This window comes from Mytilus californianus, unplaced genomic scaffold (genome assembly GCF_021869535.1).
Source record: "Mytilus californianus isolate M0D057914Y unplaced genomic scaffold, xbMytCali1.0.p SCAF_1, whole genome shotgun sequence".
In the NCBI taxonomy this organism is placed as follows: Eukaryota; Metazoa; Mollusca; class Bivalvia; order Mytilida; family Mytilidae; genus Mytilus; species Mytilus californianus.
The window spans coordinates 134845575-134989753 of record NW_026262581.1 but is presented as its reverse complement, the minus strand read 5'-3'; the positions used below and the strand labels follow the sequence as shown (position 1 = coordinate 134989753).

General features: G+C 32.3%; 3 protein-coding genes and 1 long non-coding RNA gene across 5 annotated transcripts; 2 read left to right on the top strand and 2 right to left on the bottom strand.

Annotated features, from left to right (window-relative positions):
- Nucleotides 1-5988: 5988 nt before the first annotated feature.
- LOC127735584 (glycoprotein 3-alpha-L-fucosyltransferase A-like) lies at nucleotides 5989-9712 on the bottom strand. The gene is made up of 2 exons (XM_052245831.1): nucleotides 9518-9712; nucleotides 5989-6697 (listed from the first exon to the last, which is right to left on the bottom strand). Exons 1-2 carry the CDS (start codon nucleotides 9709-9711, stop codon nucleotides 6382-6384), a joined length of 510 nt encoding a protein of 169 aa, XP_052101791.1. The 5' UTR covers nucleotide 9712; the 3' UTR covers nucleotides 5989-6381.
- A 2452-nt stretch (nucleotides 9713-12164) lies between these two features.
- Nucleotides 12165-22545, bottom strand: LOC127735537 (F-box/LRR-repeat protein 12-like). Its single transcript, XM_052245754.1, has 3 exons — nucleotides 22369-22545; nucleotides 17921-18078; nucleotides 12165-15798 (listed from the first exon to the last, which is right to left on the bottom strand). The coding sequence occupies exons 1-3, from the start codon at nucleotides 22452-22454 to the stop codon at nucleotides 15101-15103; spliced, it is 942 nt and encodes a 313-aa protein (XP_052101714.1). The 5' UTR covers nucleotides 22455-22545; the 3' UTR covers nucleotides 12165-15100.
- A 12646-nt stretch (nucleotides 22546-35191) lies between these two features.
- Nucleotides 35192-98272, top strand: LOC127735483 (nucleolar protein 10-like). Its single transcript, XM_052245659.1, has 18 exons — nucleotides 35192-35334; nucleotides 39861-39906; nucleotides 40656-40754; nucleotides 46338-46453; nucleotides 47167-47303; nucleotides 50891-50956; nucleotides 51829-51889; nucleotides 59723-59808; nucleotides 60569-60647; nucleotides 61888-62037; nucleotides 64476-64595; nucleotides 66239-66317; nucleotides 67346-67572; nucleotides 70364-70450; nucleotides 76947-77117; nucleotides 79055-79254; nucleotides 79519-79618; nucleotides 98120-98272. Exons 1-18 carry the CDS (start codon nucleotides 35269-35271, stop codon nucleotides 98255-98257), a joined length of 2028 nt encoding a protein of 675 aa, XP_052101619.1. The 5' UTR covers nucleotides 35192-35268; the 3' UTR covers nucleotides 98258-98272.
- Nucleotides 82885-85061, top strand: LOC127735588 (uncharacterized). 2 transcript variants are annotated; one of them, XR_007998495.1, is made up of 2 exons: nucleotides 82885-82914; nucleotides 84596-85061. It is a non-coding gene; the product is annotated as an uncharacterized LOC127735588 (long non-coding RNA). The 2 variants fall into 2 exon arrangements; XR_007998484.1 differs by having other exon boundaries at nucleotides 84435-85061.
- Nucleotides 98273-144179: the final 45907 nt, after the last annotated feature.

Below are 144179 nucleotides of genomic sequence, written 5' to 3'. Positions count from 1 at the left end.
ACAGGAGGGGGTGGGGGTTACCCCCAGGGACTCCCCTATATTTCTTTTGATTTGTTTTATTGTCCCATACAAGAATATATATGGTTTCAAGGTGGGGATCTCGACCGTTTACAAGTTCTCAAACAGGAGGGGGTGGGGTGACACAGAGGGACTCCCGCTATATTTCATTTGATTTGTTTTATTATTCCATACATGAATATATATGGTTTAGGTGTGGGGATCTCGACTGTTTACAAGATAAAAGCCCATTCTCAAGTTGAAGTGTGGGGGGGGTGACCCCAGGGACTCAACCTTTATTTTATTTGATTTGTTTTATTGTCCTGTGATCATTACTGAAGACCGCGTGTGTCTATCACTTACTGTTCTCAAGTTAGTCATTTGAAATCCCTCCCTTCTGTAGGCCCCTCAAAATACCCATAAATAGATCCCAAGAAGAAAAATAATAAGAACTGAGCAAAAACAATAAGTCTCCAAACTTTGTTTGGGAGACTTAATAACAAATAGTGTATACTTATTTTGTTATAGTCCGATTTTGTAATAGGCCGAGTTTGTTATAGTCCGAGTCGAAATGAGATACCAGGTTACTTTCAATACACTCGGGCTTTTACGTTTTTAATAAACATTTGTAATAATCGTTGTAAAAATAGCGTCGAAAAATGTTCATTCATGAAATATTTTAAACACGGTATTTATTTTCTCTTCAACCGGAGGACGAGAGGAAACCCCTGAAACCGGGATTATTGTACTCCCGTCGGAAGGTACACATATAGACAATAATAGTGCATTGACTTGACATATCAACGATATAAGGATGAGGCTTAGAAACGGGGAAATGCGAGGCTCTGCCGAGCTTTTTCCCCCGTTTCGGGTCGAATCCTTATATCGTTGATATGTCAAGTCAATGCACTATTATTGTCTTTATACTGCAATCTAAAAAAAAACATTTTCAATTGTTGTTTAATGTGTTAATGTTATTATTTGATTTAAATATTGGGAAACTTCCCCCTTTTATAAAAACGCCTCATATCATGCAGGCGGGGAAATATACATAACAATGAAATGTACATTACCTGTTGAAACCCGCAGTCGATGGTGAACGAATTTGTTTGAGAATGAACTAAAATATCAACAATAAGCATAAAACATAATGATTTATAGTTTGCAAACCAAAAATATTAACAAGTGAAATATGTTTTTTTTTCGAAAAATTGCAAAAGAAATAAGTTTGAGTCGTTGTATACATTGGAAACAAGAACAGGTTGAATAGGTCGTATGAATAATTAATTATAATTTCGGCAATTTCTATTTAAATATTCATGAGGAAAAGTGATATCAGGTCAGTGACTGTATATGACATGGAAATATACGGTCAACGCATTTTGACTGCTCAAATAGAACGAGTGCAGTATAAATATGGATCTCACGCATGTCTGGGGAATACCGATAAAAGCATAACGTAGAAACTGCTGTCTCGTGTAGATGTGTATTGATTTTAATTTCCGCACAGCGCAGATCCGCGAAGTAGTGTTTGTGATAGCCATTTTCAAAATGAAGTTGAATTCATTTGAATTATCGATGAACATTCAGTACATTTTAATTCAAGCTGTAAGCTAATCAAAATAGAAGTAACTCAAAATTTCAAAAACATCTTCTTAGAATTAGTAATCAAACACTAGTACTACATTATCTAGGAGTAGAACACTTGCGATAAGTCTGTCCAACTTCCGGTTTGAGGCCGATGCCTTAGGAAAGTATATTGCTAAGCAAGCTATAGCAAACTTTCCAAAAACTGCATTTTACCCCTATGTTCTATTTTTAGCCATGGCGGCCATGTTATTTGACGAAACAGTAAATAAAAGACAAACTTTATTCTAGATACCCTAAGCATCATTCAGCTTAAGTTTGGTTGGAATTGGTTCAGTAGTTTCAGAGGAGAAGATGTTTGAAATAGTTTACACCAGACGGACGACGACGGACGCCAAGTGATGGCAAAAAGCTCACCGTTCCGTAATGTATAATACACCCTATGATTTTTTCCAACGTTACAACGACAAGACTGAATTCATAACCATTCTATTTTTATTGATAACTGTAGGGGCTGAATGCAGCCATTTCGCGTTTTCGTCTTTGAGATTTCATATGGCGACAATGCAAACAAAGCTAAAGGAAAACAAGATATAGCGAAACAGAAACATGTCGTGTTTCCTGCCTTTCTCCGACAGTTTATTGCGTTTGAACACCAAATACGTTGAACGTGTACTGGTTAGGGGAGGGTTTGAGGGCTTAAAAACATGTTTAAACCCTGCCATATTTTTATGTGCCTGTTCCAAGTAAGGGGCCTTTAATCAATTTGTCTGTTTGTCATATTTATTTCTCGTTTATTGTTTTAAGCATAGATCGTTGTATTTCTCTTCTGAATTGTTTTACATTTTGCAAAGCAAGGGACCTTTTATAGATTACTATAAGGTATGGGGTTTGCTCAGTGTTAAATGTCGTATGGTGACATATTACAGTTTACATACTCGTCTTTTAGTCACTGGTGGAAAGAGGGCAATCATGCAACGTCTCCATATGTTTACAAACCGCAAAAACGCAAATGTTCGCATCCAGCTATCAGATATAGGTAACGTTCATAATCCTGTAAGCTATAACACTCTATATAATGTTGTTTAATCAATAAATTCATACGGTAATATCATGTACTCTTTTAAAAAACAAATCTACGTCTGAAATATTCAACAGTAAATGTTTATAGATATAAGAAGATGTGGTATGAGTGCCAATGAGACATCTCTCCATCCAAGTTACAATTTGTAAAAGTAAACCATTATAGGTCAAAGTACGGCCTTCAAATAGGAAATCCAACAGTCTAATCTATAAAAAAAAAAAACGAGAAACGAGAAACACCTATGAACCACGTCAACAAACGACAACCACTGAACAACAGGTTCCTGACTTAGGACAGGTGCAAACAAATGCAGCGGGTTTAAACGTTTTAACAGGCGCCAACCTTCACCCTAACCTGAAACAATAGTGTAACATCACAACATGAAAAGACACACTATAAAATATCAATTGAAATGGATTAACTCAATCAAAAGACATATTAACAAAAACAAATAAACACACACTGAACGAATAAATTCGATCTATGACGCAATGTAAATACAAAATTAACTAGATATCATTGAGATGGGAGCCATCTCTGTGGGACCCGCTGTGAATAATGTGTGGTAAAAAATTTGTATCTTTATCATTGGACAAGGGGTTGTCAACTGAAACCGAAGTTTATGACCTCGACCTTTGACCTAGGAAGTTGTACATAAATTATGACACACCCTCTGGTGTTGGTTTATATACATGTCAAGTATAAACTTTGAAATCATAACGGTTCTCAAGATATAGAGCGGACACGATCTTTACCATAGGACATGGGGTTGTCAACTAAAACCAAAGTTTTTGACCTTGACCTTTGACCTAGGAAGTTGTTCATACATTATGACACACCCTCTGGTGTTGGTTAATATACATGTCAAGTATAAACTTTGAAATCACAACGGTTCTCTAGATATAGAGCGGACACAACTTGTTACGGACGGACGGACAGACTGATCACTATAGGGCGTCCGCCATTCGGCGGAGCCCTAATAAAAAAGGGGGGGGGGGGGTGAGATGTAAAACAATATCAGAAAGACAACTATAACTTTGGACAAAATGCCGTTAAATAAAATAACGTACACAGGTAAATAAAAATAGTTTTGTTGTAAGGAGTACATGGAGTACGGAAATATTTTTTACAAAATAAATAAATTTGTTGTTCATAGTACGAGAACAGAAGTGAAAATTTATCGTCATACTAAATGCTTATCAAAGGTGGTATATATTAAAAACAGTGAGACGAGATATAACACAAAATAAGTAAACATTAAATAACAAAAATGCATTACAAATTGTATCAACAGGTCAAATTAACACGAAAGTACGATTTGACAGTACTCGCAGTTACTGAAAGCTAGTTAAAAGCCAAACACAATTAATAATAAAAAAATCATGCATCAGAGTCTAAAATCAACTAAAACACATCCCAGGGATTTAGTGTTTTAACGTCATGGACAGTCAAAAAAGACATGACTTGTGCAATGCCAAAATAAAAATATCGACAGACAGTAGGATAGTTAGGATTTAACCTTTTAATAAATATGTATCATGTTATATATAGATAAAGTATTCTCTATATAGAAAAATTCGTAAGGGTTCAGCGGAACCCAGTGTATCGCCTACTTTTGCTGTTAATCGCAGGCTCAACAAAAATGAGGAAAAAAAAAAATAAAAATATTCCTCTCTATACTATCTTTTGATTGCAAGTAGCTTCTGTCCAAGTTTGGTAAAAATCCAGGATAATTTATGAATCTAATAAATGTTTTAAAAACTTAAACTGCAGACTGTATGTAATGTTGACTGGAAGAAAAACTAAGTCCATTTATAAGTAAAATACGGAAAAAATGGAACAAAATTTTATCAAAATTTCCTTCTAGATACTAGCTTTTGATCATAAACAAGCTTCTGTTCAAGTGTGGTACTAATCCAGGATAGTTTAAGAAAGTTGTTAAAATTTTAAAAACTTTAACCACAGAGTGAATGTAATGTTAACTGGCAGAAAAACTAAGTCCATTTATAAGTAAAATACGGAAAAAATAGATTTTTTTTTACAAAATTTACTTCTGGATACTATCTTATGGTCATAAACAAGCTTCTTTCCAAGTTTGGTAGAAATCCAGGATAGTTTAAGAAAGTTATTAAAATTTCAAAAACTTTAACCACAGAGTGAATATTTGTGGACGCCGACGACGACAACGACGACGACGCCGACGGAATGTAGGATCGCTATGTCTCGCTTTTTCGACAAAAGTCGAAGGCTCGACAAAAAGAACGTGGATGTGTATTTATACATCCCAATAAACCATTTGAAAAGAATACAAATTTAGTTGTTTTAAATTGTTGATGACAAAATCGATTTATGTGCCAATGTAAACAATATTCAAAGATCTAATTACAACATTGATAAGATAACCTTTATAATAAGTTTGTTTAAAGGTTCGATGAGTTTACACGGATTACAAAGTGATTTCCGCGCTTTTAGTACAATATTAGCGTAAAATTGTCTTGTTCATTATTTTATAAAGGTTGTATTGATCTTATTATGCACGAACTTACTTTCAACTGGACGTAAAGCAAACAAACAGGAAAATTCCGAAAGATAAAGTCCGAACTGTTATATGAACTCAATTATACCATTTTCATATTTTTTTATATATATATTTACATAGGAATCGATTATGTATGTTCAATCTTTCTGTACGTTGTACCTTTTTGTGCTTGTCTAAAATAGTGTCTTATATTGTACTATACTCTTTGTGAACCAATTTTGTGGAAAATAAACTTCACACTTGCAGTTTTAGGAAGAAGTTAACATGTAACTATAGATGATATACAGACAAGTCAAATCAAGAGATTAAGTTTGCTTAGCAAATTATTGTCTTATTGACTATTTCTAAATTTCATTTTTCAATGGAGCAATGGGGCACATGCTCAAAAACTACAACTTAATAAAAATAAGAAACTGTACAGTTTAGAGAAAAAAAATTTCGATTCTTTTTTATTCCAATTACAATTTTATGTCGATCAGATTAAGTGTCACTGTTCAAATAAGTTCATTTATTTGAAACTTTTGTAATAAATATACGATTTATTCATAGAAAACCAGTCCGAAGCAGAATTTGATAAATTCAAAACAAATTTGTCACTTGTTACATGGAATGTATGACGACTAGATAGAAATACATGTAGCTTATCCATTATAATACACAATATTTTCAGTATATTATCAATAATTAGAGTGCTTCTAATTCAGGCCCCTCCTCCCCCACCCCCGACACCTGTTTTTCCTTCAACAAAAAATGCATAAAGTGTTAATTTAGTACTGTTGATTTAGTATTCAATAAAAGAACAGAGTTCCAATGTCCCCCGCGTTGCACATATTTTATATTTCCAAGGGGCATAACTCTTTTAAAAAAAGTCGATCGTCCACCATTATACAACTTGTCTGAGATATTACTGATATTAACCTATAGTATAAGTTTTATAAAAATCTGACAATAATTGTACCTTTGAGAGCGCTAACGAGGCCATTTTCCATAGATTTAATATTTCCAAGGGCATAACTCTTTTAAAAAAAGTCGATCGGCCACCATTATAGAACTTGTCCGAGATAAAAAAAATCCACAAGCTAGATTTCCATATGATTTCTACTACATAAAAACCATAGAAGGATATCTCTAAGAATGAAAAAATAAAAAATCGTCAGTCGCATTCTTTAGATAACTAGTAGCCCCACTTCCTAGCTCCAATACACGATTTACTCCGCCATGTATCAATGTCTTTTTGTGTAACGGATGGCAAGGATTTTTCATGCAGCATGGAACAAAGTCTACACCAGGTCTTTGTATTGGTCATTTTACCATAACGTTTCCATCGGAAATACTGATTAAATAAATTGTCATCTTTGTCTATACGATGCAAATAATCTGCCAATTGTTTCGGTGAATCGAAATCCTCTACGTGAATATAGGATCCAGGGGGTGCGGCTGCTTTTATTTCAGCACGTGACACTCCAAGAACAATAGGTATAGCGTTGTTTCTGAAATAAAGATATGATAGTTCAGATATATTTTATTTGAAATTGGCTTATAGTTTGAAAAATGACACATATATCATATATATTGAAATCAGCACCATGCGTACAGAAAAGATATATCAATACAATGTTTACTTAAATGAGTTAGAATTATCAGGATCTATAACACCAAACGGTGGTTAACCTTGCGCACACGTGCTTAAATATATATTTAGTGCAATTTATTGGAGTGATACCTTAGCCAAAAATAGAAATTACCGTGTCTTTCACTTTCATTAAAATCTCAAAGGAATGCCTCATTGTAACACAATAACGTTTGAAGTCCGAGTTCAAACTTTTTATATATAAAAGTAAGAAATTGTAACTATTGCCTTTCTATACCTTTATAGATCTCATTCATAAAACAAAAAAGATGGACAATATAAAAATAAGGAGGTAATTATACCATATCTTCTTATTTCCATATGTGGTATGATTGCCAATTTAATAGACAATTTCCGTATAAAGCCCCCCCAACAAGACAAAATGTGAAACATTTCAAAAGAGAAACCTAAAAAAAACACGATTAATGACAAAACAATAAACGAAAAAACAAATACGAAAGACAGAAACCAACGACGACCACTAAATCAGTAACCAGTATAAATCCAACGATTTAATGTAAAGCCATCATAAGCAGTAGAAAATAGCACGACCTTGTGCAAAGCCAAAATATTAGTTCATGCTATCGACAGGATGTAGGACAATAAGTTTTCATTTTTGTAAGGTGAAAGCAGTACATATTTTAAGTCCAGTTCAGATGTTTTCCACTAGTGTACGAAAAAAGAATTAGTTTCATCATAAGGGTTTGATGTATCTTTACAATGCTTGACATAATCGAACATCATAAGTGGATTTGTTTATGTTAGATGTGTAAAGTACGGCTACCCACTGATAGTAATAGTAGTTATAATTAATAAAAGTAAAACAAATTAAAAATGAATGTGGATAGTGTCCACATGTGGACACAGATGATGCCCCCGCTTGCATATCATATAGTTATAAAGGGACATAACTGACGAACGGTAAAAGTGACGCTACCCAAATTTGAACTTGATATGAGTTTTGTGGTAATAAGCATTGTGTGTAAGTATCATAACATTTGGTTGAGGCTAACTTAAGTAGAGAACAGAAACTAAAAATTCAGCAATTTTTCTATTTGTAAACACGCATACTCTAGAACGGTTGTGTATAAGTTTTATAACATTTGGTTGAGACAAACTAAAGTTAGAGAACGGAAACGAAAAATTCAGCAATTTTTATGTTTATAAAGGGACATATAAACTCAAGAATAGTAAAAGTGTCGCCACCAAATTTCGTACTTAATCTGTATTATGTAGTAATAAGCATTGTGTATAAGTTTCATAACATTTGGTTGAGGCAAACTAAAGTTAGAAAACGGAAACAAAAAATGTGTACTTGATCTTAGTTTTGTGGTAATGAATATTGTGTATAGGTTTCATAATGTTTGGTTGGGGCAAACTTAAGTTACAGAATGGAAACTAAAAATTTTGCAATCTTTCGATTTATAAAGGGGCATAACTCAATAATGGTTAAAGTGACACTACCCAAATTCAACTTGATCTGTGTTTTATCAGTGGAAGTCAAAATTAAACATTGCATTGTATGAAGCATTGATTGTAGTTGATTCAACTATAATCATGGACAAAGGAAGATAACTCCAATTTTAAAAATTACTTGATATTTAGAAGAAATAAATTTTTTTGCAATTTTTCCATTTATAAAGGGGCATAACTCTAGAACGGTTAAAGTGACGCCACCAAAATTCAATCTTGATCTGTGTTTTGTGGTAATAAGCATTGTGTATAAGTTTCATAACATTTGGTTGAGGCAAACTCAAGTAAGAGAACAGAAACCAATTTTTGGACGTACGTTCGTACGTATGTACGTACAGACGGACAAGGGTAAAACTTAATGCCCCCACCGCTAAAAAAACCAACAACTCCAAAATGGGCGTGGCAGTGCATCTCTTAGGACACCATTACATTACAATGACTTTTATGTTTTGGGTTATATATACATTTTTCAAGAATGTATGTGTCCATGTAACCTGATACGGGACGGATGGACAAAAAGATGGAAAATTCAACATTTTAATGGCCCTTTTAATACCGTAAATGGGAAGGGACATACAGATATACTGTTCCCAGGACATACATATGATATTAGTGTCTATTATATATTTCTTTTATAATATGATTTCAGTTTTCAAAAACAGTAATGTAATGCAACTGAAAAAAAAACCAGCATTTAGTTGCCTGATACCCTTAAAACATGATACCGCGATGTTTGGTAGTAACCCGGCATACTTGTCACTGGCCATGTTGCTTGCTACCCCTGAATACTAGCTGTAAAGAAGTTACTGGCCAAGTTGCTTGCTACCCCTGAATACTAACTGTAAAGAAGTTACTGGCCAAGTTGCTTGCTACCCCTGAATACTAACTGTAAAGAAGTTACTGGCCAAGTTGCTTGCTACTCCTGAATACTAACTGTAAAGAAGTTACTGGCCAAGTTGCTTGCTACCCCTGAATACTAACTGTAAAGAAGTTACTGGCCAAGTTGCTTGCTACCCCTGAATACTAACTGTAAAGAAGTTACTGGCCAAGTTGCTTGCCACCCCTGAATACTAACTGTAGAGAAGGCAAATATGTTACAGCAGGGATTAAGATTGAGGGAGTTTTTCACTCCGTTGGCAGAATACGAAGTGAACAATACCATAACCATGTTTTGTGTACATTATTATATATTTGTACAGATACATACCGAAGTGCATTCTGTGAGAACTTTTCTGTGTAATATCCTAAACATTTTGAATTTTCAAAAGCAAGATAGAATTTGTAGTTTTGTTTAATCATTGCTAAGCACTTTTTTGAATCACTTTTTATGCAGGATTTAGTTCCACATGCTCCATAGATATCTATATTGATATATTTGGCTAATTGTCTAGCATACGTCATACGTCCACTTCTTACCAAGTTACAGTTTGAAACCATCCATGCTACTTTCTTGGTTTTACCTTTGGCTAAATTAATTTCAATTGTATCTTTGGTTAAGGGCTGTTTATAATATAGAAATTTGAAATAAGGTGTAGTTATGGTGGAATCTCTTCTGTATGTCATAGTCCAGTTAAAGTAATCCTTATAGCCTGAAGCAGAGTTCGTGTTATGTGGAGCTTCCAGAGAATACATTGCCCAGATCTGATCAAAAGACCTCCTTGGCCATGGTGGGTTTAATGGCAGCGTGAAAGGATTTAAAAATACCACAGCATCAGCATTTCTACCTTCAGCCTTTTTATATGTCACTAGGCAACGATTAACTGGACACTTCTCCTTTAAGAAGTATGACTGTCCTTCCTTCAAATACCATTGTCTTTCACTTCCATGAAAATAAATGTGTTTTATTGGTACATCTACCTTGTTGTCTAAAGCATACTGATATGACTTGGGCACATGATTTATCTGTAAATGTATTCTGTCATCAACTGGTTCAAACCTTTTTATTCTTTTCTGAGGTAGCAGATCAGTAACATTGTATGGCATGCCTGACTTGTCATAATTGTCACTTCCAGAATCATGCAGTATCAGGCCATCATGGCCGGCATATCTTTTATTCTCAGCTTTATTCCAAAGAATTTCTTTCTGGAATTTTATTCTCAGTGAATTTAATATCATAGATAATCCAACAGTTATCAAAATCACACTGAATACAAAAGTTACAACTCTTTGGAACCGTTTTGATTTTGTTAAGTTTGCCATTATTGAAATTAATTTCACACATTTTTCTGGTTGCATGTTGATCTTTTTACATATATTTCCAAAGATTTGTTTGAAATGGGAGTAATAAGAATATTATATAAGAATTATTTTTGAAGACATTTTTCTCTCCCTTCCTGGATATTTGTAATTAATGTACTTTATAATTACCCCTAGGGTATTGGAAACAAGTCATATAACTTGTCTTATTTGGTAACAAATTAACTTCCTAAGATAATTGACTTTAAAAGAAATTGGAGCAAATTTTCAACACTAAATCAAAACATAATCTATAACACATTTAAGAACTACATGAATTTAAAAAAAAAAACAACATATCTTTTATTTGTTTTTAAGTAGGACATATATGATCATATATATTAACCATATATTTGACATAATTTGGGATATATTATCCTTGTGCCCTCAATTTTCAGTGTAAGATCTACTATGTAATAATTTTTGTCATTAAACACTAACTTTAAACATAGTAACTCAAACCTCTACTAAATAATAATGTGTAACTTAGTGTTTGTGTGATAGCAATGCCCTAAGGCAAGAACCTCATCACTAGTTGTCTTTTGTTATTGTAACTTAAAAACCAAACAAACTATGTAACCAACCTTTTACACAAATGACATTGATACAAATTCAGAAATTATTGCAATGTTTTTATTTCATGCAAAAAGTGTGACAGGATTAGGTTTTCAATATAAATACAAACTTGCATTCATAATTTCAGAAATATAGATTCTACCACTGCAAGTGTGTTAAGATATTTCTCCCCTCGACAGTAAAATTTTAAAATTTAAAACGCAAGGCTTGCTGTGCTTTTTAAATATTTAAATTTAACTGTTAAGAGTGGAGAAAGATCGTAATACACAAGATATAGTGGTGGAATCTGTTTCTCTAATGATTTTTAGCCGATATCTAAACAAAGTTTATCCTTCCTCTTCAAAGATTTGCAGTAAGTTGTGTTCTTTATATGTGATGTCATCAGACATGGTCGTCTTTTTTCATGACGTCGCAATAGGAAATTCAGAAGAAATCAAGAAAATTTTACATCATAATTGAATTTCGACCAATCATTTGCTGAGAACAAAGTTTTCTCTAGAGACGAGAAATATTTTTCTCACACCAATCGAGAAATGTGAAAATAGCATGAAACTTAGAGAATTGATTTTCCTTCTAGACACCAAATTTTTGCAATCTTATTAATTAGAATAAATATACACAATTAATAATAGTCTGTTTTAGTGGATAACAAGATTGTATGAGTAAATATTGACTGCATTTCTATTATTACACAAGAAATAAATTAGTTGATATTGAATAAATATAACACAACACACAGTGTGTTTAGTATAATAGGTACATGTATTTTCATCACTAGTTTATTTGAAACAAAATTGTCTACAGCTCCTTTTCATAATTGTTTACTTTTCTGTACTGACCAAATAAAATTACAATGTATTCTTCAATACTCTATTATTGACATAATTTTGTAATTATTATTTCTTGCTCTGATTATATGTGTCATTATCCAGTATTCAGGGGCGGACCCAGCCATTTTCAAAAGGGGGGGTTCCAACCATATGTCCCCATTCAAATGCATTGATCGTCAAAAAAAAGGGGGTTCCAACCCCCGGAACACCCCCCCCCCCCCCCCCCCCGGGATCCACCACAGAGTATTGGTGCATGTTTTTTCATCGCTATTTTTTTTTTTGATCAGCCAAATTAATCAACAAATGATTTTAGGAGACAGATTTGTAAAATCAAATTTGCTTGTTTCTGAATCCTAAACATTTATTTCAATTGTATTATATCGTTATGTGATAATTTATCTGAATAAATATTGTTTAAACTAATGAGTGATTGTTTTTTCAAGGGGAAATTTAAAGTTCCCATTGCATGAATTCCACAGAGAACATTTTTATTTACTAGGACAGTGCATTTTCAAAAAGGAGTAGGGGCAATAAGGCCCTTATTTGGCCCAAATATTACTGCAAATTTAAAAGTTATCATACATATACTTTAATTTGTCATAACTAGACTAAGGTACCAGGTATTCAGAAAATAGAAACAAATTTCACGTTTAACGAGTTACCATAGCAACAAACCATGACGAAACTTGTATATTTTGTAAAACTTCTAAATTTTCCTTGTTTTTCATCAAATTTTAAGTATATTTTAGATTGGCAAAGTATGTGCACATACAAGAAACAAATTTATATTTGGTGAGATTATGTCAATAGTTATAATAAAGTTTCTCTTAAATTATTTTGTTGTTTCTTGGCTGCGCACGATGTTTCCACAATGGAAATAACAATGGAAAACTGCATAAACTCTGTATTTTTCATCATTTTCATGAAAACGGTACATATTTTGAAGTAATTGTGATGTCATCAGACAAAAAAATCTTATGTTTTTCATTTATATTTCCTGACTGTATGCATTTCCAAACAATATGTGCAAATTTGAAATAGTTGTCAAATATTTTATTTCTTGGGCCAAAACCGGGCCTTAATGCCCCTACTCCTTTATGTTAGAAAGTTTGATTGGCTTCACGATACTTTAATGTCATTTGTTTGATGTGGTGTTGTTATAACTCACATCTCTTTTATTATACCCCTGCTTTATAAAAGTGGGGGTATACTGTTTTACCTCTGTCTGTCCGTCCGTCCATCAGTCCATCAGTCCATCAGTACCATGAATATTTTTCGTCGCATTTTCTCAGGAACTACATTACAAGGATTTCTGAAATTTGGTTTCAGGGTTTATATGAGTCAGATTTACCGTGTGATGCGTTTTCAGATTCATCACTCAACAATTTCCTGTTTACCTTATACTTTTAGCGGGTGGGTGTATCATTAGTGAGCAGTAGCTCACAGATTCACTTGTTCAATTCATAAATAATTATTATTATCACATTGGTTGCAATGATCTACCATGATTTCCCAGTGAAATAAAAACCGATAATTTCACATGTGAAATAAACATGATAATTTCACTCCTCTGACATCATACAATAATATGTGTTGTCAAGACGTTGTCTATGACATTGCATCAAACCAAATTATGAATGCGTAGAAAAAGATATAGCTCCTTAAAGTTTCTTCTTTAATTCCATTAAAAAGCCCATTGTCAATGTAATAAAAAGAATAACTAATCAAAGAATTCAAAAATTGAAAAATATTCAACTCGTGACCGAACAACACTGATAATTAACTCATGCATTTTACAGATTGATGAATTAATGTGTTGTTTGGTCACTTGTTGAATATTTTTCTATATTTGAATTCTCCGATTACTTATTCTATAATTGACACACTTAGAAAATCAAGACCATGGAGTAAAATGGAGACATAATATATATAATTTGTTAAAAATACATTAAAATGCAAAATATATCATAAAAGATCACATGCCCATTTTGGTTAGATGAGCTAAAGATACAATAACATGATGTTGAAGACATGTTCTTCACAGAATCTGTTGTATTTGTGTTTTATCTTAATTTGATTAATATATGAACTTGCGTTTTAAAAAAATTACAAAGTAGTTCAACAAACAAATCTTTAACAACACATATACTGAACATACATAAAGCATTTATGTAGTAAACATTACAGCAAATGTAAATTATATAAAATATATTTTTTTTTTCAAAAACATAATTTCATTCTGCATAATCTCATCCCATCACAATTTGTGACAAATTACAACACATATAGTTTTATCAACAGTAAAGCTTGATGGATTACAAAAATATGTATACATTTATTTGGTGTAAGAAAGATGCATTGTGGGATAGCATCATTTATCAAGATATTGTGGTAAATATTTATAAAGCCATGATTTGCCAAAAATTAATTCAAAGTATGTTTTCTAACTATTTAACTATTTGGTAACTATTTACACCACTGGGTCGATGCCACTGCTGGTGGACGTTTCGTCCCCGAGGGTATCACCAGCCCAGTAGTCAGCCTTCGGTGTTGACATGAATATCAATTATATGGTAATTTTTATAAATTTACTGTTTGCAAAGGTATGAATTATTCGAAATACTAAGGATTTTCTTATCCCAGGCATAGATTACCTTAGCCGTATTTGGCACAATTCTTTTTTGAATTTTGGGTCCTCAATGCTTTTCAACTTTGTACTTGTTTTGGCTTTCTAACTATTTTGATCTGAGCGTCACTGATGAGTCTTATGTAGACGAAACGCGCGTCTGGCATATCAAATTATAAGCCTGGTACCTTCTAACATATTTTAAGAAATTTTGGGAGGCCTTTTTCATATCATTTCGTTATACAACAGTGCTGGCTAATTCCAGCTTAAAACAGCATAATCTAATAGAATTATATATATTCAGTGGAAACTATAAGTTGTTGTCAAATCATTGTTGATCAACTGAATATTTTAGAGTCAGAGATAATAATTAATAATGACTTTTCAGTCGTAGGTTAAATATATTTGGAAACAAATGAAAAGATTAATTGAATTGTTGCTTACTATAATGTTCAGTGGCAATAATTTCATTCATGTTGAGGACAATAAATAAAAAGATATCAGTGTCAAATAAAATAGACCCTTAAATGTTCTCTGGCTTGTTACGATCTAATGCTGTTATAATACAGCCATTATTTTCTAATATGGTCTCTACATTTGATGTGATATGGGGAATGTCACACACTAAAGTTTTCAATGATTTGAGAGACTTCAGACATTCCACACCAGAAGGCGTAAGTAAATCACATTTATTTATATTCAAATGCTTAAGATTGCGTAGTCCTGACACTATAGTAGAAATACCTGAATCTGTAACTTTACTATTTCTTATGTTCAGAGTTTCTAACTTTGTCAGATGACGTGATATATGATGTAAAATGAGATCTGTACAATTACAATGTGCTATTTCTAAGGTTTGTAAATTTGTCAGTTCTTTTGCAATCTTTTCTAAACCTTTCTCGTTAATTCTGTAACAAGCATTCAAATTAAGAGACTCTAATCCTGTAATTTTACAAACATCTTCTAAATCGTGATTATCTACCCTAGAGGTATGTTCTAGTATTAGACACTTGATATTTGGTATCATGGTATGGAGATGTTTAAACCATCTAGGTTTCCAGTAACACTGATTCAATTCTATAGAAGTCAGGCTTGGTGGAAGTTTCATCTCTAGGTTCTGTAGTTTACAGTTTTGTAAGGTAATGTGTCTGATGTTTGGACATCTCTCATTCAAGTCAACAAGCATGGCATCTGACACTGGATTTTTATCCTTAATTGGCACTACAATTGAAAAACAAAAATCAGTTTGGGTAAACAGACCATTCAGATAATTATAGATTAGTTCAAGATTTTTATAATATCCTCTTAGTTTCAACCTTTTAAAATGTTTACAGATTCAAACAAATTTCTAAATTAAATATCTTATGTGAGTTTCATACAAAGTCGGTAAATACCAGTGAAATCTCCTCTGAGTTGCAAAATGATCAGATATTCATAGACCTAAGCAATTTATTTTGCTGTAAGTGTCAGACTGATCTAACATTCATAGAACAGTTAATTCACCTTTTCAACTACCATACTGACATGACTGAGTATCCAGATGAGTTCTGCTCATCAATATTGTTAAAATATTATTTGGTTTTTCTTGAGATTAATACATGATAATATGATTGGTCCCAAGTTTTCAGACCAAGGGGACATTCAGAGAAGTTCATAAATACTCTTAAAATCTCTGTCTCAGAAGAGCAAGATATTTTACTTCAGAGAAGTTCATACATACTCTTAAAATCTCTCAGTTTCAGAATAGCAAGACATTTCACTTCAGAGAAGTTCATACATACTCTTCAAATCTCTCAGTCTCAGAATAGCAAGACATTTCACTTCAGAGAAGTTCATACGTACTCTTAAAATCTCTCAGTTTCAGAATAGCAAGACATTTCACTTCAGAGAAGTTCATACATACTCTTAAAATCTCTCAGTCTCAGAATAGCAAGACATTTCACTTCAGAGAAGTTCATACATACTCTAATAAATTGCTTCGCCTAGCGCAGCTGGATACGACCGCAGAGGTCCAACCCTGAACAGTTGGGGCAAAAATGGACACAATATTCGAGCTTGATACAGGTCTGAATTTGGATTGTAATTCAATATTTGACACATAATAGGTATCCGACACAGAATAACTGTAGTCAAAGAACTTAGAATTGGTTATATGATTTGAATTTATATTAAATTTTTTTGCTTTTGTGCAATACACTATGCTGTTGGGAATTGACCTTCCCCCCTTCCTTTAAAAAAAAAAAAAAAATTTGAAGGATTTTCTTTTTGATTTCTGAAATCTTGAGGAGAAAAAATTGTCCCCCCCCCCCCCCCCTTTTTAGAAAAAAAAATTCTTTCCCTCAGTCATGGTCATAATTTCAATTCAAATTTCCAATGGAGTTTGCAACCATAATAACCCATTTAAATACATCATAAAAGTCTTAAAATAGAAAATGACATACATAATCATAGCTAAAATTAATTTACCGTAATCAGCATTTTAAAAATTATTAAAATAGTGACTTCTAAAAATGAATTGACAGCTAATCACCTCAAGACAATACAAAAATTCTTTATACAGAATTTAAAAGCAGTGTAAGGGAGGTAATTGAAAGTTGTGATTGAATTACCTCCCTTACACTGTAATTTGTACTTAAGTAATTGTCCATTAACCAGGACACCCTTGTTTTTTCTCACTTTTTTGCCCCTAATTCCTAAACGGTTTGAGCCATAACCCCCCAAAGCCAATTCTAACCATCCCTTTGTGATATGGAAACTTGTGGTATAATTTCAGAGAGATCCATACACTGTTCCACAAGTTATTGTCATGAAACTAGAAAAATGCTTATTTGGCCCCTTTTTGGCCCCTAATTCCTAAACTGTTGAGACCATAACCCAAACTCAATCCCAACCTTCCTTTTGTGGTTATATACCTTATGTTTAAATTTCATAGATTTCTATTTACTAATACTAAAGTAATTGTCCGGAAACCAAATGTCTTTGGACGATGACAACGACAACGTGATACCAATATATCTCTCAGTCCCAGAAAAGCAAGACTTTTCACTTCAGAGAAGTTCATACATACTCTTAAAATCTCTCAGTTTCAGAATAGCAAGACATTTCACTTCAGAGAAGTTAATATATACTGTTCAATTTTACATAAAAGTTTAAGACTAATCAGACATTATCTAAGATAAAAAACATGTTCTTTTTCTATATCAGTCCTTGTATCGCATTGAGACTCCCATATCCGCCCAAGGCATAGGCCTAGGGCTCATATAGGTCAAGGGTCAATACCAAGGCCTATATGGAAAAGGCCTAATGATTTCATAACAAATATGTCATAAAGAATCATACATACTGTTAAAATCTCCTCTTAGTTTCAGACTAATCAGACATTCTGAGAAATGTGACCTGATAACCTTCCATGTTTTTTTCAAATCTAATCGGTAGGGTGTTAAATCTACATGTCTCCATAAAGTGTAATCTCTGGTAATTCTTCTCCATCTCCTACAGACTCTGTAAACATAATGTAGTATATATCAAAAAACAAATATATTTCCATACTAAGCTGACCTAAATTCTGTCTTTTTGGCTTATGAATAAACTGTTTTAATATCAATTATGTCAGTCAGAAAACAGATTAGCCTGTAGTTCAGTGGTTGTCGTTGGTTCATGTCTGTCATACTTGTTTTTCATTAACTGTTTTGTTATAAATTAGGCTGTTAGTTTTCTCAATTGAATTGTTTCATATCTTTTATGTCGGGGCCTTTTATAGCCGACTATATGGTATGGGTTTTTCTCATTGTTGAAGGCCGTACGGTTGCCTATTATTGCTTACATCCACTTTATTTGAACTTTGGTGGATAGTTGTCTCATTGGCAATCATACCTCATCTCCTTATTTTTATAGAGTTAAATTCATCTCCCTTAGTCATTCTGATTATTTTTACTTACATATTAGTCAGAGCACTGACATAGCCAAGTCAGAATCTTGGAAGACAAATTATGCATTTTTACAAAAAAAGTAACAAGGGGAGATTATTCAAACACTGTCTGAGAATATCAAATCTGAAAAATTTATATATACATGTACAAGTAAATATTTCTTATCATCTCTGCATGCAGTTCTAAATTTTCATCAAATTCATATTTTTTAGAAAGAAAGTAAAACTTGTTTTGATGCAAAACATATAAACATTTTTGTTAAATACATTTTAAGATCATAAATTGAAAAATTAAAAAGGTACAAATAATGCTATCAACATTTAAAATTTGAGTTTTATTTGGGGGTAAACCTATCCCACTGTAATTTTTGCAATATATGTAATAAAACAATAGCATACATTTCTGAATTTAAAGTATATAAATTTGAATAAATTTACATGTATTTTCAGGTCTATTAAGTGTAAGTTGTAACTCAACATAGGTAAGCAAATAGGTTATAAGTTTTATTTTAATTAGAATCTGCTAATATATAAAAGAAAATAGACAAAAAGGGGGAGAATATATCATGGGGTAAAAAAAAACCAAATAATTAAGCATACAGACAAGGACTGTATGGCCAATAGTTTAGTCACTGAAAGACAACAATAGTTCACAAAACACTACACAGAAAACTAATGTTTGAGCAAAAGGAAACCCAACCAAAAACTGAGGGTAGACACTGGAAGGGTCAACCGTTTCTTTTCTACTAGTATTACCTGTTTTGTTCCTTATGGCAAATTAAAAATTCAGTGACAAATTGTATTAAGTGATGTCATAATCAAGGAAAAGTGGATAGGATTGTGGCTATGACAAGTTCAAAATATCCTTGGTTAACTGTCAACCAAATCATGATGGCATCCATAAAACTTTCAAAGCTATGTGAGTATGACTTCAATTTAAACAGGAACCCTGGGTTTAATAGTCCCCTTGTAGGTAGTAAAATTGGAAAAACATGGCTGTGTTTTCACATCTAAATTTACTCTTAGTAGAAACAAACATGTGTAGTTAGGAATGTTTTAACTTAGTATCCACTAGATATATAAAAGTTACATGCATTTTTTTTTGGTTTCAGAAAGATAAATCTTTGGAATTTGAATTTTATTTTTTCATCTGACACCATGTTTGATCACTGCAGAAGATGGTAAAATATACACACACCTGAATCATATTTGATACTGTCCACTTACATCACCTATTATTGTGTAGATATCTATTGTCCTTGTCAATCAATACAATGCAATTCATGAATTGTTACTTGAAGGGGTATTTCAAAGATTTTACCTAATTGAGTTTAATTTTACATGGGTCCTCTAACATGTAGACAAGAATCAAGACTCTAAGGATTGTAAAAGTATGACGAAGCAAAAAAACATTAAATTACATTTGAAGGCCCCCTTAAAGGTTTTGCAGGACTATAAGAGCCATCTTGCACATAAAACCCCATGGGCATTTTGGAATGTTGGCAGGTATGCTCATATAATTTATTCAAGATATTCATAAATGATTTGCCCAGATATTTGTCAGATACTAGAGACCCAGTTAATGTCAATGACAAAGATCTACATTGTTTAATGTATGCTGATGATATTGTTTTATTATCTACATCAGCTGAAGGACTACGAGAAAAGCTGGGAATGCTTGATAAATTTTGCAAAGATTGGTGTCTCAATGTGAATACTAATAAGACAAAGGTGCTGATTTTCAACAAGGCAGGCAGACATGTAAAACAGATATTCACATTTCAGAATATAAATCTGGAATGTGTTTCAAAATACAAATACCTAGGTTTATATTTAAGCTCATCTGGTTCATTCAGTTATGCTCAAAATGAACTATACAAAAAATCCCTGAAAGCTCATTTCAAATTAAGGAAAGATCTTTTATCACTTAATCCTGATGTAAAAACAAGTATTCATGTTTTTGACCACACTGTAAAACCTATTTTATTATATGGTAGCGAAATATGGGGGATGTTTAATTCTCTTTCCTCTAAATGTAAGAAGGAAGATATATCTTTTGAAAAATTATATTCAGGTTTACCCTGTGAGAAACTTCATATAAAATTTTGTAAATTTATACTTGGGGTACACAAGAAAACAACAAATGCTGCAGTGTTATCTGAACTTGGAAGATTTCCAATATATTTTAATATTATAAAAGGAATGTTATTGTACTGGTATAGATTAGAGAATTTAGGTAATAATTTTCCTCTATTAAAAGAGGCATATACACAATCAAAGACACTACATCACATGAATATAACATCATGGTATGGTTCAATAAATGTTGTTTTTAAAATACTTGGTATTGACTATACAAATGCCATAAATGCTCCATTTTGTGAATCCTTATACAAATCTAAGAAATATATACAAACCAAGCTATCAATATTGTTTATTAGCTGTTGGAAAAAACAAATAGATAAATTTTCAGACAGTAAACTGAAAACCTACCTTTTATATAAAACAAATTTTGGTTTTGAAAAATATCTAACATTGATCAAGAATTTTGAACTTAGAAGAAATTTTACTAAATTACGTGTATCTTCTCATAGATTACAAATAGAATTAGGTAGATATCAGGGTATTCCCCGAATTAACAGAATATGTAATAAATGTTCTTCCAATACTGTCGAAGATGAGGCTCATTTTCTATTTGATTGTAACAAATTTGAGGATGATAGAAATTGTATGTTAGCTAGTATTGCACAATATAATTCTTATTTTAATCATATGAACAGTCAAAGCAAAATTATCTGGTTATTTAGTGTAGAAAATGTTGAGTTACTTAAAATAATATGTAATTTTATATACAAACATCTTCCTTAGTGAAGATTAGTTAAAGGAAATCTATGTGTGTATATACATTTGATTGGACATAGAAAATTATATTCATCTGAATATCACAAACATACTAGCCGATTAAAAAAAAAAATAATTGTTAAGATATATTATTTATTCAAATGTTCTCTTATATCCTTGAGGCATCGTCCCCTGGTATCAACTGCATTCAAGTTACCTATGATGCTTCCTTGTTTGCTTTTGATACAGGTAGGAAAGAGACATTTACACACATTTTACATGCCTATGGCCCATAAGGTATCGCCCCCTGGTGTCAGCTGCCTTTAGGAAACCATAATGCTTTCCTATTTGCTGCTGACACAGGATGAGTCATGGACATGTTTAATTTCTACTTTCTTTTTGGCTAATTATTATATATTTAATTGATCCAACTTTTTGTGTACTATACATATGTGGATATCTATTTTTCTTTTTTTTCTTTTTGGGCTGCTTGTTTGTTATCTATATCAACCACACTTGCAATAAAATGCATTAGTATAAAAAAAAAAAACATACTATAGATTCTTTATCTACGTATTCTTTAAGAACTTAAATAGTTCTCGTTTAACTTTTTTTTTTTTTTTTATCTCATTGTTTGTATTGTATTATGAAAAAATTATTGATGTTGTAATGTTTATGCCCTTTGGGGCCCATAATTGGAAAATAAAATATCTTATCTCTATAAGCTAACAAACTGCAGATAAACAGAACCTGTTGCAAACAGAAATTGAAAGTTCATAATGTATTAATGAGAAAATTAAATCATTTCTGTTGTAAGATTTAGCTCTCAGCCAACTCTCATTTTCAATTTTCTAGACTCAAGTCAATATTTGAAGCAGACTTAACTGTATCTCAATCTGTGGCTGCGACCAACATAGTCACTAAACTTTGAACCATTCAGTAACACTGGGTAAGAGGACACATTGTCATTTATATTTATAAGAACTCAAGGAAATATAAAAAAAATATAGCCATGTCATTACCTTCCAGCTATGCATAATTCTTTAACAGGCAAATAGTTCAAAACTTCTAATATGATGTTGTCAGGAAGTAAATCAAAATTAGCCATTTACGAATAAAAGTTTTCTTGCTTTTCACTAAAAATGAAAATTGTATTGAAACACTAATGTGACCACGATTTTTCTGCAGATGTTTCTAATATGTGTATAATGAACCCGTACCCGAACCATAGAAGTAAAGGCTGATTTACTTGTTTGATTGTTGGTTAATTTATGGCCAGTGGAAAATACTTCATGCATGTTCAGGACTTATTACAGTCATTTTATAACATTTCTGTAGACAATCATAGAAATATCTCAACTTTCGGATTGTTTGTTGATCGAAATTTTTATGCAGTCCATCCACCTTATCGCTATTTGTCCGCCATTACTGGACATCACAAAAGTTCCCGTAAAATTTTGACGTCATAATAGAAAATATCTGACGCCACAATGGAAAAGTGATTGTTGTATGACGTAAAAAGTTCAAGCGGGACAGATTCTCAGGTCAAGCGGGAATAGCGATAAGGTGTATACTATGGAACGCCACAGCTGTCGTATGTGGAACTCTGATATTACTTTATGTTGTTTTATTATTACTTGATGATATTTTGTCTTTACTTAATATGGTTTTGACATTACGTAAATTTGATGTTTTGATATAACTCAATATGGAATAGTCATTACTTAATGATATTTCGATATTACACGATATGGTTTCGTATTGACTTGATATAGTTTTGTCATTACTCAATATGGTTTTGTCATTACTCGATGTGGTTTCACCATTATTTAATGTGGTTGTGTCATTAGTCAATGTGGTTTTAACATTACTTGATGTGAATGTGACTTAACGTTATTTAGTTGTTTCATTACATGATGTGGTTTTGTTATTTTGTAATGATGATTTGCCTATTCTTTATATGGTTTTAACATTACGCAATGATGTTTCAAAATTTGACGATTTTACACTACATGATGTGTTTGTTTCATTATTTGATGTGGTCCTGTCATTCTTTGATGTGGTTATCCCATTACTTGATGAGGTAGAACCACGTGACCAATTCGGAAAAAATATGTTCTATTTTTAAACAGATTTCAATATATCGTTTATTTAATGTGCTTTAGATGGGTATCGCTATCCATTGAGTTAAAGTTCAAATTAAAGTTCGAGTGGTTGTTCAGAGTTATTTGGTATGAAAAAGGGGAACGGCAGACAACAATAAGAAAAAAAGCATTAAAAAGTTAACAGTATTTCGGACATAAATGGGATATCCCCAAACCACTTGGTCCTGTTGTTTTTATCCTAAGTTCTCAAACGGAAGCAGTATTTTTGTAATAAATTTGTAAAATATTCCACGGAACCATGTGTCTCGCCTGATATTGCTGCTGTAAGTGTAAAAGCGTCATGTTGATCGGCTGTACATTTATCTATACATTTATCGGTAAAAAAAAAATTAAAAAAAACAATGTTTTTCTGTAGATGCTTTTTCTTGAAATTGCGGAATAACTCCTATACAAGTTTTAAAACACTTCATTGAGGTTTACAAATTTATCATGTCAAAACAGTTTAATTCGGTTTTATTTAACTAAAACAAAACTGTATGGTTTTCAACAATGAGCAAAACCCATACCCTATAGTAAGCTATAAAAGGTCCCGAAATGAAAAATTTAAAAAACTAGAAACCTAACGATCTATAGATACATAGATACTTTATTCTCTAAAAACTAAATACAAGTTTACAGAGAAACATACAATATAAATACAGATACAATAGTCGAGGTAAACAAATACAGTATGATATTCTAAAAGTACAAAATTATGATGGCATACATGTTTAGTAACATGTATAATGAAAGGTTAAACTCAATAGAAATAAAAAAAATGGAGAAGGAGACGCCGACGCCACTATCGACGACGAAATATAGGTTTGTTGTGTATCACTGCCGCTACATTGATGTCGCAGGCTCGACACAAATCAAAAGACTTGAACTTTATTGTTAACAAATGAAACACTTCAAATCAACTCACACTAAAGTTACAGGGAAACGGGGGGGAGAAGGGGCTCGGACTAAGCGACAAAGCATCAATACTATAAAATAAGAATTCTCCGAATTTTTTTTTAGCGTAAATGATCATTTGAACTTATACGAATATCAATCTTTTATTTGTAATCAATTGAATTCCCTGATCTACCTCGCACTAATTGAAAAATAAACTTTTTGGAATATCTGTTTCACATGTGACGACGGAAATGTTCCAGTGGTCGTAACCATAATACCGTCATCTTTTCCTTGAATGTAAACTTCCAAATAAAACCAAATTACTGGGTTTGTACTTTCTCGAATAACACGACGGGTGCCTTTCTGGAGCATCCGAGATCACCCCGATGGATTTATATTACCCAGTCATACCGATCTATTGAATCAGCCAAATGAAACTGTTTTGTATGCCACCGCAACTGAAAGCTGGGGGGCATATTGTTTTACCCCTATCCGTCTGTCCGTCCCATTATGGGTTTAGTTATTCCGCATAACTCCTCCTACAGTTTGAATCCTAGGAAGTTTTCTCTTTACTGTCTGTTTGTACATATATTGAAGGTGTGCATGTGGTCAGGGTTTAATGTTTATTAATATTTGCTTTTTTGGGAGATAGTTGAACTTTGTAATTTTTTGGGAAATTTACTTGCATAAGAGCGTTTCCAGATAACTCCTCCTACAGTTTGAATGCTAGGAAGTTTTCACTCTGCTGGCTGTTTGTACATATATTGTAGGTGTGCATGTGGTCAGGGTTTTTATTTTTATTATCTTTTGCTCTTTTTGGGAGACAATTGAACTTGTTTTTGTCATTTTTGGGGTATAAGCGGTTAAATGAGTTGAGTGCGGGGGCATCACTTTGTCTAGTTTACATTTTTTCTCGTGTTGTGCTGTTACACAACTGTAACAGTCCGATGTAAGGTTAGGATTTAGAGCTCACATACATGTTAAACTCCGCCACGTGCACTTTCTTTATGTACCTGCCCCAAGTCAGGAGCATGAAGTTCAATTGTTGTCGTTGTATAAATGTGTGTCATTTTTTTGTTTGTACATTGTTTATTTATAAATGAGACCGTTTGTTTTTTCGTTTGAATTTTTTCACATGGTGCATGGTGGCCTTTTGTAACTGACTAAACGGTGTGTTGAAGGCTGTTCGGTTGCCTATATATGATTTCTTACATCCACTGCATTTAAACTCTGATGGATAGTTGTCTCATTGTCAATCACACCACATCTAGCTTTATTTCAACTTCTATGTTGCGTTTTGTATACTGAAACATTGTTTATCTTTTGTACGCATAACCCGGAGCCCTCTTTTCGGAAGCCTGAGCAAAAGCGCTTGTTCCGCGATAGAAAATTTAATTACGAACCCATATAAGATAGCTCGAATTTCAACTCATAATCTTTATTAATCTAAATGAGACTTAAATTCGAATCTTACTCTACCTCAAAAAGTGACTCAAATTTAATGTTGTAACTAGAACTCTACCATTAAATGTGACTCAAACTCGAAGTCCAACTCGAAACTCAATGCTAACTAAAACTTTAATTCTAATAATGACTTGAATTCGAAAGCGAAGACTAACTCAAAGTTTAACTCAAACAGTAACCCGAACTCAAATTCGATGGATGGCCACACTCATCCAAGGCACATACAACTGGTAATCTATCTAAAAATAGAACAGGTTTTTCCGAATTGGTCACGTGATTTTACCTCATCAAGTAATGGGATAATATAACCACATCAAAGAATGACAGGACCACATCAAATAATGAAACAAACACATCATGTAGTGTAAAATCGTCAAATTTTGAAACAGCATTACGAAATGTTAAAACCATATAAAGAATAGGCAAATCATCATTACAAAATAACAAAACCACATCATGTAATGAAACAACTACATAACGTTAAGTCACATTCACATCAAGTAATGTTAAAACCACATTGACTAATGACACAACCACATTAAATAATGGTGAAACCACATCGAGTAATGACAAAACCATATTGAGTAATGACAAAACTATATCAAGTCAATACGAAACCATATCGTGTAATATCGAAATATCATTAAGTAATGACTATTCCATATTAAGTTATATCAAAACATCATTACGTAATGTCAAAACCATATTAAGTAAAGACAAAATGTCATCAAGTAATAATAAAACAACATAAAGTAATATCAGAGTTCCACATAAGACAGCTGTGGCGTTCCATAGTATTCGCCTTATTCATACACAATTTCCTGTATAGATTATATAAAAAAATATTTTGGTGTGTCCCATGATTTTTAATATATCACTGAATCTATATGCCTCGCTGTACAGTAATATTGACCTCAAGAACCATGGGAAGGATGAACTGAAATGAATGTCGTACTACTACTAGTTGTTTATTTGACGTCCTGTTTACCTAATTTAATTCATCATGTTCATCAGAAAGTTCCTGTACCTATCAGTCATTGGACCAAAGAGCAGAAAACAGACCAAGGCCAATAATAGGTCTTCAACGCAGCGGGAAAATTCCGCACCGGGAGGCGGGCTCCAGTTGGCCCCTATACAATAATGTATACATTTTAGTCTCTGATGCATGATTTTTTATAATTAATTGTTTTTGGCTTTTAACTAGCTTTCAGTAACTGTGAGTACTCTCAAATCGCTGACTTTTGTGTTAATTTGACTTGTTGACACAATTTGTAATTCATTTATGTTATTCAATGTTTACTTATTTTGTGTTATATCTGGTCTTACTATTTTTAATATGTACCACCTTTAATAAGTATTAAGTATGACGAAAACAAATTTCACTTCTGTACTCGTACTATGAATAACAAATTTATTTTGTAAAATATGTTTCTGTACTAACAACAAAATTATTATATTTAAATTTACCTGTGTACGTTACTTTATTTAACGCCATTTTGTCCTAGGTTAAAGTTGTCTTTTTGACATTGAAACATTTTTTTTTATATTTTGTCATAGATCAAACTTATTCGTTCAGTGAGCCATTTCAATTGATATTTTATTGTGTGTATTTTTATGTTGTAATGTTATATCACTGTTTCAGGTTAGGGTTAAGGTTGACGCCTGTTAAAACATTTAAACCCGCTGCATTTTTATGCACCTGTCCTAAGTCAGGAACCTGTTGTCCAGTGGTTGACTTGTCGTTTGTTAGTGTGGTTCATAAGTGTTTCTCGTTTCTCATTTTTTATATAGATTAGACTGTTGGTTTTCCCGTTTGAATGGTTTTACACTAGTAAATTGGGGCCCTTTATAGCTTGCTGTTCTGTGTGAGCCAAGGCTCCGTGTTGAAGACCGTACTTTGACCTATAATGGTTTACTTTTATTAATTTTGACTTGGATGGAGAGTTTTCTCATTTGCACTCATACCACATCTTCTTATATCTATGTGGGGTATATTCTGGAGGAAGCTACGTTCACTAACCTGCACATATATCATTTGTTATTTAAAGTTATTTAATGATTGCATTTTTGAAGCATTTTAAGCGGAGTTTTTGTGACCAAGGTTTGTAAACATACGTGCCTTTATCATTCAGTAAGTACAGTTCGAGTTAAAATTCGAATTCTCTATTAATATTGATGACTTAACATGCATATAACGTGTATAATATATTTTTGTATACAAAGTGAGTACATAACTCAGAATATTTTTGATATCATATATTGGATTCTCTCAGCTTGTTCTTTATCGCTTAAAAACGCACAACGTCCTCAATCGACTGTACGGTGGTTAAGTATGTACGATAAGTTTGAATTTTTAAATTGTAAACTATCATCAATATTTAATTCATCAAATGAATATTGTCAGTTTTTGCATGTCCAATTATCACATAAAACCACAATGAAAATCCATCGCACATAAAAAAAATCCCCATCAGAAATGGTCTCACTTACTGTGATAATGCATCGCACCAAATGTCAAAATGAATCGCTTTCAATAACTTTATTCACGATTAAGTTGCTTTAATAAAATATTTTTGGACTTGAATCACATTATTGTACATTGTAAAGTCATATTCTAATGAAAATGTGTTAAAAAAATACATTCAAATTAATTATTTTGTATATTCAAAACGTAAACAAACACAGTTTTTCCCATTATCCTTTTTTCTACAATAGTAAAACTCGCCTATGACAGTGTAAATGAACTATCTTGATTCGCACTTTATATACACTGAATTCTATCAACACACTATGCGGCTGGTACTATATGCTCCATTATTTTGCAGCATTTATGCAGGTTAATTCTGTACAGCCATACCGCGATTTTATTTCATTAACTTTCACCTAAAATAACTTTTTTATCTGATGGGACATACAGTAAATCGCCTTTATCTGATGGGGCATACAGTAAACCGCCTTTATCTGATGGGACATACAGTAAACCGCCTTTATTTGATGGGACATACAGTAAACCGCCTTTATCTGATGGGACATACAGTAAATCGCCTTTATCTGATGGAACATACAGTAACTTCGCCTTTATCTGATGGGACATACAGTAAATCGCCTTTATCTGATGGGACATACAGTAAATCGCCTTATCAGAAATAGATCCACATAATCCAAACAGCTATGCCTTACATTTCTTGGTTGACTTCCGTGACATTTTGATCAGAATATAAGCATAAAAAATCCAGACTACTATCCGCAGCAGTTGTATTTCTATGCTTCTACTTTGTTTTGAACGCCTATGACATGCTGAAGTTTATGTCACTTGTGATGCTATATTTACAAACGAGACGATTTTAATTTTGAAATTATCAACTTCCCCCACCTTAGTAGCAATATACCAACTTCATCTGCATATGGGATATACATTTCCCAACTCATTCAGTATTCAAGAGCTTGCAGCTGCTACCCAGACTTTATAAAACGTCACCAGTGTCTGAGCACAAAGTTGATGAACCAGGGTTATTTCAACGAACGTCTCGTCCTTTTTCTAAAAAAGTCAGTCATCGGAAGATACCAAGACCTTGTTGATAAATATTCCGTATCAACTTCACAAATAATACATGATGGTCTTGAAGTATAGATTCTAGGTACTGACGTTGTTTATCGTCTTAATTACGTGTTATAATGTTCTGTTGAAGACCGTACTTTGACCTATAATGGTTTACTTTTATAAATATTGACTTGGATGGAGAGTTGTCTCATTGGCACTCATACAACATCTTCTTATATCTATTTTATTTGTCTTTGTAAATTATTAACCTTTACTGTTTAGTCCAATTTTGGGAATATCCTTTTGGCGTGGCTGTGGTCATTTTTTGTATTCTTGTCTTTCGTTTTTGCTTATGTGCTTTGTCTATATGACCTTTTGTTTTTCTTTGTTGACATATTTGTTTGTTTATATAGTGATTAAGATAATAACACAATTTAGACTGCTGTACTCCTATTTTTGACATTTTTACCTATAATGTCTGTTTGTTTTGTTCACACATTGTTGTCAATGTAATGGAGTTTTATGCGTCAAACAAGTGAGAGGTTTATCTAGCTTTAAAATCAGGTTTAATCCACCATTTTCTACACAAGGAAATGCCTGTACCAAGTCAGGAATATGACAGTTGTTTTCCATTAGTTTGGTGTGTTTGAACCAATTTTTCCGTTATTATCTTTTTTTCAATAGATAGACTCGTAAAGTATTGTATATTTTGAAATATCGCATGCTCATATTAATATTGTATTGTTATTTATTGTTATTCGGAGCGGACTTCATAAGTATGGTTTACTTGTGTCCAAATCCATTTTACTTTGAGTAAATAAAATATGTTTAAACTAAAAAATGTGTTTGAACTTTTGATTTTGCCATTTGATAAGGGACTTTCCGATTGGAATTTTCCTTGGAGTTCGGTATTTTTGTTATTTTACTTTTTGTTATTTTGGTCAAATTATTGATGCGATACAACCTTTTCATTTAGGTTTTTTTTTATTACCAAGGACGGACTCCAATAATTAATCAGTCGGAATTTTTTTGTGCGTCTGGGTGGAGTTTACAAAATAGAGAATCATGGCCAAAAAGATGATGAATATAGAGAAAATTGCGCTAAAAAATAAAGAATAGAGTTTTCGAATTTTCATTTAGTGCCTAAATTTTTTAGTAGTGCTTTGCACCAGAGACAGTGCTGAATCTATATAAAACTGAGGAGAAGTGGTATGATTGTCTATGAGACAACTATCCACAGAGTTAAAATGAAGTGGTAGTAAGCATTTATAGGCCAACAATGAGGAAACTCATATCGTATAGTCGGCTTTATAAGGCCTCGACTTGGAAAATGTGAAATAATACAATCTTAAGTATAAGAACTGGTGTGTCAGAAAGAGGAAAGGGATATTGGAAGATTAACAACTCTATTTTAAAAGAGGAAAAATACAAAGAGCTAATAAGTAATCTTATTCATAAATATACTAATGGAAATAATAATATGGATTGTCAATTATTGTGGGACGTTTTAAAAGTAGAAATAAGGGAGGTAAGCATAGCATATTGTAAAAATAAAGCAAAAGCAAACAGAGAACTAAGTCGGGAACTAGAAAAAAAACTGGAAGAGAGAAATAGGTTAAGAGATGCATTACCTCAAGAAGATGCATATTTAGATGAAGAAATAAAAGATTTAGAATTAAAAATAGGTAAGATATACGAACAGAAAGCTAGAGGTGCACAGGTTAGGTCAAGGGAGAAATGGGTTGAATATGGGGAAAAAAACAATGCATATTTTTTAGGTTTAGAAAAACAGAGACAGGTAAAAAAGTCGATAAATAAACTGAGTGACGAGAATGGAAATATAACAACAGATCAGGCCGATTTATTAACAAAAATATCAAGGTTTTAAACACTGGTAATGAAAAAGGAAGTTTATCGCACTCACAACGTACTAGTATTTTGACATTATTGTTTAAAAAGGGAGATCATTTATTGTTGGATAATTATAGGCCAATTTCTCTACTAAATGTAGATTTAAAACTATTGTCTTTTGTTCTAGCACAACGCTTAAAGAAGATACTACCAAAAATTATTAATGAAGATCAAACAGGGTATATTAAAAACAGATTTATTGGTTTTAATTTGAGACAAATTCAAGATATTATTGACTATGCGGACGCATATTCGATTGAAGGGGCAATAGTTTTTGTAGATTTTACTAAAGCTTTTGATTCCTTGGAATGGGATTTTATGTTAATCACTTTGAAACATTTTGGATTTAATGAATCATTTATAAACTGGGTAAAAACATTATATACTGGGTTACAAACTTGTGTTATTAATAATGGATGGATCTCAGAAATATTTCATAACTCAAGAGGAATAAGGCAGGGGTGTGTCCCTTATCAGCTCTTCTTTTCGTCTTATCCGTGGAGATCATGGCTTTAAGACTTCGAAAAAACAGAGATATCAAAGGGTTCGTAGTTAAACTAGATAATAAAAATCATAGCATTAAAATTTCTCAATTAGCTGATGATACGACTTTATTTCTCAGTAATAAGAAAGAAATCAAAGCTGCTATGAATGAAATAGAAATTTTTGGATCATTTTCTGGGTTAACTTTGAATAAAAATAAAACAGAGGGTATATGGATAGGAAAACTGAAAAATAGTAAAGATAAGGTAGCCGGGATTAATTGGACAAATAAACCAGTCAAAGCATTAGGAATATATTTTGGTCATAACAGAGAAGAATGTGAAAAATTAAACTGGGAGAATAAAATTGAGAAAATGGATAAATTATTTCATTTATGGGGAAAACGTAATTTAACTTTAATCGGGAAAATTCTTATTATAAAAACATTAGTTTTACCACTTTTTACATTTCTGGCAAATGCCTGTACAGTTCCAGACAAATTTAGAAAAGATGTAGAAAGTAAATGTTATAAATACATCTGGGATGGTAAACCAGATAAGGTTAAAAGAAATACCATGATAAAGTCATACGAAGAAGGGGGGTTACAAATGATCGACATACAAAGTTATTTTATGTCTCTGAAAGCATCTTGGGTAAGTAAACTCATTAGTAATGATATTTCAAACTGGAAGTTGATTCCATTAAAATATCTCAGTGTGGTGGGTATTAATTGGTTGATTTTTAAGATGAATTTTGAAAAGAAGAAAATTCTAGAATATATAAAACACATTCCTGAATTTTATAGAGAAGTATTTAAATGTTGGGTAATATCAGGTGGTGGACAGACAAAAAAACCTACCAACTTCACAGAAATAAGAAAACAGGTAATTTGGGGGAACAAACTGATTAATTTCGAAAATAAAACCATTATTTTTGAAAATTGGATTAAGAGTAACTTGATATTTGTCAATGATATTATAGATGACACTGATAATATATCTCAACATTTTATTCTGCAAAAATTAGAGAATAAGAATAATTGGATTGCAGAAATAAATATTTTAAAAAAAGCCATCCCAAAAGACTGGCTTCAGATGTTAAAGTCTGAAAATTCTATTAAAAGTATTGTAAATATTCCTAGACAGAAACTGATCTGGAAAGGAAATTACATTGAGGCTTCAAGCTTTTCAACAAATATATTATATAAGTCAATTTGTAAAGATAAAATTGAACCATCAATTGGTGTTAGCAAATGGATGCGTATTTTACAAATTAATGAGAACCTTAGTATTAACCAGCTATATGTTTTCATGTTTCATTATTTAGAAGAGAATAAGTTAAAAATATATAGATGGAAACTTTTACAATTCATATTACCAACAAAACACTTATTGTTTAAATGGAAACAGAAGAATGACGGTCTATGTAATGTATGTAACGAAGAAGAAGATTATAACCACTTTTTTATTTCTTGTCGATTTTTAGAAAAATTTTGGAAAAGTATTTATGAGTTAATGATAAAATCAAATTTAAATTTTAGAATATCGTTAAAGCAATTAGTCTTCGGATATAAAATTTTTGACAAAAATTATTTTGGTCTGAATTATTTCCTAACAATTTTAGGTTTTTCTATTTATAAACCATATTATGTATCTAATCAGAAATTGACAAATGTAAATGTTTATCAAATTTTTGTTCAAGAATACATTAAAAGATATAACGAAAACAGAACAATGAAATTTAATCCATTACTGAAGTCACTAAAAAGAAGTTTAGACGATTGAATAGAATAAAACATAATGCATTAAAATGTTGTAAAATTGTATTTCAAGAAATTTATACATATTATTATAATATATACATATATACCAGCAGCTGACTACTAACCTGGGTAATCAGTGGAATATAACAGGATACATCAAGAAAAGCTTGGTTTCTTGGTGTAACAATGTAACAAGCATATTTGGTGAATAAATATACAATGTCGTTAAAAAAATATGACAGAAATGAACCATGAGCAACGACAACAACTGTACTACGGGCTCTTAGCTTGGGACAGACACATAACAAAAATATGGCGGGATTAAACATGTTTGCAGGGGTGTAACAGCACAGTATCAGAACAAACTGTAAAAATCAGTTGCAATTGGCTTAACTCAAAAGATCTATACAATGCACAAAATTCACTACCATAAAAAATATTTAGACACAAAACACCAAAATAAGAGTATTCGCAGTTACTAAAAGCTAGTTCTAATCCATTACAACAAATATATAAATCATGCTCGCCCAAACTAAAGTAGCAAATCAGTACACATCCAATGGATTTAGTGTAAAGACGTCATAAACAGCATGAGAAACACGACCCTGTGCAATGCCAAATAAACAATATCGAAAGGATATAGGATCTTGAGTTGGTATAACTGTATATATAGCAATATATATTTAGTTATTTTAATTTTTCAAAAACAAATCCGTTAGTTTTCTCAATTGAATTGTTTCATATTTTTCATGTCGGCGCCTTTCATAGCCGACTACACGGTATGGGTTTTTCTCATTGTTGAAGGCCGTGTGGTTACTTATTATTGCTTATATCCACTTCATTTGAACTTTGGTGGATAGTTGTCTCATTTGCAATCATAACACATCTCCTTATTTTTATACCAACGTTAGTACCGATAAACACAATATTTAAAGATTTTGCTACTATGTTAAATTGATAACCTTTAAGAATATGCCCAAGTTTATTCAAAAGATCAATTGGTTTACATGGATCGTACTTAAATTTAGGGGTTTTATGAAAACATCATTGTAAAAATTAGGATGTGATATTCCGAGGAATTCTACAATTGCATCCGGCAAATTTTCTAACTAAATCTGTGTACCTATGGACGAATAGATATTTTCGAGGAGAAAATTGACATGTTTAATCACTTCATCACAGTTCCAATGAGTATATCTAGCATAGTTCCCTTTTATCGTTAGAGAAGAAGGCTTCATATGAGTTCAACGGCAGCGAATAAATCTACAACCCGATTTATCAAAGGACCATTTAACTGAATAAGATTCCTTCTGATTGATAAAATTGTTTGGTAGTGCAATGCAGTGTGCAGAGTGGAAAAATCTTAACGGTCAACCGAATTGAACGGACCATCAAAAGCACGTTATTTATCCAAAGTGCATTTTTGAATAATTTTTGCTGCTCAGAATATCCGCCATCAGTATGCTTTCTGTTTTCTATTTACTTTTGTAAAGTATATGTTATCTTCATATGGCAAAGAGCTCACAAGAGCATTATGTTTTATGTATTCGATTATATGTAACTGAATCAAAAGAAAACTTTCGTATTTATATTCACAATTTCCAAAGTTCGTATCCGGAATCAATGACTCATTGTAGTTAGAGCTTGAATAAGTTGTCTCCCTTTGAAAAAATGTAAACAACTGCACGTGTGATCTGATTTTTATTTTTACGCTATTAATATGCAAGTTTCTAATCCAAACAATGTGAAAATATACAATTTAAGTGCTGGAAAATCATTACCTCAGGTAAATGACTAGAAATATTTTATGGTTAATGAAAAAACTGAAAAAGTGACGAGGGAGTCACAAAGTGGAATATTTTTTTTTTTAATTCATGTCTATGACACTAAACGTTGCCTTTATATCTTGTTCAGTGGTGCTCTAAGAGTGTAGTCCTCAATGCTAAGGATGATCTTAAGGTGTCACCATTCATGCAAAAAGTGACCTGTTAGTAATAAATTACCTTGCCTCTTTTATCTATTATATAAATTCGATGCAGGAGGCGAGGTCAATACTGCCACGACGTTCATAGGATATATCGGCCATACCTTGAAAAGATGTATCAGCCATAGGACAACATCGTCCATACTTTGTGAAGACGCGTTGTCCATGTTTTCTTTTTGAGAAATAAATTTTATTTATAAAGTATTGTGATAGATACATGATATTTATATAATTAACAATTGTTTGAATAAGATGAGTTAATTAGGGACAACATCAAAAGTTCAATGTAGGATAAAAAACTTAATTCAAATAGTTTTTTCACTGACCCCCCCTCCTGAATTTAACTTTGGGAAAAATTGGTTGACCAATATGGATAAAAGTTTTTTATCCTACATTGATCTTTTGATGTCATCCCTTACAATAATCTTTTGTTTATTTGTACAAGTATAGTAATTATTTTTAACTGGTTGTTAATTGATTTCACAATAGACCAGTTTCACATAAGCGACTTATCAACGCTGATCTCGAAATCCTATGCGCGTTTTAGTTTAAATCCCGCAATAATTAACGATATCATACGTGACAGGGGGCTACATCAAATTGACTCTGATATTTAGCAACACGATAATAAATCAACTAATAATACACATCTCTCTCTCATTGTATGCTTGAGATTATTTAAGTTTAAGATATTAATAATCGTTTATTTGATTAACAAATTTAAAATAAAAAGATGTGGTATGATTGCAAACGAGACAACTATCCACCAGACCCAAAATGACAGATGAAAGCAACTATATATGACCATACAGCTCTCGACAATGAAAAAATCCATACCGAATAGTAAGCTCTAAAAGGTCCCGACACAAAACAATTCAAACCCGAAAATAAGTCATCTTGTTGCTAACAGTTGTGTTTTAATATTAGTAAAATGGTTTTTAAAAAAGTATTAATCTTGTAATTAGTTTTCTTTTGCCTACTGCGCTATGTACATTGCAGTATATCAGTTTGATTTTTCTTGAAAAGAGAAAAGTATTTGATAAAAAGAAAATACATTTAATTTCAGTTCTGTTCCAGTATCAATTCATAGTTTTTCTGAAATATTTTTTTGCATCTTCGGCCTGTGACATGCATGTAAAGGGGTTACGGCCTACATATAGGTTTAGTATCATAGACTCGAACTTTTAATTTTCTTTAAAAAAAACAGGTTACTATTATGGTGACTTTTACGTGAAATTTTATGGGTACAAGGACAAGTTACCGGCATTACTAAATAATCGAAATTTCCACTAATAGTAGTATAGAAGTGTAAACCAAAATTGATAGAATTTGTCCTTATATCCTTTGTCAAAGATGTAGTATATATTGTGATATGTTAAAAATATGAAAAACACAATGATAGGTCACCAAGTTTTGTTTTTAAGCTACAGGCTGTAAAAATATGAAACATTGTGTATGGACTATACAGAGAAAAATTTTAAGGTATCATAAGAATATTTGAAGTTAAAAATAAATGATAGAATATCAAAATAAAATGTGGGAAGATATAGCTCTTATAAAATGCTTTCAGAATACAGACAAAAAAAATTGACATGTAGTAGACAGGGCCTCGGCTCCGTGTTGAAGACCGTACTGTGACAGTGTGACCTATAATTGTTAACTTCTTATACATTGTGACTTGGATTGAGAGTTGTCTCATTGGCACTCATACCACATCCTCTTATTTGAATGTACATTTGTTTCAAATATTTCTGCATCAGTGATATTTTATACGGCCATGATAATGAAGAGAGATATAAAAGCAGTTTTAAAATACTATCAGAAATACAGGTTTATCTTTAATTTCAAACATCAGACTATAATACAATGCATTCAATACCATTTTAATTTCTAAGCTATGTTCATGATCGACTTCGTCTATGCAGAGGTTCAGTCGTCCCAGCAACCAGAGTAATTTTCTACATATTTTACTTTATCATTTTCATGCCATTAAAATTAATTGAATATCCTATATTTACCACGCTTTGCCATAAAAAAAAAGATCAAATTGCTGAATGCCCCCCCTCCTAAATTATTAAAATATTCCCAGTGGCATTAAGGTCCGTACTGGCCATGATAAATAAGTATAAATAAGTATAAATTAGGTACTAGGGTTTACATTTTAAATATCTGTATAAGGGGATGACCATTTGAATTTTAGGGGGGGGGGGGGGGGGTGTTTAGAAAATTATTATTCTAGTAGGAGTTAAAAATAAATAAGTATGACCAGGCAGGATGGAAAAGAATAATCTGCAGGATGCAGGAAATAATTGTGTACAAAAGTTGAATAAATCAATCAAATAGTCGCCCTTTATCAGTAACTGTATGAAGAAGAAGAAGAAGATGCTTTATTTCCATCAAATGGGCTCACAAGGAGCATAATATAATATCATTATAAGATTATTTTTACAAATATAATAAACAATACGGTATACATAGTTACAAACACAAATAAGAAACAACAGTTTTCACATATTCGTATATATATATAGGAGTATATATAAAACCTTCGTCTCAGGCACACCTCTAGAAAGTAACAAAAAAAAAAGAATTCTGTGAGTATATCTAGCTTAACTGCAGGAGGCACCAAGGGACGGTGCTATATGGCATGGTGGGTGCATATTAAAATGTGTATTGGGACATTAACATGATTAATGATATGGTAAGATATTGTAAGAAGTTGCACATAACTGGTATGTCATCCTCGTGCCTGGTGCAGAGGAGTCAGTACTATTTAAAGTGGCACAACTTATGTATGTATAGATAATGGTACGTTTTTATCAATTGTCACCTGGTGAGATTGTACAAGGTAAAACAAGGCCTGATTCCACATGGCTAAGGTGTTAATTGACTTCTTAATTTATGACCTAATACTATGTAGATGAAGTGAGCCCCGCTTATTTATCTAATTTATTCTTCCCGTTAAGTGAACGACCTCAACGTGAATTTGTGACAATTAAAGGTACAATTAAAGCCAGGCGGCATATCAGATCGTATATTACCGCAACCAACAACACAGCAGTATTCCGTTTTAAAATCTTTGAATGTGTCATTGTTGATAAAGTTGTCTCGTCAATATATTTTTTATATTTTGATTCAAATGATGCTCATGTTGCTTTGACATGTAATAAACGCAAACATTTAATCAGATGATTTTTTTCCAAGTCTGCATTGTCACTGCTTATCAACCGTTAGCCCCCAGTTGATGAACTCGCGGAAATTATCGCATGATTTCATAGTTTGACTAATTAGATTAGACATGCGCAGTTAAATGTGAAACTGGTGTATTATCCTCTATAATCTTTTTGAGTTCATTTAATCTCCCTTCATTGATCTTCAATATCTAATTTTGCTTAAAATTCATTTTTCATTATACATCTTAAAGTAAAATGAACAATACAAATACAGTACTGGTATATCAGTAATGTACCAGTATTGCTGTTTTTTAAAAAAAAAGTTACAATACTGGTACAAAATTTTTATACCAGTATTGTGGACAATACTGGTATACCAGTATTGCAATCACCAACTACAGGAGATCCGATACATGTAGATGGTTATTATAACTTGTAAACATGGTAAATGTATTATGTTGTAACTATTGTACATATTTGTCCCTGGAGTTTGGATGAATTCCCTAAATAATGTATAATATTGACTCATGGTTTAAGCTTCATGTGGACCCTATGGCTAGATAAAGTTCAAAACATTTTATGTTTTTAGGAAATTTTAACTTAACTGGATTTTGCAGTGCACTTTTTTTTCGTTCCCACAGAAGGTGCCAAAATAAACAAAGTTGGGAAAGAGGTTTGAGAACTTCCCTACAGGTAATAATTAAAGTGAACTGTTACTTGAAATGGACAATAGAAGGACAATAGATACCTGACAATAGTTGGTGATTGAAACTGTGTCACTGAGTGGACCATATCAAGTGAAACTCAACTGTTTTTTAATTTTATCATCTTCTGCAGGGACGAAAAAAAGTGCACTGCAAAATCCAGTTAAGTTTTAAATTTCCTAAAACATAAAATGTATTTGAATTTTATTTATCTGGGGCATGCTATGCATTAAAACTTTTCCAGATACACATGTTTGTCTGTACTCAGAGTACATTTTGAGGTGAAAATGCAGCCATTTTAGCCATAGGGTCCACATGAACCTTAAGATGAGAAATTTAGAATTATTATGTTGCAACAGATTTGTCAGAATGATTTATGTTAGGAAATGTCATTATGAAATTCTTGAAACATGTGTGTATAAATTAATGATAAATGAATTATTATTTTCAGTGGTTATCAGACAGAAGAAAAAGATCACTACAGAAGCAGGATGTTGGTATGGTTATTCTTTATATGTATTTCCTGTAATACTTTAAATTCTGACATTTGTTTGCCCCTGCCGTAGGCAAAGAGGGCATTAAGTGTTACCCTTGACCGTCCGTCCTTCCCCGCACTCTTATTTAAGTTTTCCTCATCTAGATTTTATAAAACTCATACGCAATGCTAAGAACCACATCAAGCAGACAGAGTTCAAATTTGGGCAGTAAGTCATTTACCGTTCTAGCGTTATGCTCCTTTTTAATTTGGAAACTTGCAAAGCTTGAGCAGGGGCATTCGTGTCGTCAGGCACATTCTTCTTTTATTTAGATGTTTATATTACATGCATTGTGAAAATTGTAACAGAAGCGGTTTAGCAAAAAAGAAACTTACATGCTGCATTTTGACAGCATTATTTGAATGCAGCATTTCCTGATATTGCAACGTATTTGGTTAATATCACATGGCAATGATAAATGCACATAAACATTTCTAAATTCATAATTGTTGATAACACAAATATTAAGTTGTGCTATTTGCTATTTATCTCATTTTATTATTTAATCACCTATTCTCCACACCATTGCTACAATTTTACTTTTACAAGTAATGCAAGTCTTGAGAGAATTTTTTCATTCATAGTGTAAAGATAGAATTTTTTAGGCAAATGTTAACTTTTTAAGACTTTATTTTAGAAGCTTGAACCACTTTTAAAAGTATTAATTAACAATGCACCAGTAATGATCAATAGAGTACACACTATTGTAGATCTTCAAAGACGAATTGAGTTGCTGCAGGATTTTGAAATGCCAACAGTTAGTCACTGTGTTAGAGTGACCAATGATGGACAGTATATATGTGCTGCAGGTAAATATCGTTGTAATTCTGTAATATGTGTTGTCCAGTTAGTAACACAGGTCTGACTTAGAAAATTATGTACCTGGTTTCTTTGTTGAGTTTTGTTAACTCCATTCAATTTACCAGCAGATTATTAAAAGTAGATATGATTTTTCTAGATGACCATCACTTCTGACTATGATATGGCTGCTGTAATTTAAGAAGATGGTTTATTTTCATGAGACTTTTATTGTCATTCTGCCAGAGTTTTTGTCACTGTCATTTATTTTCATGAGACTTTTGTGGTCATTCTGCCAGAGTTTTCGTCACTGTCATTTATTTTCATGAGACTTTTGTTGTCATTCTGCCAGAGTTTTCGTCACTGTCATTTATTTTCATGAGACTTTTGTTGTCATTCTGCCAGAGTTTTCGTCACTGTCATTTATTTTCATGAGACTTTTGTTGTCATTCTGCCAGAGTTTTCGTCACTGTCATTTATTTTTATGAGACTTTTGTTGTCATTCTGCCAGAGTTTTCGTCACTGTCATTTAATATTTTCATGAGACTTTTGTTGTCATTCTGCCAGAGTTTTCGTCACTGTCATTTATTTTCATGAGACTTTTGTTGACATTCTGCCAGAGTTTTCGCCACTGTCATTTGTTTTCATGTTAAGATAAACATTTGTAGTAATTAGAACTTTTGGTTGAAATGTTGTCACATTTGTTTATCAGTCATAGAATTTGTTCATCCCTCATCATAAACAGTATCATGTTTTTGCAATAGACTTCATCAGTGTTCGAGTGAATACTGTTGTTAATTTCTGTAGGCAATATCTTAGTAAATTAATAAAATACACTATTTATCACAAGCAAATATTTTTTGGATACTACCAAAACATCCATATTGACGTTACAAAATACACATGGAATATTGGATATGAGTTCACTTGTGTATATTTATACCATAGTGACATAAATATTACAATGCTTTTACTATAGATTGATCAAAACAACATTTCCAGTAGAAGTTATTGCTCTTTGTGTATCATCTATATTTTTTTAAATGTAAACTAAAACAGACCAGATTCTTGTGAGAGAAACTTCTTTTATGTCCAAGTTGCTATTGTGCTTGCAAGGTTAATTAAGAAGCATTAATTTCCCAGAAGTTATGATGAGTTTAGTACTATTGAGTTTGTACTTTTAGAAGTACTTGATTTCCAGTTTGACTGAGATTTCTGTTCCCATTACATAATATGTTTTATTATCATAAGTTTTCTTGTACTTTTATAGTTGTAATTAAATATTGATGACTTTTGATGCACTCATCTGTTAATTTGATATGAGCTTAAGGCTTTTTCTCATATTAAGAAATAATTCATGTGAAGACAATTTTTGAAATCAAATTAAGTGAACACTTTTCTTTCAGACAATGTATCTACTACTACATCTCAAAATGTAATTAATATTGATCTGGTCTCAAATTTAACTAACCTTAATTTGATTGATGTTAGGCTACTGTCTAATTTAAATATTGGTAAATACTAATAATTATCTCGAAAAGGAAGATTAAGGGCAGTATGTCAATGCCAAACAACTTTTCTGTCTTTAAACTCATTCCATTTTTTTTTTTTTTACATTTTTAAATTTTTTATAATGTTTCAGTTTGTCCAACACCTGGTTAATACAAATTAGATTAGCTTTAGTTGTTCTAAAATCTAGATGGGCCTCGGTGGCCAAGTGGTCTAAGTAGTTACTTCTGTAATCACTAGCCAGTCAACACTGAGGTTGTGAGTTCGAACCCCGCTTGTGCGGGTGCACTAGACTCCAATCTTAATTGACTAGGGTTGTCAATTTTCCTATCGAAGGTCGGTGGCACTCTGGCTTCCTCCACCAATAAAAACTGGCTGCCACGAAATAGCCCAAAAGCGGTGCTTAAAAGTGGTGTTAAAAACACAAAAATCAAAATCAAATCTAAAATCTAGTATGCATACTTTAGTGTGTACAAAATAAAATATTTTTTGTATTGTAGCATTAATAGAAAAACAAAGATTATGGGGTATCCACCCATCATGCCATGACACAAAATCAGTACATGCACAGCAACAAAACACACAAAAGCAAAGTTTTCAGTGCTGAATAATTCAGATCTTGTCTACAGCCTTATGGAAGTACACCACTAATTCATGGCCCCATTGCTTTCTATGTTAAATTCTCAATTTCAAAGAGGCACAGCTCTTTTACTTTAAGTTCAAATAAAGTGACAATCATTGCATGTCAAAGCAACACTTTATGGTGTCTTGTACTGAAAAAATCAACATACCTTTAATGACATATAAGAAAGAACTGGTTCCCAGAACTTCGGATGTACCAAAGCAGGTACTTCGGATCTGACAAACAGGCAAAATGTACCCTCTTTTTAAAATTTGGTGCAGTTTTTTTAATATTCAAAATTATAAGTCAAAAAGTGTTCTACAATGATCACCAGTCATTCAGCTTTCATTTGATAAAAAAATACCTAAATATTCTACATATTTTGAAAGTTACACTCGTGCTTAGGAACTTTTTTGTGTTAAATATGTACTACTTTCTGGTATGTGCTTTCTGGCCGGGCCAGAATTAGTGGTGTTACACCTATAACAGAACCAAACTTGCTATATTGACTTCAGCTTTACTTTATATCATTCTATGATCTATTTCAAGCAATAAAAAACATATAAAGCTTTAGTCCAAATACTATTTTACTAATTTTAAGCTCAAATTGGACTGGTAGTAACATATGGGTTATTCAGAGAAAACTGCATATGGATATTACCAATGGCCAATATACTTTTTTTATTCTCAATATCATTGTTCTATTTGTTAATTTCTATTAGGATAGCAATGTGCTTACCAATAGTCATATTTTTACCAGAGGTTGTTCATTTAATAAAAATATATTAGTCCAAACCTAAGACATCATTAAGAATAGTGTCCCCCCTTTTTTCTTCAAATTGGAAAAGGGACATTTTTGGTATAAACCATACTTCTGTGGTACAACATAGATTATTAAGAGCAATTTATATATCCCTCAGCTGGATAACTTGCTAAACTGGTTCAAAATTGCATGTACAGTGAGATTTTGGAATTCTTATATGAGTATATACCAATTGCCAAGAATGTAAAAGGCTACCATAAGAAAACCAATAAAACTTGAAAAATCATATGATTATTTGACCAAGAGCTACTTTTTTTACCATAAACAAGTCATGATATACATGTTTTATTGATTTCAATCCCAAATTATGCAAAAATAAGAACTTGGAGTCAAGTCATAACTGCATGCATGTTGTATGACCATAAAAGGCTAAAATATCTTATTATGTCAATTTAACAGCTGAAATTTCACTTTTATAGAATTGTTCATCCAAAAAAGATAATTAAACATGATAACTGACATCAAATGTGACTAATTTTCATTGGAATAGGTACAACTTCTAAAAATTAAATTTCTGATGATTCTCTGTAATAGGAAGTACACCACTAATTCATGGCCCCATTGCTTTCTATGTTAAATTCCTCAATTTCAAGGAGGCACAGCTCTTTTACTTTAAGTTCAAATAAAGTGACAATCATTGCATGTCAAAGCAACACTTTATGGTGTCTTGTACTGAAAAAAATCAACATATCTTTAATGGCATATAAGAAAGAACTGGTTCCCAGAACTTCGGATGTACCAAAGCAGGTACTTCGGATCTGACAAACAGGCAAAATGTACCCTCTTTTTAAAATTTGGTGCAGTTTTTTTAATATTCAAAATTATAAGTCAAAAAGTGTTCTACAATGATTACCAGTCATTCAGCTTTCATTTGATAAAAAAATACCTAAATATTCTACATATTTTGAAAGTTACACTCATGCGTAGGAACTATTTTGTGTTAACTATGTACTTTTTTCTGGTATGTGCTTTCTGGCTGGGCCCGAATTAGTGGTGTTACACCTTATGTTCTGTCTGTCTGTCTGTCTTATGTCCATTGCCCTTGATTTCAGTTCAATATTTTGATGACATCAATTTAAACTTTATTGTTTGTTTTACTCCATTTTCCTTTTAGTTATTATCGGTAATATGTGAACTATTTTTGTTCTATGCATGTTTTATCATTGTAAGGTGTATATGTCTGTCTGGGTTTGCATTGTTTTGACCTCCTTTCCATTGTTCATTGATCAATTTAGTTTTTGTGATTAGTATAAAAATAAGGAGATGTGGTATGAATGCCAATGAGTAAGACTATCCATCTGGAGACCAAAGGATGAGGCTGTAAACAAGTATAGGTCACTGTATAGTCTTCATCAATGAGCAAAATCCATTCCATATTGTAAGCTATACAATTTTCTTATTTACTTAGTGTAATAGGTTAACTATCTTTGTTGAATTTAGCAAATAATCAAATTTTGTCGATTTTGCAGGGTTCACCCTACCTTGACCTTTTCATGGTTCATTGTTCAAGTATTCATGTTTAGGCAAGTAAACCACATGTACTTGTTATAGGTTTAGTCCAGATTCATTACAGTCTGTGCATGTCCTCTATAGAGTTTACTTAACCTTAACCTAATTTTCAAGGTTCAATGATTCAAATAAAAGTTTATGCATTTAGTTCAATACGTTAGTTAGGGAAGTTATTGGAGAATAAGTTTAGGTAATATGGTTTATTCATTAGGTAAATTCAACTTTTAATTAGTTTTCAGTATTATTAAGTACTCTTAGATTGGTATATTGTGTGTTTCTAATCTTGTTGTTAGTTGTTTTTGTGTTAGGTAAGGATCTGATGTTTCAAGCCAATTGATTATAACAGTTTGCTCAAATGTTGCGCTGTTACACCTTGTCCTAGGTTAGGGGGGAGGCTGAGAGCTCACAAACATGTTGAACCCGCAACAAACTTTATGTGCCTGTTCAGCATATTAGTCAGTCTTTAACAGTTTTAAAGCACTATTGTGTCAAAACTTGATGTAAAATCTATTATACAATTGTTCTTGAAGTTCACGTCTACCAACAGCAAAATTTGAAAACACAAGTTCTGCCTTAAATGCTTAAAGGAAGTTTTATATACATGTAATTCTTTAAAATTAAATGTAAACTTTTAATTTGTCTCTCTTTAATTAAGAATTGAATGCTTCTAGATTTTTGTAAATCTATTAGGGTGTAAAAGCGTTGACCGAAGTACATTTTGTATTTCCATTCTAGAAATGTGCACACTGTCAACGCTTTTACAACCTATAAAATTACTAAAAGAAGCATTCAATACTTATAATTACATTTTTTTGCTAGGATCATGAAAATACGATTTCTATGAAGTTTTTCTTTTATTTACCTGTGCAATTTATTGTGGAAGCTAGTGTGATCATGAACATGATGAATGTTACATTTAGTTTTGAAATAAAGGTTAATTTCAGAATGACACGAGATTGCTGTTGGCCAATCGAAATAACGTATTATAATGAAACATACATGTAATGTAATTATTACCACATAAAAACTAGACCAAGATATAAGATTATGATGTTGCTGCATATCTTTATTGTTTCCCTTTGTTTGAACTTGCAATGCTAAACTAATTCTGTTTTTATCCTCTTTTTACAGGTACATATAAACCAAAAGTAAGATGTTACGATGTATCTCAGATGTCATTGAAGTTTGAGAGAGGTCTTGATTCAGATGTTGTTAAGTTTCAATTTCTATCAGATGATTACTCAAAGGTTTGTTTCTGTATTCATAATCTTTTACTTGAACTTTATTAGACATTTTATTTTGTTGTCTGCCAAAAAGCATTGTCCATGTCACACGTTGTTAATCCTCAACTCCTTAAAAATGGCTTGACAGAATTCAACCAAATTTGCACATATTTTTTTTCAGGATGTTCAGTTGTGCATTTGCTTACTTAATTTTGATATGACTGGTATTTTGGGTTTTTCATACCAAAGCATGGATTTCACTATTACTGAAATATGATATATATATTATATGAGATGGAAGACGACCTATTTTTTCCTTAGTAATTTTTGAAGGAAAGGGTGAATGCATTGTGGTCATGACTTTTGAATGATGGGCTTAATAAGTGAAAAAGGGAATTAAAAAATTTTAAAGGATGGGGCCTAAATTAATGCATGTAGGCACTACCGTACATAACTCCTCTGGGGGAAAACACTGGTCCACTCTCGCATTTTTTGTGACCTATAACTCAGATTATGTTTTAAGAAATGTTTTGATATTTGGTCTGGAACTAAAATGTTGAGTTTTATCTCGTGAGTTATTTTCAGATCCGCCAGGCAGTCACTTTACATTAGACAATACTCATAATAATTGTTAAAACTTTAAAATAAAGGTAAATTAAAGCAAACCAAAATTCAAACAAGGTTATAAATCAGGCTGTACATTTAAACTTGATATTATTTATATTGCTTTATTTCAGATTGTATTTTTACAAAATGACAGATACATAGAACTTCATTCTCAAAATGGCAGATATTATAGATTGAGGATACCCAAATATGGCAGAGATATGGCATATCACACTGCAAGCTGTGATCTCTATGTGGCTGGAGTTAGGTAAGTCTATACCCAAATATGGCAGAGATATGGCATATCACACTGCAAGCTGTGATCTCTATGTGGCTGGAGTTACATAAGTCTATACTGAAATATGGAAGACATATGTAATATAACACTGCAAGCTGTGATCTCTATGTTGCTGGAGTTAGGTAAGTCAATACCCAAATATGGCAGAGATATGGCATATCACTCTGCAAGCTGTGGTCTCTTTATGGCTGCAGTCAGGTAAGTCTATACCCAAAAACGACAAAGATATGGCATACCACTCTGCAAGCTGTGATCTCGATGTAGCACTTGAAAAAAATTCTTTTTAAACTGCTGGGGCAACTGAAATCAATATTTATTTTGACAATTTTGGAAAGCTTGTGTTAGGTTAGACAATGATAATACTGCATGTTATTCAACCACGCTGAAAATGAAGAAATTGTTTGACTTATATACAATATTTAGAAAAATTCAAGAATTATGTTCTACCATGAAATTGTATGAAAAATGGAGATGTCCTTAAAATTGCTTTCCAATTGTAACTTTTCATTTGTATATAGTAACATTCCAGCAGAGCTTGCATATGGAATATATATCTCCAAGTTGATATGATATTCCAGAGCTTGTGTTTCCTACCTGATCATGAATTCCTTGATAGAGGGTTGCTGCTTACAAGGTGGCTATTGGACCAAGTGTTTCTAGTGGTAAAGTTGAAGTCATCCTTTGTCAAGTTTTATGAACACCATCATGAGTTGGTTGACTACTTACTGAAATTTTTGTGTCACAGATGACCTGGGATATGTTCCTATTGTCATAGCCAATTTCCCTCCTTTTTTCCTTGATTGTGACACCAAATTTATTTTTTATGCCAGCGGTGTAGCGGAGGGGGCATTAAGTTTTACCCTTGTCCGTCTGTATGTACGTATGTCCCAAAATTGGTTTCCGTTCTCTAACTTGAGTTTGCCTCAACCGAATGTTATGAAACTTATACAACATGCTTATTACCACAAAACACAGATCAAGTTTGAATTTTGGTGGCGTCACTTTAACCGTTCTAGAGTTATGCCCCTTTATAAATGGAAAAATTGCAAAATGTTAAGTTTCTTCTAAATATCAAGTAATTTTTTTTTTAAATCGGAGTTGTCTGTCTTTGTCCATGATTATAGTTGAATCAACTACAATCAATGCTTTATACAATGCAATGTTTAATTTTGACTTCCACTGATAAAACACAGATCAAGTTGAATTTGGGTAGTGTCACTTTAACCATTATTGAGTTATGCCCCTTTATAAATCGCAAGATTGCAAAATTTTTAGTTTCCATTCTGTAACTTAAGTTTGCCCCAACCAAACATTATGAAATCTATATACAATATTCATTACCACAAAACTAAGTACAAATTTTTTGTTTCCGTTTTCTAACTTTAGTTTGCCTCAACCAAATGTTATGAAACTTATACACAATGCTTATTACTACATAATACAGATTAAGTACGAAATTTGGTGAGAACACTTTTACCATTCTTGAGTTATGTCCCTTTATAAACATAAAAATTGCTGAATTTTTCGTTTCCATTCTCTAACTTTAGTTTGTCTCAACCAAATGTTATAAAACTTATACACAACTGTTCTAGAGTTATGCGTGTTTACAAATAGAAAAATTGCTGAATTTTTAGTAAGTTTCTGTTCTCTACTTAAGTTAGCCTCAACCAAATGTTATGAGACTTACACACAATGCTTATTACCACAAAACTCAGATCAAGTTCAAATTTGGGTAGCATCACTTTTACCGTTCTTCAGTTATGTCCCTTTATAACTATATGCTATGCAAGCGGGGGCATCATCTGTGTCCACATGTGGACACTATCCACATTTTTTACCCTGAGCAACAAGACGGGTGCCACATGCGGAGCAGGATCTGCTTACCCTTCCAGAGCACCTGAGATCACCTTTGATTTGTTCAGGGGTGTGTGTTACTCCGTCTTAGGTTCTTATGTAATGTTTTGTAGACTGTTGTTTGTCTTTCATCCTTTTTTGTTTTTTTTCTCCATGACTTTGTCAGGACTCTGCTTCTCTCTTTGACATATGATTTTTTGTTTTTTTTCTCCATGACTTTGTCGGGACTCTGCTTCTCTCTTTGACATATGATTTTTTGTGTTATTTTCTCCATGACTTTGTCGGGACTCTGCTTCTCTCTTTGACATATGATTTTTTGTTTTTTTTTCTCCATGACTTTGTCGGGACTCTGCTTCTCTCTTTGACATATAATTTTTTGTTTTTTTTCTCCATGACTTTGTCGGGACTCTGCTTCTCTCTTTGACATATGATTTTTTGTTTTTTTTCTCCATGACTTTGTCGGGACTCTGCTTCTCTCTTTGACATATGATTTTTTGTGTTATTTTCTCCATGACTTTGTCGGGACTCTGCTTCTTTTTTTGACATATGATTTTTTGGTTTTTTTCTCCATGACTTTGTCGGGCTCTGCTTCTCTCTTTGACATATGATTTTTTGTTTTTTTTCTCCATGACTTTGTCGGGACTCTGCTTTTCTCTTTGACATATGATTTTTTGTTTTTTTTCTCCATGACTTTGTCAGGACTCTGCTTCTCTCTTTGACATATGATTTTTTGTTTTTTTTCTCCATGACTTTGTCAGGACTCTGCTTCTCTCTTTGACATATGTTTTTTGTATTTTTTCTCCATGACTTTGTTGGGACTCTGCTTCTCTCTTTGACATATGATTTTTTGTTTTTTTTCTCCATGACTTTGTCGGGACTCTGCTTCTCTCTTTGACATATGATTTTTTGTTTTTTTTTCTCCATGACTTTGTCAGGACTCTGCTTCTCTCTTTGACATATGTTTTTTGTTTTTTTTCTCCATGACTTTGTCGGGACTCTGCTTCTCTCTTTGACATATGATTTTTTGTTTTTTTTCTCCATGACTTTGTCGGGACTCTGCTTCTCTCTTTGACATATGATTTTTTGTTTTTTTTCTCCATGACTTTGTCGGGACTCTGCTTCTCTCTTTGACATATAATTTTTTGTTTTTTTTCTCCATGACTTTGTCAGGACTCTGCTTCTCTCTTTGACATATGATTTTTTGTTTTTTTTCTCTATGACTTTGTCGGGTTTCTGCTTCTCTCTTTGACATATGTTTTTTATTCTCCTTTTGATATCTTCAGCCTCTTTTTTAAAAGAAAACTTTGAGCAACTGTATTGCCTTTCAATGCATAATCCAAAAAACAAATGTAAAAAATCTGGCTTGATTTATGACAGCTGTTTCTGTGTCAACCACATTACTGTTTCTATTCTCATTTTTGGTTGAAGAATTAAATGCATCTTTTTCTTGTTGTATTTTTTTATTAAATGAAATATTTAATTAATACAATTCATATATTTTCACATTTTTTATTTTAATTTATATTGAGGTCAACTTAGACTATAAATGTCATTTTGTCCTTTAAAACTTTGCTAAATAAAAGGATTTCATACATGTATTAACTTGGTGAAATGTTGTCTTATAAAACTATTCTGTTCATAACCTACATATTTTGATATGTTGTTAACTTGACTGACTGAGATATTATCTAATTACATTTCAGTTCACAGATCTACAGATTGAATTTAGAACAAGGCAGATTTCTGAATCCTCTGTCAACTAATTCTAGGTAAGTTAATATAAAGTTTAATCAAGTCTATATAACATGGTTGGGATTACTCCTACATACTCCACGGAAATACTCATAATTATATATTAGAAATTTGCCTTATGACATGATGGACATGATTTCATGAAACAGATAATTAGACATGAAAATTGAAATTCTTTTCCCCATGAAAATGTATAGATTGCACCTAACATCCATCAAAAATGTACTGAGAATTACATAATCGTATGCCCATCAAAGATAATACATATTATGGTACATCTTTGTTCTTCTATCTATCTGTCAGTCCTACTATAGATATATATTTAATTACACAAGTATTGATTGACCAATTTACTTTTACATAACCAGTTTATTAAGAATGATTGTTTGAGGTAGTGTAATTGGGAAATTTCTCATTAGATAAAGAAATTTATTCAGATATAAATAGGTATTTGTTTCAAATGTTACATTACAATTGTTTTTCCAATTTTCTTCAAGTTAGTTTAATAGTAAACTCATTTTTGACAATGACTTACTGATACAAATTTATATTATAGCTGTTACTTGTTCCATTTATTGATTTGTTGTCGTTTTATATCATGAATATTTGTAAAGACCAAATTTAATTCCAAAACTTAAGTATATATTTTAGTTGCATGTACAAAAGCAAACAATAAAATCATGAAATTTAGTTTCATTATATTATCTTTTCTAATTGAATCCACAAAATAAAATAATTCAAAATTTATTGATAAGCTGTTATTCTTGACAACGATTGCCCATTCGTGTCAGACTTATAACTGTATTTTGTGTGCCTTTTTTTTTTTAGAATCGACTGTTACCCTTTAGTTAAGGCACATACATATTTACCGTTTTGCATATTATTTTAGTGAAGTGAACTGCTGTGAGTTAAATCCTGTGCATCATCTACTGGCCTGTGGAACAAACACGGTAAGTGTTACTTGGACCCTGTAAACTTTGTCCATTGATTTCTTTTTTAGAGTTATGCCCCTTTCAAGTTAAAATTATGGCCCTGTTCAGCACTGATCTTGTCATAGTAAATCCTACTACATGGCTTAGAGTATCATCTTCAATTGGAGCGTTGTTAGATCTTGATATGCAGATGTGCATGTTGGTAGGATATTACAGTCTACTTTTTCATGACACATATTGTTTTCAACAAATAAAAAATTTAAAAATAATCCATAGTTTGTGTTTCTAATAATAGACAATTACAACTGACCTTGAAATGTTGTTTGAGCAAATAACTTTGTGGAACGAAACCTATGTTAAAAACCCATTACAAAAAGTCTGTTTTCCTTTTTTCCTTAAGATTTTTCATCTCATAGATGAAATGGACCCTTCCAAACGTAAAAGACTTCCAGTAAAAAATTAAAGATATCCACAAACAATTTGGAATTTTCTTGTTTCATAGATATAGTTCATCCATTTGGATATAAAAAACGGGATTGCCTGACAAAGCATGAAACCGATATCCTTGTTTTTCTGGTGGACGAGTCTATCTTGTTTATGACATGGATGGTAAAGTGTTATTTTGTAGCAACGTGTTTGCAACTTTTATTTCAGATGTTTTCATGCTTGAAGATCATTATCAGCATGTTTACTGAAAGTTGATAAAAAGCAACATGCAGATATTTTTTCTCGTTCGTGATATGACCATAAATTTTTGCGGACATACCCCCCTTTTTTCAAAATTAAATGACGATGGCATACATTGTATGTTTTTAAACAGCTGAACAATAATGTTTGGATCTAATATTTAAGAAATGATGACCAAATAGCATACCAAAAATATTATATACATATTTATGTTTTGTAAGATTTTTTTTTTTTTTTTTCGACCGACGGACCCAACTTTTTCATTTAAAAAATTTGTAAACCAACAAATTAAAAAACCATGGCCTCCGATCCTGACATGCAAATATGCATGTATGTTAGATGTTCATGCATCTGAGACAATATTAATTAAAACACTTGAAAAAAGTCCAAAGGAGTAAGTTTGGTAAGGGCTATATTTGGCCCCTGATTGTAAGCCCATTGTATCAAGATAAAAAATGTTTCAAGTTGATGACAAGATGCATAATAAAGTCAAATAGAACTTTTTTTGTCAAGTTTTCCTTAAAAAGTGTAAACATTTTCAACCTAAATAAGGTAAAAAAAAGATTTTGATAAAATTTGACAAAATTGTCTGGATTTCAACCAAATTTAGGCCTGGGAAACATAGATTTTAGGGTTAGACAACCAATATTCAAGTCAAATATATAAAAAGGTATGTGAAAAGGTTTTTTTTGTTGAAGCATGCTCTCAATGTTTCCATTAAAAAAAAATAATAAATTGATGAATTTTCAAGGAATGTTCGTGGAAAATCAAAATTTTTGCTATTTGTGACGTCATGAAAAGAATGCTTATGCATAAATTTTCAAGAAAAATACATTTTCCTTTCTATTCTTTGATTTAACTATGATTTATTGTGGTATGGTCAATAAATCCTAATTTGAAATTTTAGCTAGGAATAGGGGCCATATTAGGGCCTTATTGAACATACTCCTTTTTATTAGCTCACCTGGCGTCGTCCTCGTCGTCGTCTTCGTTAGCTTTTTACAAAAATCTTCTCCTCTGAAACCACTGGGCCAAATTTAACCAAACTTGGCCACAATCATCATTAGGGTATCTAGTTTAAAAAATGTGTCCGATGACCCCGCCAACCAACCAAGATGGCCGCCATGGCTAAAAATAGAACATAGGGGTAAAATGTAGATTTTGGCTTATATCTCTGAAACCAAAGCATTTAGAGTAAATCTGACATAGGGTAAAACTGATAATCAGGTCAAGATCTATCTGCCCTGAAATTTTCAGACAAATCTGACAACCTGTTGTTGGGTTGCTGCCCCTGAATTGGTAATTTTAAGGAAATTTTGCAGTTTTTGGTTATTATCTTGAATATTATTATAGATAGAGATAAACTGTAAACAACAATAATGTTCAGCAAAGTAAGATCTACAAATAAGTTGTTATGACCAAAATTGTCAGTTGACCCCTTTAGGAGTTATTGCACTTAATAGTAAATTTTTAACAATTTTTTGTAAGTTTTTGTAATCTTTTACAAAAATCTTCTTCTCTGAAACTACTGAGACAAATTTAACCATACTTGGCCATAATCAATATTAGGGTATCTAGTTTAAAAAATTTGTCTGATGACCCCGCCTTCCAACCATCATGGACGACTTGGTTAAAAATAGAAGATAGGGGTAAAATGCAGTTTTTGGTTTATATCTCTGAAACTAAAGCATTTAGAGCAAATCTGACAGGTGGAAAAAATGTTCATCAGATTTAGATTTATCTGCCCTGAAATTTCCAGACGAATCCGACAAGCCGTTGTTGGGTTGCTGCCCCTGAGTTAGTAATTTTACAAAAATTTTGCAGTTTTTTGTTATTACCTTACATATCATTATAATATCTAATATCTAATACTATTAATTATGATTTTAATCTTATTTTACATGATTTCCAAAGCATCAGTAAATACAGGTGAGCGACACAGGCTCTTGAGAGCCTCTAGTTCTCAACTTCTTCCATTCCCTGTATTCAGTCACTTGTATAATTCAACTTTAATCCAAGATGGGGTTTGGGTAGTGGGGGTATTACTGTTAGTCCAGCTAAGTGAACAGTTCTAGTTAGTTATCAATTTCGATTGCAACTAATATCAAGTTCCAGAATAGGAAAAACTGTAAACTTTGTTAAAATACTCCACAGAAATATTCTAGTTCAATGTTTCCATAGTTTTACAATGTTGGCAAAGTGACAACATTTGCTCTGCAAACCACATTCGATGTGGTCAATGACAGTTCAGATACCTAAACAGAACTACTGTATATAGTCTTAAGTATTTAATAGGATATTTGTAAAGACAACATATTTTGTTTGTTTTCATGATTTATTTCTTGATTTTCAACAGTTATTTTTATTCTATTGAAAAGTATTCCAATTTCTTTTAAGTCTGATCAAATAAAGGCTTTGCTTATTTGTCTGTTCAAATTAAACTTGAAGCATTGACCCCTGGATGTTAACAAAAGGTTGGGGTTTCAGTGATCAATGAATATTGAATTTATGCATTGTTGTATTTTATTTCAATTTAATTAAAGAATTGACATGGTTTTTATACGACCGCAAAAAATTTTTTGTGGTCGTATATTGGTATGACGTTGGCGTCGTTGTCGTCGTCCGAAGACACATTGGTTTTCGCACTCTAACTTTAGTTTAAGTGAATGGATCTCTATGAAATTTTACCTCAAGGTTCAATACCACAAAAGGAAGGTTGGGATTGATTTTGAGGGTTATGATACCAACAGTTAAGGAATTAGGGGCCAAAAAGGGACCAAAAATAAGCATTTTTGTTACTTCCAGACATAACTTGTGTGTTAGTGTATGGATCTCTCTGACATTGTACCACAAGGTTCCATATCACAAAAGGAATACTGGGATTGATTTTGGGGGTAATTGCCTCAAAATTTTAGGAATTAGGGGCCAAAAAAGGGGCAAAAGACAAGCATTTTTCTTATTTCATGACAATAACTTGTGTGTAAGTGTATGGATCTTTCTGAAATTGTACTACATGGTTCCATATCACAAAGGGAAAGCTGGAATTGAGTTTGGGGGTTATTCCCAAAAACGTTTAGGAATAAGGGGCCAAAAGGGGGCCAAAAATAAGCATTTTTCTAGTTTCCAGACCATCACTTGTGTTCAAGTTTATGGATCTCTCTGAAATTGTACTGTAAGGTACTATACCACAAAGGGAAGGCTGGGATTGATTTTGGGGGTAATTCCCTCAAAATTTTAGGAATTAGGGACCATAAAGGGGCAAAAAAACAAGCATTTTTCTAGTTTCAGGACAATAACTTGTGTGTAAGTGTATGGATCTTTATGAAATTGTAAAACAAAGGGAAGTTTCACAAAGGGATAGCTGGGTTAGAGTTTTGGGGTAATTGCCCTAAACGTTTAGGAATTTTGGGCCAAAAAGGGGCAAAAAAACAAGCATTTTTCTAGTTTCCAGACAATAACTGGTGTTCAAGTGTAAGGATCTCTCTGAAATTGTACTGCAAGGCACCATACATTGTAACACAAAGGGAAGGCTGGGATTGAGTTTGGGGATGATGAATCATAAGGGGGTTCAAAAAATTTGAGGGGGGATTTTTTTTTCCTTTTTTTTCTTTAAAATTTTCCATTTTAAATTGGTTATTTCTGATTTATATATAAAAGCAAATAATAATGATATGTTTTGAATAGGTAAATTAAAAAATTTTTAAGTTCTTAGACCACATTCATTCTGTGTCAGAAACCTATGCTGTGTCAAATATTTACCGGTAATCACAATCCAAATTCAGTGCTGTATCAAGCTTGAATGTTGTGTCCATACTTGCCCCAACAGTTCAGGGTTCGACCTCTGCGGTTGTATCAAGCTGCGCCCAGCGGAGCATTTTATTTTAGTTCAGGATCAGTGTGAGTTATTGCCATCACTTGGCTTTGGTTCTCTGTCTTCCGTTGGTTGTTAACTTCAATAAAAAAATTTCCTCTGAAATCACTGGGCCAATTGGAACCAAACTAAGCAGCAATTATCTTTGTGGTATTTAGTTTAAAAAAAACTTATGTCTGATGATCCTGTCTGCCAACCAATATGGCCACGATCTACAAATAAGTCAACATTTGCTTAAATCCTCAGTCAATCCCTTATAGAAAATATTTTTTGCATTTTTTGGTGAAAAATATAGTAGATAGAAAGAAACTGTAAACCGCGAAAAGGAACAGCAAAGTAAGATCAACTGATAAGTGAAAATGACCAAATGAGTCCTTATAGGAATAGCTGCCCTTCAAAGATGATTGTTACCAATTATTTTACATTTCTGTTGAAACATTGTAGGTAGGGGGAAACTTTAAACAGCAAAACATGATAAGCATGATAAGATCTACAGATAAGTCAAAACTGCAGAAGCCTTCAGTTGACTCCTTGTAAGAGTAATTGCCCTTAAATGTTGATCTTTTATTAGTTTTAGTTTTTATACAATATGTCTTGAAAATATAGTTGATAGACTGAAAATTTGAAGAGCGAAATTTTTAAGCAACACAAAATCTACAAACAAGTCAAATGAATGAAGAGTTTATTGCCCCTAAATCACAATTGTAATCCATAGTTTTTTTCTTGTTTGCCTTTTTTTTTTGAAAACTATAATGGATTGAATAAATTCAGTCCAGCAGAAATAATGAGCAAGACAAAACAAGCTATTGGCCCACACAGGCCCACACAGATTACACTCAACATAAACAGTCTTGTTGCATTAAAACAAGCTATTGGCCCACACAGATTCCACTCAACATAAACAGTCTTGTTGCATTATAACAAGCTACCGACCGTGCAAGGGCTGTATAGCCAGTCAAGGTCGTTAAAAACTTCCATTTGATAACAAGCTATTGGCCCACACAGATTCCACTCAACATAAACAGTCTTGTTACATTATAACAAGCTATTGGCCCACACAGATTCCACTCAACATAAACAGTCTTGTTACATTATAACAAGCTATTGGCCCACACAGATTCCACTCAACATAAACAGTCTTGTTACATTATAACAAGCTATTGGCCCACACAGATTCCACTCAACATAAACAGTCTTGTTACATTATAACAAGCTATTGGCCCACACAGATTCCACTCAACATTAATAGTCTTGTTGCATTATAACAAGCTATTGGCCCACACAGGCCCACACAGATTCCACTCAACATAAACAGTCTTATTGCATTATATCAAATTTATGCAAACATGTCAGGTGAGCAATAAAGGCTCCTAGGAGCCTCTAGTTTAAATTGATAATATGACAGAAGGAAAACATAACCACTAATAATAAAAAAATTCTGTCTTACACTCGAAAAAATTGTTGAACTTGAACAAGAGAAAAAACTCAGTTATAGTAATGGAAATTCTATGGACAACAAAAAATAGTACCGAACTTAACATGACCTTTCACTTTGTTTGATTTTATGTTGGGTAAGCTGGAGTTGATATGTTTGATATGCTATTAAAGTTGACTTGCTACTATAGTTGACTTTTTATGTTAATACAATTCTAGTTATAAGTCTTTGATCAGCAATAAAAAGTAATTTTATAGCTAAGATCTATTACTTTTAATAAATATATAGACAGGGATTAACACTAATTTCCATTCTAACTTAAATTACTTTTTGAACTCACTCATTTGTAAATCGTACATATGTGTATTTTAACAGAATAAAGAGATTATAAGAGGAAATTAAATTCTGTAATTACTGGTTCTGTTTTGTGAAACAATTGATTCTGATTTTCTCATTATACTTAAGCTTCTATAATCTTGGTGAATAATTGTGATTTTCTGATTTTATTCCTTTATGGGGGTTTCCCTGTACTTTATTGAATTCCCAATCTAGTTCTTATTGTTTATATTAAATCAAATAATTAATGTTAAAGTGTAGAAACTTTAGGAAGCAATATAAATAGACAAATGGTTGAGTAAGGAATTGTTGAAGTAATATTTATCTTGATTGAAATTTAATGAAAGCTGGCTGTTGATTTCCAAGCATGTGTTAGTACAGTGTTCGGTAGACATATCAGTCTATTAGACAAGGCAGCTTTCTCATTTCCCATGATAATTACGTATAATTAATCTCTGTTGAACCAGACAATCTATGTATTGTTTTCCTGAAGTTTTCTATGAATGCTTTACAGTATTTAACAAGGTTCAGGTGAGACAATTTAGGTATGCTATGATATCAGAGGTCTCATACATGGAAATGATATAATAGTTATACCCTTGGGTAAAAACAATTGGTTTTTGTACATAATAAGTCCAGTTCTACTAGTTCAAATTTAATTCCTACAGAATTTGGCCTGAGATTAATAGGATAACCCTACTGGTCATAAGTTGTATGAAATAACTTACACTGAAGCTTGAAAATGGACAAATTATCTCATTTTAATTTTAGTATTAACATGCTATAAATTGAATGGAATTTCACTGTTAAAAGATTTTGGTCATGAAATTTTAATGTACAATAGTGATTTGGTTCAGTTATAAAAGGTAAAAAATTGATAAATTTGAAGCTGTCCTATTGAATTGAAGACTTCCTTATCATAAAATTGTCCATATTTTGAGTTAGATCTATTGGAGTTTCTATAATTTTGGTATAATTTGTCCCAAAAGTAGTACACTACACTGTAAAAATCGTATTGAGAAAATGCAAGAGAATTTTTTAATTTGCATTTATTGTTCTAAAGAAATGCCCTTAAAAATTACTTGTGTTCTCAAACATAAATGTTATTTGAGTAAAAGATACAGAACTTATTATTTCTATTGTAGGGACATGTTGAGTGTTATTATTTCTATCGTAGGGACATGTTGAGTGTTATTATTTCTATTGTAGGGACATGTTATTATTTCTATTGTAGGGACATGTTAAGTGTTATTATTTCTATTGTAGGGACATGTTAAGTGTTATTATTTCTATTGTAGGGACATGTTGAGTGTTATTATTTCTATTGTAGGGACATGTTGAGTGTTATTATTTCTATTGTAGGGACATGTTGAGTGTTATTATTTCTATTGTAAGGACATGTTGAGTGTTTTTATTTCTATTGTAGGGACATGTTGAGTGTTATTATTTCTATCGTAAGGACATGTTGAGTGTTATTATTTCTATCGTAGGGACATGTTGAGTGTTATTATTTCTATTGTAGGGACATGTTGAGTGTTTTGACCCCCGTGTTCGGAGTAGAGTTGGTATATTAGATACAGTACTCAACCAACATGTGGAAGACTTAGAGTAAGATCATTTGTACAAAACTTTATGTATCTTTATTTTGTTTTAAGTCTACTTTTTTAACTGCTGTCTCTGTGAAGCATTTTATCTTTCATTCTCACTGTAAGTTCTTTCTAAAGTTTTGCTTAAGTTTCAGGTTTAAGATAGTTTGATGTAAATATTATATCCAGTGCTGTCTCCGAAAAGTTAAAATATCACACTGCCTCAGAAAATAAAATATGCAACACTGCCTCAGAAAAATAGATTCTACCACTCAATCAAGTGTGATACAATATTTCTCTACTTGAGGCAGTTAAATTTTCAAATTGAAAATATGAGGCTGAGCATTTTTTAACCCAAACATTAGGTATTTTTAATTAACAATTTTTTTCATTAACTTCTATTTACCATCAAATCAACATGTTGTTACTGAAGAGTGAGCTGCCATGATGACTTTTAGACTCCATGAATGTTTGATTAATGAAAAAGAATCCAAAATTAAACAACCCTTACCTCAAAAACTGGATTTTAATGAGATATTATTTGAAGCATTTCAGTAACAGAATAACCTTCAGCTTGAGAGTTTTCATTCGTATGTTATCATGTCTTGCCATGACATTTCTGCCCCAAGATCATTCATGAAATAGTATCTGGTCTATTGAAGTGTAAACCAAAGGAAAAAATTCTAAAGGACCAATCCCATTCCAGTTCTTGTAGATAAGCAAATCATATAAGGATTATTTACATGTTATTCCTAAGCTTAAGATTACATATAATATTACAGTGTGTCAGTAGTGCCTACAGTAACAGCTTTGAAGTTCAGAGATGCTTTGACTATGGCTGTTGGTACCAGTACTGGACATGTAAGTACAGCTCTTAATATCAAAATTATAGTTGACCTAGATATTAATTATGCAATGAAAAACATACCTCCATGACTTACTTTTCAAGATTTTTCTGATGGATTTTGGCCAGTTTGAGGTAAAAACACAAATTTTCATATTTCAATACTTTACCGAAAAATTTAGCAAAACTCTTAAATAAATAGAGATAGTTAAACCCAGATTTTTGTAGAATCTTCCTTAGTTGATAGGCATTTCATGTAGTTACCAAGTAAAACAAGATAAAATTGTTGTGAAATTATGCAACTATCTATGACAGAAAGCTACAGACAGCTTTCTTGTTAATACTAAAGTTTTGAAGAAAAATAGAAAACATAATTTTTAAGTGCTTTAGATAGCATGTCTGTTTTTTTTTAACCAAAATGTCACCATGTATTTTTAATGCAACATCGTTGTGAAAGTATTCCTGTCGTATACCACAACTTTATACTAATATCTGACATCTATCAGATTTATTTTGGTGATAGAAAGTAATTGTATATCATATTCAATCTTTATATCCCACAGCAAATTTAAAGTGTTTCCATAAAAAGCATACTGTTTTCCTTTGAGATTACTTTCAAATTCACCCAGCTGGTTTGAGAAAGTCTGTGTGTTTCCTTGTAAATTTTGTTGCATATTTTGAGCAATGGCACTGATACAACCTGATAAACTTGGATGAGTTATTATCTGCCCCTGTTAATGTATTGTATGCTCTTTAGATAATTTTTAGATCACCTGGCCCAACAGTCCAAGGTTAGATTTTGTTTGTCCATCCTTTAATCCAAGAAATGATTCTGTCACACTTTTCTCTGGTACTTCTGGTATGACTACATATTTGGTATGTTGCTTGATAGGGATAAGTTGTAACCTGTAAATACTTTTTGATCTGTCAATATATTGAATGAACTCCAAATCCAAATACAAATTTTTGTAACATTTTTCCTAAGTACTAATGAACATATTGATTTAATATTTAGTCAGCATCTTGGCAATGATAAGTTGATATTTGTGACTACTCTTTTGGATATGTTAGACACCTACTTCCTGTTTTCCGATACTTTGAATTATGAGTGGGGCTTAGAACAACAATGTGTGTATTCTTGTTTCGGGTATTGTTATATGACTAAAGATCTGATAAGTAATACCGATGAAGGTAAAAGGTAAAGGTAAAAATGTACAAGAGGAGTAGAGGTTGTTTGTTATACTTTATATATTTCAGGTGTTATTATATGACTTGAGATCTGATAAGCCTGTCCTGATAAAGGATCATCAATATGAACTGCCAATCAAATCCATAGAATTCCATGATTCTCTTGACCTGGTTATGTCCATGGATTCAAAAATACTCAAACTTTGGAACAGAAATAATGTAAGTTGATGGGATAAGTATTTCCTCTAAGTAACTTTATTGTATAATATGAATACTTTAACAGGCAAACATGACAAATGTTTGTATTTAACTAAATTAATAATTGTCTCTCTATCCATTCTATTTATCACTATTTGAGGATAACTACATGCATAGTGTCTGCCTGAATTCAAGTATTTCTTATACACAGTTGTTTCCCCTGGTAAGATATAGTAAGATCAATGCTATAGCTTAAACAACTGTATTAAGATGGTGACTTGGCCTTATCTTCAGACTAATGTCATACTTCACACCATAGATTCATCCCATTTAAGGATGAGTCATAACCTTGACCAGAGGTTAAATTCTAAGATACTTTTTTATAGTGAAACTAATACAGTACACATAATGGCTAACAGATCTATTGAACCTTCTCCAATGAATCTATAGAATACTTCTCTATGTTTCCTCCTTTCTTCAAGGAAAGCATAAGCTTTCTGTTTATTGCTAGAATCATTCATCACATCAACATCTTCTAGTGAATACTTCTGTCATTATGATGGTCTATCATTGAAATGTGGCATTGGACAATCATGCTTGAATGGTCTTTTCGAATATGAACCCCTTGTTTGTCCACTTCCAATGAGTCTAGGTTTCTTGAATGCAGGTTTTATAGTCTCTACTTCTTCCTTGGATGGTTCATATTTTAAAAGATCTGATTCATCTGAACTGTCTTTTCTCCCTTTTTCAAATACTGTATCTTCTAATGTCAGTAGGCAAGCAAACACATCTTTAGCTTTGGTTTCAAATGAATTGGTTAATGATTTTGTTGTATATGGATCAAATTCCTTTTGTGAAATTGACACGCTGATTCCAAATGTCAAAACTGACTTTTTGGTTATCTGTTTTCCTTTGTTTTTGTTTGTTTGCTTTTTTCAATATCTCAAAGAAACAAAGAGAAGGGAGATAACTGAGACAAAAGCAGATATACAATCAAATGCTTGTTCAAATGGACAGTTTACATGTTCTAAACGTGCCAAAACAGAAAATACATTTGAAAATAAAAAAAAGACAAGCAAAGTTCTTCTGAAATTAAACAGTGATTAGAACTTGCTGAAAATGAAAAAGAAATAAAGGAGGAAGGTGATGAAGAACAAGAAAAAAATCCCTTAAAAACTGTTTTTAAATCTAGAAAATTTGGCCAACTTAATATATGGTCAAGAGAAAGAAATGATGATGATAATGACATTAAGAAGCAGTTATTATGATTAAAATTCATGTTTTTGTAGAAATACTGTTTTAAATTAGTACTTATAAAAAGCTACTGTGAGTAACAACTGTAGTAAACATGGATTCATTACTGAAAAAAAATCTATAGAATGAGACTTAAAGCAAGTAAAGCTTGTTTTTACCTGACATACTCATGAGGTAACTGTCTTTATCAAGTTCAGTATGTTCCAATCATTTTCATTTTCATTCGTTCAGTCATTCTTTTGATAGATTACTTTTAATCATATATAACTTAAAAAGACACAAAGTGGGCGATAAAAAAATTATAGGAAAGACAACACTATGGCTAAATAGAAAAAAATGTGAAAAAAATCCCCAAACCATGAACTATTATACAGAAACTGTAGGTAACATGCACTCCATCCAAAAACTAAAGGTAAACTAAATGTGATTTGACTGCTGCCTTCTGTACACTAATCAAGAGAGGGAAAAATACTTGTGCATTACAATTGCGCACACAAATCGTTATGTTTGCTCACAGCTTTTGATTACATAAGTTCGTTTTATTATGCACAAGCACCAAGTCCTGAAAATATATACAGATCATAGTAAAATTGTAAAACCATAGCAAATCCAAAGAGTAATAGTACCCATTATACCTGTAGGTACGTGCTGAATATTTGGAGCCAACTGTTTCAAGAGAATAAATTCATTCAAGTTCTCCCAGTCTAATCTGGTATTATTGGAATTGCTTCATCAGATTCTCAGTTTTTTCTTTCTCACTTCTGCTGATGTTTCAAGCCCTTTTAGTTTGATATATGTAGTGGTTTTGAAACTTAAAATAATGTCAAGAAAGGCAAAATACATTGATAATCACTTAATATATTATTTTTAGAAAAAATATGAAAAATATATGATTTTAAATTATGAAAATGTTCAAAATTAATAACTTTCGACATATTTATTTTAAATGATCTTTACATTTTCCTGTTTTACCTGTAAAATGAATGCGTGCAAATGTAATCAAAATCTGTACGCAAACATAAAAAGTATTAACCCCCAAAATTGTGCAAATGTAATGCGCCCAAAAATACTGTAATTAGTTATATATAGTGATGAGTCATTAACAAGAAAGGGAGTACATTATTATGGCTACAGAACGTAATCTACATCAGAAGCTTCCTTATAATATACATTTATTTGTAGTACTAACACATGTATTTTGACAGGGTAAGGCTTACACAGCTATTGAACCAGGTACAGATCTCAATGACTTATGTGTAGTTCCAGGCTCAGGACTTCTGTTCATGGCAACTGAGGCACCAAAAGTTTTAACTTATTATATACCTGTAAGTATCTTCTCAATGGGGGGTAGAGAGCTATATGAAGGGAGGGAGGGATAGAAATGGAATTTGATTTTAAGATTGAAAGTTGAAATAAAGTTGATATACAGGTTGTGTATTAACTCAATTCTTTTTTATACGCCCGTTTACGGGACGTATTAAGGTATACCATTGTCCGTCTGTCCGTCCGTCCGTCATCAACATGTCGAACATTAACTCAAATACGCTTTAACCAATTTGCATAAAACTTTGGTGAATTGTTTATATCTATTGACGTGAGCTCCCTTTCATTTTTTAATAAATTTTAGATTTTACGTTTCCGAGTTATGGGGTTTTATTCATCAAAAAAAGGGGGATTTTCCAGTTTTCGGACAATAACTCAAGAATGCTTTCACCAACTTGCAAGAAATTGTGGTGAATTGTTTATATCTATTGACATGAGCTCCCTTTTGATTTTTATATATTCTAGATTTTACGTTTCAGAGTTACAGGGTTTTATTCATAAAAAAGGGGGATTTTCCAGTTTTCAGACAAAAAATCAGAAATGCTTTCAGCAGTTCTTATGAAACTTTGGTGAATTGTTTATATCTATTGATGTAAGCTCCTTTTAGAATTTTATAACTGAGTTATGGGGTTTTCATTCATTAGAAAAGGGGGGATTTTCCAGTTTTCAGACAATAACTCAAAAATACTGTCAGCAATTCTCATGAAACTTTGGTGAATTGTTTATATCTATTGATGTAAGCTCCCTTTACATTTTCATAAATTTCTAATATGACATTGACAATTAATTGAACTTTAATTGTTTATAGTCTGACAACAGATTTACTAAGTATTGCGCAACAGCACAGTGTATTGCACAACAGCAAGAAATCTTTAATTGAATATAAATTCAATTCATATAACCAATTTCAAGTTCTTTGACTACATTTATTCAGAAACCTATAATATGTCAAATATTTGATACAGTCCAAATTCAGACCTGTATCAAGCTTGAATATTGTGTCCATTTTTGCCCCAACTGTTCAGGGTTGGACCTCTGCGGGCGTATCCAGCTGCGCTCAGCGAAGCAGTTTATTTCAAAATGTTTACTGTTAAAAAACTTTACTAAAAAAGGCTAATGCTCAGTAGTCTGGTCTCACCTACGTAAGACTCATCAGAAGCACTCAAATCAGTCTGGTCTCGCCTACATAAGACTCATCAGAAGCACTCAAATCAGTCTGGTCTCACCTACATAAGACTCATCAGAAGCAATCAAATCAGTCTGGTCTCACCTACATAAGACTCATCAGAAGCACTCAAATCAGTCTGGTCTCGCCTACATAAGACTCATCAGAAGCAATCAAATCAGTCTGGTCTCACCTGCATAAAACTCATCAGAAGCACTCAAATCAAAACAGTTCTAGAGCCAAATCAATAAAGTTAAGAGCCATAGTCTAAAAAGTCTGGTTAGGCAAATTATGACTGGGGTAGACCAACCCTAGTGTTTCATGATTATCTGGATAGACAAACTATGACTGGGGTAGACCAACCCTAGTGTTTCTGTAACTTTCATGATTTTAACGCTTCATAAACAATAAACTTGTCATAAACAGTAAATTTACTGAAAATGTCAGTATCAATAATATTTCATATATAACATTTTACAGTCAATAGGAACAGCTCCAAAATGGTGCTCATTTCTGGACAACCTGACAGAAGAATTAGAGGAGAGTTCAGAGACACAGGGTGAGTAATCTGTCAGATTTGATAGGATAAGAAGGAAGATTTAGTGTATTAACCTTCCTTGTCTATCAACAAGTGAGAAATATACCTATTGCTTTTGTCTTTTGTTGTATATTTATTTACAATTTAGGATTAGTACTGGTTCTTGCTTAAATGATTGAATTGTTTATACTCGTATCCCGATATTTTTCACTACCTAAATAATTAAAGTGCATTTGATTTCAGACACATTTTGACACATTTTTATACATTTTAGTGCAGGCTAAAAAAAATAAGCACTAGCAAAAAGGGAAATGGCTGTTGGAAATTGGTGTTGCATCCTTTTTTCCAGTTTGGAAATGCAACCAACAGAATTTTGCTTATAGAATTTAATAATTGTTCAAATGAAAATAATTTATTAAGGTTGTGAATGTTAACAAAGATTTGAGGATAATATGGTCAAAATGTTTGAAGTTATAGTTTGTAGAATAAATTCACTACCAATTGAAACAAAATCACTTCAAATGTCAACTATAATTTTTTTATTACTATTTTTATTTAAATATATATATTGTTTTTTCAGTGGTTCAGACTATTTTAGTCCTAGCTAAATTTGCTGTAACAGACAAGGTTGTCAATTTCTAAACAAGGATTGTATATAGTTTTTTATTTGAAGGAATTTTCAGCCTGTTTCATTACTGAGTCGACCAGAGTGTCGATGAAATCTTAATACATGTGAACTTATTACCTGCCAATGATAGTAGTGGGCATTATCTTTTCTGATCTGTTCGTTTGTTCTTGTTTCAGTTTAAAGTTTTTGGTTAAGGTATGTTACCATGAAATTGTGGTAACATAAGTTGTGGTCACATCAACTGGGAACTTAGTACACATATTCATTATGATGTGAACTATGTATATGCCAAAGTAGGCATTATTCAGATTATGTTCATTGAACACATAAATGCGATAGTTTGACGGGGACATGGGTACAAATATTCTAATTTAAAAAAAATAAAAAAATAAATGAATCTATACATTTATGAATGTTTCAGTGTATGATGATTATAAGTTCTTAACGAGGAGAGAGTTAGAAGACTTAGGGTTATCACATCTTATTGGGTCTAACTTACTGAGGGCCTATATGCATGGCTTCTTCATTGATATGAGATTGTACCATAAAGCCAAGTCCATAGCTGAACCATTTGCTTATGAAAAGTATAGAAAGAATAAAATACGAGAGAAGATTGAGGAAGAGAGAGAGAACAGAGTACGACTAAAGGTAGGTTTGATGTAAATGGTTTTATGTGATGTTAAAATGTTGTTACAATTTGTACACAATTCACTGTTTCAGAATCTAATGCATTCTGGGATATATTTATTTCAAACGCCATTCATCTTTTGTGGGAGTACTGGGTTTTTTTCTTCATGGCATATTCTGTTCCCAACTTTAATTATAAACATATGTCTGCTTTCTTAACCTTAATTCACATATTTTAAGTCATTATTTTTCCAAAGTTTTGTGAGTTAAATATTTAATGCAAAAATTCTTCACAATTTGATAATTGACAAAATTTTAATCCCTGTTGGAACTTGAGGAATTTATGTATAGTTACTAGGCCTCTTGTTTACAAGTGGTACTGAGTAAGATAAATTTAATTAAGATATCGAACAGTGAATATTGTGCAAGGCATATATTGCATATCAGTTATTGTTGGAAGGATCTGAGAATTTGATGTAGGAAATGTCATGTACAATCATTGGGAAAAAGAATAGGATTGTATTGAAATAGGAAAGTTGTATTTCTGTAGTAATGGCAAATGAAGAATGCTGACAATCTATTTTAAAATTAAATAAAGTTAATTAATGATTGTACATAAAAGAAAGCAGTCTTATACTTTGGCCTTGGTGTATAACAAGTAATATTGACACTTGCTTTCAAAATTAATTGATCAGTTTCCTAATATTTACTAAGACAAGAAATGAAACAGAATTTTGTCAATACCATGCTGATAAATTTAATTTAAATTGATTTGTGGTCACATGATGTGATATTCTGTTTTTTTCATGTACAGTTGATTAAACATGAAACGAACTATCTCCTGTTAATTTTGATTAACTGTCATCTTGGAATACATCTTAATGACCTTGCATCTTCAGACTTTAGCATAGCAATACATTTTTAATATTTTCAGAGTTTTATGTAAGACATTACTGAAAATTCAGAAATTATTGCGAGGTTTTTATTAATGTGAAAAATGCGACTGGGTGAGTATCGCAGTAATAAGAGCTCATTCTGATATCTGATACATATATCTGTATGCAGATTTTCTTGAAATCGCAATAATTAATCTGGCATTTTTGTCTATTCTTCAAAAATGGCAATAAGAAATGCACGCAATAATTTCTAAATTTACAGTACTATATATGAAGTGAATTTATGGTTGTACAGGGACCATTCTGTCTGTTTGTCCTTTTCCTTTTGTTTGTTTGTCCAAGCACACCTGTTATCCACTACTACTTCTAACTAGTGATTGGATTTTAAAGCAATTAAAAAAATGGCCATGAAGAATGGATTTTTTGAAAAATACTTCAAATTTCTCACAATATAGGGAAATGCATAAAATTATTTAAAAAATATAAATGAATAAGACAAGGTTTTACAAAGAATTATGTCATAATTACATCATAGTAATGCATATTTAAGGAAAATGATGAAACATGTCCAAGTATTTTATGCAGTTTTCAATTCATCATTTTCCATAATGGAAACATTGGTATTAGCAAAAAAGATGTTAAAATATTTTCTTATAACTATTTACTATCCACCAAATATAAATTGTAATTTTGATTTTGTTGAGCCCATACTTTTTCAATCAAAATATACTCAAAAGTTGTTAGAAAACAAATAATGTAAAGAAATTTTACAAATACTGCTTATTTTGTCATGGTTTTAATTGTTTTTATGATAAGTTATCAACTGTGAAATGTGATTTTATTTCTTGATAACCTATTATATGTCAATATGAAATTAAGTTTAAGGCTAATAATGTCCCCAGTTCAAATGAAATATAAAAAAGTAATAATGGTTATTTTGACAGAGATTATTTACAAACATAAACTTCATAAAAATAAGGTTTGTTATAAGTCAGATAAAATGCAGTAAAAAATTATGTCCAGATACAAAATAGGAATTCATAATCGTGGCATCAAATTTACAGAAAACTTCTTCAAACAATCAACAAACCTTTTGAACAATTTTGAAATTTAACTTGTGGCCACGTTCACTTTTTCCATGTATACAGATTTCTCATTTAGGCATATGGCAAGTAAATCTAGTACATTTTTGCCTTTATAAACCTTTTTGTTGCAGTGGTGCTCACAAATGGTTATAAACTGAACATTGGATTTATACCCATATCATGCAAATTACCCCAAAATATAATCCTGAATTCATATTGAATTATCTAAATAAATCTCAGTTCTATGGACCCAGATACCAAAAAATAAATGGTCAAATTAACCCCGATTTTAGACCTTTAAAACAAAATTAATGTATGCCACTGTAGATTGTAGACATGATCTACATAGAAAACAGGATGAATAATTTTTAACTTCCAAAATGATTGATTATTTAAACATTAATGTCTGAAAATGTTGTCTATGACCTTTAAAATACAATAAAATATTTCAAAGAAAAAGCAAACACAATAAAATATCTCAAAGAAACAAACATCAATTTGACTTATAAAATATGGAACAAGCTGCCTTCTGAGTAAACTATAACAGTATGAATTACGACATATTGATCATTTGAAGTGTATAGTGTATCTGATAGTTCCTTGTGAGAAACGACTCTTTTAACCTACAAATTATAGATGAATATTTCAGTAAACTAATATAAAGCCAATTGATCTTCAGTTGAGTTATTTCATGTTATTTCCATTCTCCTTAAATTGAAGAAATATTTTTCAATTAGACGAAGGATCAGATAGCTTGATATTAGCATGTTTTGTATGTATTATTTACAAATATCAACCATTATATCTTATACTCTTCCTATTGTATTACAGAAGTTACCTAAGGTTAATCCAGATTTTGCCAGAAAGTTAATGGAAGCTAAAGAAGAGGCCGCTGCTGGAAATAAAAAGAAAATGAAGGTTAATTTGATTATAGTTTTTACAATATTATTTTGATAGGCTAGATTAAGGCAACATTAAAGGGACATAATCTTATAAATGAACAAAATGTTTTAAGGATGTACTTAGGTGAGGTTTAGGAATTATTGTCAGATGTTCGGACTCCTTGGTTTTTATACGACCGCAAAAAAATTTTGAGGTCGTATATTGGTATGACGTTGGCATCGTCGTCGTCGTCTTCCGAAGACACATTGGTTTTCACACTCTAACTTTAGTTTAAGTGAATGGATCTCTATGAAATTTTACCATAAGGTTCAATACCACAAAAGGAAGGTTGGGATTGATTTTGGGGGTTATGGTACCAACAGTTAAGGGATTAGGGGCCAAAAAGGGGCCAAAAATAAGCATTTTTGTAACTTCCAGACATAACTTGTGTGTTACTGTATGGATCTCTCTGACATTGTACCACAAGATTCCATATCACAAAGGGAATGCTGGGATTGATTTTGGGGGTAATTGCCTCAAAATTTTAGGAATAAGGGGCCAAAAAAGGGGCAAAAAACAAGCATTTTTCTATTTTCATGATAATAACTTATGTGTAAGTGTATGGATCTTTCTGAAATTATTCTACAAGGTTCCATATCACAAAGGAAAAGCTTGAATTGAGTTTGGGGGTAATTGCCCAAAACGTTTAGGAATAAGGGGCCAAAAATAAGCATTTTTCTAGTTTCCAGACAATAACTTGTGTTCGAGTGTATGGATCTCTCTGAAATTGTACTGCAAGGTACCATACCAAAAAGGGAAGGCTGGAATTGATTTTGGGGGTAATTGCCTCAAAATTTTAGGAATTAGGGGCCAAAAAGGGGCAAAAAACAAGCATTTTTCTAGTTTCAGGACAATAACTTGTGTGTAAGTGTATGGATCTTTATGAAATTGTACTACAAGGTTCCATATCACAAAGGGAAAGCTGGGTTTGAGTTTGGGGTAATTGCCCTAAACGTTTAGGAATTTGGGGCCAAAAAGGGGCCAAAAAACAAGCATTTTTATAGTTTCCAGACAATAACTTGTGTTCAAGTGTATGGATCTCTCTGAAATTGTACTGCAAGGTACCATACCACAAAGGGAAGGCTGGGATTGAGTTTGGGGGTGATGAATCATAAGGGGTTAAAAAAATTGAGGGGGGGGGGATTTTTTTTCCCTTTTTTTCCTTTTTTTTTGTTTAAATTTTTCATTTTAAAATGGTTATTTCTGATTTATATATAAAAGAAAATAATAATGATATGGTTTGAATAGGTAAATTAAAAATTTTTAAGTTCTTAGACCACATTCATTCTGTGTCAGAAACCTATGCTGTGTCAAATATTTAATCACAATCCAAATTCAGTGCTGTATCAAGCTTGAATGTTGTGTCCATACTTGCCCCAACTGTTCAGGGTTCGACCTCTGTGGTTGTATCAAGCTGTGCCCAGCGGAGCATTTTATTTTTTCTACGATACAGGGTAAAATAATTTGCCCCATAACACCCATAATACTTTTCATATAACACTTCATTAGCTCATAAAAGGTCATTTACCAAAATTTAAGCAGGTTCTAGATTTCTTTTCTTTCGATTTGAGACCCAAATAAAACCAATGCAAACATAAGGTAAAAGTCTAAGTCAGCCTTTTCCCGCCATTTTTTAAAACTTAAATATCTCGAAAAGGAGCTCCATTACCTATCAATATTTTAAGCTTATTTTGTTCCATAACTAATGTTCTTCTGACTTATAGTATCAATTTTGAATTCTAGATTTTTTTAATTTCACTTAAGTACATCCTTAAGTATAGTATTTAACAGAATGTATTTAATGACACTGTGATTTTGACAATCAGTGAGGAAAAATCAAGTGAACTTTTTGTGAATCTGATTGACTATTAAACTTTGTAATAGACAAGATAGTTGATTTGATCACTGTTATGTAACACTGTACAGTCATCCCTTTAAGTAGGATTTTACTCCATAAATTCTGCTTAAAGTAGTAAGAAACTATAGAGGATTGCACATTATTGTGTAACAAATTATTGAAATCTGAGACGTCTTGTACATTGTACCAAAGTGAGGCTGGAATGACCACGCGGATGAAATTCCTTAAGAGGGGCACCAGGGGGAAAAAACAGCTATAAACTATAATTATATACATAATTGCCACAAATTTTAAGGTCAAACTGTCCTGATTTTTTACTTGGTTTCTACTTCCATATTTCACTTTTAGCAGATCCCAGTGGATTTACAAATTACATAAGTGAAGCTCAAGATATAGATTTGTCTTTTGTGCTTTTGTTCTTTTTCATTGGATTAAACGGAAGTTTTAAAATTAGGTTGACAACTTTGGTTAAATCCAAGGTAAATAACGTTTCTGGTATGGCCAATGAAAGCTGAAATGTGATTATCAGTCGTGGAAAAAGTTAAAACCTGACAGCTGAGGTTAATGCCTTTGGTAGACAATCTGTCATGTTATGATACTATTTATACATGGCTGCTCATTCAACTCCCTGGGTGAATAGACTAATGGCTGCAGGATGTTGACAGATATCAAGAAATTATTTGGTTATGAAACCCGAAATAAATCATAATGATTTGTAGGTAGTGAGTAAAGGGACATTTAATCCAGGTGGTTATATCACAACCGAGATCACGTTTATTAACATTTTAATACGTACTAGTTCCTTAGATCCAATGATGTTTTTATTTAATATCATAGTTGACTGTAAGCCATAGACTGTTTTTAATGGCAAAATCAGACAAATGCTCATAAAGCATTGTTATTTGTAAGCTAAAAATATATATACATTCTGAGCTATATTATTATTGAATTCATATTATTCCTGGGAAACTAATTTTTATTGATTTCATATGTAAAGGTTAAATTATTAACAAAATATAAATTTTCTGTAGGCTTGTATGCAAATTATTCTTCAACCATAAAATCAAATATCTGTTAATATAATTTGCCTCTTGCCACAAAAATCAGTACTTAAGAAAATAAAAGAATCCAAAGAATTTATTTACTAATAATATGTCATACTGGGCCTATTGTACAAGCATCACTATTTGTAAGCAAACAAATTTTGATTTACAATTGCTAATTTTGATAAGTTAATATAAAAATTCAAACATCTGCCTTACATTCAGTTGCTAATATTTCATATAAATATCTGTTACATGATGACCTTATCCAACTGGAAAAGTAGAGATAATGTCTTGAGTCAGTTGTTCAATATGGCTTTATAGGGATAATAACATTGATATTTATGTGACGGAGAAATCATATCACTTCCAGCGACTGTGTTACAAGGAAGTAGATAAAATTATTGAATAACTATCCTACAATGACAGAACTTATCAAGTTATGTTTACAATCATTTAAAAAAGACTTTCGACATTTGAATAACCTGCAAAAGAACTGTTGGTTAATAATAAGAGTTCATGTATATTTTGGTGGGATGAGGATGATTTTTTTTTGCTGGATATTTAATTTTGTGGAGTTGCCAAATTCTGCAGTCAAGCCTATGGACAATCTGTACTTATTTGACCATTAAATGCAAGGTAACCTATACCCACAAAATCCACAATAACTGGTGACCAAATTTGGTCTACAAAAAAGAATCATCAATGAAAATTTACATATTTTATTTGTATATGGTACAACATAAAGCTCACCATTCAATGTTAACTTGCACAAGGTAATAGTTTCATGTCATTTTGCTGTAAAGGTTACAGATATTCTAATTGAGGGAATACAATTCAGATGTCATTCTCATCCTATCCTAAAATTTGAAATTCATGACATTAAAACCTGTGTACAATGTGATTTTATAGAATAAAATGAAATTTTAATGACTTTTATTTCCTGAAGTTTTGAATAAATGGATGAGAATAATGTATTATTAACTCCTTCTATAAATGTTGTATTATCATTTTCTGTAAAAGACAATTTATTATTGAAAAAATAAAATGCCAAAAGATATATAATTTATTAGAGATCTATTCAAATGCCAATAAATATCTAGTTAGATAGAAGCTTTTAGTCATTTGATGCGATGAAGATCAAAACATGCAAATTGTGCAAATCTGATCCCTTATATTTACATTGAGATATTTAAGTGGTGATCTGTTGTATATATTGTCTGCATATATGATTATTGAATTGATTAAAGGTTACAGGAAGGAAAAAAAGAAAATATATTTTTTGGATCTATTTTCATTAAACTAACTTAATTTGTGATGTGGAGTTTATTAGCTCATGTCATATTAAAGACACAATACACCCACTAACAATAGGTTACATGCTTCATTACATTCCTTATACATTTATCTGTTTTTATCCTGCAATTGACCTTTCTACTATACTAATACAGGTGTACAGATAACAAGAAGCGATATACGTATACTAGACGTATATAGTCTCCTGGTATCCTGCTTCTGTTGCGAGCGAACGGTTATGTGAAATTACTGTTTACGTCACAGTTCAGTTTGGGGTCCTCATTGCGGTCCACGTTTAAGTCATGTCGATTTCTTTCAAAAACAAATTCAACGATTTGGATGGAAAAAAAATGTACAAAATTAATTGCAGGATAAAGACAATAACTGTTCAGTGTCTCTAAATATCAGCTGTATTTGTACTCGGATCTATACAGGATTAATAGCTCGATGAAGCTTGAATTACACCTGTTTCTTAGCCTTGTACAAATAATTAAATCTTACCCTTTAACATTTCAGATCTTCAACATGTTCAATTTCTTGTAAACTAATTCATGTGTTTTGGTAAAAGAGAATTCATTACAGAAAACAAATTCTTGCTTTCTCATTTGAACATTTATACGAAAGTATAAGTGCAAGAACTTTGATTGAATCTATTAACTGCCATAGTTTAATGTATTTTTCTCACAACTGAAATATTGAATTGCTTTGAAAGGCGGGTTAGTTAACTACATGTTATGCCTAAGTTGTATTCCACAACTGGATTATTTGTTTTGTAAGGTTTCCTAACATGGAACTGTTATAAGGTTTTTTTCAGTACAAAAAGATCATTTCAAAGTCCTATAAATTTTTGAATATAAAGTTTCTATTCCTGAAGACATTATTTTGTCAGATATCAATGAAACTTCTTTAAACTTGGTGTACTGTTAGAATAATTGTAAAACAATCAAGGTTTCCTTGTTTTCAAAACTTTTTTTTATTATCATCAACATTAACATAGGAGCATCTAGCTTTTTAAAGATGTATATTTAAATGATAAAATGTGATTCATTATTTCATTTTTGTGCAGAAGTTGCTAGTCCTTGATTTTTATACATCTTTATACCCCCTCTTAAAAGGTGGAGGTATACTGGTTTGCCTCTATCTGTTTACTGTAACATTTCACTCTACACCTATAAGTCATAACTTTGTGATATATGGCATCAAGATTCATCTAGTTATGCCATACAGTGTGAGTGTGTCTTTCTATGTTGTGATGTTACACTATTGTTTCAGAAAAAGGGTGAAGGTTTGGTACCATTAAAACGTTTAAACCCGCTGCATTTGTTTGCACCTGTCCTAAGTCAGGAATCTGATGTTCAGTAGTTGTCGTTTGTTGATGTGGTTCATAAGTGTTTCTCGTTTCTTGTTTTTTATATAGATTAGACCGTTGGTTTTCCCGTTTGAATGGTTTTACACTAGTAATTTTTTGGGGCCCTTATAGCTTACTGTTCGGTGTGAGCCAAGGCTCCGTGTTGAAGACCGTACTGTGACCTATAATGGTTTACTTTTATAAATTTTGACTTGGATGGAGAGTTGTCTCATTGGCACTCATACCACATCTTCTTATATCTATGAAACATTTGAAATCCTCAATGTTTTACTTTCTATTTACTGAAAACTTACATGTCAAACTATCATCACTTTTTTCTCTCAGCACTTACAAGTGATATCCTTATTTTTATATAGATCATTTACCATAAGGTGCTTCAATATCTTCATTGTTCTGCCTCTTGTTTGCCTAAACCATTGAGCAGAGTATATTGCTCATCGTACATCTTGTTGTTTATGAATTTTTAATTTAAATTGATTTTTTCTGACAAGGTTTGGATGTCAAACGTAACATATCACATGCTTACAATGAAATTGTCTCAAAAGCCAGAATATATAACCATATTCATATGAAAATGAAATTAACAGATTTTTGTAAAGGTTTCTTAGCTTTTAAATTTAAGCTACTAAATACAGTACCTTCTCCTTTCTCACAAGTGTAATTAACTTGACCTGCAACTTTTTTTTTCACTCTTAAAACAATTTTATTCAATCATTTTTATTTATTAATAGGTACATCAAATGTGGGTACATGAAACAATTTATTAGCCATGATAGATGCAAGGACTTCATTCTGTCAAAAAAAATCATCTTAATTATTCATTATTGAAGTTGGAGATGTGTCTGTGTTTCAAGAATTGAATGAGTGGCACGATATGACAATGTTTTATTGTTTTACTTTGTACAGAAAACTCCAGACATCATGGAAGATAGTCGTTTCTCTGCCATGTTTAAGGATACTGATTTCCATATAGACACTACAAGTGAGGAATTCAGATTGTTAAATCCAGTTGTGTCAAAACTTGACAAATCTAAGAAAAAGAAGGCTGTTATAGAACAACAGTTTGATGAAATTGAGGTAAGGTTATTGTGACAGTCTATTATAAATTTAAGTCGTAATTTTTATTTAAATACTTTGAATATGAGTTGGCATTGATTGTTTTACTCAGTTCTACTAGTGTGACTTTAAGTTACGTTTTCTCTTAGTTTAGTTTGTGATTAGGTCTAGTTTATGGTGAACCAGTATTGGTAGGTCAGTGATATTTGGTATGCAGTGGTATTAGCATTGGCACATCTCATTACCATGGAGATTATTTGGCCCTGCTCCCTCAGTCATAGTCTATTGACTTTGAAACTTTGCTTAGTTTATATGTATTAGTTTGTGATTAGGTCAGTTTATGGGGAACCAGTATTGGTAGGTCAATGATATTTGGTATGCAGTTGTATAAGCATTGGCATTTCTCATTTCCATGGAGAATATTTGGCCCAACCCCCTCAGTCATAGTCTATAGACTTTGAAACTTTTGCTTAGTTTTCATGTATTAGTTTGTTAAGTCAATGATATTTGGTATGCAAATGTATTGGCATTTGCAAGTTTCATTTCCATGGAAATTATATTACCCCACCGCCTCATTATGGTTCATTGACTTTGAAACTTTTACATAGTTTACAAGTTAATGTTTGTGTTTATGTTTGTGTTTAGGTTTGTTTAAAGGGGACGACTTATGAAAAGTCAATGGAATTTAGTATGCAGTTGTATTAGCATTGGCACTTCTCATTTCTATGGAGATTGTTTAGCCCTGTACCTTCAGTCATGGTTTATTGACTTTGAATATTTGCATAACTTACATGTTAAAGTATTGCTATTTTAATTTCAACATTAGCGTTATCAAAATAACAAGAAGGCGAGACATATCTCTGTGTTAACAGTTTATTGTATTCTTGTCTTTCATTTTTGCTTATTAGCTGTGTTTATAGAGTGTCTATATGCCATTGTGTTTTTCTTTGTTGACATAGTTGTTTGTTTTTATAGTGATTTAGATTATAACACAATGTTGACTGCTGTACCCCAATTTTTGAGATTATTTACCTATTATGTCTTTTTGTTTTGCTCACACATTGTTGTCAATATAATGGAATTCTATGTGACTGTCATACAAGTGAGAGGTTTAGCTAGCCATAAAACCAGGTTTGATCCACCATTTTCTACATAAGACAATGCCTGTACCAAGTCAGGAATATGACAGTTGTTTTCCATTCGTTTGATGTGTTTGAGGTTTTGTTTTTGCCATTAGATAAGGGACTTTCTGTTTTGAATTTTCCTTAGAGTTATATTTGTTATTTTACTTTTTTCATTGAGTCTTACAAAATGTACATTAAAGTTATATCTAAATGAAAGGATTTGATAGATTGAAGAAAAACTTGATGGTAGTATAAAGGCAACAGTGGTATACTGCTGTTCAATAGTCATAATTTGATTCAGCAAAAACATATCCGGGTAACAAACTAAAACTGAGGGAAACACATCAACTATAAGAGTAAAACAATGGAACAACAGAAACACTGAACTACAACGCCAACATACATAGAAACGGACTGTCTGATAACAACTGCCATATTCCTGACTTGGTACAGGACATTTTAAGAAAAAATGGTGGGTTGAACCTGGTTTTATGGCTAGCCAAACCTCCCGCTTATATGGCAATGTTAAAAATACCGCAAAAATGACAACACTACGTGACAGTACAATCAAATGCAGGAACACTCAGCACAGAGAAATACATAAATAAATAATATAATAGTACATTACAAAGTGTAAACCGCAGAACAGAATAACAACGGACACCTCCTATGAATTTACGACAGCACACCAGGACACCACAAACGAAATATAAACTGAATGTCACATGAATGGATCAACGTCACAAAAAGTGATGTATTTTTTGTGACGTTTGTATTATCACAGGTTAATTTTTAAAAATAAAATAGATTTGTTTATAAGTAATATTTTGACAGAAAGAAGACGACCATGACAGTTACGATGATAGTAGTTCTGATGACGAACATACATGGACGCAGGAAGTTAAAAAACAACATAAATTGTTACGTCAAGAAGACAGAGATAGGGAACGAGAGAAGAGATTAAAGTTTTATGAAATAAAAGAAGGACAATCTTTTAAATCTCTTGAGGACAAAAACAGGAAAAAGGAATTGAAGTAAGTATTACTGATCTTATTTATGTCTTAGAATCTGGTGATGTTTGGAATGATAAAGACTTCAAAACAAATAACTTCTCTCATATCATGATAAGTTTGTAAACATCTCTGCTTTGTTGAGCTGACACATACACAAACTTTATAATAAGGCAAATCAAAGTACTGTTATACTGGTCATATTAAACCATATATATATTTTTATGTTTATTCCCTTTGAGTTCGATACAAGTACATCTTAATAAATTAGTCATTTTGTTGTTGTAGACAAACTTTAGCAGAAAGATTGGAAAAAGCAGAAGATACAACAGTAGTCGGTGCAACAGGAGCATTTGGTAACAAAGAAATGACCTTCAAGTTTAAAAAGGTAAGGTGTTGGCATTTATCGTTTACAGGGACAATGCATGCAGTAGTTAGTTAGATTTTTTAAAATTAGCTTTTAATTTATAAGTTAATGTATGTGGTTTATTGTCCCCTGCGTGACGCGTTGCAGAGGACAAAGAAATACCGGGTGTCCATCTGTCTGTCCATCCAGTCTCGTTAACTCTCTCACTTGTACAAGCCAATCAATTACATTTAAAAGAGTTATGCCCCTTGGAAATATTGATTTATATTGGAAATTGCATTGTATTTGCTCTCAAGCCTTCATTTCTCTAAGATATTTGTTAAAAGTTTTAAAGAACAACAAAAAAAGAAGTATTTTTTGGTTATTGCCCTTGGATAGATGAATTATGTGCAATGCAGGGGACATTGAAATTCCGTTCTTTTATTTTTCTTTCCATGATGGTGAAGTTCTATGGCTCCTTATAAGATGTTTCAGTTTGTTTGGTGTGCACAGGCTTGCTGTGATGTCTCAGATTTCAATGATTAATATATCTTTATTACAAAAAACTTTTAACACAGTGATTAAAGTATTTTGAAATTTCTACTTTTTTTATCACAAGTAAAGATATTTATTATTGCATTTTGGCAAGGTTGGACAAAGTTCAAAGCCAGCTTATAGTATGGTGATGTTGATAGGGGTGTCGGGTATACGGTAGAAGAAAAAGGGGTATCTATTTTTTCTAATCAACTCATCTTACAGCTATCAACCAACATCATTAAAACTTCACAGAAAGATTGCACACATGTTGAAGTTGTGCACAAGCTATTATGGAATTGTTTGAGGTTGCACTTCTGTAGATATAGACAATGCAATATCCATATTTTACTATGAAGTTTTGTAAAAAATTATATTCTAGAATGGAAAGCTCACATGCACTACTTTTTTTGCGAAGGTCGAAACATAGTGTTGTGTGGCATATTTTCAACATTTATATGCCTCGAACTTTTAAGACTTTAAACTTACACTAAAATTTTTTACTACCACTCCCTTCACTTTGAGTCTTCCTGAGTATTCATTTTGTCTACTATCCAACTGTTTTTATACTGGTAAAAATTCCCAAGTTTTGTCTCTGTGAAATGAAACATGGAGATCATATCTGGGAACCAGTGGGTAAACAAAACAAAACATCTATGAATATTAAATATCTCCCCAAAAGAGGTGTGGTTTGTAAATCAGCTGTATTTACAAAGGGCAACCTATACTAACATTTATTCAAATAGAAAAATCTGTAAAAACACTTTTTATAACAACAATACTTATTTATCAGAACCATAGCCTAAAAGAAATCACTGAATATACTCTATCTTTAACAGTACATTTGCCCCCCCCCCCTTCCTTTGTTTCAATTTTTTTAGAATTTGAAAACAAGACTTTAATAATTGCCAGTCTGCCCTATGTGCATGTTTTCTGATATGAAATGCCTAGACCCTGCATTAAACTACTCTGATATCAAATTGAAAGCAAAAGAGGCTGGGTTTGTGAGTCAGCTGTATTTACCAAATTCAACCTTGAGTAATTTCACCCCTATCTTACCATACTGTAAAATTTTTTACAGCATAATTTACATAACATGGTCCCAGTTTTATGCTATCAACTTCTCCCACAGTTTTCAACCCGACACTGCTTTGAGATAGATTGCACATGTCTTTTGCACCTGGTATTATGAATTTGTTTTACAAATTTGATTTGGTAAGTAATTTTTCATCAAAATTTACAAAAGACAATACCTTTTTTGTGTTATGAACTTTGAACTTCTACTAGTTTTCAAACCAGATCCTTGGAACTGCACAGATGTATTGCACACATATTGAAGTTGTACATTTGTGTTATGAAAAGGTCTATGCTTCTGTCGGTCCATCTGTCCATCACTCTGTCCATTAGTCTGTCCCACTTCAGGATTAAGTTTTTAGTAAAGGTAGTTTACTATAAAGGTATTGTCACGTTAACCCAAAAACTTAGTACACATGTTCTTTATGATGTGAGCTTATAAAACTATATATGCCTAATGATGATATTGTTGATGTCATTGTCAGAGTTATTATTATATATGGTATGTACTATCATTTAAAAAAACTTTCTTGTTGACGTCATTGTCAAATTTACTATCAACTACAACTTTTTTGTTGGCGTCTTTTTTTAGATTTATTTGTATGTTTGTTTGAATATTTTAGTTAGTTGTGTTGAATATCTGTGATGTGATATATTCTAGATCCAAATTATTGTCACAATAACCTATGTAACACCCAGAAACGTGTCCATCCCCCTGAACGTGTCCAATTCTCCACAAATGTGTCCATATGACGTTACTGAACTGCAACTAGATGCTAATGAGCTCCAAGGCATGTCGTTTTTATGAACGCCCAATCATGTGCACTTAAAAAAGAAACGCCCAAACGTGTCCATATGAGGCCAGAACTCCTATCTTTTATGAATGCTCAATCATGTCCATATTTTAAAAACACACAAACGTTACTGTTATTAAGTAGTGATTCTTAATTATACGACCGCAAAAATAAAAAATTTTTTGGTCGTATATTGGTATGACGTTGGCGTCGCTGTCGTCGGCGTCGTCGTCCGAAGACACATTGGTTTTCGCACTCTAACTTTAGTTTAAGTGAATGGATCTCCATGAAATTTTACCATAAGGTTCAATACCACAAAAGGAAGGTTGGGATTGATTTTGGGGGTTATGGTACCAACAGTTAAGGAATTAGGGGCCAAAAATAAGCATTTTTGTAACTTCCAGACATAACTTGTGTGTTAGTGTATGGATCTTTCTGACATTGTACCACAAGGTTCCATATCACAAAGGGAATGCTGGGATTGATTTTGGGGGTAATTGCCTCAAAATATTAGGAATTAGGGGCCAAAAAAGGGGCAAAAAACAAGCATTTTTCTAGTTTCATGACAATAACTTGTGTGTAAGTGTATGGATCTTTATGAAATTAAACTACAAGGTTCCATATCACAAAGGGAAAGCTGGAATTGAGTTTGGGGGTAATTGCCCAAAATGTTTAGGAATAAGGGGCCAAAATGGGGCCAAAAATAGCATTTTTCTAGTTTCCAGACAATTACTTGTGTTCAAGTGTATGGATCTCTCTGAAATTGTACTGCAAGGTACCATACCACAAAGGGAAGGCTGGGATTGATTTTGGGGGTAATTGCCTCAAAATTTTAGGAATTAGGGGCCAAAAAGGGGAAAAAAACAAGCATTTTTCTAGTTTAAGGACAATAACTTGTGTGTAAGTGTATGGATCTTTATGAAATTGTACTACAAGGTTCCATATCACGAGGAAAGCTGGATTTGAGTTTGGGGGTAATTGCCCAAAACGTTTAGGAATTTGGGGCCAAAAAGGGGCCTAAAAACAAGCATTTTTCTAGTTTCAAGACAATAACTTGTGTTCAAGTGTATGGATCTCTCTGAAATTGTACTGCAAGGTGCCATACCACAAAGGGAAGGCTGGGATTGAGTTTGGGGGTGATGAATCATAAGGGGGTTCAAAAAATTTGGGGGAGGATTTTTTTTTTTTCCTTTTTTTTCTTTTTTTTCTTTTAAAATTTTCCATTTTAAGTTGGTTATTTCTGATTTATATTTAAAAGCAAATAATAATGATATGGTAGGAGATACACACCAAACAGGATGTGTAAATTATTATATAATAAGTATTGTGCAATAGCAAGAAATTTTCAATTGCACAGTATTGCAGAATAGCAAGAAATCTTCAATTGCACAGTATTGCGCAATAGCAAGAAATCTTCAATTGCACAGTATTGCGCAATAGCAAGAAATATTCAATTGCACAGTATTGTGCAAAAGAAGATACTTCCTATAAATTGCTTATTTCTTGACCAATTTCAATGGGGTTTTATTCTTGAATTCTTGGGGTTCTTTAATATGCTGAATCTAACAGTGTATTAAGTTTTTGGATTTTGGGCCCCGTTTTTAAATTGGTTCACATTGAGGTCCAAAGGGTCCAAAATTAAACTTTGTTTGATTTCATCAAAAATTGAATTATTGGGGTTCTTTGATATGCCGAATCTAACCGAGTATTTAGATTCTTAATTTTTGGTTCCTTTTTCAAATTGGTCTCCATTAAGGTAACCGTTCTAGAGTTATGCCCCTTTATAAATGGAAAAATTGCAAAATTTTTAGTTTCTGTTCTCTAACTTAAGTTTGCCTCAACCAAATGTTATGAAACTTATACACAATGCTTATTACTACAAAACACAGATCAAGTTTGAATTTTGGTGGCGCCACTTTAACCATTCTAGAGTTATGCCCCTTTTATAAATGGAAAAATTGCCAAATTTTTAGTTTCCGTTCTCTAACTAAAGTTTGCCTCAACCAAATGTTATGAAACTTATACACAATGCTTATTACCACAAAACACAGATCAAGTTTGAATTTTGGTGGTGTCACTTTAACCGTTCTTGAGTTATGCCCCTTTATAAATGGAAAAATTGCAAAATTTTTATTTTCTTCTAAATATCAAGTAATTTTTATACGACCGCCAAAAAATTTTTGTGATCGTATATTGGTATGACGTTGGCTTCCGTCGTCGTCGTCTGAAGACACATTAGTTTTCGCACTCTAACTTTAGTTTAAGTGAATGGATCTCTATGAAATTTTACCATAAGGTTCAATACCACAAAAGGAAGGTGGGGATTGATTTTGGGGGTTATGGTACCAACAGTTAAGGAATTAGGGGCCCAAAAGGGGCCAAAAATAAGCATTTTTGTAACTTCCAGACATAACTTGTGTGTAAGTGTATGGATCTCTCTGACATTGTACCACAAGGTTCCATATCACAAAGGGAATGCTGGGATTGATTTTGGGGGTAAGTGCCTCCAAATTTTAGGAATTAGGGGCCAAAAAGGGGCAAAAAACAAGCATTTTTCTAGTTTCATGACAATAACTTGTGTGTAAGTGTATGGATCTCTCTGACATTGTATCACAAGGTTCCATATCACAAAGGGAATGCTGGGATTGATTTTGGGGGTAATTGCCTCCACATTTTAGGAAGAAGGGGCCAAAAAGGGGCAAAAAACAAGCATTTTTCTAGTTTCATGACAATAACTTGTGTGTAAGTGAATGGATCTTTATGAAATTGCACTACAAGGTTCCATATCACAAAGGGAAAGCTGGGTTTTAGTTTGGGGGTAATTGCCCCAAAAGTTTAGGAATAAGGGGCCAAAAAGAAGCATTTTTCTAGTTTCCAGAAAATAACTTGTGTTCAAGTGTATGGATCTCTCTGAAATTGTACTACAAGGTACCATACCACAAAGGGAAGGCTGGGATTGATTTTGGGGGTAATTCCCTCAAAATTTTAGGAATTAGGGGCCAAAAAAGGGCAAAAAAACAAACATTTTTCTAGTTTCAGGACAATAACTTGTGTGTAAGTGTATGGATCTTTATGAAATTGTACTGCAAGGTTCCATATCACAAAGGGAAAGCTGGGTTTGAGTTTGGGGGTAATTGCCATAAACGTTTAGGAATTTGGGGCCAAAAAGGGGCCAAAAAACAAGCATTTTTCTAGTTTCCAGACAATAACTTGTGTTCAAGTGTTTGGATCTCTCTGAAATTGTACTGCAAGGTACCATACCACAAAGGGAAGGCTGGGATTGAGTTTGGGGGTGATGACTCATAAGGGGGTTCAAAAAATTTGGGGGGGGGGATTTTTTTTTCTGTTTTTTTTCTTTAAAATTTTCAATTTTAAATTGGTTATTTCTGATTTATATATAAAAGCAAATAATAATGATATGGTTTGAATAGGTAAATTAAAAATTTTTAAGTTCTTAGACCACTTTCATTCTGTGTCAGAAACCTATGCTGTGTCAAATATTTAATTACAATCCAAATTCAGTGCTGTATCAAGCTTGAATGTTGTGTCCATACTTGCCCTAACTGTTCAGGGTTTCGACCTCTGCGGTCGTATCAAACTGCGCCCCAGCAGAGCATTTTATTTAATGTGTTTTTAAATACAAATCCAATCTCGATATTATTACAGGAACCTTAGTTTTTATTGTTGTAAAAATGGGACAGTAACTCTTTAAAAGCCCAGACACCACTTTTGTTGGAAGCAGGCTGTGGGATACCTTCATAAGGTAGCTAGGCATCACCAGAGTATATTAGTACAAAAGAATCACTTAGTAAAAGATGAATATAACTGTACAAAACTAATAAATTGCAATTTCTATGTATTTCTATATATTAAGCAATCAGCAGTCAAGAGTTAATATCTGTGTTGCAAATTAACTTACAATCATGCTTAATATTAACAACCAGCATTGAACAAACTTGTGCTAATAAATGACCACTTAATCAATAGTTGAAGCACTGGGAAAACATTTTTGATATAATAAATGTGAAGTACCTCCATTTACAATTTAAAACAATAATAATCATATTGATATAAAATAATGATAAAACCTCTGCAAGTAAAAATAAAACTTTTTTGTGCCATTCTTTTTCTTATCTGGTGTCTGTTTATTAAAAAGCAGAAGTCAGTGATCTCATCTTTTATTGTAGCTAGTGTACCATATCTTTGACATTTGTCTATTTGCATCACCTCACCTTTCCTCAAGATAACATTTAATATAGCGGCTTTGATTTTTTTTAGAATCCTGTAGCCAAAACCCGACTTCTTCAATCGTGTCCCCCAACATTGAATTGCCATAAACGTTATTGACATCACTGAGCACATATTAGCGCTTAAAGTTTTGAGACATTCTGGCATTTTAAAGTGGACACGTGGCAAAAAACAATTATCAAACACCTTTGGGGATGTGAAATCAGACACTTTTAGGTGATTTGGGATTTTAAGGACACGTTTCAACAAAATAGACACAATTTTCAGTATAAGACACGTTTGGAGGGATGGACACTTTTGGCAGTGTTACATATATGTTTGGTTTGCTCACCAAATTTTGTCAATATAACGGAACTATAAACAACTGTCATACAAGTGGGAGGTTTAGATACCCACCATTTTCTTCGAAAGATGCCTGTACCAAGTCAGGAATATGGCAGTTGTTTTACACTCGTTCTGTTCGTTGATAACATTGGATTTTGTCAGTTTTTATGGATTTCCCTGTTTTGAATATACCTTGGAGCTTGGTATTTTTGCTATACTATTTTTACCATGATTACACTGTTCACCACACATACAAATGTGACATTTTTTTTAATTTTTTTTTTTTTAGAAAATGTGACAGTTATATATCAATTTTATCAATGGCAAATTTAATTTCATAATATAATGTATGCAAATTGTTCAATTATGTAAAATTTGGAATCATGAGAAGCCTAATTAGCCAAAACAAATCATACAATTTTAATGAAAGTCAAGAAATCTATGATTTTGTTGTTCTGACCTCAAATTGTGAAATTATATAGTTATATATGAAGAAACATTTCTATAGTTCTCTTTTATACAAAACTTTGAAATAAGAGCTATTAGTTTGGCTTCGTGTAAGAATGAAAATTATTTTTTTAAGTATTTAGCAAAAGTTATTGTTATACTTCAAAATAGCCTCTAGAATGTATTGAACAACTATACTTCTTTATTATTTCCTGTACTTCCAGAGGCTCTTGTAATGGTAGAATGATGTTTCCCCTTAATTGCTGTAGTCTTGTAGTTAGATAGGATGTGATTATCACTTCTTTATCAAAATACTTTTGAGCCGGAACAATTTGAAGTTACAACTGATTAAATAGATATACAAAGCAGTCTGAAGGAAATGTTCAATTCTTCAAAGTATAGTCTATGCGATATTTTGATACTCTAATTACTACATATCAATGAAAAAAAACAAAAGTCTGCTTTGTTCTTTCTATTTACTTTTCATCAAGTTCTTTTTTATTACTCTCTATCAATGAAATCAAAACAAATGTAAATTGTTCTTTCCAGTTTCTCTATCAATAATGACGATGATCTAATCTTTTCTTTATAAATCCTGTTTGAAGTAATTTTGGGCCCTTTATAGCTTGCTGTTCGGTGTGAGCCAAGGCTCTGTGTTGAAGGCCGTACTTTGACCTATAATTGTTTACTTTTTACACATTATGACTTGGATGGAGAGTTGTCTCATTGCACTCATACCACATCTTCTTATTCCTATATCAATGATGACAGAAATGTACTCTGTTCTCTCTTATCTGTTTATTTCAATGATGACAAACATCTACTTGGTTCTCTGTTATCTGTTTATTTCAAGGATGACATAAAACTGCATGTTTTTTTTTGTCTCTTTTTTTTAATGAAGACAAAAATTTACTGTGTTCTATCTTGTCTTTTTATTTGAATGATTAAATGGCAAAAACTTTTTCTGTTCTTCCAATTACGCTATATAGATGAAGACAACAAAAATTACCCTATTCTCTTTATAACTTTTGCATATATGAAAGAAGATCAAGACCAGCAAGAATTTTTCTCTACATCAATGAAAACACAAGTCTACTAGAATTTTCTAATAAACAAAGATAAAAATCTACTGGGTTCTGGAACAACACAAAATTAAGGACTGGTTATCAATGAAATTGCATAATCTGTTCATCATTTGATTCAATAAAATTATCTTTTTTATGAAGTCAAAGCAACCAGTTTATTGACCATGAAAAACTACACTAGAAACTTTTGTTCATTACAAGAAAGTTTCCTCATAATTGAATGGAGAACTGTTATTATTAAGTCGTTCAGTCAGACCATATGTAGGATGTAATGTCTTTTCACCCCAAGAAGTAAACTTGTAGAATTTTATAACTAATAAAAGATTACTAATTTGTAAAAACAATGAAGCATTATATCACACCTAATGAGTACATTCCGTTTAAAATAATTAAATGTTCTGTACTAAATCCCTTAATCTTCTTTTTGTGAAATAAAGTTGAGCATAAACGTCAATCAATATTGAAAATGAAGCAAGAAAGTTAGCATTAATATTACAATTCATTAGTTAGAAAAACTGTATATCAAAGTATTATCATTAAATGATATTGGAAAAGTTTAACATTTCTTGTGCAGGTTACAATTAATCTGTCTTCTTGACACATTATTACTTAGATAACGCTTACAACATTGAGCTTCTTTCATGTGGTGTATCATTGATTGCATGTATAAAAAAGTATAGTGATTCTATTAGATTACAAAGCCAACAAAAGGAAATTTATCACATCTTATCAGACCTACTAACAATTAAAATTTGGATCAAACTGGTTCACATGCCATGAGTTTCTAAATATCATACTTGTATTTAAAAATAAACAAAATATCATACTTGTATTTAAAAATAAACAAAATATCATACTTGTATTTAAAAATAAACAAAATATCATACTTGTATTTAAAAATAAACAAAATTTCTACTCTAATGGATTTTGTCAAATATTTTGCCAGGCACTTGGTAAAAGTTGATAAAAAATCTAGATGCTCTTTTAGAATAAGTTAAAGGTATGAGGTCGTTTATACAAATCTTCACAAAATATTGCACAATTCACAGAACAGATCACACCAACAACCAACATGACCAACATCTTTCACCACTGAAGAGAAAAAATGGAACAAAAACCAACCATACTGAACAACACATTGTCCAGATGCGCTAGATTCCCTTTTCTCTATTTCGATCATACGTCGTACCCAACTCACCCTTTTTCCTATCTAGACCAAATGTTGTACCCAACCCCCCTTTTCTCTATCTGGACCATATGTCATACCAAACTCCACATTTTCCCTAATTAGACCATGTGAAGTAAAAGTAAATCACACAACATCAGAAACTGTACAGCACTTGAACAAGGAAATCAAATACAGCACATATTTTGAGAAGTAGTGTCAAAAATGAGCGTGCTACTATTGAAATCTTGTAAAGGTAGCCATTGTTGGTTGAATAACATAAAAATCAGAAATATCAGTATTTGTGATCGGTCAGCAATATTTAAAACAGACAAACCAGTGATGTTTACTCCTGGTTGTTGGTGGGATTTGTAATCTTTTGTTTCCTGTGTTTTGTTTTTGAGACTATTTTTGTATTTTCTTCATTGTTCTTTAGGCAATGCAATTATCTGAACTTCTTTGAATTATTATTTTCATTGCCCCTTTGGTATCCTCTTTCTTATTAAGCGATGTATTGTGCTTTTAAACTATACATCTGCACGCTATCATGCTGATGAGCTGATTGTAAAAGAAAGCCAGATTATTGAGGGTAAACCCAATCCTTTCATTAACAAACTATGGCATGTGAGTTCAGCAATTTGTCCTTCCTAAAGGAGAAATGTGTGTACTCTTCCTACAATTGTCATACTATGGGGTTTTGCTAATTTGAAGGTCTCGATTTTGACTTTAAATTGAAAAATATCAATGGGTATTAAAACCATTAATCTTAAAAGAGAGGCGAAAGGTACCAAATGGACATTACAATCTGATGTTCAGTAGTTGTCGTTTGTTGATGTGGTTCATAAGTGTTTCTCGTTTCTCGTTTTTTACATAGATTAGACCGTTGGTTTTCCCGTTTGAATGGTTTTACACAAGTAATTTTTGGGGCCCTTTATAGCTTGCTGTTCGTGTGAGCCAAGGCTCCATGTTGAAGACCGTACTTTGACCTATAATGGTTTACTTTTATAAATTTTGACTTGGATGGAGGGTTGTCTCATTGGCACTCATACGACATCTTCTTATATCTATTACAACTCATAAGTCAGCAAAAAGGACAAAGTAAAAACGACAGTCATTATAATTTAAATTCAAAAAGAAGGGATGATTGAAAGAGTTGTAACTACGACAAAAAACACCTTTCCTTTACCATTGAGGGCTATTGGGCCAGTAGTTTCATTTTAAGTAGCAACACTCTGTCATACAATATATTAGAGAAACAGAAAATTTGGAATATTGTATATAAACTGGGATATATTTATTTATTTATATTTCAAATGCAGGTGCTGGTGTACAGGTGCTACTAAAAATTAAAGGCTACACCAGTAGTAGTTGTCCGATGGTCAAATCTCATAAATTCATTAAGAATACAAATAAGGTGAAAAATGACAACTTGGCATACACAAGCGGTAAAGATTTCATTATCGAGAAAAATCGAGAACTTTGTCTTTCCTCCATGGTGGATTTTATTTTCCAAAGTATAATGAGTTACTAGTCGTTGACTGATAGGGTTCGAATACATGCTTAGGCTGTACAAATGTATTTGTAATGTAAGGTGACAGTAGTTAACTGATGTTTAAATCTTGTGATTCGATTAAAAAAAAAAGACCAATCAAGGTGACAAACATAAGCTGCATTTACTACAAAAGGAAAATGACCGAGTTCGTCGACAGGGCAAGGGTTTCGTGCTATGCATGCATATTCCCCTGTGTGAGTTCACACTCGCTTAAAATGTCACTATCGTGAAAAGGACACAATCGGTTAAATTATAAATCAGACAACTATACAGGTATATAAAGATCTAACACTGCGAAAACATGTCACTAGTGAGTTGAGATACCGACACATCGTATCGATCAACCAATTCGTGATGGTGACTGTAAAACTTATGTGATGTCGAGGACAAGATCAAGATATGAAGCAGACCTTATATTTTCGCTAGTATTCTTAAGCTCAAGGTTTAAAACAAGATGACTAATTGCCACTGTATCAATGTGATCTTATAAATTCGCTTTTTAAACATATGCAGAAGACATTTGGAATTTTTGAGATATCTGGGTTTACATCTGACGCAAAATAAAGCTTAAACATTTGCATATTTTAATAATTCGTTTCACTGAATGCCCCATTTAAGGTTAATTTTCGTGAGCTGTCAACACTAGATAATCATTTTCAAAAGGAATGGTTGGTGAACTTTTATGGTTGCCCTACTTTCAGTAGTTCTATGATTTTAGTATTCATTATTACAATTACCTGTAATTTGGGATGAGTGATTAACCTTACAGAACTGTCTTTTATTCTTTACCAGATATAGTTCAGCTAATTTGTTGATAGTAGCCAATGCTGTGATGGACTTGTTAAATAATAGATAAATATTGTGTTATTCCTGTTGATTGAAGTCGCAGTCATTATAGTATATAAGGTCTAGACAATTCTGTATCATATAACATCTTTAAAATTGTCAATTAATTTTATTGGGCCTACTATGACAAACGTGATAAGAAAACAGATCTTACATTGCTTAATCTTGCACACTGTTGAATTGATATCTAATGTCACGCCTTTAATAGTTACTTTAATTTCTCTATTTTTCAGGTTTAATAATAGTGTTGTTTTTTTTCGATCAACTTAGCTCGACGTTTTGTAATCACTTGGTTACAATTTACATGTGCATTCTATTTAATTATACTCCCGCTTTAAAAAAAGTGGGGGTTTACTGTTTTACCTCTGTCAGTCCGTCCGTCTGTCTGTCCCATGAATATTTTTCGTCGCATCTTTCTTAACTACATTACAAGGATTTCTGAAATTTGGTTTCAGGGTTTATATGAGTCAGCTATACCGTGTGATGCGTTTTCAGATTCATCACTCAACAACTTCCTGTTAACCGAACACTTGTATCATTTTACACATGATAGCCAAGTTGAAAATGTTTGTCACATTTTTCTCAGGAACTACAATACAAGGATTTCTGAAATTTGGTTTCAGGGTTTATATAAGTCAGCTATACCGTTTGATGCGTTTTCAGATTCATCACTCAACAACTTCCTGTTTACCGAACACTTACATATTTTTACACTATTAAAAGTATCCACTTGCGGCGGGGGTATCATCAGTGAGCAGTAGCTCGCAGTTTTACTTGTTTGACATACCGTTAACGTATATACTGATATTGGACTTAACAGATATTGAGTATTAATTTGTACATAATGAGTTTTTTCTGGATAAGTCTCGTTCTGGTGGAAATAAATGTTTACTCGAAATTTCATTAATTGAAACAATTGTTTTCCCCTCGCGGTTGTCAGCGGTTGTCGCAGTTAATGAACTGATAATTAATATATAATTGTATAATGGTTAGTTACAAATCCTATACAGATTAACAACCTTAATATTTTTGTAACGTTTTATAATTAGCGCCTCTCGGATCTTCAGACACATACTTCCCTGTTTGGCGATACATTGAACATCTGAATATGTTGAATGAAATTAAAAATGTTCGCCACATATTTCTCCAGTACTACTGAAAACAATGATTATATATTGGGTCAGCAGCTCGACAGTGATGAGTTAAAACGTGTGATTTGTTTTTGGATATGTCGAACACCTATTTCCTGTTGTTCGTTCCCTCAGGGGAGTATTTTGTCTGTTACATTGTTCAGTCTAAACATTAACAGTCTTGTTGAAGTTGTAAAAAGAAATAATGGAGGATCCTTGTACATTGATTATTTCTTAATATTTTACAAGTGATAAAGGACGCCAATTACCTATTACTAAGCCTTGTTAGAATTGAAAATTGAAAATGGTTTAAAATTCCCAACATCAAAAAACTGTCGGGATGCATTTCTGCAACAAACGGCAATTACATCTTGATACCGAGCTTCACTTATACGGAAACCAGATTAGAGTGGTTGATGAAGCAACATTTCTTGGTCTAAATTTTGATAGACAGTTAAAGTGTCTAAAAGCTTTAGATATTTTAACTGTTTCGCGTTGAGAAATATCATTTCACTGTCTTGGGTGCAAATGGCAACGTTTTAATGAATTTATATAGATCACTAGTTCGGTCTTAGCTAGGTTATGGTTCCATAGTGTATGGCTCTGCAAGGAAATCATGCATCCAAATTATCGATGATGTGGTGCCTTTAAAACCTCGCCCGTTGCTCCAGTTCAGACTTTTAAATGCCCTCGATGAACTATCTAAACCACAAATGATATACGATCTCCATAAATACAATAAGGCTGAAACAAACCCTCTTTTAATTCAGCAACATTATGCTGAAATAAAATCCAAACAAATTTGATCTTTCAACTGTTTATACTGATGGATCGAAGGGGGGAGACCAAGTGTCGTTTGCTGTGGTATATGGTGACGGAGCTGCAACTCTCCGCTTACCTATTGCTGCATCCATTTTAACCGCAGAAGCTAAGACAATAATTCTGGCCTTACAGTTTATTGCTTCTTCTGGCAAATCAATATTTATTATATGTTCTGACTCGCTATCATGTCCTCTAACAATACAAAATACCAAAATTAAAAACTCGTTAATTCTGAAAATCCATTACGTAAGGAGAAATTTGAATATTCTTAATAAAGAAATTATATTTCTATGGGTTCTAAGTCATACCGGAATCCACGAAAAAACAGTCGTAGATCAAGAAGCAAAAAATTCCCTGAACGACCCAATATCTAAATGCGAAATACCATATACCGATATTAAATCTAATATTATAGAATGTTTTTTGATGTATGGAAAAATGCATGGAGTAAAAGGAACGACAATAAGTTGCATAAAATATCTCCCAAAATAAGCAAACCTTTAAATAGTGTAATATGCAGGAAAGATCAGTGTGTTATATTTCTAGATGCCGTATCGGTCACACTAGAATAACACACGAGTATCTTTCAAAAAATGAAATTTAACCACAATGTATACCATGCGATTGCAAGTATACACCTAAACATGTTTAATTGAATGTATTGACTTTTCCAATATTCGGAGATAACAACTTAATGTGAATAATATGTATGATTTATTTAATATTAATCCAGTTCAAATAATTGTTTCATTTTAAAAGAATTTGTAACATATTCCAAAATATGAATATGTTGTATATTAGTGTAAAATGATGTTAAAGTTTTATCATTTTATGGTATTGGTGAACTTTATTTGTAAATGCGTAATTTCGCTTTAAACTAAAGTTTTAGTAATTTGTAAGAATTTTTGTCTGATTTTTCAAACTGCTATATTTTAACATTAGAAATAACTCTCGCCGAGACATAAGCTTTCTTGTGCTGATGGGGTGTAAAGCAATCAACAAACAATCAATCTTATTGTCCGATACCTTAAATAACGAGTGGGGGTTTGCTCAGCACAGCAACGCGTGTATTCTTGTTTCCGATACCTTGCATTACGAGTGGGGGTATGCTCATCACAAAAATGCGTGTATTCTTGTTGTCCGATACCTTGAATTACGAGTGGGGGTATGCTCAGCACGGCAACGCGTGTATTATTGTTGACCGATACCTTGAATTACGAGTTGGGGTATGCTCAGCACGGCAACGCGTGTATTTTTGTTGTCCGATACCTTGAATTACGAGTGGGGTATGCTCAGCACGGCAACACGTGTATTCTTCTTGTCAGATACCTTGAATTATGAGTGGGGGTATGCTCAGCACGGCAACATGTGTATTCCTTTTGTCCGATACCTTTAATTACTAGTGGGGGTATGCTCAGCACGGCAACGCGTGTATTCCTGTTGTCCGATACCTTCAATTACGAGTGGGGGTATGCTCAGCACGACAACTCGTGTATTCTTGTTGTGATAGTTACCTGTTTCTAACATTATTGTATTCATTGTATGTAGAAAATTTCTGGAAAATGACAGCATTAACTCAGTTTCAGGGTAAGGCTGTGTCTTATATTATATTTTGCCATAATGTTTGTGTAAAATCAACATTTTTGGTAAATAGAATATATAAACCATACCAGGAATTATGAAAAGTATTTCTACTTAATTTTGTTCCGAAGCTGTTTTATTACATCATGGAACTCTTGACTCGTCTAAATACAAATTCCATACATAAATTTCAAGGTACATGTAATCATTATTGCACTGAAAAAAGGTATTGGTTGATTTTTCAGTAAGTTTCTGTTTTGCAGGATGTTTCATTACTATGGGTGTCTTAAGCTAAACGGGCTAAAACGATACCTTCGATACTTGAAAAAGATTACGTCCGCCCTTGTTGACTTGTAATATTCATAGTCCGTCTTTGTTGACTTGTAATGGTTGTAGTTCATCTATGGCAATTTGTAAATGATTTTTTATCTATTGTTAACACTGCTCAATTGACATGTGGAAATCTTAATAATTTTGAGGGCAAAAAAGAGCAACACAATTCTTTTTCATGATGGTTAGTTCTAGAGAGAATGATTTTGTTTGGATCAAGAATCCATGATTGCTTACAAAGTATAATAATTCTACAATAATCATATCGAAAATTTAAATGTTCTACTAGAATTGATGCAACATAATAAATTATTTTATCACTAAAAATTTTAGGTCAGTGAAATTTTTTTATTTATCAAATATTTTAACGGTAAAAAGATAGTCGAAATATGCATATTTATTAAGGACATGAGATACCACCTGCCTACCGTCCATACATCTTTATTATTTACCAATTAGGTATGACCAGATTGATTTCCTATTTTCCATTGTCGTATAACATGATTTACAAAGAATTATGTTGGACTTAAAGATATATAGATTCTACCACTGCAAGTGTGATACGATATTTTTCCACGGGAGACAGTTAAACTTTGAAATTTAAAACCTGAGGCTTGCCGAGCTTTTTAGACATTATAATTTAATTGTCTGTCGAGAGTGGAAAAATATCGTATTGCACGAGATTCGGTGATGGAAACTGTTTCTGGGATGCTGTTAGACGATATTTAAACAAACTGCATCAGTCTTTTTCGATGAGTCTGCTGAAAGATGTGTTCTATATATATGATTCAGGGGCGTAGCTAGGTATCCAATCAACTGTAGGCACACATTGCGGCAGGGGGTCTTGGGGCCGCTTAAGGCCCGCAGCAGGGGGTTCAGGGGGAGCGAAGCCCCCCGACGGAAAACGGTTTTCAGCATTTTAGTTGCAAAATTTTGTGTACAAAAAATATTAAATTTACTGGTTATTTTATCATGATAATATACACGAAGAAAAGTTCGAAGAATTATAAATAATTTTACAATAACATCTGGTGAATTAGCGCAGTACCATCGGAAATCTTAAAAAAATAAAAATATTTACAATCTGCATTTCCCAGCGTAGATCAGCGTAGCCCTTTAATTAAGCAGTACATCTTATTTAGTATTTTCATATCTATTCCTTTCTGATTGAGGATAGTTGATATATACGTTAATTGATAGTACATATAGACGATCCTTCATTAAAAGAATAGGCACGTAAACACTGAGACTACTATATATAATAATACTATCCTTTGGGCTAGACATCGACCATCCATCTTTTGATTCTTAAACCTTCACCCCGGCCACACAAACACATACACTCACACACAGTTGATGCCCAATTCAGAAGTTCGGTTCTGTTCATACTATCGTGACAAAATTCAAGAAATTCATATTTTCTGATATCCTCTATTGTGAAATCCCTACCTGCTTAGGAATAATTATGGTCATTACACGTAGATCTGAGAGTACTCGAAGTTACTGAAAGCTAGTTGATTGATTGATTGCTATCTGGATGTCCAGTGGCAAATAGTTATGCATGATCAGGACAAAAACAAATTTACAATAAATACAACAGGTAGCCACTAGGTCCTGTAATAGGGGTCGTCCAGGATGAAGGTCTGAAAATTTGAAAATGCCATTAGAAAATTAGTAGATAACTGTATTGTATTTTAAGCTTGGCCTTCGTAAAACGTAGATTTTACTGTCGCAAATTTAGTTTACCCAGCGACGCGTAGCGGAGCTAGGTAAATGAGGGTTTATTGGATAGGGACAGACATTTTGCCTTTCAGCAGACCACCTACGGACCCCTCAAAGAGTTGTTGCAAGTGTTCTTAACGTGCAAAGAGCGTGGCATTCTCTCTACACTAGGCATCGGAGTTAACGTTCCCTTTCTGACGAGACGTGACAGCGTATTTATACATCCCGCACAGCCAAGTGGACGCCCCACTTTGGCAAGGGTTTTATTGTAGATCGGATGAAGACCAAGTGGAAAAAAGCTAGTTGAAAGCCAACAACAACTAATAAAAAAAATCATGTATCTAAGAATAAAATGTCAGGGTTTTGTTGGTAGAAGTGAAATGATATGAACCAAAGTTCTAGTTTTAGTTTCCATTTAAGGTGGAATATAATGTACATACAATTCTACCCAATACTCCATTCACTAAGGATGATAGACTACTGTACAAATTCATTTGATAATTAAAGAATTTTGACGACTTCACGTGAATCTACAGATAACGTTGTCATTATTTTTTTTAATACATAAAAAAATATTTGTGAAAAAATTATGTGTAGGCACGTGCATAAAGTGCCTAACGGCAGCTACGCCCCTGTGATTTTCAGAGGACAACAAGAACATTTGACGTCATAACTGAATCTTTACCAATTAAGAACTGAGATCAAACGAACCACATGTTGATTATAAGAAAATCAATCTGTCGGGAAAAGTATAAATAAGAATTAGAGAAATTTTAATATAACATTTGTATTAAATGAAATAATAGTTTGTATACGTTAGTTGGTTAATTCTTTTGTTTCAATAATATAGTACCGGAATATAAGGATTACATTTTGTTTTGTTTTGCAGAGCCAGAAAGAGTTGAAGAGACAAGAGGAATATCAAGCTCATCGACGGGAAAGAAAACAAGTTAGAAGATCGGCCGGCGAAATAACAAAAGAACTTAAACAAAAACCAAAATATTGGATGGGGAAAAGGGTAAAATAAAAGGAAGAAAAATTGTTTAACCTTGTTTATATTTAATGCAAAAGTCACTTAGTTTTCGTATAAACTTCATTGAATGACATTTGTATTGGCGGTAGTGTTGAAGACGAATGTTGAGTAATTTAATATTAGGATCTATTTCATATTTTAAAAAAATAATGATTTCAAAACAGTTAACCAATCATATTATAGAACCAATATACATCTTCACGTCAACATATTGAATGATAGAGCAGTGTGAATAAATTGAACAGATCTGCCATCAATACCAAAGTCCTAAATAGACATAATTACCATGACCCAACAACATATTTAACACCATTGTAGACACCTGTATTGTAGTCTCTTTGACGCATTCCCCATTTCATTCTCAATTTTACCTGTATGTCATCCAAATTGCAAGAATGTAAACGTTTGATAAATATTTTGGATATAGAGTCGACTCGTTATCTCGAAGTTAGCCAGACCAGAGAAATATTTCGAGTTACCCGTAAATCGACTCAAACGAATACCAGTAGGGACAAAACTCTTGCTTAGCTTGGAAAGGCTAAAATAAATCCAGATGAATATATGTTTTTACTTCGGTGTATCTGTACACATATGTCAGTTATATAAACATATAATCCTGATAACAGTGCACATGACATGTAGTTCTGTTGGTTACCTTTATCTGATACGCTCCAGATCCAAATATTGAAAATATGAACATAAGCAATAGTATTGTAAACATAATACTGATTCCAATGTGTTTAAACCAAAACTTATAAGGACCAGCATTAAAAACAGGCTATGGTCAATTTTGCATGAGGCAGTTGTGCAATTATGGAATCTCTATAAAGGGTTTCCCATGCATCATTCTTTCGAAGTTTGGAAATATTTGATGTTGCAGTTGCAGTTTCAGAATTATTAAAAACCCCAAAAATGTCGTAATTTGTACAAAATGCTGCTAAAAAAAAATTTGGTTGGGTATATCAAAAAGCTTATGGCGTTGTCAGTTTGTTTTCGATCTATGAGTTTGACTGTCCCTCTGGTATCTTTCGTCCCTCTTTTATTATTTCGAACAATTCAACTTTTTATAAACAGTAAATTTACAGAAAATAAACACATCAATAACAAATCACAGACTAAAAGAAAATAAATTGCATTTGGGAGTTGAAAACTTCGTAATTCGCAGGTGAGGAATTAAATGTATTGATAAGTAAAACGAAAAAAATCATTCATGTGTGTGAAAATATTTGCGTCATCAAAAATTGAAGGGTAAATACTGATTCGTCTTCGGACGAAAATGAATGAAAAACCTCTTAAAAGTAAAAACTCGTAGGAATATCATCTTGGCTTTAAATTTGTATCGGACATCTAGAGGGTAACATACAGTCTTCAATGATACGAATGTATTTTCGATATGAGTTTTTTTATGTATCATTTAGAATGACAAGTAAACACTTAAATAAGATAGGACGAAAGGATCGACTGGATTTTAAAGGGGCATTGGCTATGATTAAAAAAAATAATTAAAATATCATTTTATTTTGTTTCAAACATTCATAAAAGTGCAATTGTGAAATATTATTTTGCAATTAGCAGTTGGTTATGTTCAATTTGGTTATAATAAGCTCAAAAACATCGCTGATGTATTATCGGTTTGCAAGTAAAAAAATCAGCCTCTTATTCAATCGACCTTCAATTTGACTCTTTATCTAGATATGAGTAACGCATGTGCAAAGCATGTTTTGTTTTTAAAAAGAGAAAATGTGTATTTTGAAAAGTGAAACAAGAGATCCACCGTGAAAATCTATTTTGTTGTCTGATTCTGCCCACAATAAAAAAAAACTATTCATTGACAGGTTAGCGATCATTTACAAATTTTCTTATTTTTTAATCTATGACATGAAATCAAACGGACCTAAAGAATTATTGTTGTACGATTGCATGTGCTTTTTGGTGTAATTACATTTATGTTTACATTAGATGATATGAGCATCGGCATTTGTCGAAGGTCATCTGGATGGTTAATAAGATGGCGTCTAGTCTAAAATACACCCGAAATGCCGAAACATTATATTGATTCCTTGCATTGTTAATAAATCTTTTGGTCTTTTTGTAGTTTGTTATACGTTTAAGTATGTCATAAATCAAATACGAGAACATAGTCAAATCGGTGAACATGAATTTGACAGATTATGCCCGTTTAAACACCTTGTTCTAGTGAGGTCAATAAGTTAGACTAGACAGCTCAGCAAATGTATTCCATTGACAGCCAGAACGTTGTTAATGACATAGCTAGTTTACTCATTAAAATTACTATGGGGACATTGAGCAAGAACAATTCCAGCACTGATTACTTGGTAACATGATTAAGATATGACATCGATCACGCCAGGACATGAAAACCATTTCAACAAATACTCCAAAGTCTCAAGATATTATATTATTCCCCAATTACGGGAAATTTGTTCTTTTGATTATCCATTTCTCCGTTCTCTACTTAGATTTATTCACGCAAAAATGTAGTTATAAAGCATTATTGACATCTTTTTTATTTGACCAGAGGATGACTATTTTTGTCGAGCCTTCGACTTTAGTCGAAAAAGCGAGACATAGCGATCCTACATTCCGTCGGCGTCGTCGTCGTCGTCGTCGTCGTCGTCGGCGGCGTCCACAAATATTCACTCTGTGGTTAAAGTTTTTGAAATTTTAATAACTTTCTTAAACTATCCTGGATTTGTACCAAACTTGGACAGAAGCTTGTTTATGATCATAAGATAGTATCCAGAAGTAAATTTTGTAAAAATAAAATTCCTGTTTTTCCGTATTTTACTTGTAAATGGACTTAGTTTTTCTGCCAGGAAATATTACATTCACTCTGTGGTTAAAGTTTTTAAAATTTTAATAACTTTCTTAAACTATCTTGGATTTGTACCAAACTTGGACAGAAGCTTTTTTATGATCATAAGATAATATCCAGAAGTAAATTTGTTAAAAAAAAATTTTCATTTTTTCCATATTTTACTTATAAATGGACGTAGTTTTTCTGCCAGAAAACAATACATTCACTCTGTGGTTAAAGTTTTTGAAATTTTAATAACTTTCTTAAACTATCCTGGATTTGTACCTAACTTGGACAGAAGCTTGTTTATGATCATAAGATAGTATCCAGAAGTAAATTTGTTAAAAAAAAAATTTCTTTTTTTCCGTATTTTTCTTATAAATGGACTTAGTTTTTCTTCCTGTTAACATTAAATACAGTCTGCAGTTAAAGTTTTTAAAACATTTATTAGATTCATAAACTATCCTGGATTTATACCAAACTTTGACAGAAGCTTCTTACAATCTAAAGATAGTATCTAAAGGAATATTTTTATTGATTTTTTTCCTCATTTTTGTTGAGCCTGCAATTAAAAGCAAAAGTAGGCGAGACACTGGGTTCCGCGGAACCCTTACGAATTTTTTACAATTATTATCAATTAATAGTCCCAACAAAAAAAAGTAAACATCTTCATGCAAAATTGACGTTAGATCCATTTTCGTGTTGAAGCTACAAACGTTTTATGCATTTTACCTCTCAGACTCGAGATATGTCACCTTGCACTCCGGGGAGCTATTGGGGTCTTTTAATGATGAGCGGATCGATATGGAAAAAGTCATGTATAAATCTGTATACATACATTCTCTTACAAGAAAACAACAAACAGCATTCAACTATATACAGAAATATAGCAGGGATATTTTTGACGCCTTGTGGAGAAAGTATTGTGCGACAATGAAATGGCTGATTCCCTATAATTATTTCAAATCCTATGGATACTTAATGTATTCTTATATCTTGGTTACAAGGCTGTTTCAAAATATTAAAACAAAATGAATACATACACTACAACCTCAACAAGGTCAATATTTAGTCTTTTGCTAATGAAAGAGAAAAAAAGAAATTTTTGGTATCAAACGATTTTCCCTTAATACAATTGCAGTCTTATTTTGGTTGATTGCAGGACAATAACTTGCGTTTTAACATGAATACTGCTAGATATAATAAAATGAAACATGTTGGTTTCATTGATAACATGAACACATTTTTAAATTTTGTTTATATGAATATTTTACCCAATTGAATATAAGGTTAGTTTGTTATTTGTTCGTCTGTGTAGTTATTTTCATTTTTTGGCAGTTAAGCTGCCATATGCTAGCACCCTAGATTTGCCTTTTTTCTCAAAGAATACTGAAATAGGTGCAATTGTTGTTATCTAGCAGGGTAATAGGTTATTTATAATTAATTGGACACTTTTTTCATACATTTAATTCTGGAATACAAAAAGTATGACCAGAATAACCTTAATTGATCGTCGAACAACGTAAAATAATTGACGTTGCACATAGGAAATAGTGCTCTATAGAAATTCGTACATTGTTTATTATCCCGTGTGCTTTTGGTTAAGATGTCAAAGAACAATTGTATGAAATATTTAATCGCCAAAAATCTCTAAATACAAGTCGTTTACATTTCCCAAATGGCAAAAGGCGTAGAAATATTGTTTGGCAGCAACACGGAATTACAGTAGTCTAAGTTGGCGGTAATTTTAACTTAGAAGACGAAACGTACCTTTTAAATTTGGAGGATTCTGATGATAGAAAGGTAATTATTGTTAATCATAATATTCTTTTTGTTTGAGATGATTGTGATTTTTTAATTGATTTCAATTAAATGTATGCACATTTGAATTCCTTCCTTTTATATTATTCCGTTTATCACATAACTGACCTTGTTAAATAATGTTGTTGTTATTTATGAATGAAATAGAACCGGAAATTGACGTTGATTGGTCGATATATTTTAAGACGGTCTCACTAATTAGAGACAAAAAGCGACAAGAAGAAAAAAGTTAGCGACAAGAAGACACATTTAGCGACAAGAAAGTTTATATACTATTAAAACAATACATTTATAGAAAAGTCAATTAATTACAGTTGATTATTTTCTGTTTTATAAAGTTTAAAATAATGTTATATTTAGTAGCACTACGTACTTCTTGATGCTTCTTGTCGCTTCTTGTCTCTAATTAGTGAGACCCTTTCAAGATGTCAAACTTGCCGAGAATGAAAGTAGAATGTGATATGGATTTTAGACTCAGAAAGATCGTTGATCATAGTAAGGCACATGCAAATTTAGAAAAAACTGTTTATATACTGAAAATGTATAAAATCAGCGAAAATCAATAAAAAGCAAATGTGAATTGGGAAATATATGCGGACAGAAGAATTCGGTCTACATCATCATGATCATGACATGAATCCAATGTCCGACTCTCAGGCACTTGTTTCCATCCATGGGAAGATCCAGTATCAATGTATATTTAAGAGCTCAAAATATACGTTGATAGTGGATCTTCCCATGCATAGAAACAAGTGCCTGTGGTCCGACTGTGACATTTCAATGTTTATGATATGTTTTCTATAAACCAGAACTTTTTATTTCTGGGCCTTTACATTTACTAAAGACAGGTCAATCAGACCTCACCTTTGATCCCTGTAAAAGTAAACCTTTGATTTGTGTCTCATAACTTTTGTACTGTAGAACTTAAATTGACCAAACTCAGTGATCTCCCCAGGAAAGCAAGTCAACTCATACTATTGCAAACTCGTTGCATGTCAATTCGTACCACTAAAAGTCAACTTATACCAACATTAGGGACCGGTCAAAATTTCTTGATGCATGGGACCGGTGCAAACTGTAATGGGACAAGCACTTTTTGCAGTGTTTACAGGAATGGGACTCAATGTTTTTTTCATTATTGGCAAGCATGGGACATGAACTTTTTGAAACAATGTCTGTATATGAAAAAAAAAATATTTGATAAATCTATAACAAACAAAAATAACATCATGAACATCTAGCAATGTGAATTTAACAGTTACAACATACCAAATTCATTTTCAAGATTTAGGGACCGGTCAATATTTATTGATCGAGGGGTTGGGATCGGTGCAAAACGCAGTAGGACACACATTTTTTAACTTAATTTTTGATAGGACTTCTACTTTTTTAGTTTTCAGCACTGATAGGACAGCAATATTGTTATGGCATATGTATGAATGTAGAAAATAGTCTATACAAATTTAATTACAACAAAATAAACAAGATTAATTGATGAACAAACAAGTAACATATGGTGTAAATCAGCCCATCTAACTAAATTAAATATAGATCTATCAAAATTCCAGTTTTTTTGGTAGTTTGGTTCATTGCTGTGAAATTAAAGAATTAAATTAATAGGTAAACAAAATTTGATGAAATTCAGATACTAGTAGTCATCTTTAATTATTTTTATAATTTTTTCAAATCAACTTGGATTTTCATCAAACTATACAGCTATCTTAGTTATATATTGATCTTACCTAATCCCAGGTCGTTATGTAGTTTGGTGTATTGCTGTCAAATTTAAGGATTAAATTAATTTAGGTAAAAAAAGATAGAATTTGCATTTTGGACTAAATTCAGATAGTACACTTTAATGTTTTTTATAACTTTTTCAAATCAACTTAGATTTTCATCAAACTATACAGCTATCTCAGTTATATACTGATCTTACTGAATCCCAGGTCGTTATGTAGTTTGGGGTATTGCTGTCAAATTTAAGGATTAAATTAATCTATGTAAAAAAAATCTAGAATTTGCAGTTTGGACTCAATTCAGATAGTACACTTTAATTTCTTTTATAACTTTTTCAAATCAACTTGGATTTTCATCAAATTATACAGCCTTTTCAGTTATATACTGATCTTACTGAATCCCAGGTCGTTATGTAGTTTGGGGTATTGCTGTCAAATTTAAGGATTAAATTAATCTAGTTCAAAAAAGCTAGAATTTGCAGTTCAGACTAAATTTGGATACTTAACTTTGAATTATTTTATAACTATTTCAAAGCAACTTGAATTTTCATCACATCTACAGCTATCTTCATTATATTTTTATCTTACAAAAAAACAGGTTATTTGGTAATTTGGTTTATTGCTGTCAAATTTAAATATTTAAATTATAGGTTTCTATCTGAATTTTGTCAAAACTGAAAATTTTAGCCTTTTTTTACCTATTAACTAAGTCCTTAAATTTGACACAATACACCAAAACACAAAACAACCTGGTATTTTGTAAGATAAATATATAATAAAGATAGCTGAAAAGTTTGATGAAAATCCAAGCTGATTTGAAAAAGTTATAAAATTTTAAAAATGACACCTTTGTTTTGTTAAAACAAGAATTTAATATAATCATGATAATAGAACTTTCATAACAATCCTTGATAACCTTTTAAAAAAGGAAATGTGTTCCAAAGTTACAGTAAAAATTTATTTTAATCAAATTTAAATAAATTTTTGTCAGATTTAAAGACATGGCATACAAGAGGCACTTTAATAAGGTTTAATTACATCAGCACATGTGTGTTTTACAGGTAAAAAGAAAGCCCTACTTTTCTTAAACTCGTGTATTACTTATCGAATGTAGGACAGAAGTCACAGACAAAAAGTCACAGACAAAAAGCCACAGGACAAAAAGTCACAGACAAAAAGCCACAGGACAAAAAGTCACAATTCAGTTTTGAGATTATTTTTCTTTAACAAGAAAACACTTATTTAAAAAAAAACATTTTTGTACTTTTCTTGAACTTTAGTATATAAAGCAACTTTGTAAACAAAATTTATATATAAAAAAGTATTTATAATGATCAAATAATTGTTATGAAAACAAAATGTCAAAGTGGGTTGGTACTTAAACGGCTTCATGGGGCCAAGAAATATATCTTTTGCATGATTAAAATTTGATAAATCTTTATTTATCAAGTCTCATGAACAATTTCCTCAACTGTAAAATAAATATATGTAATAAAAAGTAAATATTTAAAGATCTTTCTCTAAAATATTCAAACAAGTGTATAAATATTATTTGTGACTTTTTGTCCTATCAAATTTGTGACTTTTTGTCCTATCAAATTTGTGACTTTTTGTCCTGTGACTTTCTGTCCGTTTACCTACTTATCTAGTGAATTCAAAAGGCCTTGCGATTTAAGTTTAACAGGATGTTGCAATTTTGAATGAATGTTATTTAGAATTTAATACTCTCTGGTAGGTGTGATCTTTTTGCCCCAAGCAGGAGGTATTGCTTTATACTTCACCACTTTAATCAGAAGGACAATTTTAATAATTTCTTTAATGTTTGATCCCTTTTTGATATATTCATATAATATATATCAACATGTCGAGACAATGTCGAGACTAGTCAAGTAAAATGTGAGCACAAAATCTGGTCTTTTCAGACTCTGAGCAGTTTGTAGTGTAGATAATGAACAAATCCAAAGTGATGAAGAAGATGACCTTGTAATAAGAGCCTATGACAGTTCTGACAGTGATAATGACAATGATGATAATAATACTAAATGATGAATACAGTAGTAATAGTAGTAGTAGTGGCAGTGAAAGTGAAAGTGAAATTGAAAAGGAATCTTATTTGCCTTCTTCAAGGAGGAGATCATTTAAAATTCCAGACAAATTCAAAGACTACTATATGTGATCTATGTTAATCTGATAAAAATGAAGTTAAATATAAAAAAGAAGATGTGGTATGATTGCCAATGAGACAACTCTCCACAAGAGACCAAATGACACAGAATTTAACAACTATAGTCTGTTTGATTTATTCATAGATTAGATAGGACATATACTTATTTAGTAGATATTTCATATAGGACAGAAACTTTTTTTGGTATATTCAGAGGGTAGGACATAGCTTTTTGTAAGGGAGAAATATGAATTGCACCGGTCCCAACCCCCCAATAAATATTGACCAGTCCCTTAAAGAACAGTGAAGGCAACAAAAAAAAACTTTGGAACAGAATAAACATGAAAAAATACTTTGATATAAAATTAAAAAAATATGTAAAAATTTGATTAGATATTTTACATGTATAACTGTTTAACAAATGTAAAAAAAACGAATTCATGGATAGTGTTTCTGCACAAAAAAGCATGACTGTCAAATATAATTCTGTCCTCCCATAAAGCAGAATTTACCTACCCACTATTAATTTAGAATAGTCAGATTCTAAATTAAGCTGCAATTTTTTTTGAAAAAATGTATTCTACCATACACTTCATACATGTTAATTGTTTAATATTGCATGTATTATTTATTATAGTCAATAACATATTGTCATCTGTTTGGGCTCCTGTGTTGGCAATAAAATATGCTTATGTATTGTTTTGTTTACTTTATAACAGCAATATAGATACAGTTCACTCATAGTAGCATTATTTTTCAGCTATCCTAATACATTGTAGCATGAAATGTAGCCACAACTTTGATCATGTTTTTTGTGCTTTAACATGGGACACACACTTTTTTACTAGGTAAAGTGCATGGGACAAGCATATTTTTATTCTGCCAGTAACCATGGGATCAAGAGAATTATTTCAGACAATTTTCTTTTTGCACCGGTCCCATGCATCAAGAAATTTTGACCGGTCCCTTAATTACTAAACTTTGGAATTCACAATATAATTCTATCTGAAAGACCTATCAGAGACCATGTGTCAACTTACAACAGAGGCAAACTAGAACATAAAATATTAAATGACATGTATGTTTTAAATTGAATAAAAGAAATAAAATTTAACATAATTTTATCTCTCAAACTGCACATCTTTTTGTCAAAAATCAAACTTTGATCTGACACTTAAAAAAGTATATCAAATGACGATTTCTTTTCAATTTCATGGACAAAACTTGTGTAAATATATTTTATCATGATTGTATGTCTAAATAAACAATATAAATATTTGTATTTGTTTTTATTTCAGCTAGATTCCAATTCTTGGCTTAAATATCCTAGAAGTGACAAGACATACATGTACAATACATGATTCAATCTAGTAGCTGCATTGACTAGTCATCAAAACAATTCCATGACAGCTATGAAACTCGAGACCATTATGATGTTTTGAATATATTTATATATGTATATCTACAGATATGATCAAAGTACATGTACTATGAAGATTTTTACCAGGTCTTATCATATGATGACTAGTCAGACAAATGTAACAGTCCAGCTTTTTTAGAGGCTGTCTAATGATACTTTCAGAACTATGATATGTCTGTGTAACTGTTACTACAAAGAGGGAGATACATTGTATTATTGTACACTATTAATATATATATAAGAAGTACACCCAGTTATCAGTTATATAAAGTTAGTTTGAATTCATAATGCTGATACATTATGCAGATACAGGAAATATGTTTTATAAAGTATGTAAGAAATGAAGAATATAGAAATATTAAAAAAAGACAGACAAAATATTTGTATAAAATTTGATATAAATTTAATCTAAGACTCTCTCATCTTGCAATAGTATTAAAACATTTGACTTTTCTACACTTTACACAAGTATTCCCCATTCCAAACTAAAAGACAAATTGAAAGAGTTGGTATTACTTTGTTTCATTAAAAAGAATGACGAACGTACATACAAGTATCTTGTCTTGGGGAGGGATAAATCCTGCTTTGTAAAGAATCACTCTGATTCAAACACAAAGTTCTCTGAAACTGACATTATCAAGATGCTTGATTTCTTGATTGACAACATATTTGTTACGTTTGGAGGACTTGTTTTTCAACAGACTGTCGGAATTCCAACGGGAACCAATTGTGCCCCTCTTCTTGCCGACTTGTTTCTTTATTATTATGAGGCTGACTTCATACAGAAACTTCTTAGGAAGAAAGATAAGAAGTTAGCAATATCCTTTAACTTTACGTTCCGCTATATAGATGATGTTCTCTCACTAAATAATACAAAATTTGGTGACTATGGTGAACGAATCTATCCCATCGAACTAGAAATAAAGGATACTACAGATACAGTTAAGTCTGCATCATATCTTGACTTATATCTAGAAATTGACAATGAGGGTCGGTTGAAAACAAAACTTTACGACAAAAGAGATGATTTCAGCTTCCCAATTGTGAACTTTCCATTTCTATATGCAACATTCCAGCAGCGCCTGCATACGGAGTATGTATCTCCAAATTGATACGATATTCCCGGGCTTGTATTTCCTGTCATGATTTCCTTGATAGAGGATTGCTGCTCACAAGGAAGCTATTAAGCCAAGAGTTCCAAATGGTGAAGTTGAAATCATCCCTTCGTAAATTTTACGGACGCCATCACGAGTTGGGTTGACCGTTATGGAATTACCGTTTCACAGATGATATCGGATATGTTCCTTATGTCGTAACTACAATAACCTTCCCTTTTCACGAATGTGACCTACTGAATTAGACTATTTACCGGATTTGTAATAACATAAGCAACACGGCGGGTGCCACATGTAGAGCAGGATCTGCTTACCCTTCCGGAGCACCTGAGATCACCCCCGGTTTTTGGTGGGGTTCGTGTTGCTTAGTCTTTAGTTTTCTAGGTTGTGTCATCTGTACTATTATTTGTCTGTTTGTCTTTTTATTTTTTGCCATTGCGTTGTCAGTTTGTTTTCGATCTATGAGTTTGACTGTCCCTCTGGTATCTTTCGTCCCTATTTTAATTTATTGGACACTTAGAAGTACAATAGTGTAAAAGAAAATTAAAAGATAAATATGTTACATCATTGCTAGGCCAACAACATCAGCATTTTGTGTAATATGATCCATGCAGAATAAACAATTAAATTACACCACCTCAGATTGTTCCCAGTATTATTAAATCAGATTGTGTACTGAGTGACACCTGCTGATCTTACTAAAAATGCTAATGTGGCATATGAAAACTCTTTGTACATAGTGGAATTAAACTATACACCACTGTGGAACACCGTAATTCTGATGATATTGTTCCTGCATAAGTTAAATTCATTCATCAGTGTATTGAGAAGTTGATAGAAGTTAGCGTCTGTATGTCACTGTACGGCCTGCAACAATGAGCAAAATCCATACCGCATAGAAAGCTATAAAATGCCTTGAAATGACAAATGTAATACAATTCCAACAAGAAAACCAGCGGCTTGATTTATGTACAAATCAATCATGAAAAACAAATATGATATAAAGCAACAAAAGACAACCACTGAATGACTTGGGACAGCATACACATAGTCTGGCAGGGTTAAACATGTTTAATGGCGCCAAACTTTCCCCTAACCTGGGACAGTGTACATACTTCTTCTCCCACATTCAATCATCGAAAGGATACATATTTTAAAGTAATTTAAAAATGAATGATTAACGTTTGAAAACAACTATTGATATTGGAAATCAGTGCAGCACATGTACAAAAAAATATCTGATACATAAGTTATAACAAGCTGTGATAAACAATTAAAGCAACACTGCCACTGTTTTCATCATTACTTTTGCCTTGGTTTTTAATTAACTGCCTATAGCGCTTACAGTGCTTTGATTAAACAAAAATGTCGTTTTGAATTCACTAGTTTAGGTTGCACTTTGTAAATACAGCTAATTCAGAAACCTCTCCTCTTTTGGGGAGATATTTAATACTCATGGATATTTTCATTTAATTAACTACTGGTTCCCCGATATGATCTTCATGTTTCATCTCATAGAGACACAACTTGTAATTTTACCAGTATACATGCAGTTGGATAGCGGACAATCTGAATTCTCAGGAAGACTCGAAGTAGAGGGAGGGGAGGTACAGGATTTAAGTGAAGGTTTAAACACTTAGACGTTCGAGGCATAAAAATATTGAAAAATATGCTGCACATTCCTATGTTTGACCTTTGTAAAAAATAGTAGTGCATCTTATCTTTCCATTCAAGGATATACTTTTTTTTATGAAACTTCATAGTAAAAGTGACACAGTTTTAGCCGTAAAAGGAGTTCCTATGGGAAATTGCATTGTCTATATTTACAGAAGTGCAACCTATTATCTGAATTCATTATAATTCATGGGATATTAATTTTCCTTATTTTCGTGTGTAAAGTAGAACCACATCTAGTGTTAAGCAAAGTGCAAAATATCGGGAATCGAGCTTTCAAGGAAACATTTTTCGTCAAGCATGAATATTAAAACCAACGAAAATAAATGAATCCACAACATCCATGATTACTGGGGCCATATCATAATCTGAATGCCGAACGTGAGGGTGACCAGATTTACACTGTATACGTGAGAATAACGTACTACAGTCTTTGATTAACGGAAGAGTGTTAGTGGTCGGTAATGTCCTAATGTGGTGTATTGCTGAAATCCAAACGACGGCGTTCAAAATATGTAAACTCCACTAAATGGATTTTCTGGTGAAGCGCCGGTTGCAATAACTTGTAGTGATTATTTGCTGGACATATCTGATGAAAGGCTTAATCCTTGTGTAGAACTGACTATGGAGTCTCAAGTTGCTGGACAAACTTGATTGCGCTTTCCTAACTTTAGAATTGTACGCTTCTCCGGCTGCAGAACATATGTTTTCTGAGTTTCCGCTCATAAATCTAAAGCTGTGTTTAAATAACTAGTTTGTTGTCAGAGCTTGATGTCAAAAGTACAATTTTTACAACAAATGTCATCTTGTAACGTCCAGCTCGTTAAAGGCTGTTAAAGTTATCTTCACATTTATATACTTCTAGAAAACTTTATGTTGCTTAGAGATACACAACCTTTAAATTTGGTGGACTTCAATGTTGACGCATGGATTTTTTAGTATTGAACTTATGTCACATATATGGTCTGAATGCGAACACAATCGCCTCTTGCTAGTAGAGGTAGTTTAATAATGTGTTCAGACATGCATTCACTCAGTTTGATAAGGTGTTATTGTAAAAATCTCCTCTCGGGCATCTAGAGTTTCCATCCAAATAGTGCGAGGAGAGTATCTTCCTGATGGAATTCGAAAGAGATCCCTGATTTGATGATCAAAGACGCCAGTATCGGTGACAGAACGTTCGTCTTAGGCAAGGAAAAAAGTTAGATGCACCATTAGATGATCTTTCAAAATTTTCCAGTTTGAGTATCGGTCAGCTATAAAAAGTGGTACGAAAATCAGATTATAATGCTGAATAACGTAAACCTGATAAGAACGTTGCATGTGCTAGCAGGGATATTGCATCATGCTTGATGGCTACTATGTCATCTGAAAGTGCAAGTTGTTCAGAGTTGTCAGTTCCGCAGTCGTGTATTATAAAGAACTGTTATTTTTAAAAGAAGTTTATGGTCAGTAGAAATAATATGATCATTGTATACTAGTACGAAGTATCTATTACTGTCAAACGTGTATACAACGGCTATAGTTTCAATCTACTGGTGCTTAACTGGAATTAGATGGATGTGTACATCTACTCTCAACGACCGTTTTCTTCGATCCTGTATGATAGCAGATGTTGCACTTCCTGTGCAGGAACAATGTTTCTGTAATAGCCAGAAACCTATACCAGTTTTGACCTGTCTGTAATCAGACATATATTTTTACTATCTAAAGAAAATCCTCTTAAATGTCAATTATAATACCGGCTTTCCCCAAATAGTCTGAAAGTTTATTTTGGAGCAGTCTGTAGGTTTTAAGTTATTACCTCCTGACAGATTTTTGTTATCATTAAAAAGGTAAAATCAATCATAAAGTTTCGTACGAAAAAACCAAACATTTCTACGTCATCACTTCCTGTCTACATAAGATTCTTCAATGAGAAGTCTCAAGATAATTTGAGTGATCGACACAAGAAAAAAAGTCTATGTACGATTCTCCAGTGTATTTTGGCACCATATTTTGCTCTATGATTTGTTTGAAAAACATTTTTAATTTTCATTTAACAAGTGTCGTCGAAACAAACATGTACTTTTCATCAATGAGTCATGCTATATCATAAATTTTGTCGACTCGATGCGATTAAAAGCTTGACATATTGTATAAATACTTTTCAATTTTGGTCGTTTGGTTGCTGTCTCATCGGCGTACGTATACCTCACTGAACCACATTTCCGTTAATATTATCGATTCTCTTATTCTTACCCTATCCAATATATATTTCCCCCGAACGGCTTATTATTTGTTTAATATTTTTAATTAAAAAAATCGACAATATCCGATGACGTCACATATATAGAACACACTCTCTTTGCAGTTCATTAAAAAAGAAAGATGAAGTTTGACTACACATCATCGAAAGGTTATTGAAAAGAAAACCAGATCGTAGCAATATTTCTCCACTCTCAACAACTAACTGTAAAAGATTAACTGTATCGCGAGGAGAGACATCGTTCCATAATCGACGAATTGGTGGTATCTTCATGTATCTCCTTCAATTTGAGATTGAGTATGATCTATATTATTTGATAAACTTGTTAAGGCAAGACTTGTGTAGGCTAATTCGGTGGCGTTAACGGCGGCGACGGTTTTCAGAAAATGTATAAAGCTTATAGTTAGTATTATGGTTTGAATCTGAAAGAATGAAAAAAAGGAAATTGGAACAGACACTTGGCAAATAAAACAAAATTACACAAAGTAATAATATTAACGGTACCAGTCGTGTTGCACCAGGTACACATTGTGACAATTAATGTCTATTCAGTGTTGCCCGAGGCCTAAATATTTTAATTCAAAATATATTACAAACATTGATCATGAAGAGCTGATAAAAACAAAAGGGACCAAAAGTAAAGTCAAACCCAGAAGTTTTATTGGCTGGTACTAGATCAAATTTACTTGAGAATATGCCTTACTGAGCGAAAACAAAAACATGTATTTTCTTTATTCAAAGCAAGAGAGTGTTGATGGATGGATGGATTGAATGTTGTTTCGCGCTCCATATACTGAGGCAAAGAACATGATATAGATGATATAAATAAAATAACATGTCATGAAAATGATTAAGAAAAAGGGTTGGAAGAGACAAAAAGATGAAACCAAATTGTATTGCCCCAAACAGTATATGGATCAAAAAAATTCCTTTGCAAACGCACCTTAATGAACCTGCTCTAACCGTATGTTGTTTTAAAGATCTTATTCGAGCTTGAAACGTACGTAGCACTGCACTCTCCCTAATTGGATCATCGATCACGCCCCTTTTTAAGGATGGGTTGCGTATTTGATACATCCCGCGCAACCGTGGACGCCTGTGTACCTATCAGTCAGAAAAATCGATGTGAGTTTCCTTCAGGGTACTTAATGCCTAAAAAGAATAAAATAATAGATGACTTCAATTGACACGCCCCTTCCGGGGGATTGGTTGTACTCCTGAGTCGGAGAAACTGGCTCCAATTTCTATTATCTCTGGGTTCCCTTTGGGTGCATAAGGCAAAATGAAACAAAGATTCAATTGAGATAATCCCTTTCGGGGAGGGAATGTATTCCTCAATTTGATTAGCTTGATCCAATTCCCATTACCTGTGGGTTTCCTTAGAGTAAAGCAAAATAAAAAAATAATTTCAATAGATATGACTCATACATATTGTACTACCTTCGTTTAAACTGGTTGATTTTTTTAATTGTAAACTTAATTAGAAAAATGAAAATAACGTTTCATAAATTAGTTGCGTCTGACGCGCCTTTTTTAGTTATCATCCTCAATGAAGATTCTCTACGAATTTTACAGCAAAATTTATCAAACAAAAATTACACCTCATGACTAGTTTGCTGATTAAAACTGTTATAATTCTGAAATTATGTTATTCTAACAATCCAAATATTACAGATAATTCTTGAGGATTTTAAGGTCTAAACTAGGCTCAGGAGCTCAAGACCGGTTTCATGTAGGTATAGTTAACACCACTTGTATTGTCGCTTCAATTTTAAGCACATTAAAACAAGTTGCATAAATGCATTTTGCAATTTCCCCCGAAAATTGTGATTTATTATCACTTAAAAAAAATAATTACAATTATGATAATCAGAATAATCAGTTATAAGAAAATATTGTAATGTTGCTGAAGAAATTCCCTTGAATATCATGATTTTGGAAGAAAAGTTGATTTGCAAATTGTTAATTATCACGGTGTATTAAATATTTTCTTACAGAAGACAAACTGTCTTTAATAAACCGATTAGTCACGTATTCTAATGAAAGGAATCGAAGGAATGTCAGACTTCTAAAATATACAGGATAATATCAGAACAATCCAACTCGAGATTATGATAGAGAGGAAAGAGTACAAACTAATAGCACTGAGAATAAAACAAAAGGAATGCAAACTCTTGTCAGAATTGACGAGGTTGTACAAACAAACGACAATGCTAACTAAATCTTTGATACCAACTTTAACAAAATTAATGATGTGCATATATATGGCACATAGAACAGAAACTTGCATACTTACTTAGTTCACAAAAACAGCATTGAGAATATATGTATAGCAAAATAAATTTTAAAATAACACCGAGAACCAACGCTTGCTTTAAACGATAGGTTTTGTCTATGAGTGTAAAACAACACCGGAAACATACGCTTGAGTTAAATGATGAGTCATGCCAAGGGAAGTAAATCTAACAGCACTGAGTTCTAAAGCTTGAAGAATATGTATAAAAACTAGGGGTATACAGAAAACTAACACTACACCAGGGATGCACAATATATACATACAACTAGTACAACACAGGACAATGATATAATTAGCAAAGTGAACTCTTGCTTAAAGAAAAATAAATGAAAATACTAATTCATAAATAAGGCGATTCCGAAGCGTCTCTCTGAATGTACTTTTATTAGGAACGCACACACCCTAAAAGGGAAAGCCAAGGATGTATAAATACTAGGATGCTTCGGGAGCTACATCACCAAAAGGGACAAAACACGAATAATGAAATATATCAAATGTAAACTTTGCCTAATGGATTTGAAACCGTAGTTTCTATATGTTTTTTTTCTCAATTTATCAACGAAATGTTATAAAAACATGTAAGTGTCGAACCACGGGCTACTGAGCTTGTGATCCCCTGATGTACTAACAGTCCGACATCAGAGGTGTCGGAGCATTTCTAGAAAACTAGATATCACTTTATAAAGTCAATGCCTCTGATTAGCTTTTCTGTAATGACTATCATCAGGAACGCTCAAACCCTAAAGAAATGAAAGTCAAGGGTGTATAAATACTTGAATATTGGAGGTGCTGCTTTACTTATTAGTATTAGGACATGGCATAAAAGTATAAAGAGAACTATCACAAAACCAGGAGTATTTTGAGAACTATCACAAAACTAGGAGTATATAGAGAGTTTTCCCAAAACTAGGGGCATATAGAGAACTATGAACAAACCAGAAGTATATAGAGAACTTTCACAAAACCAGGGGTATATAGGGAACTATCTGAAAATTGGCGGTATATAGAGCATATAAGTCAAGGGTGTGTACATTTTTGAATATTGGAGGTGCTGCTTCACTAATTAGGACAAGAAAGAAAATTATATGGAGATATACCACAAATTCGGCAGTATATAGAGAACTTTAAAAAAAACTTGAAGTATATAGAGAACTATCACAAAACCAGCAGTATAAAGAGAACTATCACAAAACCAGCGGTATATAGAGAACTATCGAAAAACCAGAGATATAAAAAAACACAGTCAAAACCAGGGTTTTACAAGGAACTACTAAAAAACAGGGATATAGAGACCTAATAGAAAACATTGGTATACATTTATCGGTAAAAACCAAGGGTGCACAGATATTTAACAAATTTGCAGGAGTAGAAATTCACCTTCTTAAGCAACAATTTCCACAATTGTGTTAAGGACGTAATTTGTCTGCATCCAGATTATTCAACCAAAATGATCGTGATTTTCAACAAACATTCCAGTATAAAACTATATCACTCTCTCTACTCATGGCATTTTAGGTTTTCAGTTGGTATACAATGATATGATATTTATTTTTCTACAAAGAGGATGGAAGAGGATGGAATATATTCCAAGTTAGAGTATGTATTGTATCATATATATTATGAATGTTTTTCATCTTGTTTTAGTGATACTCGAATGTTAGTTTCCCCCCAAATAATGCCGTTGAATGACATCACAACTTCATAGTTTCAACAGTTTTGCAAGGAAATACTTCATATAATGAAAACAAAACACTATAGATTGGACTTTGTAAATACATCTCGTTCACAAACCACATCTCTTTTGTCAGAGCAGATATTTAATAATCATAGATATTTTGTTTTGTTTACCTACTGATTCCTAGATATGATGACCATGTTTCATCTCATAGAGACTCAACTTCGGACTTTAACCAGTATAAATACATATGGATAGCGGCCAAATTGAATTCTGAGAAAGACACAAAGTGAAAGGAGGGTAGTACAGAATTTAGGTATAAATTTAAACTCTTAGAAGTTCAAGGCATATAAATGTTGAAAATATGCCGCACAGCCCTTTGTCTTGACCTTTGGAAAAAATATTAAGTGCATATGAACTTTCCATTCTAGGATAATAGAATTAACTAAACTTCGTACCAAAAGAGGCCCAATTTTAGGCGTAAAAGGAGTTCCGATGGGAAATTGAACTGTCTATATTTACAGAAGTGCAACCTATATTTCTTATTTCAAAAATTTGTATCGAGAAATATTTTACCAATTGTAAAAATTTTGAACAGTACGTTTACTTGTAATATAAATCAAGTACTGTAATATTACGTTATTAAAACAGAACAATACTTTGGAAGTACTATACCACTGTTACAATAGCATCATTTAGATATACCAATAACAATGTGTACTGAATCATCCTATAATTAAAAGAGTATTCTAATTGTTTAATTATAAAGAGACTCACGCTTTGTCAAAACTTAATATGAAAATGCATATTACATTTTTCATTCATTATTACGTAACCAGAAAATCGTATGCACCTTCTTCGCCACAAGTGCAAAAACTTATATTGGATAGAACAAATTTTTAAATTTCGAAACACATTCGTTTGACTTTCAATTAATTTGATTATAATGTTCTTGTTGATTGTACTGCATTGTAACCACACTGGGGTTTTTTTTTTTATTTCATGTAGTCGTCCTCCAACTGTTCCATTATACTTTCAGATTGAGCGCTGTCATAATTGTCCGTTTTAGTGTACTATTTGCTGTTGTTCCTTTTCAGCATATTTAACAAAAATGAAAAATATAATTTATCAAATGCCCCAGTCAATTATAAACTATCCGGAAGTTTATTATTTTGAGTGAGAGAACTGTTAGAACATTATCATATATCAATAATTAGTGTATCAATATTACGATTCAAACGATTCCAAGCCAATAGATATAACTACGTATCTGTTTGATGGCAGTTTTCTCATATTGTAAATTAATAAAGAAAGAAATTTTACAGACAGTTGAAAGAATTGCAAACATGAGAGCCAATGACATTATCGATAGACTAATTCTTCCCGCCTCTTTGATTTGGTGACACTGTAGTGTCATAAGGCTGTGGTGATAAGAAGGCGTGGCTTTTAAAACAAGAAATAATTCTTTAGAGCACATGATGTTAGATAAATCACTTAATAACTGAATAGAAGTTTATTCCTTGAAGAGATTTGAAGCTAGCCGAAGTTTGTAACAATGGATTACAAAGTATATAGCACACTAGTTGTTAATACAACAATCAATGAATCGGACTACTGGACGGATTATGACTATGATATACATAGTTTTACCATGCCATTACATGAGATCATACCTGTGAGTTTTATCTATGGGATGACCATGCTCCTAGGTATTATAGGAAACGTATTGGTAATATACACAATAGCTACCTACCAGAGGATGAAAACTATCACCAACACATTTCTCGTCAGTTTGGCTTCAGCAGATCTTCTCGTTATACTTGTTTGCGTTCCATCAAAGGTAAGTGTATTACATTGTATCGCACCAGAGGGGGGTATTGGGTAACTTTGGCGCTACATATGTGTCAGGCTTTATTTTTTTCTGTAGGCTCACTTGGAGCTGATCTAGGTTGTTTTACGTATTCGTTTTTATTCTGTAGTTAGTCACCACTTCGGTGTTAACATGTATATCAATTATATGGTCATTTTTATATTTTATAAATTTACTGTTTGCAAAAATATAAATTATTCTAAATACTAAATATTTTCTTATCCCAGGCAGATAACGTAGTCGTATTTGGCACAACTTTTTGGAATTTTGGGTCATCAATGCTCTTCATCTTTAGGCCTGGCACCTTTGATAACTTTTAGCTTGTCGTAATGTTCTATTGTAATGTTTATGTGTGTGTTTCTCTGTCCTGTGTGTTCTTCCATTTATTTGTATTGTAGTCCTGTCATGTAATGTTGTCATTTTAGTGGTATATTTAACATTGCCATTAAAGCGGGAGGTTTGGTTAGCCACAAAACCAGGTTCAACACACCAATTTTTCTTAAAATGTTCTGTACGAAGTCAGGAAAATGGCTATTGTTATCTTATAGTTCGTTTCTGTGTGTGTTGCATTTTAGTGTTTCTGTTGTGTCTTTGTTCTCTTATATTTGATGTGTTTCCAGTTTTAGTTTGTAACCCGGATTTGTTTTTTCTCAATCGATTTATGAATTTCGAACAGCGGTATACTACTGTTGCCTTTATTTTTGGAGGCCATTATTTGTCGTTTGGGAGACCAGGTATATATGCATCGATGTAGCTTAAAAATCATTTTCCGTTCATTGTTAACTTACCTGCATGATTATTCATTTCTGTCAACATATTCCTATTCCGGCTTTGTTTCCACGCTTCAGTTATATTCCTCTATTCTTCAAATCTAACTCAATTGTATGTTTATCAATTTTAAATTTATTTTTTCTTTAAATACCGAATACAAAAATAAGATGTGGTAAAAAGTCACAATTAATTCCTCTATTAGTTCTTTATAACGTTTTGTCGCATTAAAAAAAATTCACCTGCTTTTTTTGTCAAATCTTTTGTGTGTGTAATGTTCAGTACAAGTCCAAAAATATATCCAACTTTCAAAAAAATTGCATGTTCACATCTTAAAAATTTAGCCAATACACATACCCCTATAGACGAAGTCAAGAGATGTTCCGAAAAGTGTAAATATTACCTTTTTGCACCTGGCCTTATCACTCTTTCCATATCAAAATCAGTTAAAATAAAACATCCAAAAATTTATTTCAGCTTTCTTCTTTCATTTCCACCCAATAAAAACTAAGAAATGTATAAGGAAGGGAAAGAAAAAACATAAAGAAAAAATACACTTTAATCAAAGGGAACTATATTCGTCACCGAAAAGCGGGATCATTAATTGTGGTCTGGGGCCATAATTGCCAATGAGACAACTCTCAACAAGAGACATAATGACGTAGAAGTTAACAACTAAAGATCACAGTACGAAGTCTATTATTTCAGCGATGGCAGTTAAGGGCGCGAAGGACACTTCTTTTTCACATTCGTATAGCTAGTTTATAAAGGTGTTCTCAGATATAAATGTACATTTCAACTCTTTCTTTATCCCTACGTGCTTTTTTTATTATTCATCTGAATTATCATAATATCATTACCGGTACCTATTTTGTTGAACCAGATGCGTATTTCGACAATAAATGTCTTCAGTGATTCTCTAGGCAAAAATATTAGATATGTTCAAAACTTTTTTCAATATGAAGACCTTATAAACTGTATGAGCTTTTAAGCCTGGTACCTTTGATGAGTTTTTATTAAAGTTTCGTCCGTCATATAACTGGTTTGACAGTTACTCTAGAATCGTATGACGGGTAACAACTGCATAGCAGGAGATGCATGTTAATCCTATCGACGCACCAGATCTCACTTCAGTTGGAGTTTATGTTTGACTATCTATATATGACTAGACAAATATACACTATCTTATTATTTACTATAGTGCACGGAGTCTACATGTTCGTCCCCAAGGATCCAGAACTTATTATTTTAGACTAAATGGCACTCTAGGTGTATGGTTGTCGTACCTAATACACCAACACATTATATTTTCCATCAAAAGGAAGTTAAGCATATATGTATTTATAGCTTACGCATTCCCTCAAATTTCACGATGTTTTATTTACACCGAATGCCAATATAGGCAAAATCGATCTTTTACCTCTTGACCTTAACATAATTTAATATGGGTTTTTTTGTTATGGAGAAGCACGACTGGATTAAGTACTGATCTTTGGTTTTTAGCACGGCTCATACCAAATGATTTTTAAAATGAGCACATGGAGATTCATGGAGATTCAAGGAAGCCTTGGCTTCTTTTAATTATGTATTACTAAGATTGGTTATATCAAATTGCATCCTTATGATCAACACAACCACGAAGAGCCATTTAAGAAACTGTTCGATCTAAATTAAAGTTAGTATAACTCTGTTCGTTCGTTTAATTGAAATGTGCTTCATCGACTATAAGTAAATCACCGCTCAAAAGTAGGGGTTATACTGTTTTTACGTCGGTCTACCCGTCAACATTCACTTCCTGAATTCTTTCCATAATTTTGGGTCGAATTATTCTCAAGACAAACAAATTATAGCTACCTGATAGGTAGTAAGCTTCGTGTGAACATTTTATAGCGTGTGAATAGTTTTCACAATCGTCGCTTTTCAACAACCTGTTTACAGATTAGATATTTTGTTTTATGCATATGACATTTTGGATCCCATTTTTCTCGAATTTGGCTTCAATCTTCATGTTAGACAAATTTACCATGTAAAGCAATTTCACATCCATTGCTCATCTTCTGGGGGAGGTGATGGGTGCTTATTATGTAATGATCGGTAGGAATGAACCGCAGGAATATTGAATAGATAACGTTTACCAGGTAAATTATAAGTGATATATACGATTGAGAAATTCAGATTAAATATAGGATAAGGTTGCTGCTGATATCATAAGTATCTGAAAAATTTACCATTTTTATAGTTTTAAATTAAACCAGTCATAAATGTATCCACTACTAGTATTTGAGTATTAATTTTTTACTATCCTTGAAATAGCTTAATACTAATATAGCTATAGGTCTTTTTTCGATAAAAAAAAATATGAAAGAGTATGATTTACATCATCCAAAATATATGAAGAGGATGGGATACTAAAAAGCTTCCGCAAAAGGATTGAAGTGCCAAGAGCGCTCATCAACTTCCTCTTTCCCGAATACTTATAGCAGGAGTCTAATTAATGAGCAATAACTCACAGTTCAACTTGTATATTTATTTTTGCTAAATTATTAAAAAAAAATACAAATATGCACAAATGATAATTCATTGATAATAGAAATCAATATAATTTGATGATAGAAAAAGTACCTCATTTACTTCTTGTTGTTTATCTGCTGTCCGAATATCTTCTTGGATGGCAAATTACAAAACTAAACTAAACGTTTTTTTTGTTAAAGTTTGAATAATCTTTGATAACCAATATGCCTTAAGCTACAAACAGACAATTGTTGAAGCATCAAAGTTGTCTTTTTTTCCTAAATCACCGAGTATTTCTTTTTGTCTATCCTAAGGTTCTTCATCGAAATTAAAAAAACCTTACGTCTTGCGTCTTAAGGAAATTGTACGTTATAATTTTTTCTCTGTTTTAAGGAGGCATTAGCTACGAATTTAGACAAAACAATTAAAATGTGATTTGATTTGTTTTAAATATCTACAAAAGTGGAATATAGAACTAATATTTCGCTATTAGCAGTCAGTTTGGTTCAATTTCGTAAAAAGAAAAACAAGGCAAAAAACATCGCTAATTTTTTTGGCTTGCAATAATAAATAATAATCTCATTTCAAAAAGCATTCATTCAACCTTTAATTTAACCATTATTGGAGACTACATGTATACGGTATGGGGTTTTCTCATTTTTATATGGATTGTGCATGCGTTCAGCATATGGCCTGTATGTTCATTCATTAAAAGATATGAGTGTCACCATTGAAAAGTAACATAAGAGAGACACCAGAGATAACCGTTCCCACAAAAACAAAAAACAAAAAACATTCTTATATGTACAACTATGATTTGCAAATATTTTTAACCTATAGCATGTTATCAAACAGACCTAGAAAAATCGTTATTATACGATTGCATGTGCTTTCCTGTTTAGTCAAAAGTACGCACGAAATGCTGATAAATTATAGCGAGTCCGTAAATCGTTAAGTGTTTCGTGTGGACTTTTTCTAATTTGGAGATACGTTTGAGTATGTTCTTAATTAAATATGAGAGTCAGGGTCAAATCAATGAACATGAATGTGACAGATAATGCCCTATTAAATGAGGATCATTTAAGAGTGTCGTTAATTTTTATGACAATTCGGATGTACCGTTGAATTTCGTAGCATACCGATACTGTTTTCGTAATTGTTGTGGATAAAACAACATGCATGTATATAATCTGAGCTTCAGTGTTAAAAGGGGAATTAGCTGTCAAGTTCATGTTCACCGATTTGACTCAAATTCTCATATTTGATTTATAACATACTAAAATTTGTGGAACGAATCAGTCAACCAAATGGTTCGCCCTTGTTTCCCTTTCAATGTTGACATTCTTTATTCTTTTCCTTTTAATAGCTAAACACTCAAGCATGCATAGCCTATCTCCAGCTAAGGGTTTAGATTGAAGGTCACATGAATACGGATTCCATGAGGTTAAATTATTGACTTGCAAGTCAATTATGCATCAGCGATGTTTTGTGCTTTTTTAAAGACAAATTTGGGCCAAGCTGACTGCTTATAACGAAATATTATTTTTAAATTCCGTTTTTATTACTACATGAAATTGTATTTTGAATTTTTTGTATAAATCGTAGCTAATGCCCCTTTAAGCTTTACAATCCATAAAAAGGATAACAGGTATTATCATAAACATAGAAAAAAAACATTTAACTAGATTAGTTAGTATGTTACGTCTTAAGTCCTTAATAATATTATAAAAAAGTTTTATATATAAAGTTGTTATATAAAACTTATCATTTGTAAAAAATATGTTGCCTTAAGATATGTAATGAGACTTAGATAATTGGACAGTAGTGATTCAAATACGACCGAGAGTTTAATCTTTAATTAGTGTTTTCTTTCATTACCCATGCTTTTCCTGTTAGAGAATATCTTGTTGTGGAAATTAATTTTGATAACTTAGTTTTAACGTTATGTTATGACAGATGTTAACATTAATTTGACGTTAAAGATTATTTATTCAGTAGCAAGCTTCACAGCAATATAATCTAGAAAAATAACAGTGAAACCTTAGGAAGCATCGCGTCTAATCAATTGGCATCGTTATTCAGTTCGTAATGGAACGTCATGTAACGTTAAATGGTGATACAAGGTGTATTTAGCATTGACTGCTTGTTTATTTCTGTTATGTTGTTTCTGTTAACTTGAATGTTGAAATTGAATTGCTGTAATATGATATGATTTGGTCCATCCCATGATTATTCTTTTTCACGTAGCTATCTGCAGCAGTAACACATCAAATAAAAAAAAATAACACTTATATAAGAGGACCCTGAAAGTTCTTCCTGTTTAGGTATACAATGTAATTGCCACTGACAACACAAAAGTGTGTTCTGTCAATCTTAATAAAGACAACAGAACAAGTTTATTTATTTGATTATCCTGTTGACCATTTCATAAAAATCAGACGAAATTTAACAATTTTTCAAAAGCATACAAATTTTCAAAAAGATTCGAACACCGTCCAAGTAGGTATACTTTGCTTGAAATGAAATGTTAGGTTCACCATGAGAAGATGTGTTAACGCAATGAAACCAGCATTGTTTCAACATTTTTGTTCAAATGACAAAACTATAAGATAATATATATATATATATTATATACTATATTATGAAACGCAACTTTATGTTTTTTATTACAATCTAATGGTCGGGTTACTTTTTATCATTAGTTCTTCAATATGATGTCTACTCACGCTGGAGAAAACTTTATATGTGATGAAAATGTACCAAATAAACATCATCAAACTTATCTTCGGAGATTTGTAATTACTTTATTATTATTGGTTCAAAGCACTGTAATTAGTTCCTAAAAGTAGCTATTATACCACTGATATAATTATTGGGAACTTTTCAAAAGAGTTTAACTTAATTTTCATTTTGCAAATATATGATTAACATCTATTCAGGCATAGACTTCGGGAGACAGCTGAGAGGTCGGTGGCGTACTGTAAACCAACTTATTTTCGCGGATACTTTATTTCGCGTTTAGCCCTTTTTATTCCACTTCGCGGCGATTTAATTTCGCGACTTTCTAATTTACTTGATGTATTTAAATAAGGAATGATCTAAGTTTTACATATTCGCGACGACTTATATTCGCGTTATTTTTCTATTCGCGAAACTCGCGAAAATTAGTTGGTTTACAGTATCTTGATATTTGGATATCATGCTATGTCACTTAACCTATGGAACAAGTTTATTTGAAAGAAAGCAAAAAAAAAAAAAAAAAAAACAAATGAGAAACTATTATACCGGCGTCATACATCAGCGTATAGCACCGACGTACGCCGGACGTGGTCAAAAACCATATACGCTGCCAATACGCTAGTAATTTTGGACCCATTCAACTTGTCAACCATATTTGTATCGTGTGCACAACGAGCATTGAGCGTGTTTAGGCCGTACGAGAAGCGTACATAAGCGTTTATCGAGCGTTCAAGTAACGCATGTTGGCGTATGTCTGGTGTTTGTCTAACGTAGATGAAATGCACGCTACGAAGGAAAAACGTCCCTTGAACGTATTTGAGACGCGTCCCGGTCGTACCTGGGACAATTATCCGTGCTTTCGGCGTGTATTGAACGTGTAATTATTGGGTGCTTGTACTACTTCTGGATACACATAGTCTTGTGTTCTCGCCTTTTTCATAAAAATTCATTTCGAAATGCCACCCAAAGGAAGAGGCAGAGGGAAATCAGTTCTTGGTCGTGGCCTGGGCCGTGGAATGATGAGAACGTCGGGAACAAGAAAGAGAGTACAAGAAGAGAATACTGGGGACCAGATTCAAGAAGTTAGTCTACCAAGTCTTCCAAGTTCAAGTCGTCCTGTTAGTCCAGTTTGATTTTTGTCTCGCCCGCGTCGAAAGACGCTGTATGCGAGACAAATGTATAGCTATACCGGTGGCGGCGGCGTTAACAAGTTGGTGAAAGCTTTTATTACTCAGAGGGAAGAAGACCTAGACCATCCATATTTCATCCATAGATGTCTAATGTTGTCCTTGACCTCATTTTCATGGTTGAATGAATTTGTTTTATTCTGCGACCAGTTTTCGTGATTAGGTCAGTTTCTCAGTACATAGAATACCTAGAGTTATGGTAATTGGTCTATAGACTCCTCAGTAGGTGCCCATGTCAGTCTGACATATGTCACTAAACCTTGACATTGTTTTCATGCTCCAGTGATCAATTAAGAATTTTATATTCCGACATGCCAGTAAGCAGGCGAGACATTTTAGCGTGTCCACTCTTGTGTAGACTTCGCACTGCAGACTTTCTTCTTTCACCATATATCGCAATATTGATGTGCATGAAGTCATACTGTTCCTGTGTACATGGGTGAATTAAGAAGCATGAAAGAATGTTTTCAATTATAACCAAGACAAGTGAGTGTAAACATAACTTATTAAACCAGTTTACAGATGTGATCAATTTATTTTTCAATTATTATTCATGTCTCATATCATTCTGTCATGCCAGGCAACTGATCCAGCAGGCGAGTTTATCCAGTGCTTGATAAGGTTCCTCTACATTTTCCCTCTCTTACTGTCAATATTAGCTGCTGTAACATTTTGGGTATCCTGCAGATTCGGTCCCTGCCTCCAAGCTCCTGGAATTAAATTCCTGTTGATGGGGTGTTCACAATCTAGTTGTTAGTCCTGAAGCCCAGGATAGCAAATTCTCATCAGATTGTGTAGAATAATGCATGTCTTCACTATCAGACGAACTGTTGATAGTTTAAACATATTTTATTGTTCAGAAACTAAACAAAATGGATGAGACACAAGTTTTACAACTTAATAATGTCTTCTCCAGTACATACACAATTTACAAATAAATGAACATTAAAAGAAATATACAATATATATACATATATACATATACTTTTTTATAACGTATGAAGACGTTGAAAATGAAGTGGACATTGGTTTAGGTATATACAACTTTGCGAGCCGATGATTTTACACAACTAATCGAACGCACCTTTTGATCATTTGGTGTTCAAATGCTCAATCACACCTCTTTCCAAATTACTAGCATCTATAGTCATGGTCATCTGTGACAAGCACTATCGTTGTCAATTCGTAAAGGTCAACCAAGTCGTGGTTGCGTCCTTAAATCTTTCGAGGCAATGGTTAATGAACTTATAATTGCATAATTCAATATATATGATAGCCTTAATTTTATTTCTCGATAGTCATATTACGAAGACTTTGGAATAATAAAGTGACGGATTACCGCTCAATTTGATATAGCACACATTTGCGTGTCTTGTGTAAAATGATACGCCTATATTAATGTAAGCATATATCCTTTTTCTTTTATTACATCAAAGTCTCTACAAGTGTCGTGTATGGATTGGCGGCTTAATAGTAAATTGTTGTTTCTCACTTGAAACTGTGATTTGTAGCATTGTTTGTGAGAACATATTTTAGAATGTGTATATGATTGAAAATATAAACTTTAATATCTACAAATTTTGGAAAATCATAATAGATATAAAGCTATATTTTCAAAGTCATTAAACAACAGTTTTTATTTAGAATGCCCACATTGTCGTTACTGTAATTATAGTTGTTAGATAAAAGGTTGATTTGTCCTGTTTGACCATACAATCAGTCATTAGTATAACATAAAAATTATATCATATAAACAGGCGTACAAGCTTGTCATCAATGACAGTATACGTGTGTTTAGATCAGACACAAGCATTTCAAACAAACGAAAAAAATTGTACACTACATACGAAGGAGCCGATAGTATAACACCACTAAGGAATGGGATATCAACAATAGGAAATAGATTTTTAAGTGTTAAGATGCCAATGTGAAAATATAAAATCAAGTTAGGAAAAAGGACAATGTTCACTATGCACATTGTCTTGAGTAAGAGCTAATTGAGAGTTTACTTTTCGTTAATATATTATGAAAAACTTAACTGAAAAAGATTTTTTTTCCAAAGAGAGCTGACTGAATTAATTTCATGAGAAATTGAATGCCTTTTCAATTTGAAATTGATTATTATTTTGTATCTTTTTATCTTTATGTTAAAATAAAAACGACCCTTGACAAAGAATTTGTAGGTCGAAATATTGGATAACCATAGACTATAAGTTTTTTTTTTTCTTTTTAAGATTTAAGTTTCGAACTTTTTATATTAAGTGGTTGCACATGGACGATTGATTTGATGTTATTGTACACATTCTTATTATAGCTTTGTATCATTTATGTAGTTGTTCACTGGATACCCAATTTCCTCCCAATATGTGCAACAAAAAATATTAGAAGTTTCTGAATTTAAAGATACATGATGCGCTGAAAAATTGTCAGGTTATATTGGTAAGAATAATCATGTTGAAGCTGTTTTAATTTTTTAATTAAATTATTTACTTAAGGTTAACTCATTTAGACAAATTCCTATCATGACATGACCTAGTTTTAGATATTGTCTGATCTTTTGTTCAATAATCAGTTCTTTACACGAAACGTTCGATTTTCCCTCTATAAGTACTGTGTCTTAAAAAAATATATTAATAAATGAGATAAATCCGGACAAAGAAAGTCCATCCACAGAAACATTTAAGTAAAGTAGAACATATCCAACAAAACCTCACATAATCAATTATCATCTGTCAGTTTAGAGACAGCTCATATTTCATATTTGCTTCTCGAAGAGTTCACTATGGTTAAAATCAAATACTACCACCACTACTACTACTATGTTTACTTCTGCTAATAATAAAAATTAGTATAAACACTATAATGATAATTATAAAAAAATCCTGAGTAAACATAAACAGGGAAGTGATTGTTTAATCCTAGTATTTATGATGAGTTTATATGCCAAACGGAACAGTTGTACGGTCAGTGTTAACAAACTCGTCGTATCTACGATAGAACGTTCGTAATTAATTTTCAACCGAACTATTGTAAAGCTTTAAAGATAAGTTTTCTTAGCAGAATCAAATCTTTAACAAAACATAGAAATGGAGAAAACGTTGGGATATATCATATGACCTGGGAAATATGTCATGTATTTTCTAAGTGTGGCAGAACTGAATGGCAAAGTCATAATAATTCAGCTGTTTCATCGTTGAGTAAAATTGAACAAAAAGTTAAAATAATTCTTGATTTTTCTTTCAGAAGTGTCAGGCGTTCAAACAAAACTGCTCAGATTAAACTCATCCAATCTAAAGTAAAATTCCCTTGATAAAACTGTTGAGCATAAACAATTATTCGTCCATTTCCGAATGCCTGCACATCCCAAAATATCTGAAAGTACTGAAATGCTTTACCTTTTCAATTATGCCGTTATGTTTCTTAATAACGTCATAATTGTGTTAGAGAAACACGATCTAGAGTTACGACGTCATCGATCTTTATACGATAGGTTAATGTGAGGTTTTATTACATATTCTAGAATTTAATTGGATTTGCTTAAAATATTAATTGATCATCTATATGCGTAGCAGTTGGTGCTGATAAACTGACAACATAATTAAGAAATAACAAAATGTATAAGCAATTGATTGTTTCTAGAAATTGGATTACTATACATTTAAATCGTCAATTACTCCCATTGGTCAGTAAAAGTAATTCATTTCATTTATTTTGATTTCATTAATTATTCTATCAGGTTAGAAATTGGGAAATACATTTGTACTATCTTTATGGTCATATGGCATTCGTGCAATGATAAATGAGATTTTCTAACTAATCTTTAGTACCATTTCTTCTTCTTTTGTATTTGTCATTGATGAATATGTGCTGCACTGGGCTAATTGACTATTTTGTACAAAAGAGTCGAAAGATACCATCTGTAATTAATTTTGTTACAAATAATTCAATACCTAACCTTATAACATTTTTTTTCTATTGTGATACTACAAGACCAAATTACCGACAAAGCTCTACCAAATTTCCTGACTTTTTTGGTTTTGACAGCAAATAAAACCTCTTGGTTCAGTCTTGTTTCACAAACATTTTTTCTATTTCATGACTTTTTGATTGAAAACCATTTTTCATTTTATTTAATAATAGTTTAAGAAATGATTAAATCTAACTTGTTCTTGATTTCGTTCATTTATAACAGAACGAATAAGATACATTACATAAACCCTCTAAACCTGTATTCCTTACCCACAGCTGCACAAACATCTAGAATGAATACAATAGGAAAAAGCCAATGTCATTGTCTCAATATGCGTGGACGTACGGAAAACATAGACATAAAAAAAAACTTGTTTGTAAAATACAATTAGTCAAGGACTGTATTCAATGTCTTATTCAATACGGTCTTCTCTGTATAATACAATTCGCGAAGGTATATAGCCAATGTCTTGTTCAATACGAACGTCTTTGAAAAATACAATTCGCCAAGGCCTGTATTTAATGTCTTGTTCAATATGGACTTCTTTGTAAGATACAATTCGTTCCAAGGCCTGCATTCAATGTCTTGTTCAATACGGACTCTTTGTAAGATACAATTCGTTCCAAGGCCTGTATTCAATGTCTTGTTCAATACGGACTTCTTAGTACAATACAATTCGCGAAGGAGTGTATTCAATGTCTTGTTCAATACGGACTTCGTTGTACAATACAGTTTGCGAAGGCCTGTTTTCAATGTCTTATTCAATGTGGGTTTCTTTGTTAAATACAATTTGCAAAAGCCTGTATTCAATGGCTTATTCAGTATGAACTTCTATGTAAAATACAATTCTACAAGGCATGTATTCAATGTCTTGTTCAATATGGACTCCTTTGTTCAATACATCGCCAATGCATGTTTCAATATGGACTTCTTTGTACTATACAATTCGCTCCAAGGCCTTTATTAAATGTCTTGTTCAATATAGACTTCTTTGTACAATACAATTCGCTAATGCCTGTATTCAATAATATCTTGTTCAATATGGGCTTGCAGAAATCATACACCACATCTTATAAAATTGGTTCATGGTGGATACTTGACTTATTGGCCACCATATAACAGTTACTAATTTTTATACGCCCGTCAATTTTTGACGGGACGTATTATGGTATACAAATGTCCGGTGTCCGTCCGTCCGTCCGTCTGTCTGTCCGGCGTAAACATGTCGCACCGTAACATCAGAACGACTTATCCAAATTTCATGAAACTTTAAATAGTTGTTTCTTATGATGGTCAAACAATCTGTATACTTTTTGGTGAAAATAAGATTACAACTTTTTCAATTACGGGACTTTGTAACTAAAACAGGGGTGTGTTTTTTTTCACATGTCGCGCCGTATCTCAAAAATGATTTATGATTATTGCTTAAAACTTTACACACTTCTTAGTTATATTAATATTAAGATCTGTATACTTTTTGGTGATGATTCAAAATTTTATTTTAGAGATATTGAGTATTTTGTTAAAAATGGGGAGGGTTTTTTCACATGTCGCGCCATATCTCAAAAACAGTTTATGATTATTGCTTAAAACTTTACACACTTCTTAGTTATATTAATCTTAAGATCTGTATACTTTTTGGTGATGATTCAAAATTTTATTTTTGAGTTATTGAGTATTTTGTAAAAAAAAAAAGGGGGAGGGGTTTTTCACATGTCGCGCCGTATCTCAAAAACGATTTATGATTATTGCTTAAAATTTTACACACTTCTTAGTTATATTAATCTAAAGATCTAAAGATCTGTATACTTTTTGATTTTGATTCAAAATTTTATTTTAGAGATATTGAGTTTTTTGTAAAAAAAAGGGGGGCTTTTCGCATGTCAGGCCGTATGTCAGAAACTATTTATGATTATTACATAAAAATTCACACACAAGACGACGGGCGTATCATGCGCTCATGGCGCAGCTGTTTATTATATTAAAGAAACAATACAAATAAGTATTTACAAAGATAACGAACTCCAAAGTAAATTAAAAAACGGGAATCCTGTATTCCTCGTCTACATCTGTTAAGAATTCTATAATCGATAAAAACTGTAAAGCATTTGTTGTGTGGATCTCTATGGACTAGTGCAATGCAATACAAACAATTCATAGTTCCTATCTGCATCTATTATAGACTTTAAACATGATACAATAATTGTCTGAATCTGTGTGGACATATAGCAAAACTCAATATCATCGGTTTCACTTTCAGAACTGATGCAATAATTCATAGCCTAATTTTATGTCCTGATATATGTTGTCTTTCAAAAACAATACATTACACTTTATCCACCATTAACCTAAAACTATGTCTTGGCATTTCAAAACTTTTTCGATCCGATAACGGTGTCTATTACATATTGCGTTTATTTTCTTGGATTGTTTCAACAACTTTCTTTCCATTTTTAACAAAACATGAATAAATACAGTCTACTTTATTGAGTAAACCAAAATAAAGTATTTCCACAGTTATAAGTTTGATTAGAATTATTCAATTCGGTAAGTTTTCCCTAAAATCGACCTTCGAAAATACAGGTAAACTGATTAATCCGGCGCAGAAATGGGCTATAATGCCACGTTGTTGTTTTGACTCTTTTGCTTAAAAAGTCCGGTTTCCTTGCTGCATACAGATAAAGCGATCAGATTTATGGTGCGATTTCTAATCAATTCTTTACTAATCCCGTCGTATTTTGTTCAATAGTAAGGAAAAGGGACAAAACTCTGAATTTGCCTTTTAATTTTGTACGTTATTTTGGGAAATCCGTCTACTGTTTGCAATCATTTCATTAACACTTATACCCAGGCATTAACTTAAAATGTGTAACAAAAATATACCGTATGAGAACAGGTTTAACAAAGAATAGATATAAAGCATACTTTTAGAAATTTTATATTCCTTCCAATTTACTGAAATTGTTGTTCATTTTATTTTCGCAAACTGACATCGAGTGTGCATATATATTGCTTCCATTTCAATTGATATCTTAGATATAATCAAGTTGTTGGATATTTGTCTAGTGTTATTGGAATTATCAAAAACCAAGTATTAAAGGCCTGCATTTAAGTCATTTGACTTTAATTCTTCATCATGTGGATTCCAAAGATTTTGTACAATCAAACAGACATAATTAGGTCCGATATCACGTACATATAAAAACGTCTTTATTTCAAATTTATAGCAAGCTATTCGTGATTATTGAAACAGTTGTAATCGAGCTGTATTCTTCTGATTGCCATTTGTGTTCAATTCACTCTTAAATTATATCGGAAATATGGCAATTTACGATATCTTTGATTAAAAAAAACCCATTGAGTAAATGTTTAAAACTGAAAGTCAGCATTCACTTTTTATCCATCTTTAATTAAAGTCTTAAGTTGTATTCAGTTCAGCTAGCTTAATTCTTGTCGTTATTCTTTATAGTTCAATATGTATTATGTCTTTTCTAGGAAATAAAATACAAACCATTAACTTTTGATGTCAATTCAAGTATCAGTGTATTCATAGTGATAATTTTTTCCCCATAAAGAAATGTTAAAATGGTTCTGTAAGAGTTGATTTCGTTTGACGAGTTTAATTGATCATCTGTTGCCTTTCAACCCTACTTTTATAAACGAGACGACACATGATTTCGAATAAAAAGAATAACTAAAAATTGCGCGGACATGTCAGACATATAAAGTATAAGATTTACACATAAGAATAAACACATTAATTGAATGAGAGACAACCACAGACACTATTCCAATGAAGAACAGGACATTGACAAACAATAACAATCTGTAGTTCAGTGGTTGCCGTTGGTTCATGTCTGCCATACTTGTTTTTCGTAAATTATTTTGTTATGAATTAGGCCGTCAGTTTTCTCAATTGAATTGTTTCATATTTTTCATGTCGGGGCCTTTTATAGCCGACTATACGGTATGGGTTTTTCTCATTGTTGAAGGTCGTACGAATGCATATAATTGCTTACATCCACTTCATTTGAACTTGGGTGGATGGTTGTCTCATTGGCAATTATACCACATTTTCATAATGTTATGTCACAATCACAAATTATACACTGCAAATATAACAACGATGATGTCTAGACATAGAACATCATAATTCGAAACACTGCTGTTTAGTGCTTCCAACTCATTTTGTTGTTTAAAAGGTTAAAAAGCAAACGCCCATTTTTACGTTGATAATACTTCAAAAAAGTAATATTATATCTTTCTCTCGTCATTTTTAGTTCGATGGTGATATTTTTTTTCTGCTAGATTAAAAAGGTGACAGTTATTTGTTAACAAAAATATATCCAAGAACCACTTCAAATTTCTAAATAGTTTACAAGGTTGCCTAATTCGACTTATCATCGAATTTTTACTGGCATGAGCAACACGAGACAGGTGCCATTAATGGAGCAGGAATTAGCAGAGTTTAAGTGGGGTTCGTGTTGCTAAATCTGCAGTTTTCTGTTTAATGTTTTGTGGTTGCCGCTTGTCTTTTCGCTGTTTTTTTTTTACTGGCCATGATGTTGTCTGTTTTTGAATAAACTTATGAATCTTCTCTCTCTTTTTATATGAATATGGTTATTATGTTCAGGTAACTATGTGAGTGAAGGAATTATTTTTGGGAAAATTAAAGCTACCGGTGGAAATTTAAAAGCCTACAGTACAGCTCATTTAAACGCAAGATAAATCCGTTCACATGTATTTCGATAGCCATTTTGGCGAAAACTTATCTCACTATACTATCACCGTGAACAGTTATTTATGCTGGTTGTTTGCATTTACAATTTAGTAAACATGGAAAGAAAAATACAATTTGTGACGTATACCGGTATGGAATTGCCGACAAAGTAATGAAAGTCCAGGAAATAGATAGAAGATGTTCGATAAATGTTATGATATGCCAAAAACAGGGTCATGGATAAAATTATTGGATAATTTAAATAATCTTTTTCCATAGCATTGTTGTCTTTATTCGAGTGAATTACAGACTTGTAAGAGTTAAGTTCATATACGGAACTAAAATGTGAGATGATTGGTGTTATTCAGTATTTCTATCAGTGGTGCATTTTAACTTTTTTATATTGTGATCAGAAGGAGCCTATTGATTAATTTCTGTCGCTGAAATGAAAATTAATAATTTGACTTTGCGCTAAAATGGCCTTAACATTTGGAGGTAAAATGAGTTATACTTGAGCTCTTAAATGTGCATTTTTTTCTCTAACTTAACTGTCCTCCGCCGAAGCATGAAACAGATCGAAAACAATTAGAACGAAGTTCAGATCAAATATGAAAGGTTTCGTTGTTTTTTTACTAGCCTAGGGTTCATTTCAACACGTAATTAGCACATTTTACCAATTTGTGAATATTTTTTGCTCCTTCTCTTTTAATCATTTATTGGTAAAATTGAATGATTTGAGTAATAATACGTCTTAAAAACTTTACTCCAGACCATAAAACGTTACTGACCAATCTAGCATGAAAAATATTAATAGTGTGTATATAAACCTCGTTAATTTGTACACTTATCAATTGTATTTGTTTTCTTTGAAATTTCTCTATTAATTGTTAGAAACTACGGTTTCAACTCCCTTAATCAAAGTTGACCTTAGATGGATTTGGGTAATTTTTTATGTCTTTATTTGGTTATATAGCTTTTTAACTGCTTAAGTTCTTATACATCTTTGGCTTCCAAATATTCGGCTTTGGGCGTTCCTGATGAAGGTATATCCAGAAAAGCGCTTCGGACGCATGAAATTTATAACGTGTTGTTTACATAATTTAATACTACATGTCATATCTTAAATAACGAGTATACATGCATTCTAGCGAAAAGACTTGTTTACTTGTGAGCAATTGTATATTAAATCATCAATGGAATCTAAAATGTTTTGAATGTGATAATCGAAGAGTGTGAAGTTCAATGATATACTACCAATATATCTAATTCAGTTTGATGTAAACCAATTTACACATAGAACCCATGTCATCGAAAGTCACAAAAGTGATTTATTTTTACGAAAGAAATACTTGGTTCATCCATTAAATTCTTGGCTCTATAGTCAGATAGAATTTTTCGGATGCCGCATCATAGTTAATTGTTTAATTCATGGAAACATCATTTCCTTTTTTATTTTTGCCTTTTTAGGATGTTGACAGGCTTGCTAATGATTAAAGATATGCATATTCCACACAATCAAACGATTGTATACAGATAAAAAAAAGTATTTCTGTTTGTGATGTTGTCTGCTGTTCAAAATGAACAAGGATTATAATAAAAACAATTAAAACCTATAAAATAAAATAAATAACAAGCGTAGCTAACATGAAGTTTGCTTGTTTCAAACAAATTGTTTTGTTCCCACATGTACATATGAATTATTCTACTATTTTACAATGTCGATTATAGTGTTGCGTGTTACTAATACAAAAACCAGAACACGGGACATTTCATAACGTAAACTGGTAAGGTTTTAAGATAGATGTATTTTATTCGTGTTAAAATCAGGCCTTTTGGTTTGGTAGTCACAAAGAGCAAGGTCATGTATCTCAAAGGATTAAGAAAAATCTGCAAGTTGGTAAAATTTAAATAAACTTCTACAATAAACACATGGCATCAAAGAACCTAAAACAGAAAAGGAAATATCGTCTAAGGCTTACTTAGATTGAGGAATATGTAACCTTTTCACAAGATTTAAATTAAACATGTAAATATAATGAGCGTTTAAAAGATAAGGTTACGTTTTTTGGGGTAAACATAGCCAATATACCTGAAGATCGTATCTAGATCATGCGTTTAAAGGGTGAAAATATTTGCCATTTACTTTCAGAGAAGTAAGATTAACATTGAACAGTACTTGTTTCATTGGTATATTCAAATTGAAAAGTTTATAAAACTTGCATGAATTTCAATATCAGCGAGTCTGTATAATATATGTTAAAACGTTTACTATGATTTCGGTGCACAGAAAACGTGTTTTTGATAAACCTTCATCAATTGCACTCGAAAAAAAATGAATATACAGCTCATATTGTGGAGTGTGAAATGTGGAAGAGCTAAGTAAAAACCCAGACATAAACACTTTTAGATATTTAGATGATATATTGGCTCTCAATAATGACGACTTCAGTATGTACACTAAAGAGATTTATCCTGCCGAACTGACTTTAAATAAAGCTAATACTAACAATAAAAACTGCCCTTTTCTGGATCTTGATATCTATATCTTTAACGGGAAGCTTAATACCAAAATTTATGATAAAAGAGATGATTTTTTATTTCCTATTGTTAATTATCCATTTTTAGATGGTGACGTTCCCTTGTCACCATCTTATTGTGTTTATATATCTCAACTTGTTCGATTTGCTCGTGTATGTAAGAACGTATTTAATTTCAACGAAAGAAATCTATGTATTACTGAAAAATTATTACACCATGGTTTTCGATATCACAAACTAGTCAAAACATTGACTAAAATTTATCATCGGTACAAGGACATCATTCGTAAATATAAATCAACATGCAGACATCTTATACGTTCAGGTATCTCACATCCAATATTTTATGGTAATATTCTTTACAAAGCACAAAAATGTCGGCATTCACCTCAAAAGCTAACCAAACCTGTAAACAGACTTATTCGGAAGGGATATAGTTACGATACTGTTGTTAAGGATTGCATATTTTGGTATTAATATTGATTCACTCATAGGGTCTTTGCATCGGAAATAAACACATTTATTCTAAAACCAGTTGTTGGCATGATACGGGTTATGTTCTTCTAATACATTTTATGATGGTATGATACTAAACCCCTAACGGGAGGGATTGTACCCGATTTTCATATGATGAAGACATGATCTTTCAATCAGTTTAATTGAGGTCTGGAGCTGGCATGTCAGTAACTGCTAGTAGTCCTTTGTTAACTTATGTATCATTGTCATTTTGCTAAGTTTCTTTTGTTACCTATTCTGACATCGGACGCGGACGTCTTTTAAACTGAGTTTTACTGTACGTATTGCTATGCGTTTCTTTATTCTACATTGGCTAGAGGTATAGGGGGAGGGTTGAGATATCACAAAACATGTTTAACCCCGCCGCATTTTTGCGCCTGTCCCAAGTCGGGAGCCTCTGGCCTTTGTAAACCTTGTGTGTTTTTTTTTAATTTAGGTCCTTTATATGTTTTGGAGTTTGGCGTGACGTCCATTTTCACTGAACTAGTACACAATTTTATTTAGGGGCCAGCTGAGGATCACCTCCGGGTGCGGGATTTTCTCGCTGCGTTGAAGACCCATTGGTGGCCTTCGGTTGTTATCTGCTCTTTGGTCGGGTTGTTGTCTCTTTGACATATTCCCCATTTCCATTCTCAATTTTATGACATAAATAGAACAAGCAAAACCTTGACTTGCGACCCTAGCTTAAGCACAATTAAATAATTTGATGAACTAACCTTTTAACTTTTTTATTCCAGCGTCACTAATGAGTCTTATGTATACGAAACGTGCGTCTGGCGTACCCAGTTAAAAGCCAGGTATCTTTGATGAGTTTTTTCACAGGAAAAAAATAAATGAATTGCGCTAATACCGATGCGTTTGTTACTTGAATGATTGTACAATCGGTGGCAAATGTTAACGTATTTCTAGAAATTCCTCACATACACCTCTGATCAAACATTTTTAAAGCCAAAAAAATTGTTATCTGAGAGGAAAGAAAACTAAACAGCATAAACAAAACAGCATAAACTCTCCAAAGTCAACTTTGTCTGAAGGATTTGCAATCTAGCTTTAGTACAGTTCAGTTACATAATTTTAATCATACATATATAATCTAAACTATTTGATCATCTCATTAAACATTTTTCTATAAGATTTTTTAATTCTGTCTTGTCCCTGACCGGACAAACCGTGCGTTTATACTCACATAATTGTTTAAATTCAATAATATAATACCCAATGTAGAAATTGTCAAAAAACTGCACGTTTTGGTTGACGACTGATATTGGCTGAGTTAAGTGGATTCATATTCCAACGGACAGTTTGTATTTCAATGTGCGCTAATAAATCGCCCGCTACATGCAGTTTGGTATTATATCCATTAAAAGTAGACTCTAGAGAATAATTCCTACAGACACCTTAAAAAATATAACAGAATACACCAATTTCACTTTCGTAAATATCGATGACGTCTTTTTAATCAATAATACTTTTTGGCGATTCCTTACATTTTACTTACATGAATGAAGTAGAAATCAACCATACCTGACTCCGCGCGAATACTTACTAATTATGGTGATTTCACTAACAGTGGAATACACAATATTTAAAAGTCTTAAGCAAGACTATGAGGTAGAGCTACTTACAAAGTCCCTAGGTAGCAACTAGAAATTGGCTTATCGTCACAATGTTTCAGCCTAAACTTAGATTAGATATTTTAATTTTATCATTGATTCCACATGTGATGAGAACTTAATACTGGTTTTGTCGTGTTTTTTTTCTGTTGCTTTCACACTTTTATATGCTAAGATATAACTTTGAACTTGTGTGGGTGGTTATGCTGACCAGTATATGCATACTTTGTCCCCCCCCCCCCCCCCCCCCCCCATCCCCTCTGCTTACCTGGTTGTACCTGGTCTGACATCGTTTCCTACCTTTATATTAAAACAATATCGAGAAAATCATATTGTTATTCCTCCCAGACTAGAAATCAACACTGCAAAGCTGACATAAACTGTCACTGATGCGATATTTTCTATACAATCACCGTTAATAAGATGTGATTAAATTCGAGGAACAACTTTTTGGAATTTTTAGTTTTCAGTACTTTTTCACTTTGTAGTTGATTTTGTTTTCTAACTATTTTGGGGTCAAGTGTTCTCTTGTCATAATAAATTATATAAAATAAGCCTGGTATCTTTGATAAGATTTTCGACCCATGTATTGATGCCACTTCTGGTGAATGTTTCGCATCTAGGTTTATTACCAGCCCAGTAAACGAGACTCATGTACTGACATTGAATAACATTGATGCGGTCATTTCTGTACATTTATTGTTTATTAAAGATTAAAATAAGTGGAAACCTCTTAGGGGAAAAGGCAAAGATGGCATTAGATCTTTCTAAAGTTTTGTATTGATTTTTTTTTCAGTGCTCCGATATTTTCGTTTATTGATTTATTTTTTATTTGTCATAGTTCTAGCGAACTAAGGTCAGGGACTCTTTTCACAAAAAATCTTATACTGCTATACTGATATGTGTTTGACTTACGAGTATTTTTTGTGAACTGAATTATAAGCCTGTTATTTTTAATGAGTTTGTACATCATTGTTCGATTAAATATTGAACTGCATTCATATTCTAAAAGTAAAATTTATGGCCAGCACAAAAACATATGGCTTAATATTCAATAGAAATTCAGTTTTGGTTTGGGATGTCTTTACTTACTATGTTTTGTGTTAGCGATAAGTACTAAATTATTATAAATATTTTACAAATTCTGGTGAAAGTTTAGTTTTTGACAATCTGTACGCATTTCTAAAATGAATAAAAGTAATTTCTTTGGCCTTTTATGGTCATAAAGTCAACGTACACGTATGAATGTTTAGATTGTTTTATATTGACTCTGTTGTAAAATAATGTACATCTTTGCATTTTACTGAATAAATAACATATAATTCTCGTCTTAAATTAAAGAAGTCTATCGAGGTTAAAAATGTCAATTCACAACCTACTCCGTAGCTAAAGTATGCGGCCGGTTTTGTGTTTTTTTCCCTGAGTTATTTGATCTTTATTTTTAAATATAACTCTGATTTTTCTCTCGTGAATATGATGTAAACAGAAACAATTGTAACCTATTATATAATATTCAAATATCATTAATCGAATAAGAGGACACTGACCAACGAAATAAGCGATTGAAATCGTATGAACTCTATAACGAGCGAGTGTATGAGTTGCTAACACTTACTGAAATGTGGGTTATTGACTGACAGGACATCATTGATATATATATATATATATCTGGAAGTGAAATTAAAATCTTTGCAAGATACTTTTTCGTTTTTTGGCTTGAGAAGATTCCGTAGAATTTCTGTTTCAGATGAGTACAAAAACAATTTGGCCAGTAGGGGCATGCACAATTATTATAAACTGGAGTACCGACTGTCTTTTGAAATATCAATCCACTAAATTCAACAAATATGTCGTCCAACATTCTTATAATACCATCTTTTGTGTATTTTTGTAGGAATCGGTGTTTTTTTTCACAAAGTAAGATTTTCCATGAACTAAAATATGGAATTTACATGTACTATTCCCATTTGTGAAGAAAAGCGTTGTTTGATAAGACGATGTAGTCAATTTTTACAACATTTAGTTTTTAGAAAGTTTTCAATTAAGATTTTTTGGGTATAAACATAATAAAAAAAAAGAAAACAGAATCAACCATAAATATTTACTCCCTCACATACATGATAAAATAAATAAACTAAAAGTTAAACTATCTGACATCGGACGCGGACGTCTTTTAAACTGAGTTTTACTGTACGTATTGCTATGCGTTTCTTTATTCTACATTGGCTAGAGGTATAGGGGGAGGGTTGAGATATCACAAAACATGTTTAACCCCGCCGCATTTTTGCGCCTGTCCCACGTCGGGAGCCTCTGGCCTTTGTAAACCTTGTGTGTTTTTTTTTAATTTAGGTCCTTTATATGTTTTGGAGTTTGGCGTGACGTCCATTTTCACTGAACTAGTACACAATTTTATTTAGGGGCCAGCTGAGGATCACCTCCGGGTGCGGGATTTTCTCGCTGCGTTGAAGACCCATTGGTGGCCTTCGGTTGTTATCTGCTCTTTGGTCGGGTTGTTGTCTCTTTGACATATTCCCCATTTCCATTCTCAATTTTATGACATAAATAGAACAAGCAAAACCTTGACTTGCGACCCTAGCTTAAGCACAATTAAATAATTTGATGAACTAACCTTTTAACTTTTTTATTCCAGCGTCACTAATGAGTCTTATGTATACGAAACGTGCGTCTGGCGTACCCAGTTAAAAGCCAGGTATCTTTGATGAGTTTTTTCACAGGAAAAAAATAAATGAATTGCGCTAATACCGATGCGTTTGTTACTTGAATGATTGTACAATCGGTGGCAAATGTTAACGTATTTCTAGAAATTCCTCACATACACCTCTGATCAAACATTTTTAAAGCCAAAAAAATTGTTATCTGAGAGGAAAGAAAACTAAACAGCATAAACAAAACAGCATAAACTCTCCAAAGTCAACTTTGTCTGAAGGATTTGCAATCTAGCTTTAGTACAGTTCAGTTACATAATTTTAATCATACATATATAATCTAAACTATTTGATCATCTCATTAAACATTTTTCTATAAGATTTTTTAATTCTGTCTTGTCCCTGACCGGACAAACCGTGCGTTTATACTCACATAATTGTTTAAATTCAATAATATAATACCCAATGTAGAAATTGTCAAAAAACTGCACGTTTTGGTTGACGACTGATATTGGCTGAGTTAAGTGGATTCATATTCCAACGGACAGTTTGTATTTCAATGTGCGCTAATAAATCGCCCGCTACATGCAGTTTGGTATTATATCCATTAAAAGTAGACTCTAGAGAATAATTCCTACAGACACCTTAAAAAATATAACAGAATACACCAATTTCACTTTCGTAAATATCGATGACGTCTTTTTAATCAATAATACTTTTTGGCGATTCCTTACATTTTACTTACATGAATGAAGTAGAAATCAACCATACCTGACTCCGCGCGAATACTTACTAATTATGGTGATTTCACTAACAGTGGAATACACAATATTTAAAAGTCTTAAGCAAGACTATGAGGTAGAGCTACTTACAAAGTCCCTAGGTAGCAACTAGAAATTGGCTTATCGTCACAATGTTTCAGCCTAAACTTAGATTAGATATTTTAATTTTATCATTGATTCCACATGTGATGAGAACTTAATACTGGTTTTGTCGTGTTTTTTTTCTGTTGCTTTCACACTTTTATATGCTAAGATATAACTTTGAACTTGTGTGGGTGGTTATGCTGACCAGTATATGCATACTTTGTCCCCCCCCCCCCCCCCCCATCCCCTCTGCTTACCTGGTTGTACCTGGTCTGACATCGTTTCCTACCTTTATATTAAAACAATATCGAGAAAATCATATTGTTATTCCTCCCAGACTAGAAATCAACACTGCAAAGCTGACATAAACTGTCACTGATGCGATATTTTCTATACAATCACCGTTAATAAGATGTGATTAAATTCGAGGAACAACTTTTTGGAATTTTTAGTTTTCAGTACTTTTTCACTTTGTAGTTGATTTTGTTTTCTAACTATTTTGGGGTCAAGTGTTCTCTTGTCATAATAAATTATATAAAATAAGCCTGGTATCTTTGATAAGATTTTCGACCCATGTATTGATGCCACTTCTGGTGAATGTTTCGCATCTAGGTTTATTACCAGCCCAGTAAACGAGACTCATGTACTGACATTGAATAACATTGATGCGGTCATTTCTGTACATTTATTGTTTATTAAAGATTAAAATAAGTGGAAACCTCTTAGGGGAAAAGGCAAAGATGGCATTAGATCTTTCTAAAGTTTTGTATTGATTTTTTTTTCAGTGCTCCGATATTTTCGTTTATTGATTTATTTTTTATTTGTCATAGTTCTAGCGAACTAAGGTCAGGGACTCTTTTCACAAAAAATCTTATACTGCTATACTGATATGTGTTTGACTTACGAGTATTTTTTGTGAACTGAATTATAAGCCTGTTATTTTTAATGAGTTTGTACATCATTGTTCGATTAAATATTGAACTGCA

Coding starts and splice junctions, on each gene's coding strand:
- LOC127735483 (XM_052245659.1), top strand. CDS start 35,269: ATGCAAGTTTCTAATCCAAACAATGTGAAAATATACAATTTAAGTGCT. Junction 35,335..39,860: donor CTGGAAAATCATTACCTCAG/GTAAATGACTAG, acceptor TATTATTTTCAG/TGGTTATCAGACAGAAGAAA. Junction 39,907..40,655: donor ACTACAGAAGCAGGATGTTG/GTATGGTTATTC, acceptor ACACTATTGTAG/ATCTTCAAAGACGAATTGAG.
- LOC127735584 (XM_052245831.1), bottom strand. CDS start 9,711: ATGACGTATGCTAGACAATTAGCCAAATATATCAATATAGATATCTAT. Junction 6,698..9,517: donor TTCTCACAGAATGCACTTCG/GTATGTATCTGT, acceptor TCTTTATTTCAG/AAACAACGCTATACCTATTG.
- LOC127735537 (XM_052245754.1), bottom strand. CDS start 22,454: ATGGCTAATTTTGATTTACTTCCTGACAACATCATATTAGAAGTTTTG. Junction 18,079..22,368: donor GAATTATGCATAGCTGGAAG/GTAATGACATGG, acceptor TTATGTTTACAG/AGTCTGTAGGAGATGGAGAA. Junction 15,799..17,920: donor ACTAAGAGGAGATTTTAACA/GTATGTATGATT, acceptor TTTCAATTGTAG/TGCCAATTAAGGATAAAAAT.